Here is a 144,179-nt window from a genome sequence, read left to right as displayed (position 1 = left end):
TCTCTGACTTGGGTCACATGGCCAATCTATACGCCCGTGTGCTAGGCCGTGTGAGCATTCTATTTTGTGCAAATACTGATAAAAGGGGACACACGGTCGTGTCACCTTGCCGTGTGTCACACACGGCTAAGCCACACGCCCGTGTTTCTGCCCATGTGAACAAAAAAAGGTAATTTTCATAGTCATATTTCTCACCCAATTTGTCATCAACCTAAATCAACATTTTAGACATCAACAAGCCATAACAAGGCATTCAAATCAAGCAAAAAACAAGTTTTATACATAACATATCACCACATATATCCAAGTATTCAAACTTACCAAATTGACCTAATACACATATATGCATATTTTTACCAAATATATACTATCTCATACTAATCATCAATATGCTTATAAATTATCTTTCATTCAACCTAATCAAGCACACATCAAACATGATAAGGCCACAAGTATATATACATCAAAATATACCAAATACAAGCCATACAAATGGCTAATCTCTATAAAATATTTGTATGCTATCATTGGCCAAATTAACCTATACATGCCATTATAACCAAAATTAGTTTACTATATGTACCGAAAAGGCCGATGGATAGTATGAAGTAGCTCCGACCAACTTCCAACCAAATCGAGCTTCCGAATTACTATAAAACATGGAAAATAAAATAGAGTAAGCATTTAAGCTTAGTAAGTTCGTATAACATGGAATTTAACTTACCATTTATTCACATTTAAGGTAAGCATTCATAACATATCCAAACCAATTTGGCTAAAAGCCTATACACATATCCTCAACATGTTAGCCATGTGATTCTCATTTAATATTCCATAAACATGGGTGAACATAATCACCAAGCAAGTTCCATATACATGTATCATCCCATTTCATGTTTCAATATATCATGTAAGATCATTTCCATGTATTTTACATAAAATTTTAGTAACAGTTCACGTCATTCTCATATAATCTCGTAACAGAACTATGCCCGTTGAACCATTTAAAATATCATTGGATACATGGGAAATACACACAAAGTGTACAGAATTGTATCCGTCAATTCATTTTCAGGAATGCTCATACAAACATGTAAATGGGAAGCTCTTTCGAGCCATATAACGGGAAGCTCATGTGAGCTGTATAACGGGAAGCTCTTGCGAGCCATTTATTGGGAAGCTCAAGAAAGTAAAATATCGAGAAGCTCATAAGAACTAAATAACGGGAAACTCGTGAGAGCTGTGGTGTATCCGCAACACATGCAGGGCAACAACCAATCGGGAACCCTTAATGACATGTCATTTGTATCCATCGAATTTCTAAGGTTCAAATGGGACTCCATACGTTTCGGATATGTGATCATTATTTTACATGGAAATTACACATTTCACACACATAACAATATTCAATTTAAAACATACAAATATACAATTTAGTTATATGAACTTACCTCGACAAATATACGTAGATTTGTAACCTACTAATCCGATACTTTTTTTTCCTCGATCCAATTCCGTACTAGGTCTATTTGGATCTATACAAAAGAATTTAACTCAATTTAATAAAATTCATATTCAATTCAATCCAATACACATCTTTGTCAAAATTACCATTTTGCCCCTATACTTTTAATTAATTATGATTTAGTCTCTAGGCTCGAAAATGAAATTCATACAATTTAATCCTTATTTCAAACCTAACCGATTTTCATACATATCAATAGCAGCCATATTTTATACAAAATTCAAAATTTTTCTATAAAATTTTCATCTTTTCAATTTAGTCCCTAAATCATAATTTCATCAAAATTCTCTTTACAAAAGTTGTTTATCTAACAACAACCTTTAATTTTTTACCATAAAACTTCAAAATTCAACTATATTCATCCATGGAAAACCCTAATACTTTAACGATTTTGCAAATGAATCCCCAAGATAGCTAGATTAAACTATTACGATCTCGGAAACATAAAAATCATTAAAAACGGGACAAGAATACTCACCAAATTAAGCAAAATAAGCTTTTCCATATTCAAGCTTCCATGGCTAGGAATTCCATGTTTTATTTTAGGAAAGATGATGAAAATGATGAAAATTTGTTTTATTTTATTTATTTATCATCATTTTATTAGTTACTTTCCAAAATTAACTTTAATAATTTACTAAATTCCAATGATGAATAATCATACTTATCTACTAACTCCTCTAAATGATTTATTTTCCATATAAGGGCCTCCAATTTTAAATTCCATATCTATTTGATACCTTTAGCTACTAGAATTCAACTTTTGCACTTTATGCAATTTGGTCCTTTTTATCAAGCTAGGCATGTAAACGGTAAAATTTCTTAACGAAATTTTCATACAATATTTATATCATATTGTAGACCATAAAATAATATTAAAATAAATTTTTTTGACCTCAGATTTGTGGTCCTAGAACCACTATTCTGATTTCACTAAAAACGGGCTGTTACAATCTGAACTTATGTAATATAATATTAATGTACATTATTTATGCTTATTTAGAGAAAAGGTAAGATTAAATCTTCTTGCACTTACTAAGCTTTCACAAACTTAACACGTTTCTTTCAACATGTGTAGGTAAATAATCAAAATAAAATTTTATTGAGGATTGGGCTCTTCACATCTCATCGCATCTCAAGGACTTGGAGATAAGTATGGAATCTTCAAAATTTTGGTTTAGGTTAATGACATGTACATAGGTGAGCAATAGTGTAAGAAAGGGATGTTTAATTATACTTACACTTGTGTTATATATAGTATTTAGAACGGGTAAATGCAAAGGTATTACACGGTTTAGGAGTTTTGGTTAATGTTTGTGATTATGAGAAAATTAGGTATGGTTTAGAAGTGTTTGAAAGCAAAAATTTTAGGTCCCCTATCATAGGTCTCGAGACATGTGAAATGTGTCTCGAGACATCAAACTTCAAACCTAAAAAGTCTACAGTAACAATGCCATGTTTGGGGACATATTAGACTTTGTCTCGAGATAAAAGCCCCACTGTCTCAAGTCCTACACCCTATTGTCTTAAGATAGGGAAACTTTGAAGCTAAATTTCTACAGTGTCATGGCAATGTCTCGAGAAATGAAGGCCATGGTCATAAGATATACAGACTTATAGGGCAAAATTTTTAATTAGGTGATATGAGACTCGAAACAAATTTAACATGCAATTAATATTTATTATTAATCAAATTATGTTCCTAAAAGCATAATAAGGACCTGAAATCATTCGTAAAAGTTCAATTTAAAAGTATTTGAATTCGTAAGTGAATGTTCAATGTTAAATGTTACACTTGTTGCTCAAGCTTACCTAGGTAAAGAGTGTTACAAGTAAGAAAAATTAAAATTAAATCTTCATATGTATTAAGTTAGCCTAAAAATTAAATGATAATATGGTTACTAATAAAAATAGCAAGACAAAATAAACATCATAGACAATTTTATTTGATTGTTTTAGTGCATATTTGTTGGCTTATTCCATCTTTACTATTTAAATATGCTTCTTATCATCATTTGTTAGTCATTGATGAGTTCATCATCATTTGAATTTGAACATGCATCATTAAGATTATCAATATCTCCTTATTCTATGTACTCGAAGTATATAGATCATCTCAATTGCACTTCTGATTGAAGTTATAAAAATGCAACATGCTAACAGAATCCACATTTTTTTTTTTATGTTAAACTAAAGTGATGTTGTCAATATGAGAAATATATTTTTTTAAAACAACAAATTTCTTTTCAACCACATTTCAAAGCATTGGATGTGTCAAATTAAAGAGTTCGCGGGTTGTTTATGATGCTTGTATCCAGCACCATTCTCTCAAATGGTACCATACCCCACAATATGGTGTAAGAAAATATTTTGTATTTGCATAATTAACATTGATCTTATAACATTTAGGTCCATAGTTCAAATAATATAAAATTTATAATATTCAACCTTTATAAAACAAGTTTTATAAATTGTCCAAAACTTTCATAATACTTTTTATAAATAATATATTTTTGTCATTACTTTTAAAAGTTATTTTTATAAATAAGTGATGATAAAAAAATTATAAAACCTTTTATTAATAAGTATATTATTTTTATAATATACAGAATGGACACATAAATAAGTTATGTTCATATTTGGCCATAAATTTTTATTAATAAATATATTATAAAACTTAAATAACATGAAAACTATTTTCATAATAAATTTTTGGGATAAATCTAAAATTATACATGAACTTTAATTTGGTGCAATTATACACATGAAAGTCTAATTGTGGTTCAAGTATATACTTGAAACCTTAATTTTGATTTAATCATACACATTTAAAGAAATAAATACATTGATTTATTTTTATATTGGATAAATATAATTATTTATGTATGCAATATAGAAACATAAAATGATGTTATATCAATAATTGTGTTAATAATTTAAAAGAATTGTATGAAATCAAAATTTCATGTATAAAATTGCACAAAATCAAAGTTCATGTATACAATTGCACATTAAATCATAGTTCGTGTATAGTTTTGAATTTATCCTAAATTTTTGACCATAACTTTAGAAAACTTTTTATGATTTAAAATAATTTTTTGGTTATAACTTTATAAAATACACAAATTAATTTTTATAATATAATTATTTAAAATTTATAATATATGAAAATTTTGGTCATAACCTTTCCAAACACTTGTTAGTTCAAAATTTTAATAAATTTCGAAGTTAAAAGCTTCTATTTTTAGGATTTCTATCTTCTAAATATAAAAATAAAACTCAAAAGTCTAATTAATATATATATATATATATATATATATATAATCAATGGGTGCACAAAATTTTTACTAAATAATTATAATATATCATAATTATTACACACAATCAATTCCTACATTCTAAGTTTTTTTTTGGGGGCATTAAATTATCTAAAACATGTTCATACTTTATTTGCTTCATAAATTCTTTAAATATTAATTCCTCTTCCAAATTTATTGAAATTAATTTATTTAAATTTTAATGGTTACATTTAGTTCCAAAATAACCGCTTATTAGTAATTATGAATTTGAAGATAATTTTAAATATTTATTAAATTGAATATTCCTCAAATATTTATTTTAATCATTTAATTTGACAAAATTAAATATTTTAAAATTAATAAAAATAATGAATACATACAACAAATCCATGCATTGCAGGAGATGATAAAATAATTTATAAATATGGTTTGATTTTCTATTCCTCAAATCCTTTGTCGAGATTATGGTTTTCTAGAATGGAATATTACTTTTGTTAAATTGTATTTTTCAAAGTTGAAAACAAATAGAGGGAAACAAAACTATTAAATTTGATTAAAAGGTGAAATAAATATATACGTTGATTTACAAGGTGTAAAATATAATAAACATGTTTGCAATTTTTTTTTTTGACAAAGAATATAAAAGGACAGACTACATCACATAACTTAAACTCTAGGGAAACTTTAAAAACTTGCAATTATTGTCTATTTAAATAAGCCAACTTGATCGGCCTATCAATTTTCTGGTTCTCTTTTTTAGGGGTATGGTAAATATTCCAATGATGAATCCGAGAAAATAGCTGAAGAATTCTCCTAATCAAAACCGAATTAGATCCTCCTGTGGGTCTCTTCTATATGGCATTAGCTACTTCAAGACTGCCAGTCTGAATCAACACAGTATCGTATCCCTGATCAATCAAGATGCCTAAGCCACTCAAGATGCCAACAATTCTGCCTCGAACACTAAGCATGTAATAGGCCAATTTAGTCCGGGCTCATAAAAAAATAATAAACCTAAAATAATAAAACAAAGTCCAAAATTATATCATTTGGCCCGATCGGGATGGCCCATTACTTGAAAAGGTTGAAGGTCTATCTACAAGCTTGATGCATATGGAAACATAATCTTCAAGGATATGCAATCTTAGATATGATATGATATGCAATCTTAGAAGATATGATTTTGTAATCTTAGAGATTTAATTTGTAGATACCTTTTAATCTTAGCCGTTGATGTAATTAATCTGTACCGTTGGATTTAGGGAGGCTCAACTATAAATAAATGTCTCTCCATTCATTGTAAAGGACAGGAGTTGGGGAGTAATAATAATTCTTAAGAGTATTTACTAAAATTTCTCTCTCTTGCGTTCTTATTTTGTTGATTTGTGTATAATTTTTTTATTGATTTGTATATTATTTCTAATGAATATTTTTATTTTTATATATATATATATATATATATATATATGCACATGTCTATGTTTTTTATTTGCTTAAATACAAACTTATACTTTTAACACATATGTTATAATATATATATATATATATATGTATATATATATTTTGTTATAAATTCTATAGTCCAAAATTTTATATGTAAACCCATGTGTATATCTTTTATTCTTTATAATTTCAATATATATATATATATATATATATTATGTACCTTTATTCTTTATATTTTTGTTTATTTCATTCATTTGTTTATTGATTTATGCTTTCATTTACATTTTAAAAGAATGTCTTTTTTTTATTTTGCTCATTTATTTGATACTTTACATGTCATTGTTTTTGTTCCTTATTTATGTTTATATTATTTCTATATCATTGTTGTATTTATTATTGTTATTTGTTAAAGCGGCATTTATACATACATCCAATGAAACATTATATTGTTTTTTACTCGAATTTATAAAATAGAAAACTTCGAAAATAAAGGCAATACTCGAATTTAGACTCTTCGAAAAGATTGAGCCCTAACGTATTGGGTTCCAATTTTCTTCATTGAATTTAATTATCGAGAATGTTTTTAAAACAAACAAAATAAAAAGCTTGTCGTCGGGAATTCAATATGTTGTGTCCTAATGCATTGGGTGTGACGTGTTGATTTCTCGAGATAAAGATTTTTTTTCCTAAAAATTAATAAAGGAAATATTCAATGTTTAGGATTTTGAGAAATTGTGCCCTAATGTATTGGGCCGCGATTTCTTCTTATATCTTAAACAATTGAGTATTCTTTTAAATTTTATTACATGAGTTTCTTAGACAAACTCATTTTTGAAGAAATAAAATATCGTGCCCTAACGCATTGGGTGTGACATTTTCTTCTCCAAAATGAGAGAGTCTGAATGAACAACTTAATTTAACTAAGGATTGTATTTTTCAACTCTCGACATCAAGACACTAATTAATCAATTTGGTAACAATTTTTGGCCGTTTCGAGGGTGCTAATCCTTCCTCGTACGTAACTGACTCCCAAACCCGTTTTTCTAAAACTCGTAGACGAATGTCACTTTTAGGTGATCTCATCACAAATTAATAAAAGATTGGTGGCGACTCAAATTTTCATCGACAACTAATTTTTGTTTTTTCAAAATAAAAGTTGGTTTCGACAGCATGGCGACTCCATTGGGGAATTTTTAAAAAATAAGAGAGTCGAGCCACAAAGTTGATTAATTTTTGTCTTATGGTCGAGAAAATATTTTTTTTTTAAAATTCATGAGATCCTTTTGCATTCATTATTTTCTTGCTTAATTGATCTTTGCATTATACATTACATGAGTTGAATGATTTTACCCTTTTAAGTGGGAGTGAGAAACTATTCCTTCGTGAGGTTTTCACCTCCGTATAGGATAGTAGATCGCTTTCGGAATACATCGATACCTATGCCTTCGTGAGATTATCATCTTCGTATTGTCATAGGCAAAATGTGCTCCCCTGAACCGAACTTGATCTATATGAGCCTATAATGGGTGAAGATCGAGGAATCTGCTGGTTCGGGTACCTTTGCCCTAAAAACCGAACGTCATATAATGAACCTTAGGAACTCGCCCTAGGTAGAGCTATGTCAAACCTCTAGTGGTCACCCGAATAGGTTTTCTATTTATTCTTGCTTTAGCTTTGTACTAACATGTTTTCTTTTTGGTTGCGATTGCATTGCATTTTCATCATAAAAAAGAGGCACTGATTCACGTTCAATTGCTAAATAGAGATCTTGTCATAAGAAAATGAGTTTCTTGATAAAGAGGATGATAATATGGTTGTCCGAATATGGTCCAAGAAAAAGTGATAAGAGAAGGATGATAGTTTAATGGAGGACTACACGACTATGACTCTGTTGCCCAAGGGTTCAAGATAACAAAGATTATTCGAGAGCCACTGAACTTTCTTAAAGAGAAGCCAACGAGCATCACGAGGATGTGTGAGCAATGAGTTGCAGCCCGAATCAAGCAAAGATGAGATGGAAGAGACGTCCCTTTTGAAGAGTTCGTGAGATTTATCTTAACGCTCGAATGAAGAAGAGGATCGAATATCTTCGCCTATGAGGGCAAGGCCATATAAATATCCATTTTATGTAAAGAGATTTATTTTCTAGAAAATTTTTCTAAATGTAATTGAATCAGAATCGATGTCTCTTTAGGCATTCATTTCATGCATCTGCATTACATGACATCATATGCATTGAAAGAGTCTAATTGAGTAAATTTATTTCAGTTAATCTGGAAACCAACCAACCCACCAAACACCGCTACGGTACTCAATCAAAAACTAAGGACATGGACCAAAGGAGGATGGAAAGGCTAGAACAGTTCCAAAAGGAGATGCAGGATCAGCTTTAACAACAAATGAATGAACAGCTTGAGAAAATTCAGCAAAAAATGATGGACAAAATGATGGAATCTCAAGAGAGTATGATGGCTCGATTAACTCGGTTGTTGACCGAAGGAACTAATAAAGGAAAGGGCTCTGTGCTCAATGTTGAAGAAGGAGACAGTGAGGGACCTGTTTATCCCCTAGGCTTTACCCTCAAAGATGTTGAGGTATATCCGCAAAATCTTACGGCACCATCAAGCCTCAAGTGATTTGAATAGGTCTTTGTAACACCAATGAATTTTTAAGCTGGATCAGGCTCTAACCCCGGAGACAACCTTGCTATCCCTGACTTCGACGAAACAGTTGAAAAAGAGAAAATGAAGGATGAATTGCCAAAACAGCTAGAAGAAAAGTATAAATGGCTCGAAGAAAAGTTTAAGGCGATGGAGATCACTAAAAACTATCGTGGGATAGATGCTAAAGAATTCAGTTTAGTTCTGAATTTAGTACTCCCTTACAAATTCAAAATGCCCGAGTTTGAGAAGTATAATGGAACTTGTAGCCCCGAAGCTCATATTACCATGTTTTGTAGGCAGATGACTGGTATGTTAATAACGACCAACTACTGATACATTGTTTCCAAGATAGCCTCATAGGGGCAACATCCAAGTGGTACAATCAATTGAGCCGTACCGAGATTAATTCATGGAGAAATTTAGCACAAGCATTTGTAAAGCAGTACAATCATGTAATTGACATGGTACCTGATAGAATCACTCTACAAAACAAGGAAAAAAAGCCCGGTGAAGGTTTTAGGCAATACGCACAGAGGTGGAGGGAGGTTGCCGTCCAAGTTCAGCCATCTCTTCTAGAAAGAGAGATGACCATGCTTTTCGTTAACACATTAAAGGTCCCATTTATCACACATATGTTAGGAAGTGCCACAAAAAGCTTTTCTGACAAGTTATGAATGGTGAAATGATAGAAAATGCTATCAGAAGTGGAAAGATTGATGCTGGAGGAAATAAAAGAAGGCAAGCCTCAAAAGAAAACGAGGTGAACAGCATATCGATTGCGGTGAATCAACCAAGAAAAGTGGTTGCTAATCAGCAGGGTTCATCAAGACAAGAATGAGATGTAAAGCAAGGTATTGAGAAGCTCCAGTTCACGCCAATTCCAATGTCATATAAGGAGCTGTATCAAAGCTTATTCAAGACGCATGTTGTTTCCCTTTTTCATGTAAAGCCTCCACAGCCTTCGTACCCCAAATGGTATGACACAAGTGCACAATGCGATTATCATACGGGAATTATGGGGCACTCAATTGAGAATTGCACTACATTTAAAAAGCTAGTTGAAAGACTAATCAACATGGGTGTTGTCAAGTTTGGTGACTCATCTAGTGCAGAAAATCCACTACCCAATCATGATTGACAATGGATTAAATGCAATGTATGAAGAAGTGGTGAGAAACGATCACATCAATGCCATATATGAAGACACACTTGAAAAGGAACCTTGTTAGACATCCACCCTTATAAACTTGAGAATGTTCTAAATAATTGGATTGTAGAAGAAATCTTTTTAGCATCTAGAGCTTACTTAGAGTAATGTTCAGAACACACTTGTTGCCTTTAGCCTAGAGGCAATAAGAATTCCTTTATGAAATAGACTCATGTTTGAACGTCGTTATTCTAATAAAATACATCTTTGCATTCATTTTTGAGCCAATATTCTTTCATTCTTCTCGAATAATTATTCTTTCATTCTTTCGAATTTTCTTCCACGTTATTCCTTTATTCATTCATAATCATAATTAAACAAATAGTTATTCATAAATTTATACATTCTTTTGTATATTCTTTGATATTTATTATGGGTCCCCAGATATCAATAACATGAGTGACACTGCTACAAGCTCAACATTTCCTTTTGAGCGAGACATGTGTTTAGAGGGATTTCATGACTTTAAAAATGACATAGATTGTAGCTTATCTCCTGACTTGTTGAGGATGGAAGAGCAAGAAGAGAAACAAATTTACCTCTTGAGGAGACAATGGAGATTGTGACCTTGAGGGAACATGCATGACCGAAGAAACAAAACAAGACATTGCTGAGTTACTTCAAGAATTCAAAGATATCTTCGCATGGTCATACCAGAATATGCTGGATTAAGCATCATCATTGCAATCGAACAACGACGATATCGAAATTTACAAGATATGTTCAAGATTAACATCATGAATGATGCATTTAGAATTCTTTGCTGGGCCAATGCCTTTTTCTTTGGCTCATCATGGTTTTACCCGTCGAAGTCAAGTTGCCATTTATCTGTTGTTGGATTTCATCCTAATTGAAGAGGAAGATCCAAAGTTTTTCCGTCATAGTTAAATTTCGCCCTAAAAGGCTCTATGAAAGAAATTTTATCACAAAGAAGATCTTACGCATACAAGATGAAGGTGGAAGATTTTACCTAGAAAAGTATTGATTCTGATCAAAAGGGAGAACAAGGACTTGCCTAATCCTATGAGTTCAGATTCAAAAAAAATGATGAAAAAATGATGATGGAAAAAGGAAAAGAAAAAGAAAAAGAAAAAGAAAAAGAAAAAGAAAAAGAAAAAGAAAAAGAAAGAAAAATAAGAAAAGGAGAGGCCAAGGTGAAAACCTACAAAGGGCACCTTGAGACCAAAGGGGATTTGAGTTGAAAACCCGAAAAGGGCGGCTCAAATTTTGGATCAAAATGGGGCATGAGATGATCAGAGTTACTCAAAAGTAGATCAAAATGGGGGTATGCGGTGATCTTGCTATGCCTGAGGTGGCAGGAAAGGGTACGCGACATCTTGGGGCATCGATAGAGTAATGTAGATCTCCTAAGCACATGTCAAACTTAGAATGGTCTTTAGGAAGTTTGTACAGAGAAGTTCAAGCTGCGATATCTGGGGCACCTAGTTTTTATAATATTTATATTTGCTTATTCTTGGAATACTTCATTCTTTTTCAAGATAAAAGTCAATTCCTCTTTTATTCTCAATATTCTTGATAATTTATTCATTGCAAGCTATGCTTTCAAATCAATTCTATCCATCGCTTTGTTCTTTTTGCAAGCATGTTGCATTAGAATAACGATTAATGGACTAATAAAACTTTCAAAAGGGAAGTTTTGCATATTACTCTAGAAGTTTCTAAATAATACGGGAACCTAAAACAGGACTATTGTTTAGAGCGCACCAAGTTCAAAGGTTGGAAATCTGAAAAGGAAGAGTCTAAATTAAGATTTTCTCTTTAGATTTTGTTGTTAAAAACATTGATTGAACAAAATGACAAGATGGGGTGTTGGAGACAAAGCTTCATTGAACAAATAAGCGATGATCACCTTGTGATAGGAAGAAGTTCCTTTTAAAAAAACAATTCTTCATTTGTGCATGAGCCTTTGGTACGGTACACTGGGAATGGTGTAAGGGATTAGAGAGATTTAGATCTTGTATCCTTGAATTGTGATAGGAGAGGATTGAAGAAAAGTCATATATTTCTACCCTTGGGTTACAGTGGGAGAATGATGATACAAATTTTGCGTCCCAATGGATTGAACTTTGAGGTTTACAATGGGGGTAATTTGACTAAGTGTTTCTTTGAAAATGCCAGCTGAGCAGGAGGGCATTGTAGTACGTCAGTGATAAAGCCTTAATAAAATTCGAGCAATGATAACCTAAGTGATAACGAAGGATCATTCTCACAAAAAATAGCATTCTACACTCATGCAAACACCATTCATACATGTCTAGTTAGGAGCATTTGATGCATTTTGATCATGCCATCCTCATCTTGGGCATAATTAGGTTCATTATACAGGTCATGTTCCTCGGAGAACAGATCAGTGAAATCACAAAGCTTTATCTCCCAGGTCAGCAGTGGAATATGTTGAAAATTATAAGTTCTATCTCCCTGGTCAGCAGTGGAATAGGTTGAAGATTGTAAGTCCTATCTCCTTGGTTAGCAGTGGAATAGGTTGAAGATTGTAAGTCCTATCTCCCTGGTCAGCAGTGGAATAGGTTGAAGATTGTGAATCTTATCTCATTGAGCAACAGTGGAGTAGGTTGAAAATAGCAGATCTTGCCATCCTGTACTGGCAGTGAAGCAGATCGAAGACATCAGTCTTATCGCCTTGACGTTGCAATGGAAAAGATTAAAGTCACAACGGCGAATCTTATTTCCCTGGCGTTGTAGTGGAGCAGATTGAATCCACGACGGTGAATCTTATCTCCCTGGCATTAAGGCTTGGATTAACTGAAGTGGAGCGGATTGAAGCTGTGGGCAGTGAATCCTATCTCTTTGGCATTACAGTGGAGCAGATTGAAACCATGTCGGTGAATCTTACTCCCCTGGCGGTGTAGTGGAACAGATTGAAGCTACGACGGTGAATCTTATTTCCCCAACATTGCAATTTAAAAGACTGAATAAGGCGAATCTTATCTCCTTGAAGTTGCAGTGGAGAAGATTGAAGCCAATAATCCTATCTCTCTGAAGTCGCAGTGGAGCGGATTAAAATCACAGATTTTATCTCTTTGAAGTTCCAGAGGGCAGATCGTATCTAGTCTTATCTCCCTGAAGTTACAGTGGAGCAGACTAAGTAAGCAAGCCTTATCCTCCTGAAGTTGTAGTAAGGCAGACTGAAGATGGAGAATCTTATCTCCCTGAAGTTTTAGTGGAGCAGATTAAAGCCAATAATCCTATCTCCCTGAAGTTGCAGTGGAATGGATTAAAATCACAAATCTTATCTCTCTGAAGTTGCAGAGAGCAAATCGCATCGGGTCTTATCTCCCTGAAGTTGCAGTGGAGCAGACCCAAGAAAGCGAGTCTTATCTTCCTGAAGTTGTAGTGGAGCAGACTCAAGAAATCAAGTCTTATCCCCTAAAAATTGCAGTGGGGCAGACTAAATAAACAAATCCTATCTCCCTAAAGTTGTAGTGGAGTGGATTAGAATCTCTCTGAAATTACAGTAGAGCAGATCGCATCAAATTCATCTTTAAAGTTGCAGCAGATCAAGTTAAAGCTATAAGTCTTATCTCCCTGGAGTTGCAGTGGAACAAATTAAAGATAGCAAATTTTGAAAAACTACAACGTGCAAATCCTATCTCCCTGGCATTGCAGTGGAGTAGGTTGAAGCACTAGTTCCTATACCTTTGAAGATGCAGTAGGAAGGAATGACGCTATTTGAAGAAGAAGAAGAGCGCTAAAGTCTAGCACGGCCAGGCAAAATTGGTCATTTCTAAAGTCTTTGCTCCGTTCTCCTTACACGATAATGAGCAAAGAGGGGCAGCTGTAATAAGCCAATTTAGCCCGGGCTCATAAAAAAGTAATAAACCCAAAATAATAAAACAAAGTCCAAAATTATATCATTTAGCCCGATCGGGATGGCCCATTACTTGAAAAGGTTGAAGGTCTATCTACAAGCTTGATGCATATGGAAACATAATCTTCAAGGATATGCAATCTTAGATATGATATGTATTCTTAAATATGATATGCAATCTTAGAAGATATGATTTTATAATCTTAGAGATTTAATTTGTAGATACCTTTTAATCTTAGCCGTTGATGTAATTAATCTGTACTGTTGGATTTGGGGAGGCTCAACTATAAATAGATGCCTCTCCATTCATTGTAAAGGACAGGAGTTGGGGAGTAATAATAATTCTTAAGAGTATGTACTCAAATTTCTCTCTCTCTTGCGTTCTTATTTTCCGTGGCTTGTTCTTATTTTGTTGATTTGTGTATAATTTTTTTATTGATTTGCATATTGTTTCTAATGAATATTTTATATATATATATATATACGCACATGTCTATGTTTTTTATTTGCTTAAATACAAACTTAAACTTTTAACACATATGCTATAATATATATATATATACGTATATTTATATATTTTCCTTTATTTTCATAAATGCATTATATATATTTTGTTATAAATTCTATAGTCCAAAATTTTATATGTAAACCCATGTGTATGTCTTTTATTCTTTATAATTTCAATATATATATTATGTACCTTTTATTCTTTACATTTTTTGTTTATTTCCTTCATTTGTTTATTGATTTATGCTTTCATTTACATTTTAAAAGAATGTCTTTTTTTTTGCTCATTTATTTGATACTTTACATGTCATTGTTTTTTTCCCTTATTTATATTTATATTATTTCTATATCATTGTTGTATTTATTATTGTTATTTGTTAAAGCGACATTTATACATACATCCAATGAAACATTATATTGTTTTTTACTCGAATTTATAAAATAGAAAACTTCGAAAATAAAGGCAATACTCGAATTTAGACTCTTCGAAAAGATTGAGCCCTAACGTATTGGGTTCCAATTTTCTTCGTTGAATTTAATTATCGAGAATGTTTTTAAAACAAACAAAACAGAAAGCTTGTCGTCGGGAATTCAATATGTTGTGTCCTAATGCATTGGATGTGACGTGTTGATTTCTCGAGATAATGATTTTTTTCCTAAAAATTAATAAAGGAAATATTCAATGTTTAGGATTTTGAGAAATTGTGCCCTAATGTATTGGGCCACGATTTCTTCTTAAATCTTAAACAATTGAATATTCTTTTAAATTTTATTACATGAGTTTCTTGGACAAACTCATTTTTGAAGAAATAAAATATCGTGCCCTAATGCATTGGGTGTGACATTTTCTTCTCCAAAATGAGAGAGTCTTAATGAACAATTTAATTTAACTAAGGATAGCATATTTTAACTCTCGATATCAGGACACTAATTAATCAATTTGGTACCAATTTTTGGGCGTTACGAGGGTGCTAAGCCTTCCTCGTACGTAACTGACTCCCGAACCCATTTTTCTAAAACTCGTAGACCAAGGTCACTTTTAGGTAATCCAATCACACCTTAATAAAAGATTGGTGGCGACTCCAATTTTTATCGACAACTAATTTTTGTTTTTTCAAAATAAAAGTTGGTTTCGACAAAACAGTTGCCCAAGAGTCTGTTAAAACTAATGATCCACTTTCCACTTCGGTCTCACGCAATTCCTCCTACTGTAGCAGAACCATCCTCAAGCCTGACGGAAGCCAAACATGTTTGAATTTTAAATAATAAAAAATAGTAATAATTGGTGTAAAAGATAATTATATAATAAATTTTTAAAATATATATAGTAATGTGTTAAATTTTAGTAGGTTGAAAGAATTAAATAATATTTTTTTTAAATAAATTTAATATTTTGAAGGTTTAATTTATTTTTTACCCATTCATTGATGCTTAAAATATTGCCAACTTCAATTTATTTATTTGATTGAATTCAATTTAAATTTTCTAAGAGATTTCCACGTGTATATATGTTTAAGATAAGTTTATTATTAATTTTAAAATTTATGAAATAAATATATACATGAATTTCTTAAAAGAGAAATAGATATTAAAATTCCAAATGGCATAAAAATACAAAGTGAACACAATTTTTTAAAAGCTTGTAATATAATATATATGATATGATTTAAAAATAAATTTAAAAATAAATATATACATGAAAATTTTCAAAAGGAAATAAATATTAAAATGAAAATGACAAAAATAAGATGTGAACACAAAATTTTCTAGAGCTTGTAATAATATATATGATTTGTTCAAAAAATTATAAGTATATAAATGTATTTACTATATTAAGGGCATTAGATCCCAACATGTTCAACAAGGGGGTGAATTGGTGTTCAAAAAATTTAAAACTAAGAGCTCAAGAATAATGACGCAAAAGATTTAGAATGGTTTGACCTCAATTGTCTACGTCCACTACCTTAGCTTACCACCACTAAGGATTTCTCAAATTCACTAATTTGGAACCTTTTAAGGACAATGTCAAACATGTACAACACTATGACCTTAATTAATCTTTCACAAATTTTAACGCCCCTAATCTCTCTCCGTTGTCGGATTAGGGTCACAAGCATTACTGACGAATCAAACAATTAATTCAATCATAATCAACATATAAACTAACTAATAACATTATAATATGCAGGGGTAAGTCACGACAATCTAATACTTTCATGCTAGATTCATATACATTCAAATAATAAATTATGCTATGCATTCTAAACTTGGTCTTCCACTGTCTACACTCTTATCACTATTTATCCCTTTTAGAATGTCAGAATTATGGATACATATAAGGCTATTCCAATTATCAGCATCAGAGTATTAGTCCATACTCTGTCTACAATTATCTTTTTAATTATCTTCGATGATGTTAGTAGAATGCACTTAATTTAGGTTTGCTAATCCACCCCAATTCAGAGTAAAAGTTACTCTTACAGCCCCTATTACGAGTCTACGAGACCCTAAAAATAGTTCAAAAAAATAAGCAGAGACTAATTTGAAACAATTTTGGAAGTTTAGGAAATAATTACAAAAATTTTAACTACAAGGGTCACACGGCCATGTCACACGCCCTTGTGTCTGGCCGTGTGGGCATTTGAAGTAGGGACACACGGTCGTGTCTCAACCTGTTTCCGTCCCCGTGTAACTCACTGACTTGGGTCACATGGCCATGCCACACGCCTGTGTGCCAAACCGTGTACCCTTCCGAAATGGCCTCGCACATCCATGTGCTAGCCGTGTGTCTCAAACGGCCAAGTCACACACCCGTGTGTTTGGCTGTGTGGACCTAAAATGTGCCTTAAATCACAATTTACCATTTCCTATTTAATTGGACACTAAGCAACTCAATTTCTAATTGTTTAACCTATTCAAAAAACATTTTAACATGCCCAAAATACACCAAATTCATCACCTAATATGCCTAACCAATGTACCCTCATTGGTACCACATTTTATATGTTCAAATACATCAACAACACATCAAACATTCAAGTTTTTCATTCATGTCACACTTGCCATATTTGAACTAACTTCCAAATTTTTAAAGTTACCAAATATGAAGCTAAGCACATACCAAGCATTATGCTAAGCTACCAACTTTAAACTATCATATACCAAAATATAAACTAGGCTAGCATACCAACATAGCCTCAACCTCAACCATATACACATTTAACCATCATTTCTCTAGCAACTAAGTTAACAACATCTTATAAATGATATCAACAAAAGACTCCCTAGGTACACGCCATTACAAAATGAAATATCACCACACTTGAGCTTCGGATTTGTGATTTGATGCTGAGTGATAATAATTCGAATAACACCTAGCCTGTGCATAAAAAACAAAATCGCACGCTGAGTAAAACTCAGTGGTAATTCTATAATCCGAATAACATAAACTTGATATAAATATTTAAAATGTAAAATGTACCAAGTAAGCTATGTTCATGTGTTTCAATTCAATAGTATAATTTTTGCTCATTCCTTATTCACATCTACTAAAATTTTCACATGTTCAAATATATAAGTATATATATATTAATGGCATTTCATTTAACATTTGAATACATCGTCTTATACAATGGCATAATTCATATCTTTGATCAATACTTGAATTCATTCAAGTTTCACATCTCAATTCATCATTTCATATTTCATTTCTCATCTCATAATCATTTCTTATATTTTCCATTTCAATATTTTCTCATCTCATAAACTATTATTTTACTTTCCCCTATTAACACTACACGGACTCGAACAGATACACGGATCCAACCAACACACCAGTTTGGCACCCAGTGCCTCATCGGATATATCTGAAGTAATAACTGCGCCCAGCGCTATATAAATTGACACCAAGTGTCTCATCGGTTAAACCGAAGCAAATTGGCACCTAGTGCCTCATCGACTTGAGGTCGAAGTAATCCCTGAACTCTTTCTATCCTATGGCATGCCATCTATATCCAACTCAGTCCAATACAATTGATAGGGATTCATTTCATTTTTCAATACAACCAATGTCTTAGTTTCATGAATATATATCATCACATCTAAGCATATATTCAATTTGATAATCATAACATTTTTCTCAATACACATATATTCATAATCAATATATTTCATAATATACAAAATCAATCCATTTCACTTCAATTATGAATTTAATTCAATTCCCAAGTATCAAAGTACTCACCTTAATTTCTTACTATATGTAAACAATTATATCTGTAATAATCTACTATTTAATTCGGATTATAGAAACACAAACTGTGATTTCCGAGCTATTCGACGTCGATTTTATCCTTCCCCTTTTTACTCAAGGATTTCGGTATGACGTTTGCTATAGAATAAAAAAATTAAATCACATTAATATTACACATTTCAATTTCACATTAAAATTTTAATTTTCACACTATATTTTGCTTATTCTTTAATTTAGTCCCTAAATTGAGACTAATTTTAATCATCACATTTAACTTCATATTTTTGTACTAATTTCACTTTAGATCACATTTAGCTTCCCCTTTTCCAATTCGAACCCATAATTTCAAATTTTTCACAATTTAGTCCATATTGTTCAAAATCAACAATTAATTCCACAATTTAGTCCTTTTCCATTTCTAACTTAAAAATCTATCTATTTAATCCCTAATACTTAAACTATTCAACAATGTCAATATCTAAAATCTTGAACAATACTAAAATTGCAATATGGGTCGAGTAGCCCTAAGTACCGTGATTCTAAAAATATAAAAATTACAAGCATAGGGACTAAATTGCACTAATCATTTTAAATTTGAACTTCCAAACCCCTAGCTGTGAGCTTCTTCTCCTTTTTCTTTCTTTTCTAATTTGCATGCATTTCATCTCTTTCTTTACACTTTCTTTCTATTTCATTTAATTTGTTTTCATTTAAATTATTATTATTATTATCATTATTAACTTATATTATAATATATATAAAATAAACATACATGCATTTACACTTAACCATATTCAGCCACCTACACACAACCATTTATTAAATGGTTTAATTGCTACTTTAACCTTTTTAGTTTATTTCAATCTATAATTCAACTTTTAACCCTTACGCGATTTAGTCCCTGTACATTAATAACTCCTAATTTCACAAAATTCACTATTCCAACAATTAATTAGCTACTAAGCTAGCCTCGTAAATATTTTTATTACGGAGTCTCAGAAATATGTTTTTCGATACCCTTGACTATCGGGTCATTACAATTCTCCCCCTCTAATAAAATTTCGTCTTGAAATTTACCTGAAAAGAGATGGGGTATTGAGATCTCATCGTCTCTTCTGGTTCCCAAGTCGCTTCCTTGACACTATGGCTACGCATAGAGCTTTTACTAACAGAACACGTTTATTACGTAATTCTTTCACCTCATAAGCTAAAATATCAACTGGTTCTTCTTCATACGACAAATCAGGTTAAATATCAATTTCTTCTGTGGAAATAATGTGAGATAGATCTGATCAATATCTTCTAAGCATTGAAACATGAAAAACGTCATGCATTTTCTGTAATTTTGCAGGCAAAGCTAAACGATATGCAACTGGTCCTACTCTTTCTGGGTTATGAAATAATTGTTGGCAACATTATCGGCAAGGACCACGAACTTGGAACCCTGTAAATAATGCCTCCATGTGCGCAAGCAATGCACCACAGCGGTCATTTCCTTTTCTTGGACCGTGTATCTCCGCTCTGTCTCATTAAGTTTTCGACTCTCAAAAGTAATTGGATGCCCATCTTGCATCAGTACTCTCCCAATGGCATAATCCCATGCATTCGTGTGTACCTCATAAGGCTTTGAATAATCCGACAATGCAAGTATAGACCCTCTCATCATTACTTGCTTCAATTAATTAAAGGCCCTCTCACATTGTGGATTCCAATCCCGTACCTTACCCTTTTTCAACATGTCCGTTAAGGTTGTGGTAATTTTAGAGTAGCCTTTGATCAAACGTCGATAGTAATTCGCCAACCCAAGGAAAGATCTCAACTCCATCACCTTGGTTAGAGGCTCCCACTCAACAATGGCTCGAGTCTTGCTCTCATCCATCTAGATCTTGCCACCTCCCATAATTTTGCCTAGAAATGACACCTTTCGTTGAGCAAATGAGTATTTCTCCTCTTTGACAAACAACTCATTTTCCCTCAAAGTTTGGAACACTTCCCTCAAATGTTCCACATGCTCCTCGAGTGACTTACTGTACACCACAATATCGTCAAGGTAAACAACCACGAAACAATTAGGGAAAGGTTGAAGTACCTTATTGATTAGGGTGCAGAATGTAGCTAGGGCATTTGTGAGTCTGAAGGGCATCACTAGGAACTCATACAAACTATACCGCGTCATAGAAACTGTCTTTAGCTCGTCCCCTTCGGCTATCCAAACTTGATGGTAACCCAATCTCAAGTCCAACTTGGTAAACCATCTCGTACTACCAAGCTGATCAAACAAGTCCACAATAAGGGGAATGGGGTACCTATTTTTCACAGTAATCTTGTTTAGAGCCTGATAATCGATGTACATCCTCAACAGCCCATCATGTTTCTTTTGAAACAACACTGGTGCACCATACGAAGATTTAGATGGCCTAATGAATCTCGTATCTAAAAGCTCCTTCAACCATTTCCGTAGTTCTTCTAATTCCGACGGAGACATACGGTTAGGACCCTAGTTGGCTGCACCATGTTGGATACTAATTTGATTATGTGGTCCACCTCCCTCTTGGGTGGCAAATTCTTGGGCAACTTGGCGGGCATCACATCTCAAAAAAATTGTAATATTGGCCCACTTCCTTTGGGATCTTACCAACGGACTTAACGATTTCCTCAATCTTCAAGGTGGCTAAGTAGGAGACTTTATCTCTATAAACTCATTTAGCAAATTAAATTGCCAATAATGTTTTTCCCTCCATGCTCCTCTTTTTTCCATTCTCACCATGCATTGATGGTTCAAATCTGAAATCACCATGTAATTACCAGAAGGAACAATAGATGCATTAACCCGATCAAGAAAACTTAATCCAACCACAAAAATCATAGTCATCAAATGGCATTACCTTAATTGATGCCTTATCGGTCTAATCGCCAAGTTAGAGATCCACTCCCTTTGCAACCCCCTTGATTGGAACACTTTTTGAGTTCACCATTTTGATTCGACCCAACTCATTTTTGATCTTGAGGCCAAGTTTATGAGCAACCTTTTTGGACATGAACAAATCAGATGCATCTGTGTCGATAAGCGCATTCAATTTTCTACCAGCCACCATGATGTCTACAAACATCAGCCCATAACCCGTCTTATCTTCAATACCCCCTAGTATCGAACCAAAATTGTTATCCTTCACATCTGACTCTACTTTTGCTTCCATAGTAGAGAGTGCAGCCTTCTTTGGACAATTCTAGAATATATGTGGGCCATCACAATGGAAGAAATTTATAGGCACACTCTTCCTTTTGTCCCAAGGCTTCCTACCATTACCATTCCGAGTGGGCCTTTCTTTGTCTCCCCCACTATTGCTCTTTGGATTGAATTTGGGCTTAGAAGACTCAGGCTTATCTTTATTCCTACCAAATTCGGCAAACGATTCTGCCACATACATGGCCTTGGTAAGCTCTTGGACTTCTTGGCGTTGCAACTCTTACTTCGCCTATGGTTTCAATCCTTCCATGAAGGAAAAAAATGCCTCTTTCTTACCCATATCTGAGATTTGAAGCTTGAGTTCGCTAAACTCCTGCACATACTCCCTTACAGTGCCTTGTTGTGTAAGCCAATGCAACTCTGCCCGAGCCTCATCCTCAGCATACTCTAGATAAAACTGTATTTTAAACTCATATTGGAACTCCTCCCAAGTCCCAATTTTGGCCCCACCACGGCTCACATCAGTGGACCTACGACGCCACCACAACAAAGCAACGTCAGTAAGATACATAGCAGTAGTAATTACCTTAGTGGCATCGTCCGTGATGCCTTTAGCACGAAATCATTGCTCGATTCCCCAAAGAAAATTATCTACATCTCTTGCAGACCTTATTCCCTTGAACTCTTTGGGCTTAGGAACATCCACACTGGGCTTGGGTGCGACAACAACTAACCCTCCATTGCCTAAAATAGCCTTGTAAATTGTGAGTTCACCCTTGAGCTCCACAATCTCCTCTTTCAAGGTCGTCATCATAGCCTTAATGGCATCATCCCTACCAGTTAGCTTTTCAACATAGTCCAACACATACTCTTTGAGCTGCTCCTTCATGGACTGTAACCCATCAATGAGCTTATTATCGACACCATCAATCATCTCTTTGGTATCTCCCACGTATTCCTCGAGAATGACGACCCGATCCTTCAAATTTGACAATATGCCCCTCGAATGGCTAGCTTTCCTATCCCTCCCACGGGTCTCAATTCCCTCAACATTCTCAGTAACTTCTTTTGACATCTTTCAACAGTGCCTTCAAACTCTAGCTTGGATACCAACTATCATGGACTTAAATTTTTCCCACGCGATCCGTACGGCTTTAGGTAGTTCCTTCGCTAAAAAATGCCTAAGTCAGCCTAACTCACAAAAATTGAGGATTCAATAGAATTCCTCTAAGGTAGCCATGAAGAACAACGAAAGAACGAAATAAGAACAAACTCGAAAGATGAACAAAAGCCACAGAAAAGCAAGAGCACTTGAGAGAAAAGTTTGAGTGAATACTCTCAAAATTCTATTAATAACTTATTGAATTACAATGAGGGGGAGATGTGTCTATTTATAGTTGAACCTTCCCAAAATCAACGTTATAGATCAAAGTTCATCAATGGCTAAGATTAAAAGCTATCTAGATATCAAATCTCTAATATTACAGAATCATATCTTCTAAAGATTACATTTAATGTCTAGGATCACATATATTTGAAGATCACATTCCATATTTGTCAAGCTTCGGAGATGGCCTTTCAATCTCTTCAAGCAACGGGCTAGTCCGTTCGGGGCCAAATAACCTCCTTTGAACTCGATGGATCAGACAAGTTCGTCATGATTGTGGGCTCCCATGCGCAACCCATGACACTTTCACATGGTTAATTATAAAGTTCATAAATCCAACAAGTTCAATTAATCAATATGAGTTATCAAAATTAATTAATTAATTAATTTATCATGAGTTACTAAATTCAATTAATCAATTTATAAGTTTATAATATTCCAAAATCATAGTAGAATATTTAATTAATGAACTTTATAGTTTATTCAATTGGTATCTTTAATTCTACTGATTGAAGATTATTTTCATTTAATAAAATATGATTAATAGATTTTTTTTCATGTGAAGTTTAATCATTTTATTGAAACAATATTTTAATTAAGATAAATTTTGTAACAACCCATTTTCAGTGAAATCGGAACAGTGGTTTCGGGACCACAAATTCGAGTTAGAAAGAAAATTTATTTTAATAACATTGCATAATCTGCATTATGATAAGAAAGGCATATGAAAATTTTGATAAGAGTATTTTATCGATTTTAAATTTAATTAGGAGGAAATGACTAAATTGCATAAAATACAAAAGTTGAATTCTAGTAGCTATAGGTAGCAAATAACTATAGAATTCAAAATTTGAGGTCCTTATATGACAATTAGACCATTAAGAGAAGTTAGTAGATATTTTTTATGATTCATCCATGGAAAATTAGAAAACTAAAAGGAGTAAATTGGAAATTGAAATAAATAAAAGATGATGAATAAAATAAATATCTAATATCATCATTTTATATCATCTTTCCCAATTAAAAAGCCATAGAAACCCTAGTTTGAGAGCTTGAAGAAAGAGAAAACTTGTTGGGCCAAATTAAGTGACTATTCAAGTCCCGTTTTTAGTGATTTTTATATTTTCGAGATTGAAATAATCTAATCTATCTATTTTGGGGATTAATTTGCAAAGTTACCAAAGTATCAAAGTTTTTCCATGGATGAATATGCTGAAATTTTAAAATTTATGGTAGAAAATGAAAGGTTGTTGATAGATAAACAACTTTTGTAAAGTGAATTTTGATGAAATTGTGATTTAGGGACTAAATTGTAAAGATGTAAAATTCATGGAAAATTTCTGATTTTTATGAAATACATGATCTATAAATGTTATATGAAAAATTCAGCTAGGCTTGGATTAAGAATTGAATTGCATGAATTTCGTTTTCCAAGCCTAGAGACGAAATTAGAATTAATCAAAAGTATAAGTGCAAAATGGTACTTTTGCCTAAAAAGTGAATTGGGTTGATTTGAATATGAAATGTAATAAATTGATGATTAAATTGATTTATATAGCTCCGAAAAGACCAAATGCAGAATTGGATCGAGGAAAATAAAAAGTATCGGATTAGTAGATTCTCAAATACGAACAAGTATTGAGGTAAGTTCGTGTAACTAAATTGTGTATATTTTCATGTTTGAATTGAATGTTGTATATGTGAATTATGAATTTGTTATGTATATGAAAATAATTATATATCTGACATGCTCAAGAAACATTAAGTCCCATTTGAATAAATGAAATTTGATGGATACCAGTTTCCCTATTGGTTGTGATCTAGCATATGTTGCAGACACACTATAGTTCAAAAGAGCGTCCCGTTATTAGCCCTCTCGAGCTTCCCGTTATATTGTTCTTGCGAGCTTCCCGTTAGGTTGTGATCTTACATGTGTTGTGGACACACCTTAGCTCTTATGAGCATCTTGATATATGTAGTTCTTTGAAACTTCCCGTTTATTGGCTCTTTGTGAGCTTCCCGATATGGCTTGCTTGAACTTCCCGATATATGGCTATCCGGAGCTTCCCGATTGATGGCTCTTCAGAGCTACCCATTATAAACTTGCATGAGCTTTCTGTTATACGGCCCAGATAAGCTTCCTGATACATGGCTCATATGAGCTTCCCATTATATGGCTCTAGAGTGTGCTTCCTGATTATTTACTCTATTAAGCACTCCCGAATATGAATTGACGGATTACAGTTTCGTACACTTCAAGTGTACTACCGGTGTATCCATTGAAATTTCAAATAAATTCAACGGGAAAAGTTTCAATATGAGATAATTTAATTTGAGATGAATTATTTTAAATGTAAAAGTTATATGAATATATGATCAGGAAAGCATATGTATATAAAATTGTTATATGATGAGCTCATCTTTGTTACATGAAAAGTACTTGGAATTCATGACTAACATGCTTGATGAAGATTTGTATGTGTTTAGGCTATTGATTTTATTGGTTTGGATGTACTATGAGTGCTTATTTTAAATGAATATGATTGATAAGTAAATTTCCTGTTATATGAACTTACTAAGCATTATATGCTTACTCTATTTATTTTCCTCTGTTTTATAGTGCTCGGAAGCTCATAAAGGTTGGAAATTGGTCGGAGCATTATCACACTATCATTCAGCTTGTTTTGGTACAAATAGCAAACTTATTTTGGTATAATGGCATGTATGCCATGTATAGGCTAAGTTAGGCAAAATTTATGACATGTTTTGGTTGTAACTAGCCATTGGAATGGCTAGTGATAGTATGGTTAATGTATATGTATGAGGTTATACTATGTTTGATATCTAAGTGTGCATGATTGGTATTATAGGTTTAAATATGCTTAAGTAAGAATATGTTTAATTGAGTAAGCTGGATATTTAAATCAATGTCATGATATATCATGCATAAGAATTTGGTTTTTGCTTGGTTTAAATGTCTTAGATTGGTTAGTGAATGTGCTTAAATGCGATTGTAGGTGGAAGACCAATTGGATGAGAAAAGTGGCATTGAAAATGACCTATTTTCATCCACACTGGTAGATAGACAGGCCTGTGTCTCAACCGTGTGTGACACACAGCCATGCTCACAAGCGTGTGGTTTGGCCGTATGTCCCCTGCACCTAATTTTTGAAAATTAAATTATCCACACGGCCTAGCACACAAGCGTGTGATTGGCCGTGTGACATAAGTCAGAGAGTTACATGGGTAAGGACACAGGCTGGGACAAAGCCGTGTGCTTCATATCGAATGCCCACACGGCCTGGCCACACGGGCGTGTGTCCCCTGCATCTAAGAAAAATTTTTAAAATTTCGCGAAAAATTCTCTGAGTTCCCGATTTAGTCTCGACTTGTTTCTAACTCATGAATTGGGTCTTGAGGGTCCATTTAAGGGACAATATCATTGAATATGTCTGTTTTCGGATATGAATAGTAAATGTCATGAATTACCTGTATTTGTTCTGTAAATCCACTAATGCTTTATAACCCTGTTTCGGCGATGGAAATGGGTTAGGGGTGTTACAATTTTTATCTAATAAATGATAATTAATAACCTTACTTATACGAAATAGCTATAATTTTACTTAGAAATTTAGACAATATGATGTTATAGAGAATTAATTTAACAAAGAATGTACCTTTATAACTATGGATGTTGCTATTATAAGTGAAAAGTTGTTATAGAGGGTTAAAAGAAAATATACAAAATTGGTTCTACAAGCAACTTAACTGTTATAGCAGGTGAATGTTATAGAGAGGGTTGATTGTGTATATTTGTATAAGAAAATTACGATGATTTGATCTATATGCCAAAACTAGTTGAATCCATTTCAAGTTTTTTTGATACTCGTAAGTGTTTAACTATTCCAAAAAAAAAACCGTATTAAAAAAATAAATTTCATCCAATTTTTAGGTGTTTTATTTTTGTCATAAAAAATTTCTTACAATTTTATCACTCAAATAGTAGGGCACTTTTTTTTAGTCACCCAAGTGTTCAATCCTTAACGGCGACTGACTGTACATGCCAAATCATATCTAAATCATGTTTACACTTTCATTTTGATTACCCAACTTCTACGTTGCTTTCGTTTCAATCATTGAAAATCTTTTTTAAGTCTTAATCTGGGTAACAAAAAATTAGAGATTAAAGTGAAAAAGAGGTAGAAACTAAAATAATGCATTAAATTTTTTTCAATATTGAAATTTTAAGTTTCAAAACATCAAAACCAGTTAAATAAATTGTTGAACTTTTGTCCTTTGATAATGTAACCAATTTGTTACTTGTCTTGTTGAAATTAATTAAATTTTAGAAATTAATTAATTTGGAAGCATAAAATTTAATTAATTTCAACAGTGTAGTAACAAATTGATTGACACTATCAAGGAATGATAAAAAAAGATCTAAAAGTTGAGTGACCAAAATGAAAATGTAAACATGATGTGGCATGTACAGTCAACCACCATTGTAACAGAAATTTAATGCTTGAATGACTAAAATGAAATGATCCTAAAAGTTGAGTGATGAAATTGCAAGGATTTGTTTTTAAGTGACCAAAATGAAAGCTAACTAAAAGTTGGATGATGAAGTGAGGTAGTTTACCCATTAAAAAAACATATTAGGAAAATATAATTTTATTTCCTGAAATTGAGTCAAAAGTCCATGATGGGAGAGCGATTAGAAGGTAAGAGTCAAAAACTGTAAGAAAATAAGATTATGATTAAATAATAAATTATTTCCTCCTGAAATATACGAGTAGAGTCGTTTTGAAGAGTCTATATTTACATCAAGGGGCATGTCCATTTGTCTGTTGTGGTTTGATCTGGTATGAGACGTGAATGAGATTTGTTTGGTGTTATAAATGAGGGAGCCAAACGGCGCGTGTATTGATGATTGAAACTTGGGAACCAAACCAAAACCAAAAAAGTTCCCATTTTCAATCTCACCCAACACCAACATACGCACAGATTATGAAAGGGCAGAGGACTGCCGGGATTGGGATTGGGACCTAGAACTTAGAAATTGAATAAGAATTTGGGGGGGAAATGACGGGAGGAGGAGAATACAGCGATCAGAGGCATCTCCTGAGATCCAACAGCCACAAAGACGAACAACATGATAAAGAAGAGAACCCCGGTGACTTGGAATCTCAGGTCACTTACCACAACAGCAATAACGCTGGCTTCAACGATCTGGTCAAGTATTTGGGCAGGGGGTTCTCCGCCAGGCGCCTTAGCTTCAAACGCCTCGATAGAGATGGGGATAGAGGTAGAGAACGGTCATCGCCCTCTTCCCTAGATCATCACCACCACCCCCATCAGCATCATCATCAACAACAACATCAAGGTCACTACCATTCTTATGTGGGGGATGCCGCTGATCCGCTGGGAGATAGCGCTCCTCCCGAATGGGCTTTGTTGCTTATTGGTTGTTTACTCGGGGTCGCCTCCGGTCTCTTCGTGGCCGCCTTCAACGGAGGAGTAAGTTCTTTCACAGATCTGTCCTCTTTAATTTTTTGTCCAAATGCCTTAATTCCAGTTTCTGTTTTCCCCTTCACCATATCTATGTTATCATTCTACCAATAGCATTCCTTCTATTGCTACCGAATGCAGCTTCTCTAGGATTCTCCTATCTCACTTTTGCAAGCGGCTAAGAATATGTGAAGTTTTTTTTCGCCCATATTGTTGAGATCGGAAAATATTTTAAGTTTCCAACAATGCATGTCTTGAATCAAAACTTTGTTCAACCTTTTCCTCAACCGTTGTGAACTCCTTTGTTACTTCTATCCTTGCTCAGTTACTGTAAACTGCTGCGTTACCGCGTTTTATTGTAGCTTAAATAACACATGGTATTGTATTTGTCAAAATAGCATGGCTAAATAGGTGATAAAGATCTCTCTTGTTCAATATTGCTTTAGTTTTTGTGATCAAATTGCTATCTGTTGGTGTTTGCTATTACTCATCCAGGTTCACGTTATACATGAATGGGCATGGGCTGGGACTCCAAATGAGGGTGCTGCTTGGCTTCGTATGCAGAGTCTGGCTGACACTTGGCATCGGATTCTTTTGGTACCAGTCACTGGAGGTGTCATTGTTGGAATGATGCATGGTTTACTCGAGATATTGAACCAAATACGGCAATCCAGTTCTTCCCAACAACAAGGTTTCAGTTTGGTTGCTGGGGTCTTCCCTACAGTAAAAGCTATCCAGGCTGCCATAACTCTAGGTACCGGTTGTTCTTTGGGACCAGAAGGCCCCAGTGTAGACATTGGAAAGTCATGTGCCAATGGATTCTCATTAATGATGGAAAACAACAGAGAAAGAAAAATTGCTCTTGTGGCCGCTGGAGCAGCATCTGGGATTGCTTCAGGTACTGTTTGTGTTATTGAAAGTTTTCAATTTCTATTTAAGATTTGTTTTGCCCAAAATCTTGCTTGTTGATGAGAATGCCTTATCACTTTGATTGTTAACAGTAGTCCATTTAAAATTTTTATTATTTATTTTAAATGTTATTAAACAGTGAACAATTTTCAAGTTTAACAGAACAGCTCAGAGTTATGCTATGAACAGTCAAATTCGTTTTATTGTTCAATGGTCATTTAGAGACCTTATCTATGAGATGTGCAGACAAGAAATCTCCAGAGAAACGGGAATCTGTACATGTACTGATATTTATGTGATTTTGATATTGTTAATGCAGGCACTGTATTTCTCTAGTCTGTTGGTCTGGAAGAGTTTGGTCCTGGGTACTTAATTATGCATGACAATACTTGGGGAGCCAATTAAACAGGAACTAGTTTCTTAATAGTCCAGGGTATCATGTCAGTCGAAGGGTGACCTAACTGACTGATAATATGCTAGGGGTGTGGTATAACTCTTAAATTTTCTTACGCATTTTTCTGCCAGTACTAGAAGGAACTTTTCTTTTCTAATAATACTCTTTATGCTATACAAAGAAAAGCTGGAGTTGGTGACTAGCGTATTGGCCAAGTTCTTTTATTTTAGCAAAAGTATCTCTAGTTTGTCATCTTCCACTCATTCCCGCCCCCAAAAAATGAATACAAGGCCCTCTAGAGCATGCTAATCCAAACTTTTTAGGACTTACTTCCCACTTTTATTTCTGGCTTTGATTGGCATAAGCTTTTAAGTTTCTTCCGTGATCTATTAATTTCTTTTAGGGCTATATATCATTGGTAGATTGATTTATAAAATGGTTAACTGTTCTCCCTTCTTTTCAGGTTTTAATGCTGCTGTTGCTGGTTGCTTCTTCGCTATTGAAACTGTATTAAGGCCTCTCCGTGCTGAAAACTCACCTCCGTTCACAACTGCAATGATTATTTTGGCCTCTGTTATCTCGTCTACTGTATCAAATGCTGTACTTGGGACAGAATCAGCTTTCACTGTGCCATCATATGATTTAAAATCTGCTGCTGGTATTTCACCTTCCTGCAATGAATTTCCTTTTATTTTCTGGATTGCCATTTTTTTTATTTGCTTGTTTGTATTAGTGTAAATTTACTGATGAAGTTAGAGCTTCTGGTAAAAGTAATTTGTTGTTTAACATACAAGATTGATGCATGTGCTGCTTCATTAATCTTGAATTAAAGCATGCTTCTTGTATCTGAATTTGCAATTGCAGCTACTTTATATATTGATTTCATTTCCTCCTCATTACAATTTAAAAATTAAAATAAAAAAAATTCAAAGAGTGTATTTGCCTTCAAATATTTGACAGTGATGGCTAGAATAATGTGTACTTTCACTGTGTATCATTGTTGCCAAAGTTATAGACTCGTTGCTGTTTGGCCTTTCTACCTGAATAGATGGAACAAGCTTCATGTGGCATACTAGGAAATATACGATTAGGAATGACTGCTTATAAGGGAAAATGACAACACTTATTGATTTTCTCTTGCAGAGCTACCTTTGTATCTGATCTTGGGGATGCTATGTGGTGTTGTAAGTGTAGTCTTCGCTCGCTTAGTTTCTTGGTTCACAGCAGCATTTGAGTATATCAAGGAGAAATTAGGACTACCTACTGTAATCTGTCCCGCTTTAGGTGGTTTAGGAGCTGGAATAATAGCTCTTAGGTATCCTGGAATTCTATACTGGGGCTTTACAAATGTCAATGAAATCCTACATACTGGGAAGTCCGCATCTGCTCCCGGAATCTGGTTGCTAACCCAACTGGCAGCAGCCAAAGTTGTTGCCACTGCTTTGTGTAAGGGGTCTGGGCTTGTAGGTGGCCTTTATGCACCTAGTTTGATGATTGGTGCTGCCGTCGGTGCTGTATTTGGAGGCTCAGCTGCTGAACTTATTAATTCAGCTATTCCAGGCAATGCTGCTGTTGCACAGCCACAAGCATATGCACTGGTAAAGTTTTAATGTGGAGTTACTGCACAAATATCTCTTTAACTTGGCCAAATACAGTTCAATTTTATGTAAGCTGATTTTAATCCATTGAAGCTTTTACTCTAGGTTGGAATGGCTGCCACATTAGCTTCAGTTTGTTCAGTTCCTCTAACTTCAGTTCTGCTTCTATTTGAGCTAACTAAAGATTACAGGATATTGCTTCCTCTCATGGTAATGTTCTATGTCACCTTGCTTGCTTTTTATATTTTTGGAATAAGCAATATAGAGAATAAGGGAATCCATGAATATACTTTTTACTGTTTTTCTTCATTTCCATTGTTCCTTCTAGAGAAAAAAAAAAGGCCCAGTTACTGTGATTAAGTAATTGTTTGGTTTTGTGACTAACCAAGAATTGAAACATGTTATGTACTGCATCTAGTGGTTTAACTGAAATCTAAATTACGGTTTTCTTTGTTATTATGTTGTAATACAAGATTTCTATAGTATTTCCCGTTTTTGTTGGGATTAACTTTTAGGCTTTGCTTTATTCTTGAGGAATTGTTCAGCTTTAGCGAAAAGAAAAAAGTAAAAAGGCCAAGTTTGACCGCTGTCCAGCTTTATTGGAGTTAAGTAATTGTTCAGTTTTGTGACTAACCAAGAATGGAAACATGTTATTTCTGCAGTGTAGTTTAACTAAAGTCTAAATTATGGCCTTCTTTGTTATTATGTTGTGTTGTAATTTAAGATTTCTATAGTATTTGCTGTTTTTTTGGGATTAACTATTAAGGCCGTTGAGCTTTCCTTTATTCTTGAGCAATTTCATTGGATGCCATGTCATAGGACGTTGTCTAAATATTTTCTACTTTGTCAATTTGGCATATAGGGGGCTGTTGGATTAGCAATATGGGTTCCTTCTGTGGCTAACCAGAACAAGGAGACTGACTCTGAAATGAGGACTTCAGCAAGAGGATATTCTTCTGTTTCTGCTGCTGAGGAACTCTCTGTCATAGAAAAGGCTGCTGACCAAGAAGCACTAGATGATGATATGCTTCTTGAAGATCTTAGGGTACAATTCTCTCGTTTTCTTTTAGATATGATATTCAAAATGGTCAAGCTTCTTGTTTCAATTGATTGTTTGAGCTCCTCATGGGGTTTAGGGAGTACTTTTCTTGTTTGAAGTTTCTTTCCTGACTTGACAAATTCGTTATCTTTGCTTGTTTTCAGGTGTCAAAGGCCATGTCTAAGAAGTACTTAAAGGTGTCAATGGCTGCTACTGTAAGAGAGGCAATGAAATGCATGCATGACAACCATCAGAAATTTGCGCTTGTGGTCGATGAAGATGAATTTCTGGAGGGGATTATCACACTTGGTGATATTAGACGGTGTCTGTCTAAGAAGCAGCCTAGTGATATCTCCATGGGTGATTCAACAGCTGACGTATGTAATGCCAACCCCTCCTCCCCCCCTTCTAGTTCTCTCTTATGTGTCAAATAAGACAGTTAAGCCATGTACGCAGGTGAATCCATGTCTTGTTTCGTCTGTTTGCACGAAAGGAATAAGCTTCCGTGGGCAGGAGCGCGGACTTCTAACCTGCTTTGCAGATACTGACTTGGCAATTGCTAGGGAGTTGATGGAGGCTAGTGGAGTAAAACAATTGCCAGTGGTGAATCGTGGGGGAGAACCCCACAAAGGAAGGAAACGGAGAGTCATTGCTGTTCTTCATTACGAATCAATCTGGAACTGTCTCAGGTTCTTATCTATTTTCCAATCTGTTATATGATGTGTAGTAGAGGTAGAGAAAAGCAATGATTTGATATGAATGTTTGTTGTGTATACCATTGTGATGCAGAGAAGAGATAAATCACAGGAAGTCCGTGTATCAGCATAGCAATAGGAAGGATAATAATGAAGAGGAGATTATAAATTCCAATGGCTATTAATTAATGTGTCTCTTTCTCTCTCACACACACTCTCGGCTTGCTGCCTGCAACTACTTATATAGAATTAGAACGACTTAGAAGCAAATTGTTTATGCTGTCTTTAGAATCATAATTAGAATTGGGTCTCCAAATCTGGCACTGGGTGGGGATATTACAGAAGCTTTTGCTGTGGATCCTTTTGATGTAATTTACCGAACAAAAAATATACATACATACATATATATACGTATGTCTTTGTAATTGTACTCACAACAATGTTCTTTATTTTGCCTCCGCATCACTGGATAGAAACACAAAGCAAAGAAATTCCATTGTCTTCTATTATCTACGCTACTCTAAAACCTTCTTTTTTAATTAATCAATACCATCTACCACCTCCAAAAATGTCAACATAGTTCATTTAAATGCTTTTAACGTGTGGTTATATAAAGCTAAAATATTGAAATATATGATAACGTACAGAAATTTGAGAAGAAAAACAGATGGAGAAGGAAGAGAGAAAGAGAGCACGATGGAGAGAGAAGAAACTGCTCAGAAATTCATTGTCAATAAGCATAACCACCCTGCAGTACTGTTGGTTGGCTAAACAGGGAAAAACTAACGTTTCTTTTACAGTTGTATTAACAGACGATACGCTCCATTTTAGTAATGACTCTACCTTGGTCTACAAATCGTTTTGGTACCAAGTTCTACCTCCCTCCCCAATGCAATAAAACACTCCGTTTTATTAACAAAATTGAAACTGCCAAAAACACTTTAACGAAATTAAACAGAAAATTGAAAGTTGGTCTAAACCCTGATGTTGACTAATAGCTCGTTCCATAACAATTGCTCCCTTCTTGCAGCAGATCCTTGTCCTTAAGGATCAAAAGATGGAAATTTTCTTTGGAGATCCTATAGGTTCTCCCACGTTGCATCTTCTGGAAAGGTGTTCGCCCATTCTATTAATACTTTAGTGGCTGCACTATTTCCTTTCTTAACCATTTGTCGATCCAAGACTCTCACTGGTTCTTTGCTCAGTGCACCGTCGGAACCAATTAAGGGTAGGTTAGATGTAACTAGGGCTCTACCAATATGTTTCTTAAGCTGCAACACATGGAATGTATGGTGAATACGTGACCTTGCTGGTAGAAGTAGTTTGTTGGCAACAACACCAATCTTAGCTTATATTGGATGCTAACATATTTTGGAGATAACTTTTGGTTTTGAATCTTTCTCATAGTATGCTGTCTGTAAGGCTGTAACTTGAGGTAAACTAAATCCCCGACTGTGAACTCCCTTTCAGACCTCCTTCGATCGGCCATTTGCTTCATTCTCTCTTGAGATCTTTTGAGGTGAAACTGCAACAATTCCCTGATGACCTCGCTGTTTTGAAGGCTTCTGTCCACAACGGCCACTGGTGAGGTTTCTGCTAGGTAAGGAAGATGAAGTGGAGGCTTCTGACCATAGAGTGCTTCATAAGGAGTGGTTTGAATGGATGAATGGTGAGTGGTGTTGTACCACCATTCGGCAAAAGGTAGCCACATGAACCATTCACTAGGAGTTTCTCCTGATATGCAACGTAAATATCCCTCGAGGCACCAGTTCAGCACTTCAGTTTGGCTGTCGGTTTGGGGATGGTAGGCCATAGACATATGTAACTTGGTTCTCAACTGTTTAAATAACTCTTGCCAAAAAATACTCACAAAACCTTATCTCTGTCAGAGATGATCGATTTGGGAATCCCATGTAGTTTATAGATTTGTGTCATATACATTTGAACTACATCCAAGGCTGAAAAGGGATGAGAGAGACCCAAAAAGTGACCATATTTTGTTAACCTGTCCACCACAACAATAATCACATTCTTCCCTTTCGAAGTTGGGATTCCTTCCACGAAATCCATACTAATGGATTCCCAAGCTTGTGTAGGTATAGGTAGGGGCTGTAGGAGTCTTGGTGAAGTAGATAAATCCGCCTTGCATTTTTGATAAGTAGCGCATTCCCTAACCCACCACTTCACATAGCGAGATAATCCCTTCCAATATAATAATCCAGATAACCTTCATTTAGTCGCATGTATCCCTGAGTGTCCCCCTAGTGAACCACTGTAAAAGTATTCAAAGAGTCCTCTTCGCAAACTAACATCATTACCAACTACTGTCTTCCCTTTTTCACATGAGTACCTTACCATCCCAATGGTATTTGGAATGAGTTTGAGGATTTTGTTGGAGTTCCTACATATGCGTTGGAGCTTAGGGTCAGTTGCGCATGACTCTATGACTCGTTCCCATATCCTGAACACTGTATACTGCTCGTACATTGTAGCAATTGGCCTTCCTGTTCATGTTCTCTTCTATATGTTATGTAATAATCATAATCTATATGTTATGTAATAATCATAACTAAGAATTTTCACTACCCATTTCTGCTAGAAGGGAGTGGTTACCTATTTATCAGCTAAGAACTTCAAACTTTGGTGGTCAGTGCGGATTTGGAACCTTCTACCCACCAGGTAAGAGTTTCATTTCTTGACCGCTAGCAAAACCGCTAACATCTCCTTATCGTAGATTGAAAGAGCTTGATATCTTACTCCCAACCTTTTGTTGCAACAAAACTGCCCTTACGCCTTGGCCACTAGCATTTGTATCTACGCAGAATTCTTCCTTAAAATTTGGTAAGGACAACATAGGGTTTTGGCAAATAGCTTTCTTAAGCATCTCAAAAGTTGAGTTGGCAGATTCAGTCCAAACCCAAGGGGAACCCTTCTTTAACAAGTTTGTTAAAGGCCTAGCTAAAATACCATAATGCTTTATAAAACATCTATCGTACCCTGATAGTCTCAGGAAGCCTCTTAGTTCCCTTACCGATTTTGGAGTTGGCCAGCTCAAAACTCCTTCCACTTTCGAAGAATCCATAGTGACAGTTCCAGCCGAGATAATATGCCCTAGGTACTCAATTTGGTGAGTGCCAAAAATACATTTACTCTACTTAGTGAACAGCTAGTTGTCTCGAAGTGGTTGAAGTACTTCTCGAAGATGATCCACATGAGCAGACCAAAAATTAGAGTAAATGAGGATATGATCAATAACCCTTTAAAAATGGAATTCATCAGTGCTTGGAAACTTGAAGGGGCGTTGGTTAAGCCGAATGGCATAACCAAAAATTCATAACGCCTTTCATCACTAGCATTGGTTTCCTCAATAACCCTTTAAAAATGGAATTCATCAGTGCTTGGAAACTTGAAGTGTAACAGCCCGATTCTGGGTCTAGTCGGAACAATGGTTTCGAGACCACAAATCTGGCGAGGGAAAATATTATTATCATTATATTTTTAAGGTCTATAATTTCACAAAAAAATTTCGTAAAAATTTCGTTCGAAAATTTTGACGTTTGGGCATTTAATTTAGTCAAAAGGACTAAATTGTAAAAAGTGCAAAAGTTGAGTTCTACATCTTAGAGGTGTCTAATTGTTATGAAATTTTAAATTGGAGGTCCTTATGTGGTAATTAGACCATTAGTAAATTGATGGACAAAGATATACATAAGAAATGGGTGAAATAGATTTTTTTTAAATGGAGCATTTTAGTCATTTGGTAATAAAAAGAATAAAAAGGGAAAAAGATGGCAAAAATCATCATCTTCTCCATAAGTTGCTGCCAAAACTTGGAATACACCATAGCTAGGGTTTCTTTGATATTTCAAGCTCATAGTAAGTGCATCTTAGCCCCGTTTTTAATGTTCTTCGCATTTTTGAAATCCTCATAGCTTGGTTTAGCTTATTCTATCAATAATTCATGTTAGGGTTTATATTTAGAAAAATAACCATAGGTGAAATGTGTTTATTTTTCTGTTTTATGGTGGAATATGAAGCTAGAAATTATGTTAAACAACTTTTGCTAAGTGATTTTAAGCAAAAACGAGTAAATCGACATAATCGGTAAAAATATTTATTGTTCATAAGTGTATGTTAGAGTGAGAATTTGATGTTTCCATAGAAGGGAAAAGTGTTCAGAATATTGTAAAACATAAGAATAAGGTGTGAACTTTAATTTTCGAGCTTGGGGAAAAAGATGTAATTATGCAAAAGTTTAGGGACAAAATTGTAATTTTATAAAAGTTGAGTCGAAGCTTGTTTTAATAAATGTGAATATTAAACAAGCTCAAATTGCTATTATAGATCAAGAAAGATGAGAAATCAACCTTAATCAGGGAAAAGAGAAGATTGAGGATTAAATTGCAAAATCTTTACATTTTGTATCGAGGTAAGTTGTATGTGATTATTACATTGTTATAATTATTTTTGTTATGTTTCGTAACAATATACGTGAAAGGGTTAATATTATAATGTGTTTTGGACAAATTATAAATTTATTTGAGTAAAGATTTGAATAAGGTGTCGATGAACACGTGTGTAGTACTGTGTGAAGGCTACTACGTGTATCGATAAATAATGGTTTCATGTGTAGTACTAAGTGAAGGGTACTATGTGTACCGAAAAGCTTTGAGCACGTGTGTAGTACTGTGTGAAGGCTACTACGTGTATCGATAAATAATGGTCACATGTGTAGTACTAAGTGAAGGCTACTATGTGTACCGAAAAGCTTTGAGCACGTGTGTAGTACTGTGTGAATGCTACTACGTGTATCGATAAACTATGGTTACATGTGTAGTACTAAGTGAAGGCTACAATGGGTACCGAAAAGCTTTGGTCACGTATGTAGTACTATGTGAAGGCTACTACGTGAGCCGTAAAACTTGATCACGTGTGTAGTACTATGTGAAGGCTACTACGTGAGCCGTAAAACTTGATCACGTGTGTAGTACTATGTGAAGGCTACTACGTGAACAGTAAAACTGATCACGTGTGTAGTACTATGTGAAGGCTACTACGTGTATCAAATGATAAAAATAATATGAGTAGTACTGTGTGAAAAGCTCCGAATATTTTTTTTAAATCGTCATGATGATGAAATATGAGTATGTGATCGGAATGTAATAAGTTGTGAAAAGTGATTGAAGTGATGAAGTTTGTGTTGTGTTATAAAATAAATGGTTATAGTGCTATGTGAATAAGGAATATTGGAATAGAACAAATTTGGACAGTGACGGTGATGTTAGTTTGAAAAATCACCAAAAACTATAGAAATTGAGTTAGAGGCTAAATAATATATGAAATTGAATCTGAATGAGTCTATTTTCATATGGAAGAAACAAAGTAAGCAAAGGAGTTGTATATTTGGGGATATTTAAACTTTATTGAGACATGGTTGGATTGATTTCGAAATCCCCTGTTCCAACTTTGGAAAATCACCAAAAATTGTAAAAAAATAATTATAGCTTGAAATTTACATTCTTGAATTCCTTAATGAGTCTATTTTTATGAGAAATAAATGAGAAAATTGTTTGAATTTTTTACAAAGAGTTAAATAAATTTTAGTGAAGAGAGGACAGAAGTGTGAAACAATGAAAAATTTTATGGTAAGAAGGTATATGAGTCTAGTTTCAGGGAAAATTTACGGATCTTAATTTTTAGTTCCGTAGCTCCAGATAAAAATAATTTAGTGACTGTAACACAGAAAAAACAGTTTGCTGGAAGTTGACTAAATGATAGATTTATGTGTGGTATAAATTATATAATATATGATATTATTCTTGAAATTTATTTATCAATTACATACATACTTACTAAGCTATAAGCTTATTCCTCTTATTTTTTTCCTTTGTTTTATAGTGATATTAATCATCTCGGGAATTGGACGGAGTCAGAACATCATCCTCACTATCATCATCAACTCTTGGGTATTTTGCAACCAATCCTTTTGAAAAATGGCATGTATAGATGACTTAATGCAATGTAGTATAAACTTATATATAAATGTATAAAATGTGGTTTGGTTTAAAATGTTAGTATCTATAATTGATGAATTATTTCCCTAAATCTATTGTCCATATAGTTTAGGATGTTATGAATGGATTAATCGTGTCTGAATATATGATTGTATTTGGTTGAAATATTGATGTTGCTTGAGATTGTGTTTCAAAAATTTGCAGGAGGAATTGAATATTTATGAAAAGAAACTATGTCAAAATTTTTGTAAAAAAAAAATTTGATCGTTTGATAACACTTCTTACCTTGTTTCAACGATGAATACGGGTACGAGGTGTTACATGAAGGGGCTTTGGTTAAGCCGAATGGCATAACCAGAAATTCATAATACCCTTCATGTGTTTGAAAGGTCATCTTGAAAATGTCAGCATCCCACATTCTGATTTGGTGATACCCGAACCTCAGGTCCAATTTGGAAAAAAACACACGCTTGTCCAAGTTCATCCAATAGTTCTTCGATCACAGGAATGGGAAACCGATCCTTAATTGTGAGTTGGTTTAGCTGCCTATAGTCTACACATAGTCTCTAACTCCCATCTTTTTTTCTTGACCATGACAATGGGAGATGCAAAGGGGCTATTACTGTCTCTAATGACTCCGGCTTGTAGCAATTCTTGGATAAGTCTCTCAATTTCAATTTTTTAGAATTAAGGGTACCTGTAAGGCCGGACAATCACCACTTTGGTCTCATCATGCAGGGGAATTCTGTGGTCATGCAATCTTTTAGGAGGTAACCCTTCTGGTACCCGAAACACATCTTGGAAATTTAGCAAAAACTGTTAGAGATCCCCATTCATCGGCACTAGTAGAAATCTAAGTTTGTTGATCAAAAGTGCATATCATTGGGCAAAGACCTGAGTTCACCATGGTTAAACATTTTGCTAATTGTTGGCTTGTTATGAGCTGCAGACCCCCTGGGGAGATACCTCGCAAAATGCAAGTTTGTTGTTGGTGTTCAAACTGCATTGTTAATGAGCCAAAATTCCATATAATAGACCCTAATGACAACAACCATTGTACCCCTAAGACTACATCACAACCCTTAACAGATAGTACTAAAAAGTCCGTCACAAATTCGTGTCCTTTAGCTTCCCAACTTACTACCCTGCATAGGCCTTTGGTTGTTAAACTGCCTCCATCAGCTATTATAATTTTTAGTTGACAAGATTGTTCCACAGGTAAATTTATCCACTTGACTAGCTTTGAATCCACGAAATTATGAGTACTACCAAAGTCTACAAGAATGATTACCTCAATGGAACCCATTCTAGTTGCCAATCTCATTGTATTATGACCTTGGAAACTTTGAAGTGCGTGTAGAGAGAACACAGGTGTGGCAGTGTCCAACTCTTGTTCCACCACTTCCAACTGTTCTATACAGTCCAAAAACTCCTCTATTACTTGAAAATTTTGCTCTACCAAACAATCGGATTGAGGTTCCACTACCAGCTGATAGAGTTTTGATTTAGTACATTTGTGTCCTGGGGTATACTTAGAGGCAGACCAAAAACACCATCCTTTCTTTCTCTTATCCTTAATTTTTGACTGAGTTAATAATTTGGTTGGGGGTTTTGGCTACTAGGAACTGAAATAGGACCAGTGCTAGTGGGATGTGCAGGGTACGTTGATATGGGAGAGATCATTCTGGGGTTGGGTAGTAGGGGTTTTGAGTACCCGACATGATTTCCCATTGTTGTGATTTTCCTCAACTTCTCTAGTAGTAAAAAATGCCTCTATTAAGGTTTGGGGTTTAAATAACCTTAGATATTGCCTTACTTCTATCTTTAAGTTGTTGATGAAGATACTTAAAGTATAACTATCTGGAAGGTGTAGTTGATTTAATATGCTCACAAAATGGTCACGGTAAGCGTCAACAGTACCAGTTTGTTTAAGGGCTACTAACTGAGTCATAGGATCCAAATAGGTGGTAGAACCAAACCTTTCTTTAATCCCTCTGGCATAAGTGTCCCATGAAAGCTGATGTAACCCTCCATTTCTTTGGCAGAAAAATGATGCCAATCTAGGCCTTTCCTTCAAGGTGGAGCATCACTGTCTTAACCTTGGCATGCTCTGGAAGATCTTCAGCCTCAAAGAACTGTTCCAACTTGAACCACCATCCCCTGAAATCTTCTCCATCAAACCGAGGGCAGCCAAACTTAAGTACCCTTCCAGATGATTCCACTGCACATGATCTAAAAAATAGTCTTGCCTGTCCACTATCCTGTATAGGTGATAGAATCAGAGTTTTACTAGGTGGAAGCTCACCTAATGATGATTGACCCACGTACTGCTCAAATAGAGTTTTCAAGTCAGCCCGAAGTTTCGTTTTTATCTTTTCATGGAAACCTTCAAGACGAGACTCAATTCAACCCTCTATTTGATTCAACTTAGCTTGAAGTTGGGAGAATCCCTTCTACATTGTTTTGTTGGAACAAGGGCAGCAAGCATCAACATATTTCCAAAGCAAAACCAATGAAAAATCGAAGCAAAAAAAAAAGAAAAGAAAACAACAAGCAGAATTTGAATACACAGCAAAAAATGTAACTGAACAACCATATTTTCATTCAAAATTCAAAATGTATTTAAGTTACAAATTGATAAAATGACAGTTACCTAATTGTTTAACTTCCCCAACTAATAAATATCTATTTATAGCTAAAATGATACACAAAAATAGCTGACCAATCAGCTATTACATCAAAGATCATTCAAACACTAATCCTACTAACTTTCTTACACAAATTTGTAACTAAACAAGATTACATTAAAACAAAATCAATCAAGCAACTGTTGCATTCAGTCAAGCTTCAATGCTACACTTCCAGTTGCTTTGCTGCTGCTGAACTTGATAGTAGCTGGCTGCTGGTTCCATATTGCATTGCAGTCCAGCTTTCAACACTCCTCCTTGGACTGTATGCAACACATACCAATTGTACTTCTCAAGGCTTCAAATCGAGTAGCTCATAAGGGCTTAGTCAACATATCAGCCAATTGAGCCCGTGAGCTGCAGTGAACAAGGCTAACTTCCTTCGTTTGCTCAGCTTCTCGAACAAAACATCTTCTCTAACAAAATGAAGTTTAATCTTAAAGTGCTTAGTTTTACCATGGAACACAGGATTTTTAGCTATAGAAACTGCTGATTGATTGTCCACCCAAATCTCAGTTGCTTCAACTTGGTTTTCATTAAGGTCTTGAAGGAGTTTTCTGAGCCATATGGCCTGAGTGACAGCTGTTGCAACTGCAATGTACTCTGCTTCAGCTGTGGACTGAGCAACAGTCTGTTGCTTTTTCGAACTCCAGCAAAACACACTCGACCCAAGTGTGAAAAAGTAGCCAGAGGTACTCTTCATGTCATCAAGATATCCTGCCCAGTTACTATCTGAGTAACCTTCAAGTCTCAACTCTTTTCCACTTTCAAATATTACACCAAAGTTTGTTGTCCCTTTAATGTATCTAAGGACCCTCTTTGCAGCTTTCAAGTGAGCTTCATTACAGCAGTGAATGAACCTCGATAGCAAACTGGCACGAAACATAATATCTGGCCTAGTTGTTGTTAGATACAACAGGCAACCTACTAGGCTTCGATAGTGCCTTTCATCAACCCTTTCTTGGTCACCACTGCTAGTCAGTTTTTCACCTCGAGCCACTGGTGTGCTGACTGTTTTACAGTTCTGCATGCAAAATTTATCAAGAATCTTCAAGGCAAATGTATGTTGGCTAATGAACATGCCTCGATTAGACGATGCACTTCCATACCAAGGAAGTAAGTCATGATCCCCAAGTCAGTCATCTCGAACACTTGCTGCATTTGGACTTTGAACTCATCAATGAGCTCATTTTTGCTCCCTGTCACTAGCAGATCATCTACATACAAAGAAACAATTAGCAAAGTCTCATATTCAAATAAACAATTAGCAAAGTCTTATATTCTAACTTCTTTACATAAAGTGTAGGTTCACTAGCACTTTTCTCAAATTTGAGCTTGGACAGGTAGGTGTCAACCTTGTCATACCAGGCCCTTGGTGCCTGCTTCAGGCCATAAAGTTCCTTTCTCAGCCTATACACTTTATCTTCATGTCCAGCAACCTTAAATCCATCTGGTTGCTCGATAAAAATCTCCTGTTTGAGAAAGCCAATCAAAAATGATGATTTCACATCCAATTGGTGAACCTTCCACTGTTTTTGAGCAGCTAAGGCAAATAGAAGCTTGATTGTGTCCAATCTTGCTACTAGAGCAAATGTCTCCAAGAAGCCAATTCCATACTGCTGACTGTAGCCCTTCACCACAAGCCTAGCCTTGTGCTTGTTCAATGAGTCGTTAGCATTGTATTTGGCTCAATACACCCACTTAACACCTATAACCTTCTTGTGATCTGGTCTGTTCACCAATTCCCATGTCTGATTCTTGTTAATCATCTCCAACTCAGCTTCCATAGCTTTCATCCAGTTCCGATCTTTGGCAGCCTCCTCATAGTTAGTAGGCTCGATTACAACAACATTGCACCTTTGGTAAACATCAGCTAAGGTTCTGGTGCCTCTCACTGGTGTATCATCAATAGCATTAGCATTTGGTCCTTCTTCTGTAGGTTCAGTAACCAAGTCCAACTGATTTTCTTCAAACAAACCTGCTTCAGCACCATTCCAGCTCCACACCCTTTCTTCATCAAACTTCACATCTCTGCTGACTAAAACCTTATTTGTTGATGGATCATACACCCTATAGCCTTTCTTGTTACTACTATAGCCAACAAAAATTCCTGGAATAGCTCTGCTCTCGAGTTTGGTTTTCTTTTCCATTGGAACATGAGCATAGCACACACAACCAAATACTTTCAGGTGTGCTACAACTGGTTTGGCTCCATGCCTAGCCTCAAAAGGAGTTTTATCCTTGACTGCTCAAGTTGGTAACATGTTGAGCAAGTATACTAAGGTGTTGACTGCCTTAGCCCAATATTGACTTGGAAGCTTGCTTTGAAACAACAGACATCTGGCCATATCAAGCACAGTTCTGTTTTTCCTCTCACATACTCTATTTTGCTGAGGAGTATAGACAGTTGTGAGCTGATGATGAATCCCAGCACTTTCACACAGCTTCTAAAATCTATCAGACACATATTCAGAGCCATTATCAGTCCTCAAGGCTCTAATTTTACAACCAGATTAATTTTCAGCAAATGCTTTGAACTTGCAGAAGGCTTCAAACACTTCTGACTTCTGCCTCAAAAAATAAACCCAACAAAGCCTTGTCAAATCATCTATAAACAGGACAAAATACTTGTTGTCACTGATTGAAGTTGTTTTCATAGGACCACAGACATCAGAATGCACCAATTCGAGCCTTTTTTAGCTCTCCAAGCATTGTCAGCACGAAAAGGCAATCTAGCTTGCTCACCAAGCTGACAAACCTCACACACAGTCCTACCAGCTTCAATTTTAGACATGTCTTCAACCAAATTTAGCCTATGCAACAAATCAAGGGATCTGAAATTAGCATGGCCTAATCTCCTATGCCACAAATCAGTGCTATCAGCAAGGCTGGTGTATGCCTTTCTTTCCACTTGACTTACATCCAACATGAAGCATCTATCAGTCATGGCAACTGTAACTAGCTCCTGACCATGCAAGTTTTGAACAATGCAGCAACCATTTTTAAAGACCAGGGCATAGCCTTTTTCCACTAATTGGCCTATACTAAGTAGATTTTGGTCTAAGTCAGGTACAAAGAGCACATCAGTGATTAGTTTGTTACCTGAAATAGTGCTGACCAACATATTGCCTTTGCCTTTAGCCTCAATTAGCTTTCCATCTCCAATTCTGATCTTCGAGTAGAAACTTCTGTCTAGGTCCTTAAACAACCTTTCATCAGCTGCCATATGGTGTGAGCAGCCATTGTCTAATAGCCAATCACTGCTAGCTTTTGTTGTGTCAACAAAACAGGATGCTGTAAACACATGCTCCTCTTGAGCTTGCAGATCCTCAGCAGGTCGAGCTTGTTGCTGAGTAGCCTCCTTTGCCTTGCCTTTGCACACCTTCTCCACATGACCAAACTATTTACATTTTCTGTATTAGATGTCTGGCCTATACCAGCAATACTTCTCTGAATGTGTTGTCTTCTTGCAGTGAGCACATGGTGAAAACACCCTTTTTCCTTCATCTTTTCTTGATTTGTCTCTTCTGTTGTACCAAGGCTTCTTGCCTTTCAAATTCAAACTTGAGCCTTCAATGGCTTTTGCCTGGAAAGCAGCTTCAGGATTTTCTTCCTATCTATTTGCTCTCCTTTGCTCAAGTGCATACAGTGAGTTTATCAGCTCAGACAATGAGATGGCTGATAAGTCCCTCGAGTCCTCAAGTGAAGAGATCTTTGACTCGAATTTCTCAGGGAGGGTTGTAATGAATTTTTCAACAACTCTGCTCTCAGTGAAGTCCACTCCCAGGAGCCTTATGCTATTGAAAATGGCCACTATTCTATCTGGGCACTGCTTGATGGTCTCAGACTCTTTCATCCTCAAATTCTCAAAGTCTTTCCTGAGATTGATCACTTGCTGCTGCCTCGTTTTGTCAGTCCCCATGAACTCCTCCTTCAGCTTCTCCCATGCCTGCTTAGGTGAGTCACAGGCCATGATGCGAGTGAAGATCACATCAGACACTCCATTCTGTAAACAGGTCATAGCCTTGTGCTTCTTGGCTCGCTCCTCAGTATGCTGCCTTATTTTAAAAATGGTGGGATTGGCTCTCAATGGAGGTGGTTCAGCTTCATTTTCGATCACACTCCACAGATCATATGCCTGGAGGTATGTCTTCAGTTTAACTATCCAAATGTGATAGTTTTCTCCAGTGAACACAGGTGGTGGAGGTGGAGTGAAACTCATTCTGCTAGACTAAGTTCAAAGGCTTCGATCTTTCCTCTTTTAAGCTTTGCTTTTAATTTGAAAACAACAAAATAACAAAGGCCTCTCAAAGACTCGGGCTCATGATACCATTTGTTGGAACAAGGGCAGCAGGCATCAATAGATTTGCAAAGCAAAACCAATGAAAAATCGAAGCAAAAGAAAAGAAAAAAAGCAGCAAGCAGAACTTGAATACACAGCAAAAAAATGTAACTGAACAACCATATTTTCATTCAAAATTCAAAATGTATTTAAGTTACAAATTGATAAAATGACAGTTACCTAATTGTTTAGCTGCCCCAACTAATGCATATCTAGTTATAGCTAAAATGATACACAAAAATAGCTGACCAATCAGCTATTACATCAAAGATCATTCAAACACTAATCCTACTTTCTTACACAAATTTGTAACTAAACAAGATTACATTACTGTTGCATTCGGTCAAGCTTCAATGCTGCACTTCCAGTTGCTTTGCTGCTGCTGAACTTGACAGTAGTTGGCTGCTGGTTCCATGTTGCATTGCAGTCTAGCTTTCAACACGTTTCCATATCCTTCTACAGTCTGGTTGTCACTTCGTCACCGGTTAAGAATATCGATGTGGCTCTGATATTTTTGATAACATATAAAAATTTGAGAAGAAAAACAATTGAAGAAGGAAGGGAGAAAGAAAGCATGATAGAGAGAGAAGAAACAGTTCAGAAATTCATTGCCAATAAACATAACCACCCTGCATTACTGCCGGTTGGCTAAATAGGAAAAAACTAACGTTTCTTTTATAGCTGTATTAACAGACAATACGCTCCATTTTAGTAATGGCTCTACCCTGGTCTACGTATCGTTACCTCCTTCCCCAATGCAATAAAACACTCCGTTTTATTAAAAAAATTGAAACTGCCAAAAACACTTTAACGAAATTAAACAGAAAATTGAAAGTTGGTCTAAACCTTGATGTTGACCAATAGCTTCATAACAATATATTCATATTGTAGTCTAAAAAAGAACTCATATAGCATTTTTGCGCATAATTTAAATTTTTGTCAATTCTCATTGATGGTTTATTATTATTATTTACATTTATGATGTGTATAGTTTAGGTACATTGAATCAATACAAACTCTTTAAATAAATTCTTTATATAAAGCCAAATTTGTTCTTTTAAATTATTCTTGATATTTTTTATATGTTTGTTAATTTTTATTGAATAAATATCTAAATTTATTGTTAAAATCAAATACAATAAAATTTCAAAGAATGTTATGAAACAATATTTAATTTATCTGGGTCACATAAAACCTTAAAAAATATTATTTATTTGAAGAGAATAAAAACATGATAAAGACAATAATTACGATTAAATTGACAATATTATTATGATATGACAATTAGATAATAAATTATGTTAATATTATGAGATTAGATAGGATAGGATAACTAAATGTTTGATATAATTTCACATCTCACCAAAAGATTGACCTAAAAAAATCCAAGACAACCAAAATATATAATTTTAAAATCTACGCTAGCATGCCGTATCAACCATTTAACAACTAGTGTCATAGGTTAAAACTTTAGAATCGCAATCCATGCGATTTTAGGTAATTTTTGGGTTCAAATCCGCTTAAGTCAGCCTAACTCTCGCAAAATGAGAATTCACAATAGAACTTCTCCAAGACACCGAAAATAAAGCGGAAGCAACTCAAACACAAAAAAAGCAATGAGAGAACAAAAAAACCACAAGAAACCAACGTCTACAAGGCGTTTGAGTAAATGCTCTCAAAGTATATTCACTAACTTCGAATAGAATACAATGGGATGTAATGGGATGATTACAAATGAGGGGGGATGCATCTATTTATAGTTAAACTCATTCAGATCTAACGGTACAACTTACTCACTCAGATATACAATTGAGATCCTTTAGGGATTTACTCAATCATCTAAGATTAAAAAATTCAAATCTTATAAGATTACAAATCTTCTAAGTTTAGTTTCCATATTTACCATGGTAGTCCTAATTTTCCTTAAGTGCTTTACTTGGCCACCAAAGCTTCAAGTATATAGGTTTATTCACATGTTCCAAGAATTGGGTCAGTTCAAGTGGATCAAATAAGTCTCATTTCATCAATTGACCTTCATAAGATGTTCTATGCATATTCGTTATAGACTTTGATCCACGGTTTGTGACATTCTCCTTCACCCATTCTCACAACGCCCTCATCGTGTCCTTGGAATGCCACAATTTTGACATGTCTTCAAACTGTCTTGATACCTTGACTGATTCCCAACTAGTCTCTCTGTCGAGTAGTTCTGCCCCTCGAAACCTTTGCCTCAGTTTTCTTCGTTGCCTAACTCGAGCTATTTCTCTCCTAGGTACATCTCATTCATATAAGTCCATCGCTGTTACTTGCCCACATTGTGACTTGCCTCAATCAAGATCCCATTGATCCTCACAAATAGGCTTCAGTGTGCTCACATTAAACATTGGGTTAAACTTGAGTTTTCTCGCCAAATTCGATTTGTAATCCCCTCAGCTTACCCGCTTATCAACTCTAAAAGAACCCTGTGTCTTTGCTAAGCCAATGGTAAGTCATAATGTAAAACACTAGATAAATGTTTGAATGTACATCACGTGCAACATTTCCTTAATCTGACTACCCCATTTGTATCACTACTTTTCCCCCTAAGTCTGATGCACAACCCACCTCTCTCATAGGTGATAGCCCCACTGATAACTCAATAGGTTCTATACCAGTTTGTCGCACCTCTAGCATTTCCAAGGGGGTCTTTTTAGCACTCCAATCTATCAAGTCAATGTTCTTTCCACAATAAACATCCTCGATTAGCTGGATTGTCGTCAATACCTTGGTTCCACCTTTCTCATCATGACTCACTGGCACAATGCATTTTCGTTGACGAGTATCCAAGATACATATGCAATCGGTAAAAGGAACCAAAAAAACATTAATCCGGTTAAGGAAATTCAATCCAAGAATAAAGTCCTAATAATCTAAATAAATTACCTCAAAGTATTTTTTGCCTTTCCACTTCCCAATTTATAGCTTCACTTCTTATGTTATTCCAACTTGGGACCTCTTTGGAATTAACCGTCTTGATCCTCTTAGTCGATTTGCTAATTGAGAGACCAAGTTTACCCACAACTTTCTCTGATAAGAACAAGTCTGATGCCTTTGTATCAACAAGAGCATTCTTTTTTTGACTTACGATGTTCATATCCACAAACATCAACCCTTTCTGGTTGTGGTCCTTCTTTGCTTTAGTAGAATTGAGTATCATTGATCCAAGCTTCAATAGTCTATTCTCATTAGGCTTCAAGTCATCTTCTTTAGCGATTGCGTACATCATGGATCTCTGTAGGTAGTCCGCACCCTATGCGACCATTACATAAGAAGCACTGTATTAGTTTCTTTTCATTCTCCTCGTACCTCAAATAGTTGTTGGGTTTCCACTTCCCGTTAGGTGGTTTCCCATTGCCATCATTACCATTTTTAACCAGTCATTCTTCACCTCCCTCATCATTACCCTTCTCCTTAGGCTTGGAAGACTCGAACTAGTTTTTCCTCAGAACAAGCTCAATTAAGGACTTCGCTATGATCATGGCTTTGGTAAGTTCTTTAACTCCTCGATATTGGAACTCCTGCACATACTCACTAATCCTGCCTTATTGTATAAGCCAACACTACTTAGTCCAAGCGTCATTCTTTGTATATTTTGGGTAAAACTACCCCTTGAATTCTTTTTAGTACTCCTCCCAAGTTCCACTTACAGTTCCACCACGTTTCTCAACTGTGGACTTACAACGCCACCATTAAAGAGCAACTTTAGTGAAATACATGGTTGTACTATTTACCTTAGTAGCATCATCCACGATGCCTTTGACACAGAAGTACTGCTCCATTCCTTATAAGAAATTGTCCATATCTCTCACAGATCTTGTCCCCGTATACTCTTCTGGCTTAGGGATATCCATCTTATGCTTGAATGCTACAGCCAATATCCCGTTACCCAAAGCAACTTTACAGATAACGAGCTCCCTATTGATCTCATCAATTTATTCCTTCAAAGCCATAATCATAGCCTCAAGAATATCATCCCTCACTATCAGCTTATCCACGGTGGAATTGAACATCCTTTGTATCGCTTCCACTTTTGAATTGAGAGACTTCAGCACAAATTCCTTAAGTTACTCTTCCATCGAGTCTAACTCTGCAATGTGTTCCTCGACTACCTCAATTATCTCCCTCAAATTTCCTATGAATTCCTTGAGATTGACCAGTCGACCTTCCAAAGCTGATAGCATGTCCCTCGATCAGCTAACTTTCTTGGCCCTCCCATGGGTCTCCATTGGTGCAATCTGATCTTCTAATCCTTTTGTCATCTCAACCAGTGCCTTCGAACCTTAGCGTGGATACCAACTGTCACGGCGCTAGAACTTTAGTCTCGCAATCTGTGTAACATTAGCCTATTTCTCAGTTTGAAATTCGCCTAAGTCAGCCTGACTCTCGCAAAGTGAGAGTTCACAAAAGAAATTCTCCAATGCATCAAAAATAAAATAGAAGCAACTTAAAGACAAAGAAGCAACGAAAGAACATAAAAGCCACAAGAAAGCAATGCCTACAAAATGTTTGAGTAATTGCTCTCAAAGTATATTCACTAACTTTGAATGGAATACAATGGGATGAAACGAGATGTAATGGGATTATTACAAATGAGAGAGAATGACTCTATTTATAGTTGAGTTTCCCCAGATCCAATAGTACAGTTTACTTTAGATTGATGGTTGAGATTAAAACCTATCTAAAATTGAGATTCTTTAGGGATTTACTCAATCCTCTAAGATTACAAAATCAAATCTTATAAGATTACAAACATTCTAAGATTAGTTTATATTTTTACCATGGTAGCCATAATTTTCTTTAAGTGCTTCACTTGACCACCAAAGCTTCAAGTAGATGAGATTCTTTGCATATTCCACGAATCGGGTTAGTTCAAGTGGGTCGAATGAGCCACATTTTATCAATTAACCTCTATAAGACGTTTTGTGTGCATTCATCATGGGCTTTGATCCGTGACCCGTGACATTAACATTAGTTTAATTATCTATTTTACTATTTTGCTTTAAGTTTAAAAGTAAAAGAATTAAATTATTCCTACAACTTTTAAGTATCTAGAGGAATTAATTTACATGGCTTTATTACTTGATACATATTAAAAAATTATTTTATTTTTCGCTCTCGATGCTAACGAAAAAATTGGTGGCAAAAAATTATGTCATTTTTAACAAAAAAATGCTTTACACTTAGGAAAAATGTAATATACATATTTAAAATTTGGTTAAACTTTACTATTAGTCCCATTCTTCGCTTTATTTTGAACAATTTTAGCTCTGTATTTTCCAAATTGGTCAATTTTAATCCTTATACTTTTCAAATTTTAAAATTTTATTCCTAACCCAAATAGTAGCATTTCAATTCATTTTGTTAAATTTAATTTCTAATCATGTTCTATGTGTATAATTGTAGATTTAGTCTCTCCAATTGGACCATTCTATGTCCCTATATTATCCGCATTTTGAAATTTCAATCTTGACACAAATGACTTTTGTTATCCTTTTAACTGAATTTTTAGTGAGTAATATGTGAAAATAACAAAGTGACATGGCATTACACATATGATAACATGTTTTTGTATCAAATTTTGGAAATAGTAGAACTTAATGAATTTAATAGTTATCGTTTGGTGAGAATGGAAATTTTAGAATTCAAAAATATAAGGACTAAAAGAACTAAATTAAAATAGATGGACTAAATCTATAAATTTTGTAAAATATAAAGACAAATAGCGAACTTAACCTAAAATTTTAAATGGGTGGTAGTTTTTTTATGGGAATAGTAGTATTTATACGAGGTGTGTTGTTTTAGAAAACAGTGAGGCTTTTTAGAATGTAATTTTGTTAAATAAATGTTTTCCAAAAGTTATATAAAAATCTTAGTAGATATCTAAATCTGCTAAATTAGGCCTAAAGGTTGTTTTTTTAATTAATTAGGCCTTTAGGTCTGTTTTAAAATTAATTAGGGAAATAAGCCGATTTTAAGAAAGAGAAATGGAAAGCGCGTCCAGTTGGGCGAGTTTTCTACACAAGTGTCACACGATTTCCCTTAACAGTAAAAAAACAACTTTTGAACATTGTTGTACCAACGGTAAAAAAAAATAAAATTCCAACAATAATTTTTTTACCCTATAAATGCCCCTTAAATTTCATATTTTCATTTAAAAATATTGTTTTTATTAATTATCTCGTATTGTATTTGTTCCAAATTGATTTTTCACAAATGACCACCTCTCTAATCTGCTTGAACAACAAACATATTTTCACCGCCCAAGAAGTAATGGTAAGAAGAAAATTTAAAATTCATTAATTTCAATAATGTTAAATTTAATTTTTTTATTTGAAATTTTTTTATTGTGTAAATAGGCAGACGGTCGTGTTCTAAATGGCTTTATTCATAATATGGGAAAGTCTGCGATCCCTGAAATTTGTGGCCACTAGCAAGCGACTGGATTCTTACATGCGTCTCGCTTGTCTGGGGGCTACAAACTCGATTTGGCACTAATCGACACATTGGTGGAAAGATGGAGACCCGGAACACACACTTTTCACCTTCCATGTGGCAAGTGTATAATCACACTCGAGGACGTAGCGTTACAACTCGGTCCGCCAATGGATGGGCCAGTCATCATGGGATCAATGATCATTACAAGTAAAGTGAACCTCTACACAGTACTGTTGGAGAAGGTCCCAAACAAGTTCAAAGGTGGTCAGATATTGATTAACTGGTTGAAGAATAACTTCGACGAGCTCCCTAAAGACCAAATGGAGGAGGTCATAGAGTAATACGCCCAAGCATACATTACGAGGTTAAATAGGGGCATTTTAATGCCCAACAAATCTCGAAATTTGGTGTACATAAGTTGGATACTACATCTAGTAGACTTCGATAAGTGCGAAAAATTAAGTTGAGAATCTACCGTATTGTCGATGTTATACCAGGAGATGTGTCGGGTCACGTTACCGATTGCAGCGTCGATTGGTGGTTACCTGCTCCTGCTGTAGCAGTAGGCCTCATGGAAACTATCGTTTCTACGTCCCAAGGTGACTGACTTATACATGTTCCCGTTGGTGATGAGGTAGACTTTATTTATTAACAAATACGTAGTTTGTATAGTAAATTCTTTTTATTATACGTTTCGACTAACATATCGCTTGTACAGGTGGAACCATGGGTTGAGCTACGTGGGACTGCTCGAGGAGCTAGAACATTTGAGGCCATTGTCAGATCAATGCTTGGAACTCGAGGCTAGTTACTTATTCTTTCGAACCTATATTAATTACGTAATGATTCATAAAAGAAAATTCATACATAACAATAATTACAATTTTATTTTTCAATTTGAATGAATTTTGTATGCCGATACCGATGTCATATATTGCATCCCGTTGGAAGTGTTGGACAATCGACAAATGTGGGACGCCAAGGTGCCGTTGGTAGTGTACGCGACGGTGGAAATGCATGAATTGAACCGGGTGTTGCGGTAGTCCGGGTGGAGGCAATGTATTCTGCCGCCATTGCGAGACCTGAAGGAGCTGCACAAGGTGGACATGCACCACAAATTTCATTTAAGAATGCACACATTCGTTGTATATTGTATGGTACAAATAATTTTTATCACGCATTCAGAGGTCATATAATTTCATCGAGATTTTGCGTTGCATAATGTGCTCAACGGGCATTTGAAAAAGGTACTTTCACCCTAAAATTTGTTAGAGAAAGCCCCCTACTGGGCAAGCTTTCTCTAACAAATTTCCTATTCCTTGGGGACAAAAACCTGACTCTTCTAATAATTTAGACACTTTAAACACATTTAGAATATGTTTTAACGCTCTTTCAAGGTTCTTCTTTGTAAACAGACCCTTCCCTGTGACTATAAAATGACTTACACACACCAAGCTTCATTATCCCTCAGTCATATAATTTCTCTCAAATCCCCTCTATTTCTCCAGTATAAACCATTTCCCGGTCTTAAAAATTTCGATCGTTAAAAATATTTGATTTACGTTCGAGGTATTCTTGAGTCGTCGGTGATGCGATATCGCTCCGAGCTGCACACATTTCATATATCATGCCAAGATGAGATCATTGACTCTAATGCCTATCCTAGGGAAGTTCACTTTCTCTCTCCTAAAAACGACCTAAAGGCCTAATTTAAAAAATGGCCTATTCGCCTTATTTAGCCTCTAGGTCCTTATAATAATATTTTCAATTATTTTTAAATTTTGCTTTTCAATGTTTTTCCAAACTTAGTTGTGCCACCAAATTTAATGAGAGATTTTATAATTGTATTTGATTTTGTCTATTTTCTTTTGAAATTTATCAAATAGTGAATATAGGTGGAGTGATAATAATTTTATATTTAATACTATTGAACACATGTTCTATTATTAAATTTGTAATTATTTTATTTAAAGATGATATAAAAGTATGAAAAGAAAAAAGTCATAATAATATTAATTATAATTTAAAATTAGTGGTATTTTTATAATTTCATAATTGAGTTGATGACCTAATTAAGGGTGACACAAACACAATCGTGTGATTAAATACAAGTATTATATGAATAAATGCAATATCTATACTATTTATAATGGAATTGGCTGAGTTTTGGTGTCACTCGCAAACATTATGAAAATTGAGCTTGACAGTTTCTTTTAAAAGGCATTTTTTTAACGAGCATTTTTTGCCAAAACACTATTTGGTAGTGTTGATTTTTATCTATACTGTTACTTAAGCTCCCGATTGAGTTGAGCTCGTTAGAGAAATTATTTTGATGTCTTTGCATTTAAAATTCGAGGGTGCTTTAGTGTTTTGATTTGTAAAGAAAAAGCAATAAATATTTACATATGATGAGATTTGAATAGTTCTTTTTCAAAAATAACCTAAAAAAATTATTATTTATAAAAATGACCCAGGTTCAAAATCTATAACGAAAATGACCTGAATTTATAGTGTCGGGCGGTGTCGGCATCCCGATGGCCCGCACCAAAGTGAATCATCGTGTAATCATTGCTTGCTAATTGGTTCGGGGATAAAAAAATGTTTTTTTTTGTGATAACACTACAATGGCCAACAACGTTATGTTTTTTTTTTTTGTAAAATACAGGTATTTCTCTATTTAAAAAATTATTTTTATTAGGTGTCAGCATAAAAAATTTCAATATTTTGGTATCGGCACCCGTGGTAGGTAAAAAAAAATTTAGTCCCATGTTTCTTGATGCTAGGACCCATGTAAGAAAAAAAAATTTTGGTGTCAGCCTTCCCTCTACTAGCACTTGGGGTTCTGTCAAAATAATTATTTCTTTTCGTGTCGGGCAACCCTATACTGACACTAGTGTTAAAAAAAATTTTTGGTCTCAACTTTCTCGTTGCTGACACCAATAGGCTATATATACCAACCGTGGTTGAACGTTGGTTTTCAAAAAATGGGAACAAAGAAAATTTTTTTTTTTTAGATTGTCTTGATGAAGAGATAAGGGAGAGGGAGAGAACAAAGGGAAAAAAATCTAAGTCTTGAGAAATGGGGAGAGAGGTTGAAAGAATGTTTTATTTGTTTGGGGAGTGTGCTATCATCTGGAGATTTCATTTATTTATTGATAGTTATGCAGTAACGGAGTTGAAGTATATACTATCATGAGTACCACAAAGGTTATGTTGTCAATGGGTAGAGGTGCCAATTATGGTTTACACGAGTTGATGGCAGTCTTCACCGACCAAACCTTGTATCACGAAAACCCCAAACTTGGTGCACGAGATTCTCGATGGAGCCAATTGAAGCTCATATCAGTATTGTGTGGTCGGAAGCTCGGATAAGAGAACTTATTGTGATTTCTGCATAATTAATAATAAAATTAAGCAACACTGGTGTATTTGATTGAGGACATCTGGACCTAGTCTTACTAAATGCACTGTTGGGTCATTGGATTCATGATGGACCGAAATTAAGCAAATTTGAATTTTATGAGATTTTCAATGGACCTGATTCAAGCAGAAGATGACTGAATTGAAGAAAATACTTTCTAAAATACATTAGCAACTGTGTAGTATGATTAATCCAAGTTTAGTTAGTATTATTGTACCTAGACAATTTTCGTAAATTATGAAATTAGTTGGGTCAGTTTTGTAAAGCTAACAATAGTAGAGGTAAATATGTTTTCATGCAATTTTTAATGTAAATATTAGTATGATAAAAAGAAAGGAAAGTTTTTAAATTAGAAAAAAATTATTGTTCTTAAGTTCGAAAATTTTATCTGCAGTTGAACTGATATAAAATCGAGAATAATAATAAAAAGCTAGGATGCAATGTTTTAAAATTGAAAAAAATGGTTAGAAAATTAATCATAAACAAATGTTTTATTCTTTATAAGTATGAACCATAATCATAAACACATATTCAAGTAATTAAAAAATAAATTAATAAAAAAGTGCTAATAATTTAGGAATGAAAAACTTAACTAAAAATAATCAAACTAAAATCCAGTATTATAATAGAAGAATTTGATATTAAACCATGCTAAATCAATCTATTAAGTGAATTTTAAAAAATTGAAGTATTATGGAAAAAAAGTTGTATGACTTTAAAAAAAAAGGAACTGTAGCTACGTGACCGTTCGATCACATCAGGCATCAAGTGGTAGGCCGATGTCGGCAGGCTACCGCCCAATGTGACTAGACGGTCACACTGCTACTGTTCCTTTTTCTTCTTCTTCCTTCCCTTTATATAGTTCCAATGGTCCCCCCTCCACCACTACATCGGTCGACCGTCTCCCCCCTCATCGGATTTTTTTATTGAATTTTTTTTGTGTTTTAAGTTTGAAGTGTTAAGGTAAGTTAATTTGTTTAATATAACAATTCATTTAATTACATGTTGTTAATTTCAATGGTGATTGATAATGTTATTATTAATTACGCAGAAATCATAATGAGTTCTCTTATCTGAGCTTTCGACCACACAGTGCTGATGATTAACGAGTCGGTAAAATGAAAAAATCACTATATTGTCAAAATTATAATTATAAATTGACAGATTATTACAATATTTACTTAGCTAATGAAATTTTTTTTTCTTTTTCGTTTTAATCTACTCTCTATCATGTTTTCCTTAGCTTTTATGTTTACAGTTTAGTGTCTGTCAGTTTGTAGGTCAAACAATTTAGCCCTTATTTATTTATTTTTCTTTTTATTCTTTAATTAGTTCTATTATATTACTTTATTATCCTTAGATTAAAGTGGATTGAACTGGAAATTTGATATATTTCAATTTGGATTCATACAAGCACTTGAATATTCAATTAAAACCATTTATTTTATTTTTTTAAAAATGTTGTTTGAGTCGGTTTTTAAATAATAAAAATTATTATTCATTACTTGTGAATATTCAAATGGTCAAAATTTAAAAATATCGATTTTATTATGTGTACAGGATGAGTACCGAGTCTTGAGGCCTCGACTCTATGATCCAGGATATATTCCCAACAATCGAATTATACCATACGTGGATGCCGTCAGATTTGGCACAACAACATTCATTCGGATGTTCTACTTGAGGTTAGACTTAATACATGCCCTTGTTCAGCGATAACGCCCAAAGACCCACACTTTCCATCTGACGTACAGAGAATGTACGATTGCACTGGAAGACGTATCAATTCAACTCAGGCTCCGAGTTGATGGAGCTTCGGCCATAGGGCCAAGTGGCCGATCCTTGGAGCCTTTGCTACCAACTACTTGGATGCACCCTCGATGATGAGGAAGAAAGATTAATCAGTTTGAGACTTTCATGGTTCAAAGAAAATTTTGAAATGTTATCGAGTAGTCCCGCTGAGTATGAGCTCATGTACGCTGCTCGAGCATATATTTTGCAATTAATAGGTGAGGTACTAACGTCGAACTCAAATCAAAATGGAGTCCACATTCTATATTTGTCCTTATTGACAGATCTTAACAATACTCGGACCTATAGTTGGGGCTCAGCAGTATAAGTGATGTTGTACCGTGAGGTTTATCGAGCAACAAAGCATGACACGTAAGATACAAGCAGTTGCCTTGTTCTGCTGTAGTCTTGGGCTCTGTACAGGATGTCATTTCTGGCATTAGTGAGTCACCAACCACCTGTGTGGCCACTTGTAAATAGGTAAAAAAAAATATGAAAAGTTGGTCGCAATATAAATTTATTTTATGTGTGGCCACCTGTTAAAAATTGCAATTTATTTTCAGATGGGTGACGACTCCAGGAATCGAGAGGTTCGAGACAGTGGTTGTATACCGACAAATAATTGAGGCATATTTTAGGGATTAAGTAAAATATTTTTTTGAATTACAATATTTCAAATAGATTTATTTAATTTGACAATGTTATTTAACTTATTTAACTATATAAATTATCCATATTGTGCAGTTTGTGTGGATGTCGTATTCAGGGGAAGACGTTGTGACTGTCATTCTAGCGTGGACCTACCAGTAACAACTTGTGTGGACTACCAACACACCGTTGATTGATTTTTCAATGATGGAGTGCCACAATGTTGATTGGGTGCTGCGACAATTTAGGTGCATGCAACATGTCCCAGATGATCCATAAAGGTTCAACAATGTCCACGGCGTGAAAAATAGGGAAAACACGACAAGAATTGGGTAGTCGAACATCAACAATATATTACATTGTGGAACACCCAGGTTGAGAGGCAACCTTGGATGTAGTGTTGTCTGTTTAATTGTAGGCCTTTGGTCAAGTACCAACGTTGGTACATGGAGAATGAGTTGTCATATATATTTGGTGGTCAATTTATGGTAGTCCCACCACACATACGCCGACAAAGAGTGTCATATCCTAAAAAATGGGGTTAGTAGAATCAGGATTTGTGAAACTGTGAGTGGTCACACTCCGATTTATAAGGTTATTATTGTGCGTTTATTAAATAAGAAAGTTATTGGCCTAATGGTTAAGTGTTAGTGAATTTGTCCTTGAAACCCAGGTTCAAATCTCTTCTCTTGCATCAATTTTATTTTGTGCAATTTTTCTCCAAACCCTAGCAAGTGTCACCCCTCGTTTTAAGAATAAATGTTCTAAGAGTTTAAACAAAATTGAGTATCTAGCCTAGCGGTTAAGTAATGTAGCTATCCCTAGAGATCTTAGGTTCAAGCTCTCTTCCTCCTATTTTATTATTTTCGGCAAACATTCTGTTAAGAAATAAGATTAAGTGAGAAATGAGTTACATGCTCAACAACTAAATGTTCGTACCTTTTCCTTAAAGTCTAAGGTTCGAATCCTTCCCCTCTCATTATTTTTAATTTTTTGACAAACCTTTAATCCTAACCTTAATTACCGCCCTTTTGTTCCTAATTTGGGTAAATTTCATGTACTGCCCCTATGTGTTACACCCCAAAAACGACAGATCCAAAAAGACAAGTGAGGCATGCATGTTAACTGTTTTGGCACACTAGGTAGCATAATTTGCCACCCTGCTGGGTTGCTGATGAATTAGAGTATTGAGGCATACTAGTGTTAAAGTATCCACCTGTTGGTGGTATCTAAGGACTTAATTACAGGGTATCTTCAAGTGAAGAAAGAATACGTACAAGAAAGAGTACGCTTGAGGAAGAGTACGCCCCAGAATTTTGGTTGAGCACAAAGAGCCTACTAAGTGTATGAGAAAGCTGTAGTAGACTTAATTGTGTTTAAAACCATGTCATGTGCAATTCACCACCAAGGTATAGTACACTCGATTTTCATGTGCACTGTTCAAGTTGGTTCTTGTAATGGGATTAGTTTGGAGTCAACTGGATAGATTTGACCTTCCTAATGACTGGTTAAATAGTAACGTAGATCTTCATTTGATTTTCTTCTACCTACCTCAGATTTGGTAAGGAAAATCAAGGGACAATTTCAATAAGCATCATCACTTGTCAAAATCCACAAAAGGGAAATCAGTAGTATATATAGAGTGAAGAGGGGCATTCCAAATGGTTTTTCTTTCTGCTCGACATTCTGGTCCTTCTTTCTAACCTAAATGTTTTCTTCTTCTTCGTTAAATTAGAGCTAAGATTTTATTTAATCAATAGATGATTCAACCTTCTCATAAGTCTTATAGCTCTATATGTTACGATTGTTGAAGAGTAACGATGTTAAAAGATGTAAGAATAGTAGGTTGTGAGAGGAAGGCCATGCATGAGGGTTGCATGTAGTTGAAACGTTGGTAAACTATCTGTAAATGGGGATTTTAATGGAAATTTCATGATCTTGTAAGCAGTTGCTATTGCTGGATTGAGAAGCACGATCAAAATAGAAGCTTTGGGTCGAGGTAAAGGTGTTTCTCTAAACCTGTCTCCTGCACGTTATCTTATGATGATTCAGTGTATGGTTTATGTCTATGTAGTTGTGTACGTCTTCTTAAGGAGTTGTTGCATGTTTGTGTGTGTGTTTTCTGTGAAGCATCTGTATGTATGTGCTAAAATGTACGATGTGCTGCATGAATATCACGATGTGTGGTAAGAATGCATGGGAACTTATATGTTGGGAAGTATGATTCTGTTATGGTTATGAGTGAAATCTATGTAAATGTGTCCATTATGTTAATTGAGTGATGTATAACAAAGTATGGTTGGTGATAAGAGTGTTTGGGCGAAGTGTCAGGAAAATATGTGATATGATAATTGGACAGTAAACACGAAGGCTAATATAGCAAAAATGTAGTCCTCTGGATCCGTAAACACGAGGTCTACCTAGACAGTAAACATGAGAAAAGGTCAATGTGGCGGATATATGGAATGACCATGGTCATGGCATATTCTAGAAATGGCAGATGAATTGCATATGTCTACTTGGGATTATGCGTGTCTCAGGGGTGATGATGAGCAAACCTTAGACAATATTGAGTTTAGGCAAATCCATATCATCAAACACGATAGTTTGAATGGTGTCTTATTGTTGGAAAAATCTCGATTTGAAAACGGTTTTCTTGCACAGAAAAAAATTAAAATTTTGAAAATTGACCCAGTTTATGATATTTATAGCAATAAACCTTAACCGAATTCGTACATGTTTTTTTTACTTAGCGGACGTTCGTTGTTCCCAACTTTCAACCAAATGATCTTCTCTACTATTCTCGTACCACGAACTGCTTTGAATGTGGGCTCGAGCCAATTAAATTGAAACACAGAACTAGAAAAAGTTTTCTCCTTTTAGGTGAAGAAGAAATTATCTCTTTTTAATAGAAACAATAGAATTGTTATTCCAAAAATATATATGTAATTGTTGAGAATAAATTCTCTCTACTTTTTAGAAGAATAACAATCTCTCAAAGATGTGTTAATAGCATTACAGATGCCATCTATTTATAGGAAGAGAATGTAGAACCCTTGTTGAGTTGTAGTGGTTTATTTCAAATAGAAAAATAACATCCTACTTAGAGTAGGACTAGGGTGAATGACACACCCTAGTATTCCAACTAGTTTTGCCACCCCTTCATGTCCATGAGTGATTTTTGAGCCTCTATCACATCGAGTCCAATTACAAGTACTTCATGGGCCTTTTTGACTCAATACTCTACAATGAGATCCAACCCGATTCAATTTTTCTATTTCCCAAAATGAACTTTAATATTCATATATAAAACCATTTTTCATCCCTACTTTACCCCAATAAAATTTTAATATTTCACAACTCAACATGTTCACTATGATCAAATAGTTTATTTTCATTTACGGGTTTCAAAACAATCCAAAAACATAAACTCATTCTTCCGATCATTTTTTAAGTAATCTATATAGGATTGCAAATTGATCATTTCAATTTCTATTTCCATTTTTGGAAACCTATACTCATTTCCAAATGATTCCATTTCGGAGAAAACCATAATCATTCTTGAATGTTTCTCATTTCCTATTCATTCTGTTCATTTCTATTCAAGCACACAATTCATTTATGGTTGCAACAAGCTAGCGGAGGGACCAATTGGACATATGTAGTTGAGGCTCAAATGATTTAAAAGTAAGTTTTAGCTTTTCGCTTATCAATTATAAACACATTTAGTCATAAAGTCATTCCACTATAGTACTGTAACTGAGCTCTTCCCAACGACATACCATTACAAAAGCAACTACCCAGTGCTCATCCAATGACCTTGTCATAAGTGTGTTACCCTCATAGGATATCCTTGATCTCTTTGGGATAATATATGTTCTCCCAATATGATCATATTTTGTCTCATGGTAACCAATACATCTTCCTTAATGAAAAGTCAATCACTATCAAATATTGATCAAGTCATCCATCATAAAGACGAACGACCTAGGGTCACGTTTACTTTTCATTAACCATGTAATGACAATTAGAGAATATCATTTACCCATGTTTTGGGTATGAATTTCACTACTGTAAATGACGCTACATACTACAAAAGTTGTACACCCAACACACCAGCTTTTAGTTCCTTATCTATTTGAACTCAAGCTTTTACTTACATCAAAGTGTACGAGTTACGCATACATAGTCCACTATCCACTCAGGTTTTAGGTATGTCACACTATGAATTCCACAAGTGAATAAATCAATAAACTTATTCAAGATCTATTCTTCTTAGGTCATGCATGATGTACTGTCAATCTAGCTAATCACATCTAGGTCTCTCTCTTCTCGGAGTCATTCGCTCCGATGCCCAAGACAAGGCATCTCCCCAATTGGACTTGATAGATGACATATTAGTCTTTTAATTGGTTTGCTCGTTTTTTATTAGACTAATTAAATGTTTAGACTCGTATACTAATACAAGTTGTCTTTCTGAACTACGATCCAACCATGTAATACCACTTAGTATTAATTAAACATTTAGACAACCAATGAACAATATTTGCTTCCATTTTGCTTTACGTGCAAAAATCATTTAAGGACAATCATACAAAGTATATTAATGTAATTAATGAATTTGTTTTATTAACCAATCTTGGTGGCGAACCAAATCGAGTCGTTATGGCGAGTTACCTGTAAAGCCTTTGAGACGAGTTATTTGTGAAGCCTTTGTGGCAAATTATCTGAAAAACCTATATGACATATTATTTGGGAAGCCTTAGTGGTGAGATTATCTTGGAAACCTTTGTGGTGAGTCATCTAGAAAGCTTGTAAGGTGAATTCTGTAACGCCTAAGTGGTGATTTGTTAGTTCGTCTTTAGGGCAACATCTGGGTATGCCTTTGAGGCATTTTCTGAAAGAGTTCTCGGTAGTATATCTGACTGATAAAACAACCATTATAATTCACCAGGATAGAACGCTTGGTGTATTCGGAATCATGGGTGGTGTAAGTGTCTACCAAACCTAGGAATTCTCACATTACGTATTGAAGTCATTTGGGATTATTTTGGATGATCTAAAGTATTGCATTTATCAGAATAAGTTCGTTGTCTGGATCGATTTGAAAATACGGTGTGACTGGCATTCTGACAGCCACCAGAACCAGTATAAGAATTTGCCAAGAGTAGTGTCTGTCTGTATATCATTCTAAGGAATGTACCCAACTTTTGTCTTCAAAGAGATTGTGAAAAAGGATCTGCAATATGGTGTGAAGTCTGTGATCCGCCAATCGAGCTGAATGTGCATAAGGGGTCAAGTGCGGAGGTTGGTGTATAGTTCTTCGCCAGGAATCAGAAATGTATCCGCCAAGGTCTGAAAGGAAGTCTAGAATCCTTAAGCCGAGGAATTCAACAACATCGTTTAAAGTTAATATTGGTTGAGACTCACTAAGTTCCATTGAACTTACAGACATCTATTTGTAATGCAGGTTCTTGGAATTGAACCAGTGCACAAAGACGGAACAAACCAGGAATGCGCCAATGTGGCAATATGAAGAGCGATATTATGCATACAGAAGGACACTTTTGGAAATATGGGAAATATTACTCTATGTCATGGTTAAGTCTGGTTTAACAAAGCTTTAAGTTGTAATGTTTTATACTGCTTCCAAGAATCTATTGTAATTAATAAACGTTTCCTTCAAATATTTTGACTTAGAAAAAAAAAAGAAGTATGGTTTAAGTTGTAATGTCTCATACAGTTTTTCAGTATGGTTTTCGCCAGTTGTAAATTTTTTGTTAAATATTTAAGTATTGTGGCATCTTATATTCGGGTCCCGTAAATCGAATCGGGTATAGGTGTTACACTAGGAATTTAATCAATCCTTTCTTAAATAGAATTCATATTTTTTCCCTTCCTCAAAGTTCCAATAGAATTAGAATTCCACCATCTTTTTCTATTTTTTTCCTAATTAGATTTTCATATTATCCCTTTTCAAATCCTAATAGAATTTGCTCTCCATCTTTCTATTTTTTCTATTTTTCTTTTCTTTCCCCTTTTTTTACACCATATTTTCATCTTAATTGTTGTTGACTATCTTGCTTTCCCAAACCAAATCATCCCCCATCCAATCGTTTTTTATCGGTTTTGTAATTTGTATAAATAGCTTCCATATCATTACCAAGAAACAGTAAGTACACCTCGTTTTGATGATTAGATCTCATATTTACATAATATTACTATTTGACTCTAATCTTTCATTTGATTAATCAATACTTTTTGGATATTGTCAAATCTTTTGCAAATATTGCCAATCTGGACACAAATTGTTAACTCGTGTGTAATGTCGATTGAAGGACCTGATTTAGGTGCATCGGACTAGAATCAAGTGTAAGGAATGTCAACTGGACCCCTGATGAAAGAGGTGTGTCTTTTCCAAGTGAATCGGTGGTGACCATGTGTAGGATTAGGGCACACGACCATGTGCCCCTACAAACCCTAGGCTAGTTCATGAACCAAGTGACTATAGCTCTTCCACATGGCCTGCCACACGGCCATGTCCTTCTTCTAAAGTTATTTTAGCATTTGACACTTGGCCACAATCTATTACATGGCCTAGTCACACCACCATGTAACCCTCTCACATGGCCACAAGACCTTTTCACGGCCGTGTAACCCCTGTTTTACAGTTTTACCCAAAAATTTATGATATGTGCAGTTTAGTCCTTGTATGTTCCTTAAATTGTTTATAGAGTTTTTATTCACTCAATTAAGTCTCTAATATTGTGTTTATTTTGAAATATATGATATAATGACTAAAGTGCTATTGTATATTGTATGAAAAGTGAATATTACGCGCCTATTGTCAATGTGATACCGATAAACTGTTAGTGTCAATATTGTTACCGCCCTACTGAGTACATGTTATGCATGACATTACCAATGTTGAATTGAATACATGTTAAGCATGTCCACTGCTAGTGTTGAACTGAATACATGTTAGGCATATCTACTGTTTTTGCATTGTTTTGTTACAAAGCATGTTATATTGCATTTCATGGGGTGGGACGATATGTATGGAGGAAGAATGGCAGTTTATCTGAAAATGTTTTTATCTAAAAATACTAGTGGTTTACCCACAATTTTTACAACAAAGTGGCAGTTTATCTGAAAATCAGTAGTGGTTTATCCACAACCTAGTGTGTGCGGATTGATGAGTACAGGGGAACTCCCAGTGTAGCAGAGTTGGGTAATATTTTTCTTTTGATATACTGAAACTGCATTGTCATTTACAAGCATGTGCATACAAAACTGTGAATGTTGAAATACTATAGTGACGTGTTGATTTATAAAACTGTTATTGTGACTTTCTATACAAATGTGATTGTTTTAAAGAGTTATTATTTTGTACGATTTATCTACTATTTTACATCGATTTTCTTGTAATTGGACTCACAATGAGCTTCTTAAGTTTACTCCCTCTTTAATTTCCATCTTACAAATAACCCACCAAGTTAGGACACGGACAAGGCATCCAGGAGGTCTTGACTTAGAAAATTAATTTTTAAAAAGTTCTTTAGATTTGTTATCTGCAATTTTCGTTATGCAGAAAACTGTATTGTTTTATTTAAACTGTGGCATGGGACATAAGTTCGGGTTTATTTGACACGCATGACATTTATTTTGATTTAGGTTATTGAAATATGGATTACTAATTAATCATGCATAAAATTTGGTTTCCATTAAACTTATGTTAAATATCACTTTTTTCGTTGCATAATTACGTAAATGAGATTTGAAAAACATATAAAAAGTGAAAATTGACTTTTACTAAGTGAACCTTAAATTCTATTTTTTGGGGGAAAATTATATATTTTAGTAAAATAGAAAATAACACTCTAAGTTTTTCTTAAAAAATAAGCTAATGCTTTAAACAATAGTTTTATAAACCCCGATCGTTACTACGCCATTTCGGTGGCCAATATAATCTTTCAAATTTAGTCTTCTCGTCTAGGTCGGGTTGAGGGGGTTACAATAAGGCTCGAGTCAAGCATGTTGTAGCCAAAGTCAATCGTCTCGTGTGACCCAACCTATCGCGACGGCAGATCCCGAGCCTCAACATTTGGCCTCACAAGGAAACTCATATCATCTAGAGATGGGCTATTGCAGTTCTAATCATCAATAGCAACAACCACCTTTGATCAAAGGATATCTTTGACTTGGCACCTCTGTATTTGCAATACCCCACCACCTCACCGATCCGACATATGATTTTACTAGTTTCTTGAATACACCTTAAGGAACACCAGATGTTGAGTGTGTCGGTCTGAGTGCGTATGATTTGGACAAAAAAGATGTACCCTAATGCTGACGAAGGCCACCACAAAATTACACATATGGGACAACGCTCGGGTCTCGTATAATTTGATGTATATGTAAAATTGTGTCGATAAATTTTTTTTGTAACTTTTTTTTTGTACTTGTAAAATTGAGTGGAATGGAAAAAAATATTTCTTCTGATGCTAAAAAAATATTATAAAAATATTAAATAATATTTTGAAAAATGGTAAACAAATGTTAATCCTCTTCTGAGCATCACGACATCGACATCCTCAGGGGAACAAACTTGGACAAAAAGGGTAGTCTTTGTCCACATGGTCCACCAATCACCCAGGGTTCGTGTAGGGGCATTTTTGGCAATGAAAACTCATCAGAAGTCAGCCTAAAACAACCAATTTTGGCTGAGGAGGAGAGACACACATATTAGCTTAGTTTTAGGTTTAGTTTTTTCTTAGTTTTTCTATATTTTTCTAAGGTTTTTATTTTCTCTTCTTCTTTTTTAGTTTAAAGTTTATTTTTCGACATTTACTTCTTACTCTTGATGTTCTTAGTGTTAGTTAAGTTAGTTATCACTGTAGCTTACAATTATTTACACTTTCAGTCCTCGTGCGTTGGTTGTAAGACATTTTTAGCTTTAGTTTAATGTATTTCAATTTCTTTTACTTTAAATTTGTTAAAGTTAGTTCCTTTTATGTTATTTGCTTTAGATTTTCTTGTTGAATGCTTTAGTTTAATGTTCTTTAAGTTTTCTTGCATAAAATTCCAACTTTTATATTTTATTAAGCTTTAGTTTAATAGTTGCTTTGTTTTTCATTTCCATGTTCATCCTTTTTTATTTTTAGCATAAGTAGCTAAACCTAAAAGGGGGTTGGTTGATGGAGATATGGGTAAGCTAATTTTTGGACTAATGCCTAAATCATAATAAATTGGACTAAATCGAATAGACTTAAAAAATTAGGAACTGACGCCCCTAAGGGAATATCTAGGCAAGTGAGATCGAAAGGTAATCTTGTTGTGCACTTGTTCATTAGTCCTGGATTAACCGGTAAGATCGATAGATAAATCAAAACTAATTCGTTTAAGTTTGTAAAATTGAGATCGAAAGATAAAATGGAGTTGCTTAGTAATTTAAGTCCCTTGTTCAAGAAACGATGAACCACATCGAAATCAACCAACCACCGCTAGTCATTTATTGGTTAATTTCTTAGTTTCGTACTATTTACAATTTAGTCCCTAGATTAGCATAATTAATTTTCTTGCACAAATTGTTTGTTATGATTTGTCGTATTATAAAATCGTATCAGTAGCCGCTTAGACTCTCTCATGTACGCTATATATCACTCAATCTCCATCTTCTTTGGGTTCGATCCTTGGAATACTCTAATGTTTCATTGTAACACTACAAATATTACAACTGACCTATACGCTTGGACTAAAACCGTGCTTTACAATTTGTTTTATAAAATTGTTGTTTTATGTTGCGCAAAGCCGGTCAAAATACAAATATGTTAGGAAAACAAAAAAATTAATAATAAATCAAAAATAATAAATTAATCACAACTAATTAAAAAATTACAGAACTTGGTACTCATTGTAACATTGGGTACATCATTCTAGCTCCTCCCCAACCGAGAAGATTGACCAGCATGGCAAGTACGATGTGGGAAGGTGTTCTGACTGTGGCCAATTGTTTTACATTATCTGCAACGCTTAGTTTCAATCATTTTTGTGATGCTCATGTCATCACGAATCCTCACCACATGCGATCGACCTTTGGGTACCCTACGCAGTCCCGAGTCTAGTAGCAACTCGAATGCAGGTGGAGGCACTTTCTAATTTGAGACATTTGGCAATACGGGAAATTTATTCCCCAAATACGCAATGTAGATTCCAGCATGTAGACTTCGTCGATGTATTGTTCAACATTCAGATTGGCGGATGCACACGCTGCGTAGACATGCACAAACGAATGTCGAAGGATCTGGAACTTCCCACACTCATAGCATATGTTTCAGAGATCAAATCTATAAGACCTAGGCAGTACCCTGGCGTAAAGGTCGATGTACTTTTGCACCTGAAAAGTTTCTATGTCCTGGGAATACAGTTCTGCATTCATCGACCGCGCCCTCTGTGTGTTGATTTCCATGGCCTTCCTAATCTCATCCACGTACACGTTCCTGACCTCTATCTATTTCACTTGTCTCAGCCTCATTCTTGGCATCAATGTTGCCAACCTATTGAACATTGCTGAGAAAACAGATGAAATTGGCAAATGAGGTATACGCTTCAAGATGGAGTTAACCGCCCCTACAAGGTTGGTCATTATATGACCATACTAATACCCGTCATCGTAACATTGAGCCTATTGCTACGACTCCATACAACCCAACCACTATCGGAAAGAAGTCGTTCCCCTATCATTCAGCCTCAAGTTTGGCTATCCTTTACCTGAATCGGTGTGGTTCTAGCTCGTATTTTGCGTATGAATTTTGATATGACAGTGTTTCAAAATATTAAAAATATTAGAAACAGGATTAAAAATAAAATATTTAAAAATATCTACAAATAAATTTAGAAATGAGATTTTTTACCCATGTTCATAATTTTTGCACCAGTCTTTATTTCTGCACTCCATGTGGATGTTTACAACGATGTGCCGGATGCAGTAGATGGACCTCCACGAAACCTCAAAATGCCTAATCGTAGCAAGTAGTCCATTTGATCTATCAGAGATAATGTAAATGTTATCTTGCCTGAAAACATGCCTCCGTAAGTTCCTCAAGAAAAATTCCCATGATTCGAAGTTCTTGGACTTCATGATGGCGAAAGCAATCGACAATATTTTTTGGTTATTGTCTTGTGCAACCGCAATCATGAGTATTTGCGTATATTTACTATAAAGCCAGATACCATCAACTTGCACCAATGGCTTGTAGTGGGAGAAGGCCCTAACACATGGATCGAACATCCAAAACAATTGGTGGAAAACTTGTCTACTTAGTTGTATTTCGTCGTTTAGGCCTTTTGGAAGGTCGTGTTTGCAAATCAACCACGAATGTTGGCACATACTCCTGCATCGCAACTATCCACCCTTGAAGTTCATTGTATGACGCATCCCAGTCACCATGCAATTACTTCATCTCCATTTGTTTCACCCACTATGCTTTTCACCCTATAGTTGAATCGAGCTTGCATGTCGGCAATAAGGACTGATGTAGGAATGGTGGAAATGTCTTTTACTAGCAACATGATGTAGATTATTTTTGCATCTATTTTGCGGTGGTCTTGCATCATACGTGCAACCATGCATGTATGGGGCCCTTATAAGTTTTTGATTGTCCATATTTGATTCATCTACATTAATGCAGCTCGAACCCACCAGTTGCACCCATTTTCAGCCCTCCAACATTTCTCAACATATAAAGACGGTGCCAACTTTGATACTTTGTAGTCCACCGACTCAAATACACAATCCGTCTTATTATCAAACTGTTGGCCTACGAACAACTTTTCAAACACCAAATTTGCCCCAATCAGGTAAGTATGTACTATATTGGGCCTTCGAGGAACTTGCGTGTAAGCATCGCATCGAGGTCTACACTTAACATATGGGCCCCAAGAACATTCTGTATAACTATACCACGACTCGTGTTCCCGACCAAAGGGGTGTACATCTTGACCCCCTATCGCGTCTTCATCGTTGATATCTTCTGGAACCTCGTCCAAATTGGGGTCACTAAATTCCTAAACATCATGGTGGGACTGATCTTTATTATCGAACCCTTCATCACCATCTGCTATAGTGCCCAACACCTTTAGATGTATCTTTAGACAAGGACCTGAGATTGGGTTATTATACGAACATCCCTCGTAGTTTGGATTTTAGGGCGTTTGCGATGTCCCTCCACAGCTCGACTGATTTTTCCAACAAATATTTAGATCAAAGTCAAATCCATGATGTTGACTTACTAGAAGGATAATTTGAATAGGTTCGGGATTGGTTAACTCTATGAAAAACTCAATCGGTCGGGGGTTATTAATCTCAGGCGGGCAATAAATTGTGATCATTATGGCTACATCATCATCAAGTTCCATATATGATAACTTCAATGGATCTGTTGAAACTGAAAATTTGTAGAATAATCTTGACATTTGCTTCCCACAACAGGTAGTTATCTTTGATGTAACACCCCTAACCCGTCTCTGTCACTGGATTAGAGTTACGAAGTATTACAGTGCAATTCAGAACATTCAGAACATTTGATTTCAAACAAAACATTTATTCAATTGTAATTATAACAATCATTTACACATTGCATTTAGAACATACAATACACTTGCGGGCCTTAAATCAACTCTACGGGGCCCTAAAAATAGTTTGGGAGCATTCTGGGATCAATTTGAAACAAAACAAAAAATTTTGGAAAAACTTGAAATTTTTGGAAATAAGGGTCACACGATCGTATGACATAGCCCAAACCGTGTGGACATTCGAAGTAGGGACACCCGGCCGTGTTCCAGCCCGTGTGTCCGTGTGTCCACCCGTGAGCCACAAGGCCGTGTCATAGGTTGTGTGCCAGATCATGTGCAAACTGATTTGAGACACACGGCCATGTTGTAGACTGTGTAAAACTTGCACCTAAAATATAAATGACACATGGCCATGTGGCATGGCTGTGTGAGGTGCACGGCCGTGTGATAACCTGTGTCCTAGGCCATGTGCTCCGTTTTTAACCCCAAAAACAAGTCATCACATACCCAATTCTTGCACACCAAGACACACTATTCCCACATGCATTCATATGACCAAAACAACATTAAACACACTTCATAACATACCAAATCAACCATTTTATAATACATAACCATCATGCTAACAAAGGGCACCACAAGTACAATTCAAATTTAATGCTATTCAACATTATTACAAGTTTCTAAATTATACCTATATCAATCATGCCAAACAACCATTCAAGAACATGTCATTCTAACATAAGATATACACTATTAATAGAGCATGCATAAGGGTCCAAATTCACATATTTACATTCTTATATACATACCACAACTAAATACATTAATTACCACAATCTTGGCACAATTCAAAACAAGCCAAAATGCTAAAATAATCTTTTAACCCTATTACATGCCAAAGCTCACAGATATCATTTAATCTAAATGTTTATCCAATGTACCCTCATTGGTACCACAAGTTAACATCCAAATAAACCAAAATATTAATTAAGCTTTACATCAATAAACGCATCTCATACTTCAATTTACACAAAACATAGTCATAATGTTTATGGCATATATATACCAAAATCCTATTTACATCCCACTAATAACCAGACCAAAGTGAACAGATAATTACTGATCAAGTTGTGGGATAGTGTGATCTCCAAAGCCAATCCAATCGATAGCTTGTATCCGACAATCTAAAAGGAAGAAAAACCAAAACGAGGTAAGCTTGCATAAAGCTTAGTAAGTTCAAAATAAACTTTAACTTTAATTTACCATAAATGATTTAATTTAAACATTTTACAAGATAATTCAATATCATGGTCATGAGTTCCTTAATTACCTATACACAAGTCTTATAAAGTTATTGAGTTCATATATGAAACATATAACTTTATCATATTATCAAACATATGCATGAAAAACACATTTGGTACATAAACCAACCATCACATATCCATTTAACATTTAATATCTTTATTTCAAGTACTCATTTCAAATGTCCATTTTCTCATATTTATATTCTTATAAATATTTTGTATAAACACTCCATAAAACCATTTCATATATATATATTTCCATATAAGCATTTTGTATAACCATTTCATCTTACCATTTCATTTACACATTTAACATATAATCATTACAGATATCATATTTCGTTTCAATAGTTTATATAAACATATCATCCCCAAATCACTTACCTCAATTAAACAATGTGAAAACTAAATAAATTAGATTAATCATACCCATCAATCATTTATGAGACCAGTATAGAATTAATATTGAAGATGGTTCATCATACGCTTCCTGTTCTATAATAATTCAATCCAAACTAATTCATATTTGTGCATAAGTATCTACCTTTAATCATATAATCATCAATATGAAACATATTACAAAATCAGTCTTGATACAAAATTCAAATAGTATACATCAATATTTCAACATTAAACACATATTTTCATAGCTTGGTGAACTATAGCAACATGACTAGGATACTCGGGTAACTACGCCACACCAAAGGCATCAAAGATATGTAACAGAGGCACAGAAGTGCAGATAGAGGCACAAATGTGCAATCAGAAGCAGCAAAGTGCAAACAGAGGCACCGAAGTGCAATCTCATACAAGCGCGCGTACTAATCCTATTGGCATGCCAATTGTATCCTGATTGTTTACTACGTTCAATCGGGCATTATAATTTAATTCAAACATTCACAGCTAGAGGCACTTCGCAATTTCCATATACATATAATAAATTCATCAAACTCCTTTCAATAACATATAATCGCAATATTCACCAATTATCAAATACTTGTTTCTCACTTGGACTAGTTTGAAACATTTAAAATTTATTACTTATTAACAAAATTCCATATTAACTACAATTAAATCATCACATATTAAAACAATACATAAATAAGAACATATGTATATTCTATACTATGAACTTACCTAGATTACGCTTTCGGTTGACTCAAAGGGACTAATCCATAATTTTTCCCTTTATTATGTTATTATCTTTTGACTCGGTTCTTGATCTAATAAAAATTTCATTCAATTAATAATCCAATTAATTTAATATCATTAATTCTAGCTTATAACCCATTTTAATTATGAAATTAAAAATTTACCCCTAACTTTTTAACTTTTGTGCAATTTAGTCCCTAATCTCGTAAATTGAAATTTTACCATTTTAAAAGAGAATCCATGTTAGATGTTTTTCTTAGGGTTCAAAAACAGCCCGCACCTTTCACCAATTCACACTATTTCCCTAGAATTTTACTATTTAAACAATTTAATCCCTAACATTCAAAATCACTAAAAATCACTTAACAAAATACTTATATCTAGCTACTAACTTTAATAATTCATCAACTAAATTCACGAGCACATCAAACTCATTCATGGAAAGTCCCTAAAATTTTAATGGTTTTATGAATTGACCTTTGGGCTAGCTAGATTAAGCTAATACGAACTCAAAATATATAAAAATTACTAAAAACGGGTGACGATTACATACCATGCATGTAAGAATAAGCTTGGCCGAAAGCTTTTCCAAGTTATCTATAGAGGTTTCGATTTGTTTTTGAGAAAATAAGAAGATGATAGCATTTTTGGCATTTTGTTTCTTTTAATTTTCTTTTAATTATAAATTTACAATTTTGCCCTTTCAAAATTAATCAAATTTCATGCAGTTAATTACCCAAAACCATCCACTAATAGTTAAATTGGTATAATTGCAATATAAAACCTCCCTCATTTAATAATTAAACCATCTAATCATTGTAATTCAATAATGACTAGATTTTACATCCTTTACAAATTAGTCCTTTTAATTAATTAACTATCTAAACATTAAAATTTCTTAACCAAATTTTAATATGCCCTAATAACATCGTAAATATTTAATAAAATATTTACGGGCTCGGTTGATAGAAACGAGGTCCCGATACCTCCTTTTCTAAAACTACTTGATTTTAAGCTATACTACTTGAATTTAACTATTCATTCAAATAACATAAATTACCAAATCAAAATTTATTATAATACTATATTTGACTCGTAAATATTAAATAATAATATTTACGGACTCATTTGTTAGATTGGTGGCTCCGAAATCATTGTTTCCGGCACTACTAAAAATAGGCTGTTACATTTGCACTGATCTTCCGTTTCAATTCTGCCAGCATTACACGCTTCTTGAATCTCATCCCCATTTTTTGGCGACTTTGAAATACGCAACCTTCTTCAGGTGTATTTACCATTGCTCCATCGAAATGAACATACACTAACAATATCTAGTTATTCATCTTCAACAAAATTTCTTTCATCCTAAACAGAACACTGATATTTCTTTGTTTTTTTTTCTCTTAAACTGTTAAACCAAAAAAAAAAAGAAAAAAAAACTTAAGCAAAACACAAAAAATTCAATATATAACTTGTTGGTGTTGGCAACGAGATAACCGACACCAAAAAAAAATTTTCTTCGAACACGGGTGCCGGCAAATGGAAGGCCGACACCAAAAAAAATATTTACTGACAAAATACCAGTGCTAACAACTTGAAGGCTAAAACCGAATTTTCTTTTTAAATTTCCTTGCAAAAGATATCGGTGCTAGCATATAGGGAAGGTCGTCACCAAAAAAAATATTTTCTGACACAAGTCTCGACCTCGAAAAACACAGGACCAAAATTGTTTTTTACCTGCCATGGGTAGTGGTGAGCAAAATTTGATTAAATCCGAAAAAATCGAAAAAAGTTTGAATTTTGAATAATTTGAATCGAATTAATCGAGTTAATCATATCAACTCGATTTTTTTTTTGAATTTTGAGTTCGAATCGAGTTGAATTTTTTAATTCGAATAAATCAAATATCAAACCATTTTACTTCCCTTCCCCCCTAAACCCCTGTCAAACCCTTTTACTTCCCCCCTCCCAAAAAAATACTTCCGCAACCCCCCAAAATTTTTTTCCTTTTACTTCCCCCAAACCCCCCAAAAATTTTCTGTTCGTATCAATTTCAAATTTTATCTTTAAAATAACTTTTATTAAAAATCACATTTTTTAAATTTAATATATTTTTAATTTCAAAATACATGGTGACAAGAATCAAAAGATAATTGAAGCAACTAAGCAAGTAAAGAAGCTAACCCATATATAAAAGATTAATAAAGAAATTATGAAGGGATGAAAGTTAACAAATTTGATTACAGTGGGTGGTAGTGGCTACAAGGACCCAAAGTTATTTTTTTTAATTTAACTCGAACATATATATTCGATTCGATTTGAATTTCATCTCACTCGACTCGATTCGAGAAAATTTCAAATCGAGTTAGGATGACAAAATAGGTTTCGTCAACTCGTTTAACTCGAAATTTTTTTATTTGATTTGATTCAATCGAACTCTCACCCCTAGCCATGGGTGTTGCCATGGGTGCCGACACCAAAAAATACCAAAAAAAGTTAATTTTTTTTGTGCGGACCATCTAGGCACTAACACCTAATAAAAAATATTTTTTTGAATCGGGAGATACTCATATTTTTCAAAAAGTATACCAAAAAAATACATACATGTGTCAGCCGGAACCAAAATCTTTTTTTTTATTCCCGACCCAATTAGCAAGCAATGATTACAAGATGATTCACTTTGGGGCCGGCCATCAGGGTGCTGGCACCACCCAACACTATAGATTTCAGGTCATTTTCGTTATAGATTTTGAACTTGGGTCATTTTTGTAAATAATAAGATTTTTTGAGTTACTTTTGGAAAAAAGCCGATTTGAACCTATTGCAATTACATTAGTGAAACCTTAAATTTACCACAATACAAAAGGTTTTTTTTTTATGCATTGTAATTTTAATATTCGTATATTATTACTCCTTTTAATTGTGTGTATATATATATTAATAATATTGTTAATTCAAACCAAACGTTTTGTTATCTATTGTGTACTATTTTTAAAAATACCTTTATATTCTAAATCGTAGTTTTTATACGCATACGGATGTGATAAAATTTCTAGTTTAGTACATAATTTTTAAATTTTTTAAATAAAATTTTAAAAACTTTTAATTTTTAATAATAATTATTATATAATTAAAAAACACTTCCTTATAATTTTAATTCAATTTTAAATATTATATTTCACCCACAAAGTGGGGGTTTGGACACATTTTAGGAGTGGTAAAGCCCATCTATTGGGCTGGTCTCGGTTCCCACTTATAGAGAGAGACCATTGTATTAATTAAGTCCAATTCCAACTATATAATATAATGTAAATTAAATTAAATTAAAACGCAGAGTAACCAAAGCAAAGAGAAAGCAAGCAAGGCAAAAGGGAAGGAAAATCAAGCAAAAGCATCGAGTAGGAGCGGTAAACAAAAAAAAATTGGAAATCAAAAGAATGGCGTCATCGTCGAGCAGCGGTCTAACCTTCAAGCTTCATCCGCTGGTAATCGTGAACATATCGGATCACTACACTCGTGTCAAGTCCCAGTTGAACCCTCCTCCGCTCACCTCCACCTCCGCCACCGTCAATGGCGTCGAAAACCAGCAGCAAGCTCCTCGAGTCTATGGATGTGTCATAGGCGTCCAGAGGGGCCGCACCGTCGAGATCTTCAACAGCTTCGAGCTTCTCTACGATCCCTCCACCCACTCCCTTGACCGCCCCTTCCTCAAGAAGAAACAGGAGCTTTGTATGTCTTTTCTCTTTTTCATTTTGTTCTTTTTTCCCCTTATTTTATCGGTAGTAGTACTGGCAATTTAAAAAAAATTTCCTTTGAATTGATTTTCCCAGATAAGAAGGTTTTCCCCCATTTTTATATACTTGGATGGTACTCCACTGGGAGCGATGCCCAGGAATCCGATATGCACATTCATAGAGCCGTATGTTTTCTTAACCATCCTCTCACAGTTATATATAGATAATTACTTTGTAATTTATGTTTCGATGCATATTTGATTGTGTTGCTTGTTATTAAATATTTGATTGATATGGTGATGATCATGAAGAAATGGATTAGGTCTGCTTTTCCGCTTCTATTTATGACTTATTTCTACAATGGAACTATAATGTTGTAATACTTGGTTGCGTCTCCTTTTGATAATTGTTTCTCCTTGTTCATTGTTACAGTTGATGGATATTAATGAAAGTCCTCTCTATGTGCTTCTCAATCCTGCAATCAATCCCACGCAAAAAGATCTTCCAGTCACCATTTATGAAAGTGGTGTGTAGCCTTTCTCTTTATTTCATCCTTTTATGTTAATCAATACCTACCGTCACTTATTCTGTGTCTGAATTTTTGCAATAAGGTGTCCTGTGTGACATTATACTATATTTTTAAAGTTTAAAGTGTAGTTGAGTTCAGTTTGATCAGGTTACCATCTAATTTATTCCGTCATATTGCCAGAACATGTTTTGTTTGCTAACATGAGATTTTACATTCTATGTTTGCTGAGTTGGTCTATTTGTGTTAACTTTTCTTTAATCCTGGAATGATCAACTCATGTTCTTGCTTAAAAGTAATTTCTGACCATTTATGGTGGTGATTAGAAAGGGATGACAATATCACTAACACTAGTCTCCTATTGAATTAATTCAATGTGCTTATATCATCCTGATAGGAACACACTCACTGAAAATCTTGTGCAGTTTTAGGTAGCTTTAATAACCTTTACAGTTCCTCATTATTCTTTGGTGATAACATTTTCTATTCCTCCTCTTGTTGGTCTTGTCAACATAAAAGAGCTGCACGTTATAGATGGGATTCCGCAGCTTATTTTTGTCCGTTCGAGCTACACAATTGAGGTACTTTCCAAGTTTCCATTCTTATAAACCCAGTTTTCTTATAATTTTCACCAACTGGGATTACTGAGGTTGTTTCTTCCGTTTTCTCTTTTTCTTTTTTTTCTTTTGTTTTTTTTTTTTGGGGGGTGCTTAAAGACTGTTGAAGCTGAGAGGATCTCTGTGGATCATGTTGCCCATCTAAAGCCATCTGATGGAGGTTCAGCAGCAACTCAATGTAAGCTTGCATTCTACTTTTTCTTCTTAGGATTTCTGTGGAAAGTAACAATCCTATTTGATGGAAGCCTATTATTTTCTGTCATTGATGGTTACAAGTATTCTTTTCTGTGCTTGTGATGCAGTGGCTGCTCATCTTACTGGTATACATAGTGCCATCAAGATGTTGAATAGCAGAATTAGGGTACTTCATCACTATCTTGTTGGGATGCAAAAAGGTATAAGCCTCTGGTCCTTCCGAATGTAGTGCAATTTAAATTTATTGTAATGCATGTGAATGTTTCAAACGTTCTTGAAAGAAACCTATATTTTTAGTGTAGGGTGTAGATAAAAGTTTCAAACACGGAAAATACTTGAATATAAACTATTATTAATTTTCCATTTTGACAAGAAATTTGAAGACTAGATTTGACAAATTTTTCTGGATTTAAAAAGGAAATGCTACCATCCTTTATTGTCTTTATGACTTTTAATCAGTCATTTCCGAATTTTTATCGGATGTTATATATTATTTATAGAGGATAGGTTGACAAAGTTTGACTATTGTTTGGGCTATTGTGGATTACAAGGCCATGAACTAGTTCTGGTTGTTTTCCATTTCAGGTGATATTCCTTGCGAAAATTCACTATTAAGGCAAGTATCAAGTCTCCTCAGAAGGTTACCTGCCATTGAATCAGAAAAATTTCAGGATGACTTTCTGATGGTGAGTTTTTTTTCTCTGGGTCTGTTTAAGCAAGTGAAGGACTATTTGTCACTTTGTGTAGCCTAAAAGTTGATAGATGTGTAATCATACAATATACCACTTAAGATAGCTAACCAGAAGAAGGTAGAGATGTTTTCTGTTCTTGTGGGCATGATTTGGTTTTTCTAGCATAACTGCGACTGACACCTTCGAAAGTGTGGTATTTTAAAATGGGCAACCATCCTCTCAACTTGTTAGTGCCAGAGTACCATTTCTTGTGGCTACCTAAATTCCATATGTAAAGATTTGAAAGTCCAACCTACCTCCAGAAAGTTGGTAGAATATTCGGTTATGTTATGGTAATAGGGTCTTCTAAAACTTTTAGTTCATAGCAGCTTGTTAGCAGATTTGTAGAAGATGTTTGTTGTATGTTAATTGTTCTGTTGCGACAGTGAAAATGGAAAGATACGTTATGCTAGTTAGCAAGGGTATCTTGGAAATAAAACTGGTGTGGATCTTGACGGTTCAAAATTCACATAATCTACTTAAGTGTATTGGTATGGGCATGATTGTTGCCTACTTCAATCATTTGTGTTCTTTGGATTTAGTGACCTTCCTTTTGAGGAATTGCCTATCAATTTTTTAATCTGGTGAAGCAAATGATTAAGCTGCATTATCACCCTTTTGATCACTTACATGCTTTTCTTTCTCTCTTTTCATAACCTATTCTCAGGAATACAACGACACATTATTGATTACTTATCTTGCAATGTTCACTAACTGCTCAAGGTAAGGATTATGTTTACTTTTGTTTACATGATATGCCTACTTTGGCTAAAATGATTCAGTATTATGTATTATTATGGTGATGGCGACAATGACGTTGACGTGTACTCTTGCAGCACAATGAATGAGCTAGTCGACAAATTCAACACTGCTTATGATAGGCATAGTCGAAGGGGTGGACGGACTGCTTTCATTTGAATGTGGGTATTGTTTATTAGTAAGTTAGATTTTTGTTGGGGAGAATGGTGATGCTGTTTGTGTTTGCAGTGTTTCAAAGCTTCTTAAATAAGGTAATATGATTTGAAGTACTAATATGGTATTAATAGGGATATTTAAACTTCCTAGAGATGACTGTAAGTGGTGCCTGGCCTTACCTTGCCTGCATATTTCGTCATTTATAGACAAAAAACTACAGTCGCCTCAAATTTTGCCTTGCCTGCCTATTAGAATCAATTGAATTTAGGCGTTTAAGGTCATTTCAATATCAAATGTTCGAGTAATTGAAATCAGTAACTGTTTCAATGTGAAGAGGAAAGCAGCAGTATAACAAAGAATCTCATTAAAGTGTAAACAGACACAAACGAACAAACAAACAAAAAACATTTGATGAGTACAAGGGGAAGAGAGAAAGCAAAGGAGTGAATAGAAGAAAAATGTGAGGAATTACAAAGAATTATTAACAACAAAATGGGAGTGGAAGTGTTGAAACACCAAGTACTAGCTACTGTTGCAAGAAGATGGAGCAAAAACCAACCTTTTCCCTTTCAAATCAAATTCCCACAAATAATTTTGTTGCATAATGTTTCCAATAACAGAAAGTGCAGGGAAACGTGCAGGCAAAAACCCGAGGCACCTAACTCCAGCAGCAGCAGCAATGACATAGCTATTCCAGTGTGGTTCAAACCGAGCTCCATCATTGAAGTGAATGATCAATTTTGGCACCAAACTCCCGTTGAAACCCTCAGAGTTGAAGCAATACTCCATTGGTACCCCATCCAATTTCACCCTCTGGTATTTTGAAACCGACACCTTAAGGGCTTCCATCACTGCCTGGTAAGCCGGATCAGCTAGAAATGTTAGGCTAGTGCCAGAGTCGATGATTGTTCCACCGCCTACACTTGCATCCCACACTTGCATTGGTATTTCCAACATTTTGTTCCCAACAGAGATTCCTATCACATTTACAGCATAAAATGAAGGGATAGCATCGAGTTCGAGCTGGGTGTGGCGAGTATTGCCAGACACTTTGACTTGGTTTCGGTTAGTGCCGAAGATGATGTAGTTGGTGGCATTTAAATGGCTCAAGTGATCAACGAGGCAATAAGAGAATTTGCCACCGAATGTGGCGGCAGCATTGGTTGCGAAAGAATACTTGGTATTGGCTAATCCCATGATACCATCTACGTTTTGCAAAGTTGGGCCCTGGAAAGAGTCAGTGCACCCTATTAGCACATTATGGAGTCTGGTTTTTCTACCATTGGTAAGGCCAGCACTGACGGTCTCGTTAGCAAACACTCCCATTGCAGCTGACCCATCTGAATACCTGTTTCATAATAATAATCGAATTGAACATCAAACCAATCCAAATTGAAGTATTAATTTTCATTTTTATAAAAATAAATTTTTATATTTTTTGTCAATAACCCTACCACTAGGAAAATCAGACACATTTCACCATCACCACTAGGAATTGCTGGCTTTCCCAAAATAAGGCCCCACTCTTACAGGACTTGAATGTCCGGTTTTGGTACCAAAAAAATATTGGGTCATGTGAACCTTACCTACTAATAATAACTACCACTAATATCTTTGTGTTGGATGTAGTTAAGATAGCAATATGGGTTATTGTATCTGCACTACCCAGCCTCATCTGGTAACTATGGCTGACACCATTTATTCTCCGATTTACAAATCTTTATTTTTGTGTAATAAATATATAATTCAACTAAAAACGTGCTCCAAATCATAATTTCTGAATCAATATTTACTATATGGACAGGTAGTGAATTTAAAAGCCAACTCTGAGGCTTCAATTGTCTGGAGGTTGGTTTAGTGCATTTAAAGCCAAACTACAAAAGAAGCAATTGACATAAATATCAGTGAGCCTTAGCAGCTCTCCCAACAGCATTTACCTCCCAAGCAGCTCTAACTTTAATACCCAATTTTAGGGTTAGGTTATTTAACTCAACTCCACCTATCGTGGAGATACGTGTATTGGACATTGGACGGAAATAAACAAAATCATAAGCAGAGGAGAGGTGAGGTCAATTATTTACCAACAATGTGTCGTAACTCCATTTAGAAGTTGTTTCCAAATCTAAATACTAAATCTAATATGCGTACCTGTAATCATAGGCGCAAGGGGTAATTGGAGTAGGGCATGTTGTGAGAGAGAAGAGATTCATGAGCTCAACTTTACACATCTCTGAAAAGCAAGGAACTGGGCTAAAGGATGAAGATAATGGAGCATGGAACACCCTCTTTCGGTTTATCCTGCCTTTTCTGGTACAACTACGATCCCCTCTCGAACATCGGTATCGACACCGGATCCACGTCAAATCACTTCCCGTGTCGACTATCAACCAGAACTTCTGCGACGGTGTCCCCACTTTGAACGACGTAATGTATTGGCCTATCCCGAAATCTCTACCCGAGGCAAGCGGCATTTTAATGGATGCAGTGAGTGGATCCTCTTCTTTGGCTCGTCTTCGGTGGGACATGATACCGTGGCGGATAATGTCATGGTAGAGAAGGTCGACCAGGCGTTGGTGCTGAGTTATAGGGTGGTTGTTGGTGAACTGAGGAGCATGCCTATGTATTAACTCTAATGTGATGGAGTTGGAATCGTGTTGATGCTGCATTTGATCAACATGTTGTTGAGCTACAACCATGGAAACCAACACCATGAATGGGACTAAAATAATGAGCTTCACCTTCATAACTAGTATACTCTCACTCTAAACAAATTAAACAAAAGAGAAGATCCAGACCAGACAGGAAGAAAGAAAGAAAAAGAGAAATGAAAGTAGGAAAAAAATGCTTATTTTGGTTGCAATCTATATATACCCCTTTGCTTTAAATCTGCCATCAATTAGGATTTTTGATTAGGTTGTGCTTGCTTCTTGTAATAAATAACATACACACATATCTATATATATATATATATATATATATATATATATATAGATTGTTGCTTCAAGTCTTCAACCACACAGACATCCCTTCCCACTTCTCTCATCTTTCTTTTGTTTTTCCTTTTAATTAATTATTATATAAATGATTGCTTTAATTATGAATTTTATAAAACCAGATAAATTAATTCAATTGATAATATTTATTAATTTTTGTAGATTATTGAAGTGTTTGTATTGGACTGCTAATTTACATGTCAGCTATAGGTTTAATACTGTTATTCAATTTTATTAATTTATTAATTTTCCTGAAATATGAAGAAGGATTTTTCGAGTTAAAGTTAAAATTATTTATAAAAATAGTAATTAATTTCCTCTGCCTGTGTTGAGTAGGGTTATGTGTTCCTTCTCTCTCAATGGTTGGATTCCAAATGGCTGCCCCAAAATTCAACTCTTATATTTCGTGTTTGACCTCAAAGAGCAAAAACTATCTAGGGATGGAATCTAAAATTAAAACCCAATTATTGTGTATTGTTGTGTTGGCATTTTATTAATCAAAACAAATTAATAAAAAGAGTAAAAAGTCAGTAACGCGGTGGCTGCCCTGCTCTTCTATTAATTCGTGTCAAATTATTAGGGTACCTAAAATAATAGGACTACTTTTTTAATCAACTCAAGCAACTCAAGCTGTTGCATTGTGGCAACCAAGTTGCTCTCATCTCAATTTTCAGAAATAAATAAAATCCACAATCATGTTAATAAAATATCATCTAAATGTTGCATTTTTATTTATTACACTTTAATTTACCATCTCATTTGTGACCTCGATAATTATCTTTAGGGATGAATGTTGGAGTCAAAACTTCTGCGTCATTCAGTTTCATTTTATCATTCTAATTTGATTTAAATTTTTTCGAATCGAGTCGAGTTGATCCGAGTAAAATTGTTCGAATTAAACTAAAAATAAACATTCCAAATTAAAATCTTGTAACAATATAAATATTTCTTGTTAGAGCCCACAAATTTAAATATAATTTGAGAACTCTTTGAAACCAAAATAAAGGGAAAAAATATGATAAACTTGAATTGATAATTTACTTGTTTAGGCCTCAAAATTATTATTTTGATTTTTCTTTAACTTTAGAATTTTTAATTATATATATTTAAAAAAAATTTATGAAAATTTCAATTTTTAAAATATTTGAACTTTCAAGATTATTTTGAATTTTTCAGTAATTTTGTTAGAGAAATCGGTTTGCTCATTTTCGAAATTAACAGGGACTAAAAGGGTATTTACGCCAATATATTATTTGAATTGTTCGAATTATTCGAGTTTTAATTCGGCTTGAACTCAAAAAACTGAATTACTTTGACTTAAAAAAAAAAAAAGTAAGTCAAAATTGAAAAAGAATTTTAATTTATTCAAATCGATTTTAATAGATTTATAACAAATCGGTGGATAAAAGTAAGAGACTCCTTTACCTAGAAGCATTGTCATCAACTTTAGCCATTTATACTAATATTAAGATTTGTTGCTTAATTTTATAATAAAATAATTAAGTTACAGTTTTAAAGATAATAATTAGAAGAGTCTAAAGACCTGTAAACAACCAGTCATTCTTTTAGTTAGGGATAATTGAAGAGAGATAATAGGAGACAGAAACAAGGAAATTCTTCCTTTATTTATTTATTTATTTATTATCTTATCTACAGATTTGACAATGACGTTGTTGTTGTTGTTATTACTACAATTAAATTAAAATCTTGAGATCCTGTTTAATAACGTTTATAGGGTTAACGTATTCAACATTAGGCAACACTTAAAAGCAACTATTTTCATGTATATGGCAGAGTGCAAAACTTACAAGCAACCATTTCCAAGGAACAAAAAAGAAGCTATTATGAGAGATTGCTGTAGGAGAAATAAATTAATAAGGTCTATACTCGGTTACTTGATCTTTTCATTATTACAACAGTATCTTAATAATATTGAAATGCTAAATGAAAGAAAAGTTATTCCATAATCATAAATCTCAAACCCATAGTTGCTAAGGAACTTGCATCGCATTCAAAGGTTTCACTCACATCACATGAGAAATGAGATGGGAGTTGGCTCAGCATATGCCTCTCAACTAAAAACATGGAAAAGCAAAAAACGTTTCTCTTTCTCCTTTTAAATTACAAAAGAACCCAAAGACTTAAAAGATATTTAAAAGAACAAGAAAAGTTGGCAATGTTAAAAATATTGGAATTCTAAATTTATTCAATATCACACACGACTGGAAATGTGATAGTGGTGAATTAACGTAAATCCAATGCCAAATGCTAAGGATTTAGACAGTTGATTTAGTCAAGTAATGCAAAGTCAATGAATGATCCAGCTGTTCATTCATCTTAATTTTCTCAATCTGCAAACTGCACCCACCCTAAAGTAAGACATTACCATTTCTTTTCAACATAAGTTGTTGTCTGTCATGAAGTTTTTTTTTTAATTTATAAGAAAGTTGGACTTGTTTTAAGTCAACATTTAAATGAGTTGGCCTTCAATACACGATAATCCAGTTTCTGCGCCAGAGATTGTGACTTGGCCACCACATTGCAATATCTTTTGTAGCCAAAACAATCTGCCTCTGGCATTTGACCGGGACCAGAGTTTAGGGATATTATATAAAAAATAGTCTGATCCGGTCCAACGAAATGAAAAACTACTTACGTTGAAGTTTTATGGCAGCTTCTTGAGCACAGCTTTAAGATGTGGCTGAAGAGTGGTAAGATTGGTAGCCATTTGAACAACATAATGTAGATCTCCATTAACCATCTCGTAAACTCGACTTATCTCCCTCACCTGCTCAACAAAAAAACCAATGCACTGCCGTTAATAAGGCTCCACTTTATTCTTCATATGCCATCCACACTATGTTCTTCACTCAAACTAGGCTAGAAAAAAAAGTCTCAAACTGCCTAATGTACAACTTTAGATTATTAGTTAGGGTATTTTCTCTGATTTGGATTGCAGTTGATCGATCCCACTTGCAAATATGCATGCCTTTAATGATTGAAAAGAATGAGGTAGGCCGAATGAGATAATGCTTGAAAATTGGGGAAAAACCAGTCACTTCAATTCCATCATAGAAAACAAGCACAACAAATAATCAAAAGGTGATGACAAATAGGTAGGAACAAAAGACATAATGCAACATGGTCTGTCTAAACCTGAGAATGTGGGGAATATGCAAGTTGAATCTCTACACTTTGAGACTAAATGCTTTACTGAAGTGCTATCTTGTTTAGCTTCCATTGATTTAATCTTCCTAACCTAAGAAGCAAGATCATATCTATCACGGCAAATGAGGAATTTGGTGCAAAGTTTTCTATTAACTTAATTATTCTACGTGTTTTCAAGAAGTTTATGGCACATGAGAAATTTACTATTATTGATGCAATAGTTAAACTTTTTGTACTTGTTTAGGGTTTTCCATGCCATCCTCCACTTGTTTGATGTTTTCTCCATTAACATTCTGCAAGTATAGCTTTCTCTATGTATTGCAAGTTCTCTTATCATCCGTCTAAATGTTCAAAAGTTTCAACGACTTCCACGTATTCGGGGTTATTTGTCATTGAAATTTTTTCTCCAAGTCTTTGAGATTGCTTTATGGTGTTCTCTATGCCGTGGAGGTCTTCCCATTATCCTTCCAAGCGTTTGGTGTTTTTGTGACCAAGTTCCACTTATTTTAGTATCCTATCATTGTTTCTCCAAGTCTTCAAGATTGTTTTGATAACATTCTCTATGTATGTAAGGTCTTCACGTCATCTCTCCAAATGCTCAAAGTGTTTTAGTAATGACCTCCACTTGTTTTAGGGTTCTTATTGTTGATCCTCTCGGTCCTTGAGATTATTTTGACAAATTCTTTCTGTATTGGAGGTCTTTACATCATCTCCAAGAGTTTGAAATGTTTCAATAACATTCTCCACTCGAAGGTTTCTGTCAAGTGTTCAGGTGTTCTAATAACATCCTCCACTTGAAAAAACTTCACATCATCCCTCAGGTGTTAAAAGTTATTTTAATAACATCTTCCACTTGAACTTCCTTATGGTCCTTCGAAGAGTCTTCAAGATTTCTTTGGGCCTTCCTTTTGTGTTATCCCTCCCTTCAAAAATGGTTGACACGATGGTTGATGTCTGTGTTTTCTTCCTCTTGGGGTGTACATGGCTTGCACTCTTTCTTTGTGTGGCATTTGTGGCATCAATTTTGCAAGCCTTGTGACATTGGGGACCTTATTCCCTCTGTTAGAGTTGTGTGACCCGAATCCCGTCACTTGTAAAAGAAATAAAATAGAGAGGCAAAATAGGGGAATTTGTGGGGGCAAAGTACTGATGTCCCTAATACCTTTATGTATTTGGCTTGCCCATTGGTCCACTTCTGTGGAGTTCATGTGCCCCTTCATGTTTGTTGTGGAGGAATTACTTCATTTTATGCCTTTGCTCTTTATTTGGTATAGCCATGTAAGAGAGTACTAGATTTGTAGACTTTTTCTTCGTGGTTGACTTTTCTAACCATGTTCTCTCTTCCTCATATGGTAACTGTGGTGGTCCAATGAGAAAAAAGAAGCTTTAGCTTTCACCTTTTCTTTCTCTTCCTTATGAGGTATGATTTAAGTCTATCAAAACTAGCAACTTGAGCTTAAGCTTTCAAGGGTAATATGGTTTAGGCTTGAAAAATTCTAGGCTTAGAGATGCTTAGGCCCTGAATGTTACTACTTACCATTAGTAACAGAGCATGTGTCAGCCCGATGCAGGCTTCCATACCATGCAGGTCAGATCTTAGTCCCAAGGAGTGGGGCTTCATTGTGATTGTGATCTGTTACATTTATGAGATTGTCTAAGATTTGGGTGGCAATGATTCAAAATTCCGTCCTATTATCTGATAAGGTGAGCCAAATCTGCTTCGATTCAAAAAAATCGATTGAATTATCAAATGGTTCGATCGAGCAGATTTTTTGACAATGACTAAAAGGCTTGTAAATGCTAGTTTTGAATTATTAAATTAGTCATCTAACTAATATAGCTTTTCAATCTAAAGCCTAAACAAAAATCTTAATTTTTTGTGAAAATTCTGAACTTTCATTGTTTTATGATAGCTAAAAAATTGTAATGCTGTGGTTAAATGAAACTTTTTAGGTGGACCCTAGTCCAGTAGTTTTTACGTTCTTATCAAATGATTTTCCACTTAAAAGTTGTGCATCTGTGTTTGTGGGTGATTTGTGGTTTTTAAGCGGACTCTCAAGTCACCTAAAATTTTATACCACTTGCTTTATATGCTTAAATATAATTAAATATTTATTTTAACTTGAACAGATCTATCGAATCTAACTTGAATTTCTTTTCATTAGACACAATTCAGTAATTTTTCAAGTCAAGTTTGGTTCACAAAATAAAACAAATCAACCTTATTAACTCAAATTTTTTTTCACTCAATATGGCTTGATTCGACTGGATACTCACCCCTAAATGTGACATGTTAAATCTATATAATGGTTCAAGTCCGTCTCTAGTACTAAATTGAGCTTAAGGAAAACATGGCCACTTGGTTCATAGCAACAAAGAGAATATGAAATTTTCTTATAGCATAAACAACCAACTTGATAAGATTAACTAATAACAAAATTTTATGTTGATTGATAAAAGATAATAATAATAATAACAATAATAACCTAAGGAGATAAACATCAATATAGTTCACAAAATGAGAATCACAGAAGCTAAATACTAAAGATAAATCTAATTTCTAAAGATAACTACTTATAAGATAAGGACCCCAAGGGACTAACTTCATCACTCTTGGCATCTTTATGCACCCATCATATTCCCTACTCTCATGCCTTGGCACATCCTGTTGTTGGTAACTTCAATTTTCAGTTTCTAGTAACTTTATAGACTATTAAGAACCTTAAAATGTTGATCTGACATTTCATCTTTCCTTGCACTTTATAGTTTCCCTTTCCCTGTAACTATGATATTTCAATTCCATTTGTCTAAGTTTTGACTTTTACTCAACCTGTTGTTCCGACTTTTTCACTATGTTTTCATTTAATAGCTCAATGATTTTTTTGAACATAAACACTAATTGGTTCTCAAAATAAAAGTTGTTCCACATAAATCACTATCCATTGCTAAATTGCCTTTATCATATATTTTACAACTCTTTTAATTCCCATCTACATACTAGACCTTTTTGTGTAAAATCCTATTTAGTTTTCTCACCAATGCCACTATTTATTTTCTTCGAACCAATGCAAACCATGTCAATAAAAAATAAATCCTATTTGGTTTTGGTATCTATATAAAATTTGGTTAGATTTTCAAGCCATCCTTCTCATCCTCAGAATCGGCTTTAACGATCATCTCCTAAGTGATACCACCAGCATGAACCATATCTATGACTTCCACGATGATATCCCATTTTATTCTTAAAATATGCAATTACAAATTGAGATCATTAGTGAGGTCAACTGTATAACACACAATCCAAGGCTAAAGTAATAAAAAGAGGCTATGTTAACGATATCAGGACTATAAAAACAAGGAGCACCATATCTCAACAGTATATAACTCAAAATGAAGTGAAACAAGCACATAATTTAGCAGGACAACTATTCTGGATAGTTGGGAATTCCCGAGTCTGATGTGGCAGTTTCAGAAATGCTAAGTGTGTGGAATGTGCAGCAACATTGTCAAGGAACTCAAAAGAGAACAAAGTAAATTTTATTTGAATAAGTTCATTAAGATTAGTTTCAAGTGGATATAAATCATGGGCCGTGAGCAAAAACGAAAAAGTAGAACTAATAAATCCAAAGAGAAAGGGCACAGTTGCTTCTTGTATCAAGGACGAGTGTGTGGAAATGTGGATAACAAAAGATGTAAAGCATAGTGGAGAATCATACTTTATCCAGAAGCATAAATTTGAATTATAAAAGGGCAGATTCTCCTTCAGTTCCATTATATTCTATCGTAGAAGAAGATGTTATATCAGAACAAGAACCAACAAAGAAATTTTAGCTACTGCTTCTGTTAAGTAATTACATTGTAGCATATTAACTAATTGTCTGTGCTCATGCTTTAAAAATAATTTGCTATTGGCAAGGGCATAGATGGTTCAAGTTAGACCCAACTTCAACGAAAAAGGAACTCCAACCCCATAACTTTAACAGTTGATTACTTGGAATTTTTATGCAGAAACGTTAAAAGATGGGTATCCTAAGCTACACATTCAAACATTTCAAATGACTATTTGTACTTTTTACTATTTCAAAGTGTATCTAGTGGGACATGATAAGAACATTAGTAAAAGAATTTAAACTTACTAAGGATTAGTAAGCAGAGAAGAATATCCCTTTGTGTCAACAGTTCCTATATCTAAGTCACCACTCACTAGTAAAGATAATCAAAAACTGAGCAAATGGATTAGGAAGACAGAGTCCATCATAGCTAGAAATGACTTTGACCAAAATTTACTTGATTTTATCACCCTGAACTATCCCCCAACCAAAAAGCTAGGGCCAGCGAGCTAAAATGTATCAAGGGCCATGCTTGAGATGCCAAAAACAGAGGTTTTTATTCAAGATTTAGAGGTTCAGGTACTACAAACGACAGGCAGTATCACAACATACTGAACATGGAACTCCAACCCAATTTTACTAAAGAAATATATTATTTGAAATTGAGCAAAACAAATTCAAAGAGCACGAAGAATAGAGATAGAAATGGAAAAAGAAATCATAATGATAGCAAAATATATAGCTGAGAAATGAGAAAAGAGGAAAAGAAAAGAATACCTTGGAAGCATTGGCTACGACTTGGCTATGAAGCTTGATGACATTGTCCTCTGCACTGTAGGTCCCCTTCTGATATAATAAAACATACATCAAGCAAAAGAAGAAAAACGGAGGTTAAAGACAAGGGAAAAGAGAAAGGGAGAAGAGAATACGAGAACTTCCGCAAGGCCAGTGCTCTGAGCAATGACAACTTCAAGAGAGCCATGAGGTTTAGGACGCCAATAACCGGACTCGGAGTGCATAGGCTGACCAGAATCGAGTTTCCAGGTCTTGTGAGAGTAGGCTATGACGGGCTTCCCAGACGCAGGGTGAGAGAAGTGAAGCTCTTCGCCATAGCGGAAGGAGTTGATGGTGGGGTATCCTCCTTCGCCTTCGCCTTTCCATGTGCCCAACAAGTAGGACAGTGGCGCAACCGCGGGGTGAATTGCGCTACTTTCTTCCTTCTTCTCCTTATCCATGGCTTTTCAAACTATTTCGCTGTAATTTTTGGCATCAATAGATAATGAAGTTGGGCTATCGATCTGCTCTGTTTTGCCCGCCCTCTTGTTTTGTCTCACACGCACCGACGCCACGTGTCTTCATTTTCCTCTAGACTTTTTGAACTTTTGCAAAATTTAACTTAATGCATTAGGGGTAAAAACTACTCTCCCGTCCTCCCAATTTCTATACTAATTGAATTTGTACCTCTCAACAAAATTGGAGCAATTTAATTTGATCATAATATTAGTATTTTACGTCAAATGTATGTTTTTTATTAGTATAATAATAAATTTAGCTATTGGTTTTATATATTTTGTATAAATGTTGACAAAATATGTAAATATTATGAGCTAAATTTGTTAAATCAAGACCAAATTGATAGAGTACATAAATATCGTAGGATAAATTTATTAAATCAATACTAAATTGATAGAACGTGTAAACTTTGAAGGCTACATTTGTTATTTTACCAATTGGCAAAAAAATATTAATTATCCTTAACTGCTCACTTTCAAATTTGAGAGAAATTGAATTACTCCAATTTTTTAAAAAGAACCAATGTGCTTAATATCAAATTTGAGAGAGACCAGACAAATCATTTTACCTACATGAGAAATCAATCATAGGCCGATAATGTTATATTATTTGAACCAAACCTTTTCAAGAGTGTTTGGTTCAAGCCATTTTATATTCTCGGCATAATCTTATATTCCAAGATAATACTTTTTAGAATATAGAATTATGGTTAAAATTCTCGTTTCACTTGGGTTTAATAGAAGATAGTATGTTAACTAAATTTTTAATAAAATATAATATTTAGTAATAAAACAAAATCAATCGAGATTGTTGTATTCAAATAACGGGATAAGATTTGTACTTGAATGGAAATAAAGATATGATTGTAATAATACTATGTTAAATGTAAGATTTAGGTTTCTGTAACGAAATTAAGAATACAAACTTCTAGAATCCAATGGAATTGCTCCATGATGTTGGATGGAATTAATTTAAAAAATCATTGCAAATTTTCACCTCTTTAGAAAAATAGTACAAAAGGATCTATCTTCAGGACTTAAGTTACAGACATTTTAGAAAGCCTGCCTTGCAGTCTCTAACGTGAAAAACTACAAAGGGAAATCAATGGAAATATCCAAAAGTCCAACATCTCCCAACGCACACAATGGAAATTTCACCATGTTCATTGTTCATACAGATTAATGAACTCAACGTCTTTGATTTCACTGAAATTAGGTACTTTATAAAAGACGATAACACTCTAAACATAAAACTATCTCATCGAGACTTATTTGTTTCAATCAAATAAAGTGTCCCAAAATAATGTTTATGTAGAATTCAATACATTATTTGTTTATAAATCTATATAACTGGCATGCAGTGCAGGACATGTATCAGACCTTATTTATTGGCAAGTATAAATAAAGCTAAAAGTGAGACGAGAGGGCACACAATACACGCATGCTTTACAACTTTGGTTTCACATACATTCTGTTACTCAACTCTTTGGCTACTGCTTCGATAAACTCTTCGGTATTTAGATACTGAGACCTACTAACCCTGCAAAACACATGAATTTAATTTCACATACACTTGCCTAAGGTGCAGCAAAACTTTTAGAAAGCTAGTAGAGAGAACTTACTTAGGACCGTGAATCAAAAGCGCAAGATCTTTTGTCATCTTCCCAGATTCAACTGTTCCAACACAGGCTGCTTCCAGTTTTTGAGTAAAATCTAGAAGTCGATCATTACCATCCAACCTTGCCCTGCATATACATTATATTGCCTAAGTGCAATTGTCATGTCTCAACTCTCAAGCAGTATTAAAATTTAGCATTCTTACGGTAGTGTTTTGTTTCGTACGGAAATTCCTTGGCAAAATCTTGGAATTCATACAAGCGTTTCAAACAAACTGCATTTGAAGTTTAAACTGTAGCGATATAATTTCCATGCAATTGGATCTTCTCTCGATTTTGCAAATCTGAAGTTCCAATAAGGAATATTCCTTGGCTTCTGTGCCTCAGATAGATGATGCTATGTTCTCAACTGAAATCTAGGTGAACTACTGTGTCGTTTGGCTGGTAAGCCTTTCTCTAAATGGGATATGATACTATCTATTGAAGAATTTGCCATTTAACATTTAATGGGTTGCACCATCCCATTAAATTTATTTTCCTCAATACATCCAGCCTTCAGGAAATTCTTGATTAAATTTAACAAAATATTGTTGTTAGCAACAAAAGCTACAAGAGATTTTATTTCAAGAGGGTTATTAATGACCAGAGATATTTCCTGAAGAAACTGCTCCCCCAAACAAAACTTCACTCAATTCAAAAGCTTACATTTTTTGGTGTTGCCATAAGATTTAGAAATTATCCACATCTTTAATGCAAAAGACCTTGCTTCTTACCAAGGATCTATGGAGGGCATAACAACTTCAAGAAAGCAGCATCTTTGCCACATTTAAAATGTAAGGTAAAGTTTATCAAAGATGTTCTAGACAATGAAATAGTATTTACCAAATATGAAGGGTTTCAGAAGTTCATAATCCAATGGAAGGAGCCATCAGAATCAGATTAATACATGAACTACCGCAGCAGTATTTCAGAATGTAGTTTCAACCTATAATAAACATATATTGCTTTCCATCCAAGTAAAAAGAGCTATATCCAGATAGGAAGAAAAGAAAGGACTCAGTTTATAAGAGAACAAAAAATCTTCACATTAGGAAAAGAAAAGCAAGTTTTCACTTGGAAAGGGAATAGAAAGGTCTTCGGTATATGAAACACAGAGCCACAGACATGCTGAAGCTCCTTGGTAAAGTAAAAAGAATATATATATATATATATATATATATATGAAATAGGTTTTATCAGAATTCAGAACCAAAACAGGAATGAAAAGCATAGATAATATCATATCAGAGGAAGCAATGGTAGTTGTGACACTGCTCTGACTAGAGAGGCATTAGGATATCAGAGATCAAAAAGAGAAATAGAAGAAAATACAGGAATGTGAGGCTAACATGGGCATCACAATCTTTGTTTTGCTTGTAAAACTGTCAATCAAACCTTAAATCAGAGGTGAAAAGAGGATGGAAATAATAAAGGCACTGGCTGCATGTGAAACAGATTAAGCTGAACAGGTGGAAGGGTGCTATCCTGAAGCCTGAATTGGTGGATCAAGAAGAGCATCAAGGAAGACACTGAACATACAAAGACAAGTTTAGCATACTACTGGAAAAGCAATTTTAAGTAAAAAGTAAAGAACAAGGTTGTTGATGCCATGAGTAGAGTGATCTACTTAAGTAAAGGGATTATTCAAAAAGCAAAGATTTTCGGCTTCCTAAAAATTGATTAAGAGATGCAGCACAATCAAAATCGGGTGGGGCAATGGGATCTATGCATGGTTGGTCATAATCTAAAAACTCAAAATATATCTCTAAGTAATAGAAAACCTAATAAAACCTCAAGGTGATGCTCCATCAATGTAACTGGAGTTAAAACTAGTTTAGATAATCTGACTAATTTACCACACCTTATTGTATCTAGAAGTTCAAGTTTAAATTATGCAATCTATCATCTGTGTTTGAAAGTGAATGCTTAAGGGAGATGTTAGACGTTAATTATTGTCTTGCCATTAAAGATGTTAATTATTTTTGTTAGAGAGATCTTAGCTTATTTTTATTAGGATACCTTCTTTAATTAAAAGTATCTTTATGGTATTAGGAGTCTTTCTTTATTTAGAGTCCTTGTTTAAATTTCCTTAGCTTATAAGTGTAGAAAAAGGGATCATTATTTATTTATTTATTTATTTAGAAGATTAGATTTAGTTTTTGTTTATTAGGAATTAGCTATTGCAATTTATTCACTTTCCTGTTTTGTTGGGATTCCTAATTAATAGGAATTCTGTTTTTTATTTTAGTGGACTGTGATTCCAGCCACTCTTTAGCCTATATTAGGTTGTAATAGGATTCTACTAAGAATAAGAAAAATTCAGATTTATCTTCAATAAGTTTTTTATTCAAACAAGTAAACCTCTGTAATTTCTATTTAAGAAGCTGATTACAACAATAAAATTAAGTCAGATTAATTCATCTTAAGAGGTTTAAGACTCTCTAACAAGTCTACAGTAAGGGACTCCCTTTGAAGAGTTCCACACATTCACCATGAAGGCATTTGCGCAGAAGAAATAGAAACAAGGGAAAAAGCCTCACTAAGTTAAACAATTTTCATATAAATCGTCTGCGACTTGATCCAGAACTCGGGACTGTAACAATTTGGTCTCAAAGCCAGACACCACAGACGATTCCAACCTTACAGAGAATTTGACGCAAAACTAGAAGAAGGGAATTCTACAATGGCTGCAAGCATTGAAAAGTTGGAAAATAAGCTATCGCAACAGTTGTCTGCAGATACAAGAATTGATAGCTTCCAACCAGAATCCTGAAAGGGAAAGAGGGTTTGACAGAGGAAACAACAGTGTCAACGAAGCTGGTAGTTGACCAAATAGACAAGAGAACAGGGCAGAGTCAACAAGTGGCTCAAGAATGGTGTCGCAATATAAAGTTAAGACTTTCCAACCTTTGACGGAACGAAAGATCTCTTAATTTGGCTACACAGGTGTGAGAAAATTTTCTCAAATAAAAAAAACAACTAAGGTAGATGAAGTGCGATTGAGAGAGCTTCACATTATGGGAGACACACACTTGTGGTTTTACCAGATGGAAAAGGAGGAATTCTATCTCTCTCATGGGTTGCCTTCAAGGAGTACTGTATGATCAGATTTGGGCCACCGATGCGTGATAACCCCCTGGGAGAACTGATAGAATTGAGACAGACAAGAACGGTAGAGGAATACTAGTGCCGATTTGAGGAGCTGTTAGCCCATACTGAATCTGTGCGAGTAGATCAACAAGTTGACATATTTACCACAGGGTTGTCAAGTTCCATTCGGTTAGATGTGGAGATACAAAAACCTCCAATTCAGGCAATGAACTAGACAAGAACTTTTGAGAAAAAAACAACAGTTAACCAGACCTATTTACTTAGCGTCAAAAGTCAATTCGGATGGGAGTCGGGCATCAAGAAGAGACTCTAGTGCCAGCAAGACAAACCCTCCCTTTTCTAAAAGGTTGACTTGTTCAGAGATGCCAGAACGAAGAGACATGGATCTTTGCTATGATTGTGACAGACCGTACTCGTTCAGGCACCAACATAAAAACTTATTTTGGTGGGAGAGAAAAGATCCTAACGATATTGCACAGAATCAAGACTCAAGAGGAGGGTAGGGAACCTAAATCTTCTCGCATGCAATAACAGGCCAAAAAATGCACGAACCATTCAATCTCAAGCTTGCGGACAAGCTCTTTTTCTTAAAGGGGAGTAATGTTAGACATCAATTATTATCTTGCCATTGAAGACATTAATTATTATTTTCAGAGAGATTAGCTTATTTTTATTAGGAGGATGAGATCTTCTTTAATTCAAAGTATATTTATGATATTATGTGTCTTTCTTTATTTAGAATCCTTGTTTTAATTTCCTTAGCTTATAAGTATTTAATTCAAACAAGTAAACCTATGTAACCTCTATCTAAGTGGCCGATTGGCAGAAATAAATTTCAGATTAAATCAATTTTAAGAGGTTTAAGACTTCCTCTAAGGAGTCTAAGGTAAGGGACCCCCTTTGAAGAGTACTACACATTCACCATAAGGCATTTGCACAGAAGAAACAAAAACAAGGGGAAAAGCCCCGCTAAGGTAAACGATTTTCCCACAAATCGTCCAGTGATTCGGTCCATAACTAGAGACCATAACAGGAGATTAACATGGACAAAATTGTGATTGGACAAACAGGTCATCTATGTCAAAGGTGCTTGAATGCAATTTAAATTACAGTTTAACAATAAGGATTATTTTGGACTCCTTTTCCATTTATACCATAATATATTTTGTTTTGTGGAGAGCATCAAACTTAGTTAAGATACTATTGACTATTTAAAATGATCAACTTTGTGTCTATTACACGGTATAATTTGAATTACTAAGAAAATTTTATTCAGGTAAATATATCTGCAAACAAGGGCAATATAGGAAATTTATTGACATGCACTAACCATCCTATTTTCTAAAATGTTGGTCCAAAAGCCTAGGAAAATTGTTTTCCATGAAAAATTGCAAATGATTCCAAATGCAAGGATTTACATTATTGTGTATTTTCCTTCACATTATTGTTCATCAAGAGTTCCTAGTTTCCAAGAGAAGTTAACCCAGACTTAAAACACCACCATCATAAGGATTCCAAGCTTTTCAGAAAATAAACTACATACATTCAATAACTAGATTAAGAATAACAAGTCAATACCTGTGTGCAAGGCCACGTGACCAAGCAAAAATTGATGCTATGCTGTTAGTGCTAGTTTCACCTCCTGTTTTATGAACACGGTAGTGGCGGGTAACTGTGCCATGGGCTGCTTCAGCTTCAATAGTCTTTCCATCTGGGCACATCTGAAAAGGAATCAAATTCCTCATATAACCAAAAAGAAAATACAAGATAATGGTTTAAAATCAAAGTTCTGGGATTTGTCATAGTAGTCAGCGTTGCGAACATAATGAATTTTTTCAAAGTTGTACAATGGACCCACCTTATAAACCAAACATTTTCCCTTAGTATACGTAAACGTGATGACTTTATACTAATTTTGTTTGTGTTAAAATAATTATATAACTAATTTACAAATTACAATAATGCAATGCTAGTAAAACCTCAATGTAAACTTAATGAATTATTGATCAATGTTAACGTAAGAATTGTTTCCTTGCAACTATGATTTTATGCTAATTGTCCAAGTATGCTTGCAATTAAAACTTCTATCTTCTAAGAGATGATGGATTGCTTCATCAGTATTATATTTATACCACCCCCCCCCCCAAAAAAAAAAAAAAAAAAAAGAAAGAAAAAAGGAAAGACCCACCAACAGCTCACAAAAACACAAAAATTCCCTAATTGTTGTTACATTGTGGGTGCTTGTGCATGGATATTTTTGTCTTTTTTTTCCTCTTTTTCATGTGTGAGGCCATTATGTTGCTCTGCATATGGGTTATGTTTTCTGTCTGTCTAAGCATGAGTGTGGTTGAGAGGGAGAGAGAGACTATACCAGCACTGATGTCATCAACCCAAGTGATCCAAACCCTGTCCCATGCCAAAAAAAAAGTGCTTAGGAACTCAACAAAAGAAATCAAGCATAACAATAAAACCTTTGTTAAAGATATCTCAATGAAATGCTTCTTACTTTCACTTTCAAGAAGCAATTGATCATGATTACATATGAAGCAGATGTAATAATTTTAAATTATGATAGACCTTGGGCTAAGAAGTCACTCTGGACATCTCCATCATAGTTTTTGCATGCCCATACATAACCTCCTTCGCTTTTTAGAGCATAAGCAACCATATCATCAATAAGCCGGTGCTCATACCTACAACACAGCAATATAAGCATTGTCAGTGTAGTTACTCCAACTAAGAACAAGTGCAAACTGCAATGGGTACTGTATCTCACCAAATACCTTCTGCCTCAAACTTTGATTTCCATTGGGTTTCATAAACTTCGTGGAATATGTCTTTGAATCTTCATAAAAAGAAAAACATTAGAAGATATCACCAGAACATAGGAATACATGGTAACAAAGATCAAATAATAACTCAAAATGAGAAAAAGACCATATAATGCAAATGCAAACCTTCCATCGTAACTCTTTAGAATTGTATTTTTTGTGCTTAGATAAAGTGGCCATTTTTTCTGGTAAGCAGTAGTCATTGAAGCCTCAGCAAAAGCACGAATAGACTGTTTCCAATTCAAAGCCATAATAATAGTTAATTGCTTCTAGAAACCTGTTGGATCATACAATCAGCAAAACATGTTGAACATGTACCTCATCAGTGTTGTACATTGACAAAGCTACACCACCAGCACCTTTGAAGTTGAAAACCTCAAGCTCCTTCTTCTCATTACTCGTATCAGGAACTGCAAAAATTGAGATTAATGAGATAAAATAAGATAAATGAAGATTGATTCGGGTTTTCTTTTACAGAAAATCTACAATCTTATTCAAAATACAAAACATGAATTAACAGAATCTCTCTATTAAAAATACAAGATTACCGAAGACAAGCAAAAGTTTTCCAGATTCCTGTACAACTAAATCAGTTGCTCGGTATTGATCGCCAAAAGCATGTCTTCCGATGCAGATTGGCTTGGTCCAACCTGTAATGTTTTTGATGAATAAATACAAATAACAGTAGTAGTAAGAATAATAAAAAAGATATATTAAGATGAAGTCTCAAACTAGGGACAAGCCGAGGGACATTTTTGCAGATAATTGGTTCCCTGAAAACAGTTCCTGGAATCACCAAAAAAAATAAGAAATAATTTTAGCTGTTTCAAAACCCCCAAAATAAAAGCAAATAATAATAACCAAAAACTGGGAACAACATGATACCAAGTGAGAATCACCAACCGTTTAAAATGTTTCGAATAGTCCCATTTGGACTTTTCCACATTTTCTTTAAGTTGAACTCCTTAACACGACCTTCATCTGTCAAAAATCATACAGTAAATCACTTTGATAAACCCTCTTTAGTCAATCTGGACAGTTGCAGTCCTCTTCCATGTAGACATTGTTAATAATGTGTAAAATTACTAATCCCATTAGGAAAACACCATTACCGTGATGATATGAGATATTTTACAATGAAACAACATGAGACATGGAAACATTTTCACCTATTCTGCTCCTTACAAAAACTAAAAAAGAAAAAAAGCATTGTCCAAATTTCTTTTCTTTTTTTTTTTTTTCTACTTTTCCACTTTATTATCTCTCATTTCTTCCTCTTCCCTCTCTTCATAGTAGGTTGAGGCCTTGGAATTTTGAGATCTCAATTGTGAATCCAACACTTGCCCAATTTTGAATCCCACACTTTTTTTTAACGACTGATTCTGATGGTAACTTTCATATTTCAGGTTCGAGTCTCACCCTTCAAATTTACTTTGATAGTTAGCTAGTTAATTAGATAGAACTAAGTTATTTGTTGAGTTAGATGTTTAGTTCAGTACAAGTAATGATTGATTTTATTGGAACTCTTGAAACTTCGAAAAGAAAAACGAAAAGAAAATAGGAAACTCATACCTGGAGTTATGGTTGCACATTTAATTGCTACATTATACCTAAAAACACAAATACAAAAGTAATTAATGGCAAAGCAAAGCAAGCAAAGACATCAAATGTTGCATACAATTACAAACATATGAACACTGATTTCAAAGCCATACTTAAGAGTAGCTTCGGCACTAGCGATGGTAACTTCATCATTCGTGGCATCACGATTATGAAGACCAAGGTCAAAATATTTTATATCCAACTCCAAGAAGGGAAAAATTAGCTGAAAACATTCAACCAAAAACAGATGTAAGAAAAAAAAACCCTCAAAAACAAACTGAAAAAAAATACCTTTTCCTTTATAGATTTCCAAATAATACGCGTCATTTCATCTCCTGCATTAGAAAGGAAGGAAGAATCAGCGGTTAAGGTAGAGAAACAAAAAGCGGAAAGAGAGAATTCGGGGGATTGGAATCTCACCGTCCATCTCAACTATTGGATTCATCACTTTTATCTTAGTAGGGAATGCCATGTCGATTCGAATTTACTTGAAACGCCCACTCACCAACTCCTTCTCAGAGGTTTCAAATAAAGATCATGGGATATTGATTCTGCAGAACCTCAGCTTCTCGTACGCCTTCCTTATGTGGCCACCGTCCAGACAAATGATTCAATTCCAAAAAATAGGTCAACTCAGTCGCAGAATGTTTCTTCGACTACTCAGTAAGCAGTCCCCATCGGAATCACCATACGGTTGTTATTATTTTTTAAGGGTGGGGGGTGGTAAACTGCAACTAATCACTTTTTGTCCTTTTATTCAATTTCATTAGTAGTGTTGGTTTTACAATTGCTATAATAATAAATCTAGGCGTAGCATATTATATCAATTTATTATAATTTTAAAATTAATCTTGAATATTTACACATTATTCCAATTTAATCCTTATTTTTTTACAGAATTTAATCCTTATTTTTAGAAAATTAAAAAAGGATTTTTTTTTTATATCTTCATATTCAAATCATGACCTTATATATAACAAATTTAGCTCCATCATCTGCATCTTCAAATCAAGATTCCTATCAATCAGATTGCCTTACCATTTTCTAGGCTTTGAATTTGCACTTGAAATTCATCATTTTTTATCTTAATCTTTGAATAAGAACTAACAGAGATGAAATTGTAGTTTTTAAGCTGGTTACCTTGTTCACTAATACATCAATCTTCGGCGCCATGTCTGTCACAGAGTGATCATCACCAACCTTGGACTCAGTTTCATCCTTTCTTTGTTCAATGATGTTAGCCACTTTTGGTTCCATTTTTTTTCTTCTGCAATTCTCGATTCATCTCCAACAGGTTTATTGGAGAGAACATTTCTTGAAAGAATCCAACTTTTACAGCTAGTTTAATTCACTAGAATGAAATAAATCTGTAATAGAATAGGGCTGTAATATAATAGTCACTCTGAGAAAAAGAAATTGGAATGAAATTGAATAGGTATAACAATTGTTTGGCTAGATAGAATTATTATTGTTATTATTGTAAGAGTATTCATACGTTTAATTGTAAATGATAAATATCTAAAAAAAATTACTCAAATGACAAATATATTAAATCATATTTTATATTTTTGAAATTTAGAAATAATATTTTATATTAAATTATATTAAAAGATTTTTTGAAATTCATTTTCATCTTCCTCTACAACATTTTATAGTACAAAAAGCATCAATTGCATCATTATATCTGCATTCATTTGGTTGTTTCTGCTCAACAACTCTGATTATTTCTCCATTTGACCCTAGCCAAATCATACTGTCCCACCATTTTCTCCTCCTTATCACAAACCAAAAGATTTAACTCGTCAAGCTTTCTTTATCCTCAAAATGCAACCCCCCCAAGCAACATATAATTCCTAAAAATCCAAGACTAACATATAATTCCTAAAAATCATGGGTCATTTTCCCTTTTTTGCTTATGAAATATAAATAAGGATGGTGAAGGACCCATGATTTATATAAGGATGGTGAAAGAATAATGCTACCCATCCTTATTTATATTTCATAAGAGAAAAAGGGAAAAAGACCTATGATTTATCACAAAACATGTCAAAATCATTATAATTTCATTTCATAATGCAACTAGTCATTTACAACTTATTAAGTGGCAAAACACAACTATATCACTTTTGGAGAAACCAGAATGACCAGCTTCTCAATGGTTGCTTCTAGGGGTGAGCAAAATTCGATTCGACTCGAAAAAATCGAAAAAAATTCGAATTTCGAGTTAAACGAATCGAGTTATTCGAGTTAATCGAGTTATTCGAATCAACTCGAATTTTTTTCAATTCGAGTTCGAATCGAGTTGAGTTTTCAATTGAATAACTCGAATAATTCAATAATTCAATATCAAACTATAATATTTTACAGTTTTACCTAAACTCTCAAACTTTTTACTTTTCCTCAAAACTTTTACTCCTTCCCACTTTTCCCCAAAACTTTTACTCCTCCTCCCAACCCCAATCTACTCAAAATACATTTCCCACCAAAATTTTACTCTTCCATTCATTTTTTTTCAAAATTTTACTCTCAAAACCCTCAAAACTTTTATTTTTCCCCAAAATTTTACTCCTCCCACTTTTCCCTAAAACTTTTATTCTCTTCCCATCCCACCTCCCATCTACCCCAAACCCTCCCCCTCCAATTTTTTTTAATATTTTCCTCCAAAATTTTACTCCCCTATTTACTTTCCTCAAACTTTTATTCCCCAAAACTTTTATTTTCCCCTAAACTTTTACTTCTCACCCTTTACTCTCAAATAAAAATCAAAATTATCCAAAAAATCACTAAACATAAATAGTAATAATTTTATTTATATATACTATTTATATTATTAAATTAAATTTCACATTTTATATTATTTATATTATTGAATTGTTTAGTCATATTGAATATTTATATTAAAATTGAATTCTTAATTATGCCATAAAATATTCGTGTTAAAATTTTATATTGGTATCAATTTCAAATTTTATTTTAAAATAAATTTTATTAAAAATCATATTTTTATATTTAATATATTTTTAATTCCAAAATACATAGTGACAAGGATCCGAAGATAATTGAAACAACTAAGCAAACAAATAAGCTAACCAAGATATAAAAATTAATAAATAAATTATGAGGTGATGAAAGTTAATAAAAATTTGATTAAGGTGGACAAATTTTATTATGATGGGTGACAATGGTTACAAGGACCTAAAATTATTTTTTAAAATTTAACTCGAACAAATATATTCGATTCGATTCGATTCGAATTCCATCTCACTCGACTCGATTCGAGAAAACTTCAAATAAAGTTAGGATGATAAAATGAGATTCGAAAACTCGATTAACTCGAAAATTTTCGATTCGATTCGATTCGATTCGATCGAATGCTCACCCCTAGTTGCTTCATCTAAAAACACAAGCAAATTCAAAACGGTTTGAAAAAAAAATTTACACCAACTTTTCTACAGATAATTTGAGACTAGACATCATAGACCAACAGTTGCTCTTCAATAGAAACACAACAGATTGGACACCTTTTGCACTTCTCACAACAAGTGTTGAGAAAGAAACAACATTATTAATAATTAAAGAAAACAAGTTCCACATCATTTGATAAGAAATGAAAATATTACCACGCCATATGTCAAAAATATGGTATGCCACTAAAAGTCATGTAAATACCATAATAATATATTTTTGAGTATATATGATGCCTAAGCCAAAACTTTCACAGGTATCTTTGCATTAACCAATAGCTCAATATTAAGAAAACAACTAGAATGGGAAATAACATTGTCAGTATTACAAGGGTAGATGCAAATACCTGCAAAGAACATGATGTCTACAAGGAAGCAGAACTACACTAAACCTTTATCTTTTTTGTCAGTATTACAACCAAAATGGAAAATAACATTGCCAGTATTAAAATGGCACAGTTTCACTAGGAGACCTTTCTTTTATCTTTCTTGATCTAAAAGAAAGACTCCATTAGCCTTAACCTTTGGTTGTGATCGTTGCTTTGTAACCAAAACCAATAAAACTAGCTACTTTCCTTGAGATTGCTTTGTTCATATATTCTTGTAAATAAACTATCTACACATGCTTGAACCTATAAACTATCTATATTACTTAGACTGGTGTGTGAGTGTTTAAGACAAATAAATATCCAATACGAAAATGAGTGTCAAACATATGTATTTAAAAAGAAAAGGGTAAACTACACCAATAAGCACTCAACTTTTAACTCAGTCACTAAATTTTAGGAAAATAACAAACCAGTCACCCACTAACGTTTTTTATTACAGGCCTAACGGAACAGGTGACGTGGTCCATTAACTAGTTGACGTGGCCAGTTAACTCGCCACGTTGGAATTAAGCAGTTGAAAGGACATAATTTTGGGGGGGAAGGGGCGAGCAAAAAAAAAGAAAAGAGAATATTGAAATTTGGGATGGGCTGGGCAGAAGCAGAAGAAGAAGCAACAAAATAAGAAGAAAGATCTTAAAATGAATTTAGTTCGGTCAAAATCAACTAAATCATATAGAAGTTCAACTCAATTCAATAGACCAGGCTCCCCAGAGTTGGCTTACAATTTATGATTGCATCCTAATAGAGCCTATTTTGTGTCCGCTTAAACCATGTGGGATCCGCAACTTCCCTAGCTAACTTGTTTTGTCGTACATTACGTATACCCCCTTACCTAAGGAGTCTCTTTTTCTTTTCACTCTAACTAGGTTGAAACATAACATTGGCATCACTCATTACTGTCCTTGGCAAATTTTCTCATTATCCCTGTGGTCTATTTTCCTTAGACACACCAAGCTTATTCATTCTTGTGACTTTTTGCCCTAATCACACCCAAACTCCACTTAAATCCCTTGGCCTCCCTCTTGAACTGCGAACTTTCCAAATGTGATCCTATGTTTTACGTCTTAGCAACCTTTCTCATGTTTACTATCCCGTGTTTACTGTCCCAGCGGACTGTACTGGTTTCCATTAGCCGAGCTATGGTCTTACATCTTAGACCTCTTTTGAGGTGTCGCCCCGTAGGACCTTATCGTTGTCGCAATGTCACCCCATAAAGTTTGATAACCACGATTGCGGTGTTGCTCAATGGAACCTAATAACCATCATCATGATGTCATCCCGAAGGGCTTGTTTCATATTTCACCTTGATGCTCGAACACCTAAGTGTCCCTCCGCAATCCCTGAAACGCACATCACGACTACACTTTTCAACACCGTATGGCGGTTTTTAATGGAATTCTATTTTCCTTATTCCTCCACTCATTCCTCCATTTCACCATTCCTAACCTTGATGCTCAAACACCACAATGTCCCCTCTGTAAGGCCCGAAACTTTACATATCACAGCTTGCACTCAGTAACACCATATGGCGGTATCTAACAAAAATTTCCATTCATCTTAACTTCATTTATCCCGTCAACATTTTCCACCACACTATGCTTACATTACTTAAGCATATAATACGATTTATCATTAAACAAACATCACGCTAGATTATCTACCATAAAACAATCAACAGTCAACTGGCGAAAGCTCACACAATCTACTCTTTCTTCAAGCATATACATACCATACCTTAGGCAACCTCAATACATCATCAATGTGATGCATGCAAGTTACACAACATCATCTATCATCCAAATGCAAGGTACAAAAACTCACCTCCCTTCCTTATCTTTGTCAACTTAGCTTGTCCGAACACTAGATCCTCTTCTGTTCTAGCAACTAAACATGACAACCATTTATCAATTAAACTAAAGGTGTTCAACCCTTAAAACCCAGAATCCATCATTATACAGAAGTTTTTAAGAGTTCTTACTTTACTTCTTTATTCAGCCCATAAGTATAGAGAGGTAAAGAAGCTTACCAGTTCCTCAATTGCTCTATTACTAAACTTCAATACACAGGACTACTGGAACATGTAGAGCTTCCTTCAGGTACATCCTCTTCTTCTCCAGAGTGACTGAAGAAGATGATGTTGTGGAGAGAAAAATGTGTGAACAAAATTGAGAAATTTCGTCTCTACACACACACATACACACATATATACTCTTATGTCATGATCTTCATAGATCGGTACAACCATTCATCCTTAATCATTTTATCTCCCACTATAGAACCAATTGATTCCCATCTAACTAAATTAAAATTGAGATCCAACTAACCACAATTCAACCATCAAAATTTTAAAATTCCCAGTGAAGCCCGACATTTCACTAATCCTTTCAATTTAATCCTAGCTTTCTTAAATTTTGGGTCAATTAAAAATCAACTAGGTGTTACAAAAATAGCAAAGATGGATGGTCCTATTCTGCCTCACACAACTTTCGTCACTTGAATGTATGAGAAATTCATTCTTATTTTTAATAAATTTATTATTATTGGTAACTTCATTTATTATTACGAAATATTGGATAGGTTTTAGAGTTCGTCAAGTTACGGTGGCAACTCCATTCAAACAGTTTGTTGATTTACGATCGCAGCTTTAGTTCATTGATTTACGATCATGAACACCTCATTTAGAGTTCTCCAATTTACATTCACAACTTATTCAAACAGTTTGTTGATTTATGGTCACAACTGACATTCTTAAACCTCATTGATTTACGATCACAACTTTAGTTCATTGATTTACAATCATAAACAACTCATTTAGAGTGTGTTGATTTACGATCTCAAATCCATTTAAACAATTTTTTGATTTATGATCACAGCTTTAGTTCATTAATTTACGATCATGAAAAACTCATTTAGAGTTCATCAATTTACGATCGCAATTCCATTCAAACAGTTTGCTTAAGAGTTAAACCAATTGATATTTTTTAGAGTATGCAGATTTAAGATCTCAGCTACATTGAGTAGTTTAATGATTTACAATCGCGATTGGCTTTATTGTTGGTTAGTAATTTAATATTATAATTAATTTAACAACTTAGCAAAGGAAAGTCATAATCAGTTATCAAATGTTTAAGACATAACTAAAAGCCAGTGTTTTCATTTCAAAATAGAATGACAAAGTACAATAAATGCATAAAAAATGAAATTAAGTGTTTGCACTTGCATCATTAGGGTTAACATTATCTTCTTCCACTTTTACCTTTTTATTCCCATCCCTTTCACATCCGGTGATGGGGGCAACACTGGTTTCAACAAGGTTATCAACAAGAAAAAATCTATTCAAATTCTTCCATTCCTCAGTGAACTCTTTCCAAGCAGGTCTAGCAGGAAAGTGGATGTCAAAGCCAAGTTGAGCATCTGTAAGGTGAGTAGTCCACCATTGATATGCCTCATCTTTTAATAACAAGACGACATACCTCAAATATTCACTTGGTGAGCAGATCATCTCGTCAAAAATTCGTTATATGTTTTTGATCTGCCACAAATTGATGTGTCAAGTTAGTCTCCTCATTACATTCAACATACTTATTTTCGAGCAATTTATATGTTTTTTATCATGTTTTACTTAGTTTTCATTTTCAGCTTTAATAAATGAAATGTTATATTTTTAACACTTTTGAGACCCAAAATGGCCAATTGTGCTATAATGCACCAAATTTTGAACATCTGTTTAATAAATTATATCAATAATTAAGTCTCTGTATCTATGGTTAAGTGTTATGTTTATGTGTTTGAGATCGAGGGTTTGAATCTCCCTTCTTGAATTTTTACTATTTATTTTGGTTCAACTTCTATCTTTGAACTCTTGACTTAAGCTTATTTTTGTGTTAATTTGTGTCAAGAATGAGCCTCCTGGTTCAATGGTTAAGCTTCTGTATACTATTTAGTCTTATGTTTGAGTCTCTGCTAAGTAAAGAAGAAACGTATATGTTTTTACTACTCTGCAGAGTTAGTTATTCTTATTATTTTTTATTTTATTTTCTTAATTTTAACTAAATTGTTTCTTTCCTTTCTTTTGTTTTCATGTTCGCTTCCCTTTCTTCTTTTTCTTTTTCTTTCTTTTATTTTTCTTTTTCTTCCATAAACTCTAAAGTTCTGTTATTGATTTTTTTCTATTGTGTTATCAGGGAAATTGCATATTATGTTGTTTGTCAACTGAAAGGTTAATTGCGTGAATTTTTTATTTAAAAATTCTGTTAGACGGTTGTTCTTGTTTAGTTTTTGTCGAAATTGGTTTTCTACTTAGTTTGCTCGAATTTTCTGTTTAAGTGTTCGATTGGCTTCCTTTTCAAGTGAATATCTTACGAGAATCGTTCTTCCAACGCACTAGTTCTATTTTTCACAATTTTGTGCAAGGTAAACGTTAAATTTTGAGATGGGGTTTTGTGTCAAAGCTTTGCGACATCAGTTTTGGTTTTGTATGTTAATTCTAGTATTTCATTGAGATTAATTATGTAATTGGCCTTTGGATTGTCGTTGTTAGGCTTTGGATTCACCTTGGTTGATTCTACGTCAAAACCGTGTTAGGTGTGTAATGAAAACACCGAAAAACATGGTTGTCAACGCCACACAACCGTGTGCCGGGTCGTGTGGTAGGTCGTGTAAGCCACACGATTATGTGTCAAGTCGTGTAACTCACTGTTTAAGAATTTCAAGCACACAAGCTAAGGACACGGGTATGTGTTCGAGCCGTGTAACTCACTATTTTGGAATTAGAGACACACGAACCAGAGACACGGGCATGTGTCTAGGCCGTGTGAGATATATTGTGGGTCAGGGGTCACACAGGCATGTGCTAGGCCGTGTGCTAGGTCGTGTAACTCACTGTTTTGAACCAAACAGCCATATGGTAGGCCGTATGTGGAAATGAAATGGGTCACACAGACATGTGCTAAGCCGTGTAGACCACACAAACCAGCCTACCATGCCGTGTGAATCCACACGAGCGTATGGACCTAAATTCATGATTTTTTGTTAAGGCCGTAAACATCATTCTAGATGAACGTAGGCTTACTGTAGGTTCCATATGATTTGATTTGGGTTATAAAACCCATTACCTGATAATCTATTTATACACAAACTGTTATTTATATGTATAATCGATACGTAGACTGGTGAGTAAGTGTATTCTGTATTAAATGAGTCTAATTTGAATCTGTAACACTGTATGCTTATATCTGATATCTAAAAAATTTGCATCAACATTGAGATTGGGAATGATTAAAGGAAGAAGTGTGGGCAGTCTAATAATCTACCAAGGCTGGTGGCTAAGCGACGTATATGTATCTGATTCTGGCGATTTATTGCACTGTGCTCTAGTAGCTAGTCTGCAACACTTTGAAGGTGACATATAATAATTATACGGTGTGTAGGGATGGATGGGTACTCGATACCCTTTTGATGTGTAGGGTTGGACGACGATGGTGTGTATCGGATGGTTGTAAGAAACCTATATATGTATTTGTTATAATGTCTGCAACTAATATATATTTTGTTCTACTTTCGTATCTGATTCTGTGAACTGTTTGAGTAATGAGAAACTGAAATAATTTATGCTTAATAAAAATTATAAGTTACACACTTTTTCGGTAAACTAATTTTGTCTGTTTGACTGAATTTCAAGTAACCCACCGACTTAGATGGCTCGGTGTGGCGGAAGCTCGGTCATTTTTGTTGGATTATTTTTATTTTTTATTGAACTTATGCTATTCTGTATATTTTACCTTGTTTGTCTACTTTGAAGGTGACATACAGTAATTATAGTTTTTATTATTTAAGTTAATTTTCTTCAAATTAAGTTGTATAAGACTCCATATTCATCTAGGTCAGGTTTGGGGTGTTACATGTGCCATGGGGAACTTAACAAGTTGATTGAGTGTTGTAGGGAGTCAACAGTGGCCTAAACATGAAGAAAACATCACCTAGAATAGAGGTATCACGATATTGAGGCATGAAAGTCGTGATACCCTTTATAGCACTAAAATGAAGAAAATAAAGGTCACCTACAATGGTATCACGATACCAAGGATAAGTATCACAATACCGAGACCCACAAAGCCCTAAAATTCAATACTAAATTGGGTATCGTGGTACCCAGCCCTGGATATCGCAATACACAAGCTTGATGCAAAAAAATGACTACAGGGGTAGTTTTTGTCCAACGGCCACACCAATCAAAATTAGAGGCCTGGGGAATTTTGGTCCAAAAGTTAGGTTGAAATCATTTATTTAGAGCCATCTTTGGCTGGACGAAAAAGATGAGTTTTTCACTTTTGTTTCTATCATCTTTTTCCTTAGTTTTGGGTTAGGGGTTAGGGTTTCTTTTCTTTTTCATTTCATTTGTAGTTTAAGTTAGAAAGTTCTTTAGTTTTAGGGTTTCTTTCATCTTTTAGCTTAGGAGTAGGGTAGTTTTCTTCTTTATAGTTTTATGGTTTTAGTTTATGTTACTTTTTGGTTTTACTTAGTTTCCTAGTTGTTAGTCAAGTTATTTTTTGTTGAAGTTTAGTTTTATTTACATGTTAAAGACTTTAAACTTTCTTGTAATCACTCTTTTATCTTTTCTTAATATTATTTCAGTTTTCTTTAGTTTTAGTTGTTAAAGATTTTACCTTCAATGTTTCTTGTTTCTTACCTTGCTACTAGTTGTTCATCTTTACTTTGCTTTTAGTTTTCTTCATTAAAAATCCAATCTTTTATCTTTACTTTCTTGCATTTGATGCTTATGGACATATTAGTTGTTTCTTTCATGTGTATTAGCTTTAATATGGTAATAGGTAACTAAACCCTAACGGATTAGTTGATAGAGATGTAGGTAAGGTGATTTTTAGATAAGGGACTGAATCATAACAAATTGGACTAAATCGAATAGAGCTAAGAACTTAGGTAATGACACCCCTAAGGGAACATCTAGACAAAGTGAGACCAAAAGGTAATCTTGTCGTGCACCCATTCATTAGTCCTAGATTAACCGGTAAGATCAGATGATAAATCAGACCTAATTCATCTAAGTCAATAAAATTGAATTGAAAGTTAAAATGGAGCCACTTGGTATTTTATGCAATTTATGTCCCTTGTCTGAAGTTCAGTGAACCACATTGAAGTAAACCAACCACCATTACTGATTTACAGGATAATTTCTTAGTTTTTTTACTTTTTACAATTTAGTCCTTAGGATAGTTAGTTTAGAAATTCGTGTTAAAAATCTCTATTTATGCTTTGTCATCCTATAGAAATTAGTGAATAGTTAGCTAGATTCCTTTCTTACATGTATTTTTTAATAGAAATCATTAAATCGCTAACTCCTTCAGGTTCAGTCCTTGGAATACTCTAATGGTTCCGTTGTATACTTAAAAATATTACAACTGACACTGTACATTTGCAGTAAAACTGGACTTTCAAAATTGTTATATAAATTTATTGTTTTAACGTGCACACGTGCAGTTGACCAATTCTAACCAATACTCTGCTTTAGCAAGGTCGTCATCTCATTTCCTTAATATTCCTCAGTTCAATATTTTTAGATTTTATCGATTCGATGTTTGTGAACATTTATCGAGTTTAAATCATGAGGGTGCGGGGGTGCTAAGGAAGGGACAATAAGGGTTGGAGGTTGTGGAGCTACAGGGTGAGCAAGTTTAACTCGCATGACATAAAATTTAGTGCGCCCAACATTCATTACATACAAACAATTGAAATAAAAAAGTTTGAATCCATTTTTATATGATTTAATACAAGAGACTAAAACCATAAGCCGCCCCGAAATAATATACATGTTACAATAGAACAATGAACGGCTCACAAAAGAGTTTGCTAGTTGGCTGAGTCCCTTCAAAAGTCCTCTTTCTCAACAGATCTTGAAATGGAAGGGAATAAAGACTATGTAAGTTCATAACGAACTTAATGAGTTCCAAAGATAAATAATAAACATTTTGTTAAGGTTTTCAAGAAGTGAAATTTAGATGGGTTTCTACCACACTCAGCAAAACCAACAACTTACACATGGATACACCAACATAGTTGCATAAGATCTGTTAGTGGATTCATAACATCAAACAATTTGAGGTTCGTTAGCAAATACTATCCACCACTAAATACAATTACCAGTAAATTAACTTTCGTGCGAATACTAGTTAAATCTAACCACAACCACAGACAATTTCACACCACAACCCAAGTTAGCTCACATGCGGATATTTTTCACTGTTAAGCGTAATTCACGCGGATACCCACTCATTTAAGTATTATTCACGTACATTAAATTTATCTAACATTTGTATGCTTTGCATAGACTATTCATGGACCTTTGCTTGTGTTAGCTTCTGATCCATATATCACTCAGAAGAGCCATGATTTCATATTCATAATAATGCTCCATTGAGCCAGTATTTCATATCCAAAAAACCTCTGCAAATCTTCCTTGTTAATTCGAACACTTATGTGTTCTCTTGCAAGGTCGGGGAATTCACCATTCACAATTTGCATTTACATACCATACTGGATGCAAATCTCATTTCATATCATAATCTCCATACATATCTCCCATCACATCTCAACAGTTTCTACCATTTCCCCCTTCTACCATTCTGAATAGGGAGTTTGTGCGCCAAGGAAGACTATCCATTCACAACCATTCATGCGCATATTGTATTTATCATTTTAGTTTGTTAACATAGAAATTCACAATTGATTGTAAATAACATACTTACCAGGAAGACAACACTATAAAGGAATTAGATGAGATTTAATAGGAGCGCGAGTAAAAGGAACTCACCAAAGATTACTAGAAAAGATTTACCTAATCTACAAGGTCTTTTCCCTTTGCACTCGAGTCCTCTCCCGTTTCTTAAGCTAAATAAGATTAAACACTCCTTTAAGTACATAAATAGCTAAACTTTTAATGTAGAAACAAGAAACGGAAACATGCAAACATTAACCCGAAAAAAGTTTCCTTCCCTCTAGCCTCCAATAGAAACCTTTATAAATGGTTCCTACGATCATATTATCCCTTGATAATAATCTAAAGGACCTAAGAATTTACCAACAGTTGGCTTAAGAAAGGTCAATCAAGCTGAAAGACGGTACCTTCTTCCCACAGCAAGAATACATTAGGTTTTTTTTTGAAAGAACAAGGATGAACAGAGAAACAAAAAGTAAAGTTCTTCTCCGTTAAGCTTTCATCATATTTATATAGGAATTATCCCATAATCCCACTATAACGGGTTACCTAATCACCTTTCAGGCACACATGATTCCACTAATCACACATGGTTCCACTAATCAAACATCATAAACGAGGTTTTACAAGTGTCATGAAAAATGACACGTTTTTTACTAAGAGTTTAACACATAACTGATATGTGTTTAACACAGAACTGGTATGCGTCCCACCTACTCCGGATTAAAATATTGAACAATTAACCAAGTTATAAAAGAACATGCCACTGGTGTGTTCACACATGGGAGAACTTGCTAATGCAGGAGTTCGCCAATACTAGAGAAATGAAAGTCTGCTAGATGATGGATCACAGCAACATAATTCGCCAGACGGTTCCATCCCAACATCGGTCTAATCTTGCTAATTAGACGGACTAACTTACAAGAGTATGCCATCGTGTCAGCTAGTCAAATACAAATTCTAAGCCTTGAAGTATGACAACTCATATACTTCAATGTAAGTAAAATCCTGAGTTCAAACAAATAAGGAACTGAAAGCTGATGCATTGGGTAGACGACTTCTGCAATATGTAGCATCATCCACAATATTAGATTTCATAGCCTAAGACACGGGTAAATGATATTCTCTCATTAGCATTACATGATAGATGAAAAGTAAACATGGTCATAGGTTAATTGTCTTTGTAATGAATGACTTAATTAATATTTTATAGTACTTAAATTTTTATGAAAGAAGATGTAATGGTTACCATAAGATAAAATAGATTCATATTTGGAGAGCGAATTTATCCCAAAGAGATTAAGGATATCCTATGTGGGTAAAACACTTATAAAAAGGTCATTAGAGGAGTATTGATAGAGTTACTTTCGTAAAGGTATGTCATTAGGGAGAGCTCAGTCACAATACTATAGTAAAATGACTTTGTGACTAAATGAGTTTACAATTAATAGGCGACAAGTTGGAACTTAATTATAAATCATTTGAGCCCTAACCACATATGTCCAATCAGTCCCTCTGCTAGCTCATCAAAATAAGAAATGAATTATATGTTGAATCAAACAACAGAAATGGATAGAAATTGTAAAGTTGGAGAAATGGGAAACATTCAAAAATGAATGTGGTTTTCTCACTAAATGGAAATGACCTAGAAAATTAATTTATGGTTTTTTAAATTATTAATCAATAAACTAATTGAAGTTTAAATTAATTGGTTATAGTGAATTAGTTGAATGTAGAAATATTAAATATATTTTCTCATATATTCTTTTACGGTAAAGTTGTCATGTTTTAACAAAATTAGAATCAAGTGAGAAAATTATTTAATTAGAAAATTAATTTATTTATTTAAATAAATTTGTGATGTTTATTTTGGAAAATAGGAAAACATGTATTGGGTCAGATTGAATTATAAAGTATTAGATTAAAAGTTCAGAAAGTACTTATAATTAGACCCAATACAGGAGAGGCCCAAAAGCCCCTCATGCTATTACATGGGGCGACAAACCCTAGTATATTTAACTATGGTTATTGTCCATCTCTCTTTTAGTTGGACTAGGATTTTGTTTTTCTATTCAAATAGACTTCTACTAATTCAACAAGGGTTTCACTTCTTCTCCCTATAAATAGATGGTACTAGCAGGCTAAACATACAACTTTAAAATATTATTGTTCTGCCCGAAAATTGAGAGGATTTATTTTCTAGGTATAAATTCTATTAATAATTTTTATTCTGCCAAAAATAGGGGTAAACATACATCCTTCTATTCCTGATCATCTAAATCTTTTCAACTTTTTCAATCAATAATTCTCACTTGCCTTATCATAATCTCTCTAGTTCTTGTTTGACTTTAAACTTGATTAATCGTAATATTCTTCTTTTAACTCTTCTTTTACATAGCAATGTTTAATCAAATCTAAATTTACTTTTTAGTTATGAACTCTCTTTCTCTTATTCACACTTTTCCTTGACTTCACATTATCATCATTTCACTTTCAATTTCTTTATATATACTTCCATCTTCACTTGTAACTAAATTACTTATGTTCTTCCTAATCTTTTCTTCTCTAAAAGCAAACATTGATTGACCAAATATATATAATATAATAGCTTAGTAGATCTTTGAATCGCTACAATTCTCCTCTAGAATCTATTGGCCCAATTGTTGCCAATAGACTCTCTAAGGTAATTATATTTATCATAGTTTGCCTCTTTCACCTAATGGTTTTCAGCTTCCAACTTTTACTTCAATTGCTTCCTTTATCACTTAAAGATACACTAATCTTCAAACATTGTCAATCTCCTAGACTTATTCTATTCTCGATTTCTTCATTCAAGAAATTTTCTTTTCTTTTATTTTCTTATTGATGTTGAGTATTAATTTGACTAATATTTTTTTTACTTACTCTCTTTTCTTCAAAATTTATTCGCCAATTTTATAATCAAATCATCACATTATTCTATTTTGTTTCTTATACTTCTACCATCTTTTTTATTTTCAAAAGACTAACATTAAAATATATCAAACTTTTCATTTATGGGTTCAAAATTTTCTAAATTTCATTTCATATATGTACAACTCTATTTACTCATTCTCATATGCACCCTCTAGTCTCTAACTTTGTACCGCTCTAAAATTTTAGAATTTAATTCTGAGAATCTGTAGTAATTAAGTCTTTGTATCTGTGGTTGTGTGCTCTGCTTTTGTGATTAGAGTCTGGAGTTCAAGTCGCGTCATTAAGAGTTTTATCATTTTAGAATAACCCCTATTCATGCATTATATAGTTAAGTGTAATTCTGTGTGAACCTATGTCAAGAATGAGCTTGTTGGTTCACTAGTTAAGCGTTTGTCTGTATTCTGTTTGGTCTCTAGTTCGAATCTCATTGTATGCGTTAAGAAAATTTTGCTAACTGTCAGATTTTTGGTTTGAAGTTAAATCAATTAAAATTTACGTTTCTTCTTCATTTTCTCATTTTTTCCTTTTCTTTCTTTATTTCTCTTTGTCTTTTTTTGCTTATTTTCGTTCGTCATATTATCGATCATATTCCTTGTTACTTCGTAGCTTCTACTTAGACTCGTGTTTTGTCTATTTTTTTGTCGGTAAGTTGTTTCGAAAAACTTTATGAATTGGTTGTTGTTCTTTTGCCATGAAATTGGTTTCGCGATTAGTGATGGAATTTTTCTGTTTACACGTCAATTGTTGGCCTTAGGAGGAAGCCTCGAGAACGACAGTTTCTCTAACGTTCGTAATTCGTGAATTTCATTTGTATGCGAAAGTAATGGTTAAATGAAATTGGAATTTTTTCGAAGTGTGTCGATGTCGCATCAAAACTTAGTATTGATGATGATCTATTGTTAATTGACTGTTAACTATTCGTTTTAGGTGTTAGAGAATCCCTACGTTGTTGCTACTTCGAAAGTTACATCAGGTGCGTGCCGAAAACCTTAATTTTACAAGTTTCGATCGCAGGAAATGGTGGTTGTCGAGCCACATGGCCAGGCACACGGGTGTGTGTCCAGGTCGTATGGGCCACATGATAGTATCCAGGCCGTGTGGGCCACACGACCGTGTCCAAGCCGTGTGGGTGGCCATGTAACTCACTGTTCATCAATTTGGAGCCACACGGGTTTGTGTCCAGGCCATGTAACTCTCTATTTATGTTTCAAAACCACACGGGCCAAGGACATGGGCATGTGTCCAGGTCGTGTGGCATATAAAAAGGGCCCGAAACCCGTTTTTGAGGCCGTAAAGGTTACCTAAGACTGATATTAATTTCCCCATTGTATGGATGATCTGAATTTGAATGAACGAGTATTCTATGACACTTGGTGACGGGCGTATGAATACCATAACTGTATGTGTACTATGATACCCAATCTGATATTGAACTGTGTTATCTACTTGTGAAATAATTCAAAATAACTGAATACATATTGTGGATTTCTATATTCTGCATGGGTTGGGATATTGTGAAGAAGGAAGTATTCTGCTCTAAATTAGTGGCTAAGTGACCATGTTTATAATTCCGATTCAAGTGCTTTGTCCCATTACGATCTAGGAGCTAAACTACGTTTCTGTAAACATGTTAGACAAACACTCTATGATGTGTAGGGTTTGTTGGGCATTGAATGCCTTTAACGGTGTGTTAGGATTGTCGAAGATAGTGTGTAGCGGATGGGGGTTAGGAATATCTGCATCTGAATCTGGTCTGTTCTGTATATGAAACTAAATTTCTTTTAATATGTAATTAATCTATCTCGAATCTGGACTAGAAATGCATCTGTTACCAAATCAAACTTTTGAATTTAGAAACTATTTAATAAATGTGTTTTAGTTTAACAAACTTCTTTATGCATTGAGTTCACAACTCACTCTATTATTGATTGGATTTCAGGTGGTTTTCAATCTTGAATGGGTCGACGCCGTGGGAGCTCGATCAAACTTCTATCTTTCTTCTAAATACTACTATTAGGGATTTCGATATTTTAAGATATATGACATTTGGAAAAGATTGTATACTCACTTAATTTTTGTATGGGGTATTATGTATTAAATGGTTTGTACTGATTGTGGTATAAATGTGGTGTTTTAGCATTATTGATGTAACTCACTGGACTTGGTCTAGACGTCTAGGCTAAGTTTAGGGTGTTGCAAACTTTACATTATCTTTATTTTTACTTACTTGAGCCCGTTTTTTAGTTTTCCTCTATTTCAAATTATGTATCTTCCTCAGGAAAATTCTCTATATTCAATTTTGAATTCTCTTCAAATTTAACTTCTACAATCCAATTTGAAAACTCTTTAAGGTCTTTTACCTCTTCCATTTTTATAATAGATATAGGATATATAAATTCCCTCGATAGTTTCCTAATAAGTAATTTATCCATCTATGGCATTTCAAAAGTATTTTGTTTCCTAATAAGTTTTTGCAAACCTACACTTAGTCCTGCCATTTTCTTTGCTCCATAAAAGATTATATAATTCACATAACATATAACTAGATTCCAATATGTTCACAGTGTCAATGTCTCCCAAAGTTGGTCAAATATTATTTGTTTTTCATATTCTACCAGTGTCTCTCTAAAGGTCAAGTATTGTACTTTATTCTTTCTAATCAATTCGTGGCTTTTCCATATCACTTTTCGTATCTTTCGATTTACAGTAATAAGGTGTTGAGCAATGTCTTCTTCAGGTTTCATTATATAATATTGCACTTTTCTCATCATCCTATCAACTTATTCTCTCTATTTTGGGGTTGTTATCACGTTAGGCAATATCAAATTTACTGCCATTTCTTCCACTATCTATAACAAAGAATAAATTTTCATCAGATGTTCACTATCAAGTTTCAATATTTTTCTACATATATATCAGTTATCTATGCTTCAATTATGTCACCACAAATTAATTTAAAATCATTATATCTTCAGTAATGATTCCAATTTTCACACTTATGAATACTTCTAACATTGGTGTCAAATCTCATTACATCAATATATTCTATATGGCATGTACTTTTAGACCCATTCTTGATCCTAGAATAAAAATTTCTAGGCTCTGATACTAAAACAAATGTAACACACTTTACTCAAGTAAACTCGAGCAACGAATGTTACATTGAACATTGAACATTCATTTATGAATTCAAATACTTTTAAATTAGACTTTTACAAATGATTTCAAGTCTTTATTATGCTTTTAGGAACATAATTTGACTAATAAGAAAGATTAATTGCATGTAAAATTTGTTTTAAGTCCCATGTCACCTAATTAAAAATTTTGCCCTGCAAGTTTGTATGTCTCAAGTACATGGCCTTCATGTCTCAAGACATTTCCAGGGCACAGTAAAAATTTAGTTGCCTTGTCTCGAGAAAATAGGGTGTAGGTCTCGAGACAATAGAGCTTTTTTCTTGAGACAAAGTCTAATATGTCTTGAGACGTGGCATTGTTACTATAAATTTTTAGGTTCAAATTTTTGATGTCTTAAGACATATTTCGCATGTCTTGAGACCTAAGATAGGGGACGTGAAAGTTTTGCTCCAAACACTTCTAAACCATACCAAATTTACTCATAATCAATCCAAGCATTAACCAAGACCCCCTAAATCATGTAATACCTTGCATTTACCCATTTTAAATATTAAAACACAAGCGTAAGTATAACTAAACATCCCCTTTCTTACACTACTGCTCACCTATGTGCATGGCATTAACCTAAACAAAGGTTTTGAAGATTTCATACTTATATCCAAGTCCTTGAGATGTGAAGAGCCTAATCCTCAATAAAACTTTACTTTGAGTATTTACCTACATGTTAAACAAGTATAAATAATGTACATTAATATTATATAACATAAGTTTAGAATTTACTAAAATAATATTTAATTGTACATCTTCTTTAAACAAGCATAAATAATGTACATTAATATTATATAACATAAGTTTAGAATTTACTAAAATTAAAACTTATAATTATATATTATTCAATATAGTTTAATTTACCATCATCTCCTTTCACTTTCACGTAAACTTGTCATATTGATCATTACTTTATTTTGTCATTAATTATTTAACAGATACCCAATGTAGACTTAACAGAACATGGAGGATATACAGAGATATTACAAAGTTGCACTTAGGTGCAATAATAGAACAGAGTGGCACCGAAGTGCAGTATTAGAATAGAACAACACCGAGCTGCTTTATCATAACAGAGTGGCACCAAAGTGCATTATTAGAACAGAAAGCGCTGAATGTTTTCTAATGGCATGTCATCTATATCCCACTAATTTGCATCTTGTCTAGTTGGGAAAATATATCGAAATTAGCTTCACTTTTACATTTTAGAATAAAACTTATATAATTTTGAATTCTTTTCCATTCAATCCTTATTATAAAAATTCAATAAGCACTATAATTATGCTTCATTTACACATAAGATATATAACGCACTATCTCATAATACTTCATTTCCCACATCGAACATAAATTTATCTTAATTCTAACTTTTTTGCATATTGTGCAATTTAATCCTTTTCATTAATCATTATATTTTCACTTTGAAATTCACTTCACTTCTATAAATCACTACACTTAAATATGTTATTTCAAAGTTTTAGTACACTTAATTACTTTTGAATATTGTACAATTTAGTCTTTAATGTCATTTAATTCAATAATCACTATGGTATCTTTTTAATATCACTTTATATCAATCTTACTAGCACTTAACTCTTCATTTAAGTACTTTATCATATTATCTCATTTCACACAAACTTTTGTACACTTTACAATTAATCCTTTTTACTTTAATTTTCACTTCACCTAGTCTATTTACTTTGTTGTTAGAACAAAGCTCATATATCCACATCTTTCTAATTAATTTCATAATAAATATTAATATTTCTACATATATATATATATATATATATATATATATATATAGTTCAATCTTAAGAATTTTAGTATAACAATTTAAATGAAAATCACACATACTTTAATTGAGTAAGGTAAGATTTTGGATGTACTTACCTCTCTTTTGTAGAATTTCATTATTTTTGCTTTAATTCCTTTTGTCCTCACTTTTGTAACCATGTACTCACTTTGTTTCTAACACTTTCATCATTTCTTTTCTTTTTCTACTTCATGAATATATCAAATACGTAATCGAACTTATACTAACACTAATAATTTTTCATTTTGCTCTCAATGCACGAGTCTTTTCAATTTCTTTTGGTATCCAATTACTTTCTCTACTAATGCTAATAATTCTTATTTTTTTCCTTCGAAAATTCTAACACATGTCATCTTGTATTAGCAACATTTCTAACTTAAGGGGTTTTAGGGATGTTACACTCACCTTTTTAGGGGCCCGCCCAAGAGTCCTGTCGCAGACTCCATTCCTTGAAGATACATATTTTTATATTGTTTGAATGATAGTTACATAATTAAATATTAAAAATATTATATTTTTACTCAATTAAAATATCATTTACTTGTTATCTTATGATGTTTTAACAAAATCATTTCTTAGTTTATTATACTGCAATAAAATTAATTAAAAGAATATGTTTATTGTGGTCAAAACCCAAAAGTATAATAGATTTGTATGATTTACGTTTGCAAAAGTAAAAATAAAAAAATAATAAATGGGCAAATGTGTGTTGTAAAGCAAAATTTCTATGGGATAAAAAACCATTGGTGTGAAACTAAAGGTGCAGCAGTACATTTTAAAAAAACCAACTGAGCAATTGATATATTATCCAAACAACAATTGTGATGAAATTGTAATGGGTAAAATTGCTTCGTTTCGGGTTTAGTCTGAGACTCATACAATGATAATCTGCCATTAAATATACACCTGGTTGTTAAATTATATTTAATTTCAAATCTAACAAAAGAAAATAAAATAGAAAGGCGAAATTTCTAATATTTCAAGATAATTTTTAAAAGAAATATAAAGAGATACATGTTAAAAATGTGAGAAATTTTACACATTTCTAGTAGTAATAATGACAGGAGAGCTTGAAACAAAAACTCCAATCCTACTAAGCATACAACAATCTGTATACGTATAAGACTATATAGTAATAATTATCATACTTATAATTATAGTTAATTATAATTATATATTGAAATTCATCTCATATGAATCAATTTGCAGCAGTGAATTAATGGGAGAAATGTGGTGCTAAAAGTACTCGAATTGTACATAGTCAGAGGAATTGGCTTTTTGAGGAGCTCCAGGATCTCCAAGTTCATGTTGAAGATGATGATTCCTCTTCTCTTCCTTTGCAGACAACAGCGAAAAGTCCACCGGTTCCGGCACGTGCGGCGGCATTGCGCTCCTCACCAGTGCCCAGTTCACCCCTTCGAAGAATGGGTGCTGCTTTATCTCCGTTGCTCCCCTTTTGCATGCGATTCGTTTACTGGGTTCTTTAACCAGTAGGCCTCGTATAAGGTCGCGAGCCACGAAGCTTACTTGTGGAGTTTCCGGAAATCTCAACGGCTGCCCTACTACGTTGAACAGAGTGGCTCGGTTCCCTTGGCCCTTGAATGGGGTCGTCCCGTGCAGGAGTTCGTACAAGAAGATCCCGAAGGTCCACCAGTCGACTGCGCTGCCGTGACCCTCGCCTCGGATGATTTCCGGTGCTAAATATTCGTGTGTTCCGACGAAGGACATGGATCGGACGTTGGTGGGTTCCGCCATTAACTCCGGCATGGAGCCTCCCACGAAGAGACCGAAATCTGATTTGGATTTGCGGTTCTTTTTGCCAGGCAAGATGCGGGGGAAGAATGTGGATGGCTGCATGCAGCCATGCGCGGGGACGTGCTCGTTGTCCAAGATGCCTCCAGTGGAGCCGCCGCCGTTGCTCGCTTGATGACTGGATGAGGATTTCACCAGTGTCGGACTGACGGAGCAACGGAGCGATAAGTCGAAATCTGAGAGCATTATATGGCCTTCATCTCTTACCAACACGTTTTCTGGCTTCAAATCCCTGTATACTATACCTAGCATATGCAAATACTCCAGTGCCAGCAACACCTCTGATGCAAAGAACCTGCAAAACCCAAATCAAGCATTAATTAAGCTGAATCTCCAATCAATGGCCTACAACTCCAACTAAATAGGTATGAACCTTGCAGCTTCCTCGGTGAAATGCTTGTTGGGTTGCTTTTGGCGGAGGGAATGAAGATTGCCCCCACTGCAGAATTCCATCACCAGACAATAGAATTTTTCAGTCTCAAAGTAGGAATAGAGAGTTGGCAAGAAAGGGTGGTCAAGAAGGCCAAGAATCTCTCGTTCCGTTTGGGCCCTCAGCAACTTGTTCCTGCTTGCCAGGGATGCCTTGTCCATCACTTTCATTGCGAAATACGCATTGGTTCCTCTAAGTTCAACCAGGTACACGCTCCCTATGTCTCCATATCCAATGCGCTTCAGAAGCCTAAAGTTGCTCAGACCAATAGGACCTTTGGCACTCACAGAATTAATTGCATCCCACCGTACATCACCCCCGGTATGCGGCCTAAGCGGCGCGGTGGTGCTCTCCATGCTGTCACTGCGATTGCTGTTCCTACTCCCTTGATGATTGGCATTTCTTGCATCGTTGGTTTTGGCCCAGGAGCTGTGAAAGTCAGCATCTGATGAGGTATTGGGCATCTTAACAGGATCCATCATTTTTGGGGCATATTGGTGGTTAGATGACACGTTTTCATTCACTTTGGACCCATGTCCATGATGTGATGCACCACTGGAACTGTTTTTACCCATCCCTTCCACTTTCCTTTGGTCTTGAGGTGGTGGATTACAAGCTAAGCTGTTCTTTTTCTTGGAATGTTGTGAATCTGTTGCTGCTCCCGATGACATAAGGCTCGACTTCATCACATATCAACACCACCATTAAAATTAAGAAAAAAAAGAAAAAGATTGTACCAGAAAGTTACGCATACGCTACCTCGTTATTGTCAGAGTTGAGGGTTTTGTTAATTTTTGACGACATGTACCAATTAGAAACTCGAACGACTCCTGATCAACACATTAAAAAAACACACACACAAATCATGTTTTGCAATTGCATGCATGTTTTGATCGGTTAAACACGTTTTCTAAGATTATGGTAGGCACGTAAAACATGATCCATGCATGTAATGTAAAGACAAGATCTTCAAAGAACATGACAAATAATTAGTATATTTTTTTTATATAAAAAAATGCAGAAAAACAAAAGGAAGGGTGACATGGAGGACTAACCAGAAGGAAGGGAATTTAGTTAGTATAAATTAAATTAAAGAAGCAGTCTAGGACACAGCAGGCTAACAAGATTTTGGTCGGAAATGAAAGTGAAGGAGCAGCGGCACCACCACCCATCATAGATGTACAGATCTATCTAATGGGGAAAAAAGAAGGGAGTTTAATTAATTATGATTGTTTTGGTAATGGGGAGAGAGATTTGAGGGATTAAAAGAATAAATGAATTGTGAGAGATAATAAACAACAAACAAACCCATTAGCTAATTGAAGTATTTCTGGATTTTTTGAATGGTTCACCGTTTAATCCTCGGCTTTTATGAAATAGGAAATTTCTGGTTAAATAATATTTATGGCAGAGTAGTTGTCTATACATTTCCTACCCTCAGTTTTTTGGCAAAAGATATTTATTTTCCCTATATCACAGTTACCTTTCCTTCCTTTTGGTTACCACTTAATGTTTGTTTTGTTATTTATAAACAACCATTATGTTGCACCTATGAATAATCTCTTTGTGATTCTCCACTAACTAATCACTGGTTGGCAACACGAATTTGCTATGAATGACTTCATAATATGATATTCTATTTATGTATTTGTATTTCTAACCTCTTCACCCCGTGAGATTGACTAATTTGATTCTAGTTATAAATCATCACGTGAGACCTAAATTTACAGATTGAACACGTTAAACGAGATAGCCTAACAAAACAAAATTGGACTCAAATATAAAATCCAAATAATTCGTAATCAAATATTGAAACTCAAAGCAAGCACGAGTTTTGTTATTAAAGATTTGGATCCGATATCATGATCAATTTTAACTCCATAACAATGATGATAATATTTGTCCTTATAACAGTGAATAAAATCCAGAAGTAGGCTTGATATGAAACTGCAATACATATCATAAAACCCAAAACTCAAATCAACCTATAGAATAATATAAGAGAGATTCCAATTTCTCTAATCTAAAATGCAACATCATCAGCATCTTCATCATCATGCAGTTTCTTCTACTGCAAACATAAAGGCTTGTGTATAGTTGCAGAGGAATGCTAGGTCTTCAATTGTTGATAGAGCATTCTCTTCTTACAATCTAAATGAATTAAAGCCAAATCCTAGCAAACAGAGGATATTAAGTTCAACTTTGGACACCTCTTGTCCATATTCTCTAACCTCCTGTTGCATATAATGATATATATATCCGTTTCATCCAACACCAAAAACCCAACAACTCCCTGGAAAAAAGTATGTTTCTCAATTGCTAAACCCTACTTGTACTCGACCACTGTACAGACACGCCCAAGTTCTATTGAAAAACTCTTGGGGAAACTTAACCCATAATATAAAACGTTGTCCATGTAAAGCTCTTGGAGACGCACACTTAAACCCATAACCAGAAGAGTTCTATCCAGCTTCCTTAATGGTGGACACCATTACCATTGCTGTATACACCATTTAATGATCCGTTGGATGACTTGAAACAGTTTCCGTTTGCCCGGGGCTTGGAAGTTGCTTTCCCATTTATCCCATTTGCCATTCCATTGCTCAAATGATCAGATTTGTTTAAAAGCAAGTCCATTTGCCCACATGATGCAGCGATAAGCCCTGGAGATTTACAAAAATTATATGGTGACCTTTTGACTGCCAAAGTTCAACAGATGATTTTTAGGTGTTCCTTCGTGAAAGAGAAATATCCTACTGCCAAGCATTAGTATAAGCAATATTCGTACATGCTAGAGACATGACATAATCACAACCCAACAACAAATTCTCCAATCGTGTTATGCACTTCAATGCAGATCACAGACGTCAACTGCATTGAAGTCAATCACCTAACTAACATATTATTCAGAATTAATCCAGGCAAACAGTCAGCAATCTAGGCAACTGACTCTCCAGGTTACAGATTCCAATGCAGCAGCAAGATGCACTTTTGCTGCTTTGGCATTCTAAATGAGCTCATTTATGGCACAACTAACAAATATGCAATGCCTCAAATTATGGAGGAAATATTTTTGTATTGAATGAGAATCAGGAGCAACAAGAACGAAAACAGCACATCACCTTCAATTGTTGCACACTACAAAAATGACCCAAATGTCCTACATGCAGTGGCACCCCTAAATTTAGCTAACCGTTCTAGTGGACCGTGGAGAAAATGCAGCATTAAGCAAGTGGAGGCACAACACATAAAGATGAAATAAGCGTAAATACCAAATGCAATTATGCTGCAATCACCGTAAACCCTTAATTCCAGATATTACAAAATTGTGGACAAGTACCTGAGAAAAGTGCAGATGGTTTTCCTGGCCTGGACTTGAATTCAGGATGGAACTGAACACCAATAAAATATGGATGACTTGGTAGTTCTACAATCTGCGCAGCCAACAAACAATGCTCATAATCATAAGGCACTAAATTCAGAAGTAACAATCAGTGAAAATGTAGAGCCAGGGAAGTATGGGCTTTCCTATAGATAAACTATGCTACTCTTGTATGTAACTTACCTCCATCCGCCTACCACTTTCATCTCTGCCAACAAATGATAGACCAGCTGCTTCAAGTTGTGATATCATATCAGGATTGACCTACAAAGGATGAACATCATTCTTAAGAACTTAAAAATAAACAGTCTTCCACTCACATATAAATTGCAATTCCCATGCGTAGACTACCTCATATCTATGCCGATGCCGTTCATCAACAAAGGTTGCATCACCGTACCTAGAATAAACAGCTATTAAGAAAAAGATATGATGCATAGAATATAAACCTAAAAATTTCATTAAGTTTGTAACTTCACATATAAGCATTAAGCTTAAGAGAGCCACGTTCTTACAACTTGGCAGATTTGCAGTCAGGAACCTTGAAGTAAGTCCTCCTTGATCCCAGACGCATTGTTCCTCCCATATGAGTTTTAGAACCCTGTGAAATAAAACAAACAATACATACTATTCACTTAATGGTACTAGACAAGGTTTTTTTTTTTTTCAAAAATAATATGTTTATAAACCTCCGGCATAAATATGACACAAGGATTTGAGGTTTGAGGATCAAACTCTTCAGTATTTGCATCATACAGGCCAAGAACCGAACGTGCATACTCTACTACAGCTATTTGCATCCCAAGGCAGATGCCAAGGAAAGGAACTTTGCTTTCACGAGCATACTTCGCAGCAAGAATTTTCCCTTGCACTCCCCTATCACCAAAACCTCCGGGAACCAAGATACCATCAGCACCCTACAGTAAAAGACCTTTCAGAGGTTCTTTCCAAGGAAATAGCTCAAGAGAAACTGAAGGATATAAACACAAATTTAAAATAAATCATTCCAAGTTAACAATTGTGGTGAGAAGAACCTTCAAACGATTCCATGCTGCTTTGTAAGTGTCAGGATCCTGTAAGGTGGTAATTTATAGACATTGTGAGTATATAAGTACTACAATTTAAAAGTGGTAGGGAAGTATTACAATCAAAACTGACCACTTTAGCAGTAATATCTTCAAGATGACTTGCTTCAACCCACTCGACAACTAGCTTCTTGCGGCAGCCAACAGATGCATGCAAAAGTGCCTATCACAGTGAACCGAAAAAATTAGAAACCAATTTCACTGCATGCCTATTTGCTCTTCCCAACTAGGATTCTGTAGGGAAGCATTGTAAGAGTACAGTAAGCAGCACTAGCTGAAATGACTTGGTAGAAGGGGCAGAAATAAATAAATGAACAACAACTACAAAGGATGGAGCTTTTCATATTTTTCAGAACAAAGAAAGCTTTCACCTTTAAAACAGAAAGGTAAGAATCTTTAAGCCCAACATATTTTCCAACCATGGCAATTTTAACCTGCAATGTAAAAGAATGCAAACGCATTATGATTTTCACCATATGCAAATAGATGCAGATAACAATTTACTGATGCTTTCCACCCACAGGATCATGAAGCATGTCATAAACTTTGGTCCTAGCAGTCCACTCTGTTAAGTCAGGTTTCCTTGCAATCCTGCAATTCATACAATTGTAAATAGACGTACCAGAAAACTAGATCCAGAAGTGGCAAAATGAATAAGTATCCTCATCATAGCCAAAACATAAAGAGAACATAGACGAATTTGAGATGGATCATGCAATCAAAAGGAAAAGATATTAATGCAGGGTGGATTAGAGAGTTCATTGGACAAACCCTAGGAGGTTCAGTTCTTTCAAGAGTGCTTCATGTGCCTTTTGATCCTATTCATGACCAGAAAAATAAACAAATGAATTAGTAAATAGATATTGTCAGTTCTAGTTTCGTCCTAAGATGTTAGACTACAAATACTCAAAAAGTGAACTACTTACCCTTAGTAGTAAAGGAATGTGCCAAATATTTGGAACGTCATAGAGTGTGACAATATTTTCTGCCTGAAAATAGGTCATATTGCTTAATAACAGTAATTACTGATTTCAAAGATGGACAAGAAGCAGACAAATAGCTTTATGTTGCATTACCGGCACATGGCAAAACCGAGAGAGCTTTTCCTTGACATTTTCATCAAGCGCCTATTGCAAAAAAATATAGGTGAGTGAATAAGAAATGCCAAATCAGCACTGGAAAATACATTCGAAAAAGAGAAATGAGAGTAGAACCATTGTACTGCGACAAGCAAGAATATTTGGTGTCAAGCCAAGTCCTCTAAGTCCACGAACACTATGCTGGGTAGGCTTTGTTTTCTGTTATTTGATTTGGTAATAATGATAATTAGAAATAATGACACGTCAAAAAAGAGAAGTTCATTTCATGTAAAAGATAAAGCATCAAGAAATACCTGTTCACCAACAACATTGAGAACGGGCACAAGGCTGACATGAACCAAACAGAAATTGCCAGTGCCTAAGACGAGAAACACAAAGTAAATCCCACCAGCATATCATTCAAAAGAATTAGTATAAACCGGTTAGATAAGGAAGCATAACAGAATAGTCTTACCTACGCGGTAGGAGAATTGCCCAAGTGCCTCAATAAATGGCATAGATTCAATGTCCCCTGGACCAAGAAAAGTTGCAAGTAAGAAACAGAACAAAAAGAAAAAATAAAAAAGAAATGCAACAAAGACACACTCTTGAAGTGAATGTACCTATAGTTCCACCTAATTCAATGACACAAATATCGGCAGGACCTTCCTTCCCATCCACTGGTATCAATGCTGCACGTTCTATCCACTCTTGTATCGCATCAGTAATGTGAGGAACAACCTAAAGCAAAGAAGGAAAACAAAATTAGGAAATTTAAAGTATAAAACATGTTGGGAAGCTTTGTTGAAAAAATACCATAACCTCTAAAACAGACCTGAACAGTCTTTCCAAGATAATCTCCCTTTCTCTCCTTGTTAATAACATACTGTCAAAATCAAAGGCATGGGATTGATAAGAGACTTTCAGAAGGTAGAAATCTTGAATTGAAAGAGAAAAAAAAAGAAGAAGATGAGAATGGACCTGATAAATCTTTCCTGTTGTTATATTATTGTCACGCGTTAACGTAATGTCAAGAAACCGCTCATAGTTTCCAAGGTCTAAGTCCACCTTCAAATGCAGAACAGGGTTTAATTTACATCATCAACAGCATTTGATGATAAAGTAAAAGAAAAAAAAAAGATTACCTCGCCTCCATCATCGAGGACAAAAACCTCGCCATGCTCAAAAGGGGACATTGTACCGGCATCAGTATTGAGATAAGGATCTGCAGATGGCATTAAAACAGAAGGGTTTATTCTATAGGCGAAAGCATTGGGATTTCAACGTAGAAGAAGAAATAAGTACCAATCTTAATGGAAGTGACGCGAAAGCCGCATGATTTAAGGAGAAGACCGATACTGCTAGCGGTTACCCCTTTCCCCAGACCGCTAACAACGCCTCCAGTAACCAGCACGTACTTCATATTTTTTTTTCTTTTCCTTGAGAAATGCCTTCTTTGAAACAAAATTAGAAAGTGGAGGAGCCAAGACAGTGGTTATTTATAGCAGTAAAAAAAAAAAAAAAAAAGAAGAAGCAAAGCAAGCTTTGGTCTTGCTGTGATAAAACCAAAGTCCAAAGCCAAATCCAAGGCCTAAGCCAAGGGGCAGCCTCTAAATCGAAATCGAAAACGAAAGCGAAATGAAAATCAAAAGAAACAACGACAGGTGACGGTGTTTACGATAAATTTCGCAGTATGGGAATGAGAAATGGAAAGGAGGGAATGTGGATAAGAGAATCAAAATCAGGAAAAGCTGCCTCCCTCTGTTAATGCTCAATGCGCTTCAACAATGCAAATATATATTTAACTTAAACTTCAAGGCGGCGGGTGAGGGAAAGGGATGGGATGGGAAGAAAAGGGTTTTCATTTTTTATAGCTATGTGTGCACACGAGCGACCAAGTCACAGTTTTAGATATTAAGAATAATCACAATATTAAGGTTACATGTGGATGAATAAATCACTTTGATTCGGTGCTGTGAGATTCGCATGAGCCCTAAGCAACTCCTACTTTTAATCCATACTTTTGGAGTTGTGGTCATTAATTTATCTGTCCACATATCAATAATATTACTTCAATTCAAAATTTTATTAAATTATAATTTTTATATTTAAAATAAATTATATTCATAAAAAGAGTGTAAAATTCATATTAAATTTATATTATTAACATTTAATATTTTTTTATTAATTTCAATGTTATTTCACTTGTATCGTTTGAAATCACATCATAAACATTTAATATTTTAATATGATGCATTTACTTATTCAATTTTCCTTTTACTCACAATGTAATCTTTTTTATTTTAATTTCATATATATTGTATACGTGCTATTATTAGTTTCAAACCTTACGCTTAATTATTTATTGTTTGATCATTTTAAATGTGTTTTCCACACACATACTTATGTGGTAGAATTTCTAGTACTTATTATTGAGTTGGAGTCACGAAACAATCGGGCACTAATTCAATTGAGAAATTACTAAAATTCCTTTTAAAACGAAAGTAGTAAATAGCAATACAAGGATATTTTTGTGTTTACATATTTTTAAAATAAAATGATACTATGATAAACTTTTAACTTTGTCATTATAACTAAAGCTCATTTATTATAAAATAAAATTCACCCACATCATAGGTGTGTCATAAATTTGATTTAAGTTTAAACGTTTTACTGAAATTACATCAATCACTAATTACCAAAAACACTTACTTTTAGAAAGTAACAAATATTATTTTAAAAGTAATATTGTTTTTTTGTATTTCTATACGAAAAGTAAACATGCATGATAGGATTTAAACTTAAAACCTCGTTACATTTATATATCTTAACAGCACGTTTGGTTCGTTGTAATGGAATAGAGGCGTAATAGGTAATTCTTTTGTTTGGTTGACTGTAATGGAATAGAGGCGTAATGGTATTCTTGTGTTTGGTTGAATGGAATAGAGGTGTAATAGCATAAGGAAAAAAGCTAAAATGACTAGAATACCCTTAGCAGAATTTTTTTAAAGTAGATGATTATTGTTATTGTTATTAAATTTTAATAAGATTATTAATATAAATAATAAATAATTTAATCATATTTTAACATAACTGTTATAAAATATAATTTAATAAAATATATAATTTAATAAAATTGTTAATAAATATTTTTATATGGATTTACTAATAAAATCATAATATATAAGACTATAAAATATAATTTAAAATAATTATTATTAAATATAGTTTAATAATAATATATAATTTAATAAAATTCTTATTCTTATATGAATTTACTAAAATCATAATATATAATATTATAAAATATAATTTAAATAATTATTTTAAATATAATTTATAATCTACTTTATTATTATTAAAGCGCAATACATATTTAATGTGCCAAAATATCATTTGTGGAACAAATAATTTAATTATTCTACAATAAAAAATATTAGCGATAATAAATAACTTTAGAATTATATTTTGCATAAACATAATAACAATGAATATTAACAAAATGTTAAATGAGATTCATGAAATTCTATGTCACAATCCATATGTTATACAGTTTTGCCACATCAAAAAGTTAGAACATTGTATATGACATACCATCCCAAATGTTACAAACAGAAAAAGTTACGAAAATGTCATCAACATAACCATAAAATTTAATGGTCAGCAAGAAATCTTCTGACCCATCCCAACCGTACATCAGAAGGTAAACTAAAGAAAACTACCATTTGAGTTGGATGATCTGGAATTTTACTCAATGCTTGAAACCGTTCATCCACAGTTAAACCTTCTATTTCACATAAGGTTGGATATAAATTTGACGCTTTTTCTTGGATGCCCTGGTGAACTACCACATTGAAGGCAATACTCCTACTGATTTGTTCGCCAGTGGCCCGCATGTTTTCAGCCAATAAAGTGGCAGCATCATTAACTGAAGAAGAAAAATGACCACTTGCATCAGAATTCTTTTTTTTTCCTCTTTGAAGATGAGGAACCCCCTTAGTTTCTGGCTGGTTGCGGCTCCGTAGCAAAAACATCCATGTCATCGAAAGAGACATTAGCATCGCAGTCATAGTATTCGTTTCTTTCTTCATTAATATCTGCAGCAGGTACATCCTCAGCATTTATTTCTTCAAGAACGTCAACGGCTGTTTGAGCGTCTTTCCCAGTCGCTCGATCTTTTGCATATATGGCAGTAAGTTGGTTGTAGTAAGGGAAACTACGATGTCTGAACTGACCGGCTTCTCTATGACTCTACAAAAATGAGGAAATGATATTAGTTATAAGTTTGGTAAAAATAAGATAATCAAGACTTGAACTCATTCTTACCTTTAAATAAGAGTCCCAAACCGCATCTTCAGCAACAACGACCTGCCTATGGTCGTCCCAACCAAAACCGCTGTTGTTTTGGCCATTAAGCATGTCATAGACGATTGACCAATCCCTTTTTAGTAACCTAACCCTTGACTCGATATTAGGTCTAGCCTTTAACATTGCATTGGGTAAAGCCTTTTCTAACATTTTTTCCAACTCGTTTAAGTAACTGGCTTTGAACCCCGTATCAGCATTAAATGTTCCAACATTGTGCAAGTCCACCATGCAGGAAACCAATGCTGCATCTTCTTCTGGAACCCATTTTCTTTTGGTTCCTCGAGATGATTGGGAAGGAACATTTGATTTCGAAACACCTGACATAATTATCTTAAGAAAAAAAACAAATTAAAATTAAGTTTAATATCATGAATCAAAAGGTGAACACTTTATAAAATTAAAATTGAGTTCAATATCATGAATAAAAAACTCAACACTGTATAAAATTATAACACATGATGAATGAAAATAAATCAAATTATATTTCAACAAGTTTAGTACAATACAAAAAACTCAAAAACACCACCAAAGTTTCACAAACTAGATACATAAAATAACATAAACAAATGAACTCAAACTAATTTTCTCCCTAAACCTAACTAGTTTCTAGATGCTTGCCATTCATCGAACATTTGGTTGGCTAGTTCCATCCTCCAAGTAGCCCAAGCATCCGATGGATGAATATTGACGATATTCGGTTCATCGTCATCTACCACATTACTTGGTAATCCTTCTCCGACCCCTGCTTCAATAGGATCAATACTCATATGGGTTCGAATAAGATTATGGAGCAAACAATATGCAATAATTATCCTATTGTGCACCCTTACAGGATAGAATGATGGACTCCTAAGTTTCCCCATCTCATTTTTAATAACCCAAAGCATCTTTCAATAACATTACGTGCTGAGGCATTTTCATATTAAAAAATTCTTGCGGAGTACTTGGCTGATAAACCTGACGCCAGTCATTCAAATGATAACGTTGTCCTCTAAAAGGTGCAAGAAATCCACCACAATTTGTGTATCCAGCATCAACTAGATAATAACAACCTATAAATTTTTTTAATTATTAATTCCCAAAAAAAATTGATTTTAATGAATAATTCAAAGTCCTCTAACTATCCACTTTACCATGAGGAACTTTTAGTCCATGCCTCCTACTAATGGCATCTCAAAGAACTCGTCCATCAGCAACTGAACCTTCCAACCAGGAAGAACATAAACAAATTGCATTTCAGGTGTACAAACACCTAGCATATTTGTTGCTATGTCACCTTTTCGCGTTCGATATCTAGGTATATCAACTGCTGGAACCCTAATCTTGATGTGGGTTCCATCAAGAGCACCTAAGCAATTCTATATCACATGTTATAAAACCTTAAGTTAGGACACTAAATTTAAATCTAAATCAACTAAATTATGTACAAGCTAAATATAAAACTTATTCCAATACCTTAAACCATTTCCACCTTGTGTCTGAAGAATCTGCTGTAATAGGCTCTGGCTTTTTAAATAACACATATTGTAAGCGCATGACAGCATTTAAAACACTATGAAATGATCTGCTAACAGTTTCCCCGGACCTATTGAAGTGATGCTTGATAACTCGATTTTTAAGGTGATGGGAAATGATATGTAAAAACATTGCAACTTGCTCATCAACAAGCATGTGCCTTGACGACTTCAATCCCCCTAACGTTTGTAACATCTCATATAGTTTGAAAAAGGCAAATCTATTCATCCTAACTTGTTCAATACAGGTCTCGTCACTAGCATGTACAAGCCTTTTCACATAATCTCGTTGTGCATAAAAATCTAAAATATAGGACCTAATCCTTGGTCTATAAGTATGAAGGCTATCGATGGCACCCAATGTAAGTATAAATCAACTGACAATGTTACAAATTTCCAACCATATTGTCACTGCAATTCCAATTCTTTTACACCTCACAGTTTGTGCAATTAAAGGCAGACGAGCCATTATTGCAAGATATTAATGTGTTCCATATTGTCAAATTTATTTAAAAGGGCCACATTTCTCCAATCATAATTTCAATAACAGTACTGTAAACTTAAATAATTTAATTGCCAAAGAACTTACAGTGATTGCGTGAAAAGAAGACGCTCAACTGTGAGTGGAGGAAGCAGTCAAACAATCCAAAAAAGAAGAGGAAGCAATAACACACTATCAAAAAAAATGAACAATACAAATTTAGAATCGTTACAAAGAACAAAATAGAAATTAAAACTATCTTTGCAACAAGAAATTCATTTCTTTATCAATCATCTAAAATTAATACTATTTGATAATCGATACCACATATAATTATGCTTGTAATAAATAAGAAGGTAGAAACATTGTGATATGGATCATAACAAAAAACATATTAATTATGAATAAATTTACCAATATTTACTAAGAATAAAGTTTATTATTCATAAATTATCAACTTCACTGGCAATTACATTTTACTGTACTTAAACTAACATATTAATATAATCTACCGATAGATTTCAGGATTTTAGAGATATGATTTGATGAATTGGTGAAATATTGTATTCCCAGTACAAGTCTATGAAGCCTACATAACATTTAACTTCCAACAAAGAGTTTTCTTGGCAATACCATACTGCCACTCATTTCAGTTTTAAATCCAGGATACCTTCAATAACAATATTTTTAGATTATTTTGATGTATTTCAATCATTATCTATTTATATAAATTTTAATATTTTAATTTCATTTTGATGTATTTCAATCATTATCGATTATTTTGATGTATTTCAATCATTATCGATTTATATAGTCCAATTTAAACTAGTTACTAATGATTTAAAACAGAAATTTAAAAAATGCAGAGACGAAACAAAATTCATGCTTCCAACCGAAAACTGGATTTTGAAGGAATAATTCATGCTTTTATTCACACCAGTACCTTAAACTGGATTTTCTGTACTATTAACATGTTTTACTGTTTCCACACACACACACACACACACACACACACACACACACACACACACACACACACACACATCCGTATTAATAAAAAAATTGGCATATATCCGTATTCAAAATTTTCAATACCAATAAAAATCAACTTATTACATCACCACTTGCAAAATATAACTATAAAAACATTACTATGGAGTAAGCCATAAAAAAACAGTCCAATTTACTTGAATTGCAACTATAAAATACCTTTTGAATTGCAACTAAAGCTTCAGCTTGCCAACGATTTATGTCTGGAGCAAATCGGTAGCTAACAGTCCAATACCTACAAAAGTTCACATTGAACATCAATTAACTGGAACATCAATACTCCCAAGAATCCCATAAGCAAAAAATTTCAGTCTTTGCAGGGATTGTTTTTTAAACCAGAAAAAAAAATTAGAATCACATCAGGTAAGTGCTTTGTAAGTCATTTAACCAAAATCCTAGTGATACACTCACAAAAAAGCAGAGCAGTATGATAGGATGAACACAGATGCAGCATTTAACCAAACTCCACATGCTTATAGGATGAACACAGATGATTACATAGACAACATCATTCTTGTAGTAGACACAGAACCATCTTAATTACAACATGTCATATAAAACAACGCAGTTACCAAAAGGCAACCTAGGCACTTGAGGCAGACATACTTCAGGAAGCATTTCCATGTTAATGGTATGCAGCTAATGTTTGTTTACCAATCTAGCAATCCATTTTACACACTAAAACCATGTCGGATATATGCTTATATCAAAGCACTCACATAATTTAACATAGAAGAAGGTTACTTGACATAAATAGAATGTCCTAAAAACCCTCTGATTGACGCAAACTTACCTCTTTTCAACTTTCAGGGTATTCCAAGCCAAGACAAGCTAAAATAAGTTATCATACAATTTCGATTCATATCAATGTTATAAATAAATACCCTATCCTTAAGAATGAGAAAGCATCTTAAATCAAAAAATAATGATTCTAAAACTACTATTGACAATTTATATATAAAAGAGCCAAAATCACCTACAAGTTGAATCACTAGTAGATATAAGGAAGAAAATGAAAGTACATAGAAAAGAAAGCACTAACATAAATCCCAGAAAGAAACAGAAATTGAAACGAAAAGAAAAGGTCAACAATTCGGAAACAAACCAGCAATGAACTGAAACAAAACTTAACCAATTAAAGGGTATGATTTTACAATTGAAAACATCTTACACAGCATTGGGAAGAAGAAGACGAAGAGCTCTCTTTGTCTCTTTTCTATACGCTTTTAACTGTATTTTCCCCGACTCTCGGATTTTCTGATTTGTCTGCTGAAATTGAAAAAAAGGATCAAGAATCAAGCTATTACAACTTCTAATTCTTTATCAAATGAATTAAAGTTTTATTTCACAAAAATTGGGATTCATGAATCAATTCAATTAGTTTAAGCCCTAGTTTTCAGAAACCTTAGATACCAATTTTTAACGATTGTAAACAGAGATTCAACTAATTTGATGAATCAAGTCTTACTAAAACCTCATTTTAAAGGTGAATGCATGATTCAATTTCAAGAAATGTTGAATCTCTCATCATAGACGTAAAAGGGAAAACACGTGACAAAAAAATGTTAGGGCAGACAATGTTTACCTTGCTTGAATTGGAAAGGTTTTCTTGAGGGTTTCTTTGGAGATACTTGTTGGGATTTGAAAAACAGAAGTCTGTTTTTGGACTTCCCTACTCACTGCATTTGAAGAACAGAAGGGTGCGTTTGGTTCGACAAAACAATCAAATGAAAATGAAACGGGAGCGGTGGGGGTCACTTACCTGGCAGATTCTGTTTGATGTTGGGAGGGAGAGTTCTGGAGGTGAATTTCGGCTTGGGAAGATGAGGGTAAAAAAGGGCATAGGAATTGGGAGAATGCTAAACGGGAGCTAAACTGAACAAAGGGCTGGGAATAGAAATCGGTGAATAAGGAGGAATACGTACGTAACCGATTCGGCGTGTAATGGGCATTACAGCGAACCAAACGCTGGAATATGTGGGGCCTACCGATTCGGCGCGTAATGGTAAACCCATTACATCGAACCAAACAAGCTGTAAATAATTTCGTATAATATCATTTTTCATAAATAATTATTAATATTATCTAAATCAAGCTTATGGCTATTGACAAGCAGTGATTTGGACCATTAGTAATGACATCTATGTATAAAATTTAATATAAAATAACCATATTACAAATAATTGCACATTAACTTTATTTGCCATATATAATTATTTAAATAACTTTTTTTTAAAAATAATTGCAAATTTGATCGAAACCAATAAACTACTTTTTAAAGTAATGATTTAAAATTTTAACAAATACAAAATAGATGGATGCAAACATGATTTAATAAATTTATATGTAAAACATTTGCAACTAAAATTAAACTATTGATTTAGATCCTTAGGAATAACACCATACCTTTATACAATAGAAAAATATTGGGAATTTTATCCTCATAACGTATCTATGCCATAATATCACAAATATACTTCAATCAAGATCAAAATGAAATAACTTGTGTCACAATTTATGAGCATCCTAAACATTAAAATACAAATAAATATATACATAAATATGCACCTTCTCAAAGAGATTTTGTAATATTGGACACTACATGGAAAGAGTAAATATAACCAAATATTCTCAACATACCAAAATATATTAGCACGAAATGAAAATGCATGATATATTCACATAAATACATTTATCATTTGGTCATTGTATGAATACTCAATGATATTTTATGCAATTCAAAATTATGAAAAAACAGTAGATTCATATTTATTAATTTTAAGGTATATAAATGTGCATATTTCAATCAAAATTAATAAGAAAATCAATAAAATGAATTTTACGAAACAAAATCATAAAATAACAAGTCAAACTTAATTACCACGAAAGCTTGATAAGATATGGATAATGCTTCCAACATCTTATGCAATTAGCTAGTCACAATAGTAATAGGTGGGCATAAAAACGTACAGAACTAGAGCTCATCTAGTGTTTGTAACTTGGCCATGTGATTTGTCACCTCATTTAACTCTTTGCGAATGTGAGCTACGTGAACCTCTCAATCTTGTTCTAGTAAAATGCGAATGGCGCAAATCAATGTCGAACCACTAACATTCAAGGTAACACCATTAAGGGCCTTAGTAACTTCCTCATTATCACACTCTAGGTAAACCTTCTTATACCCTAGGTCCCAACCAAGGTTCAAATCATCCAATACTCCCCATAGCTCCACATGCCTAACCAACCAGACCCCCAAATCCCTCGTACATCTCATGAGCCAATTCCTATCATGGTATCAAAAAACGCCTCTCTCTGCAGCTCGGCTAGAATATCATCAGACGGCACCATCTGAGTTAATCTTCACCTAGCTCGTGGGAGGCACTGTCCATCTTTCAACCCCCGATTCTCGTTGTTGTCTAATGTCTATTGCAGACTAGGCTTGGTTTAGATGCCTTGCCTATGCCCAACATTGCATCATGATCTCGTCCACACAATGTCTAACACCCTTTAAAAGAGTATTACAATGATTCTTCCAAATCTTCTAACAAATTATACTAAACATAATTTCTCAATTAATCACATCAGAAATCAAACAAAACTTATTTAGAACATTGAACAAAATCTATTACTCAGTTGGTATTGAAAAGAACACATCCTATAGTTCCAAAGGTATCACCCGATTCCAAATAGCTTTAGCAGTCAAACCATTCTTTCAAACATGCATCAATGACTCATCATGTAGCCAACAAATACCACAACTAGCATCGATAGGTAGCCCCCTTTTTGTTCTTTCCTGATTTGTCCATAACCGGTCCTTGAGAACTAATTAGAGAAAAAAATTAACGATAAGAAACATTCAACCTCCATGTATTTTTCAATTTAATCTCTTTCAACACCCAACTAGACTTTGAAAACGTAGCATAGATTTCCACAACTAAAAATATACCATGCCAGGACCATATCCAAGCAAGTATGTCTCACTTGGCACTTGAATTTGGAACAGGTACAATTACCATTCTCAATAAATTATTGTTGCTTAAGTACCTCAAGAATTTATGCCATTACTAGTTGCCATTTAGTGTCACCATCGCACTAACAGTTGCTTTAATGTTCAGAATTGGTGCTAAACTAAAATTTACAAGCGAGTCCAACTCACGAACCCATGAATCAACCCAAAACTTCACGCTTTTACCGTCTTCCACATCCCAACAAATATTATCTTTTAAAGAGTTCTGGATCTTTGCCAATGATTTCCAAACATACGAACACCTAACACGATGAAGCTGGTTAAGAAGAGCATCATAAACTTTATACCTCTTTTGTAGAACTCGAATCAAAAAAGAGCTTGACTCGATAATCAAATCAACATCAAGTTTAAGAAGAAAAGACTTATTTTGATTATGAAATGACGTATGTTAGATCTGGTGCCCTAAGTGTAGTATATTTATTTGTATACTTGTAATTTTTTCAAACAGATTGGTTTACTAAAATTATTCATGAATTACATTAATACTCTTTGTACATTGCCCTCAATGGTTTTTGCATGTAAAGCGAAATGAAAACAAATATTAGCTCACTAGTTGTCTAATGGTTAACTAATACTAAGTGGTATTACATGGTTAGATCGTAATACGGATAGACAACTTGTATTAATAAATGAACCTAAACATGTCCTTAGTCTAATCGAAAATGAGCAAATCGATTGAAACACTAATATTTGTCTATTAGGTCAAATTGGAGAGATGCTTTGTCTTGAACATTGAATAAGTAAGGAATTGAAAGCTGGTGCATTGAGTATACGACTTCGGTAGTATATAACATCATTCACAATAGAGGAGTTCATAGCCCAAGACATGGGTAAATGATATCCTTTCATTGGTATTACATGATAGATGAAAAGTAAACATGGTCACAAGTCATTCGTCTTTGTGATGAATAACTTAATTACTATTTAATAGTAATTGACTTTTCATGAAGGAAAATGTAATGATTGCCATGAGATAAAATATGATTATATTGGGAGAGCAGATTTATCCTAAAGAAATTAAGGATATCCTATGAGGGTAACACACTTATGAAAAGATTATTGGACGAGCATTGATTGAGTAGCTTTGGCAATGATATATTATTAGGAAGAGCTCAATCACGATACTATAGTGGAATGACTTCATGACTAAATGATTTTATATAATTAATAGGCGAAAAGCTGAAGCTTAATTATAAATCATTTGAGTTTAAATATATAAGTCTGATCGGTCCCTCTACTAGCTTGTTGAAACTAGAAATGAATTGTTTGTTAAATCAATTGAACAAAAATGGTTGGAAATGATATAGTTAGAGAAATGGGTTACATTTGAAAAAGAATATGGTTTCTTACTAAGTATGGAAATGACTTGAGAGTTAATTTGTAACATCCCGCCCAGTGAAACCCTATTGTTCAAATAATGTCTAACGAAGTAAGGCGTAAAGAGTAAGTTTTCAGCAAGTATAAAGTATAAGAATTTGATTAAGTATAAGAATTCTTTGAACGAGTCAATAAAACCTGAGATCGTAAATTGGTCCCGAGAGCCCAAAATTGAGACTAAAACTTAAAAACTAGTAGAACCGAGCCCGTTATGTGAAATCGGGCCAATGGTCTAACCGATGGCTAGACCGGACCGGTCGGGTCGTCACTAACCCAGATCGAACCAACTCTGGGTGTCATAAAGGTGTCGCATCTACATCATCAGACACGATGGTTCAGGCAATTGTGACAGTGGCATCCCGCTGGCCAGCGGTGGTTGGTCATCAGTGGTTGAGTAGTGGAAGAGTTACACTCCTACTACAACTCTACCTCTCTTGGAAGGAACAATAATAAAAACACCCATCTGAAATGCTTTCACCCTTTCATCTACCTTTCCCTCGTCTCCCCATCTTCTCTGATTCCCATCTTTCAGATCCAATCTTCTCTAGTCCTGGAAGCTAAGAACCTTTGACAATCCTTCGCCACCTTCATTGCTACATTGCTACTTCTTCAAGTATTGTATATCCTATATCCACTGTTCTCTTCTCTTAATTCCTTCTGTAGCCAATAGATGTGCTACTTAGTTCACAGCCCTATACTCATGCTTGAAATGACAGATCCGAAACCTCTTTGTAAATAAAGACAATCTTTGATGATAACATGAATTTATGATTTATCTTCTATTTTTCTCTGCAATTTTCTAATAATTGTTAATGTATCTCATTTTATCTCGACGGTCTGTAGCCCCTTATCTAGACCCAACTGCATCCCTTATGCGAACGCCAGTGCTTCAACTGCAAACAAAAAAGGTACATTTTCATTTCGCACTGTTCCTTGAACCCACTACACTTCCCCGAAAATCCCTTATCACTATGCCTGAAAAAGACTTGTTTTTTAGTTTTCTATATGTAACATCCATATTGATTCTGACCAATGGATCTACTGGCGGTTTCTAGCTATTTTGCCTCAAAGTTGGCCTAGGTAAGGCATTCTCTAGCCCATCCAACTCTGTAATGTAATCCTTCACAAATCTAGCAAGTTCAACCACTGATCTTCTTTTTCGTTCATGAACCCATTTATTTTTATCAATCCATAGCCCCCAAATCGCACATACAATAAGATGACATTGTCTAGTAGGATTATTAGCAAAGAGCCAGGTAATCTACTCCATGAATCTCGTTCTTTCTAGATCAATTGACCATGCACAGTTTATCTACTGCCATATGTCTTTTTTCGCATCGCAGTCTTTGAATATATGCTCTCTGGACTCAACCATCTGTCTACGTTTTGGGCATGTAGCACTACTCGCCAATCTTTTGTAGTGAAGATTACTAAAACTAGGGATAATTTTTTTTAGCACCTCCATTTTGTAAATTTTAATTTGGAAGGCAAATTTAAATCCCATAGCTTTTGTAAAATTGATTGTAATTTGCATGGGCTTGTAATTGTTTCGAACTAGCAGATTTCTGTAAAATCTATTTGTAGGTACTACGAATAGAAAAAACACCAGCAAGTTCACCTCGCAAGACTAAAAAATCAGCATGTGGGGTCTTCACCAGAGGGATAGACATGATCCTATTGGCATCTACCTCGTCAAATGTATTTTCTCTCATGTCCATTTTTTACTGCCTTGAATCTTCATAGATTAGATCTGCCACTATCAATGTATCTGAAAGACTATCATTTCTTGCAACTCTGAAATCAATTGAACTAGGTAACCAAGAAGAGTCTCTAACTGGAATGTTTGTACCAGTGCTAACTCTTCGGCACATCCCTTCTTGAAGTATACCCTTGGTGGACCAAACACTCTTCCTGGTATATGAAGGTATATTCCCTAACTCTGACTATAGAAAATCTGAATT

The 144,179-nt window shown here is 34.3% G+C and overlaps 9 protein-coding genes across 11 annotated transcripts; 2 read left to right on the top strand and 7 right to left on the bottom strand.

The window, feature by feature from the left end:
* The first annotated feature begins 28,135 nt into the window (after window positions 1–28,135).
* On the top strand, window positions 28,136–33,972 carry LOC105782981 (chloride channel protein CLC-f). The gene is made up of 9 exons (XM_012608121.2): window positions 28,136–28,837; window positions 29,324–29,726; window positions 30,595–30,789; window positions 31,275–31,729; window positions 31,835–31,939; window positions 32,592–32,774; window positions 32,933–33,145; window positions 33,225–33,457; window positions 33,558–33,972. The coding sequence occupies exons 1-9, from the start codon at window positions 28,403–28,405 to the stop codon at window positions 33,646–33,648; spliced, it is 2,313 nt and encodes a 770-aa protein (XP_012463575.1). The 5' UTR covers window positions 28,136–28,402; the 3' UTR covers window positions 33,649–33,972.
* An 11,805-nt stretch (window positions 33,973–45,777) lies between these two features.
* LOC128036194 (uncharacterized) lies at window positions 45,778–46,386 on the bottom strand. Its single transcript, XM_052627105.1, has one exon. The coding sequence runs from the start codon at window positions 46,384–46,386 to the stop codon at window positions 45,778–45,780; it is 609 nt and encodes a 202-aa protein (XP_052483065.1).
* A 30,812-nt stretch (window positions 46,387–77,198) lies between these two features.
* LOC105783037 (COP9 signalosome complex subunit 6a) lies at window positions 77,199–80,823 on the top strand. Its single transcript, XM_012608204.2, has 9 exons — window positions 77,199–77,604; window positions 77,706–77,794; window positions 78,042–78,135; window positions 78,655–78,716; window positions 78,852–78,930; window positions 79,055–79,147; window positions 79,533–79,633; window positions 80,346–80,401; window positions 80,515–80,823. The coding sequence occupies exons 1-9, from the start codon at window positions 77,313–77,315 to the stop codon at window positions 80,594–80,596; spliced, it is 948 nt and encodes a 315-aa protein (XP_012463658.1). The 5' UTR covers window positions 77,199–77,312; the 3' UTR covers window positions 80,597–80,823.
* A 119-nt stretch (window positions 80,824–80,942) lies between these two features.
* On the bottom strand, window positions 80,943–83,538 carry LOC105783036 (aspartic proteinase NANA, chloroplast). The gene is made up of 2 exons (XM_012608203.2): window positions 82,742–83,538; window positions 80,943–81,941 (listed from the first exon to the last, which is right to left on the bottom strand). The coding sequence occupies exons 1-2, from the start codon at window positions 83,335–83,337 to the stop codon at window positions 81,116–81,118; spliced, it is 1,422 nt and encodes a 473-aa protein (XP_012463657.1). The 5' UTR covers window positions 83,338–83,538; the 3' UTR covers window positions 80,943–81,115.
* A 2,234-nt stretch (window positions 83,539–85,772) lies between these two features.
* Window positions 85,773–91,885, bottom strand: LOC105783938 (peroxynitrite isomerase Rv2717c). Of its 3 annotated transcripts, none has more exons than XM_012609651.2 (4): window positions 91,514–91,885; window positions 91,362–91,430; window positions 86,243–86,374; window positions 85,773–86,159 (listed from the first exon to the last, which is right to left on the bottom strand). In XM_012609651.2, the coding sequence occupies exons 1-3, from the start codon at window positions 91,817–91,819 to the stop codon at window positions 86,252–86,254; spliced, it is 498 nt and encodes a 165-aa protein (XP_012465105.1). In that variant the 5' UTR covers window positions 91,820–91,885; the 3' UTR covers window positions 85,773–86,159; window positions 86,243–86,251. The 3 variants fall into 3 exon arrangements, with proteins under 3 accessions (XP_012465105.1, XP_052483160.1, XP_012465104.1); XM_052627200.1 differs by having other exon boundaries at window positions 85,773–86,153; XM_012609650.2 differs by having other exon boundaries at window positions 85,773–86,374.
* A 1,233-nt stretch (window positions 91,886–93,118) lies between these two features.
* On the bottom strand, window positions 93,119–101,790 carry LOC105783266 (isocitrate dehydrogenase [NADP]). The gene is made up of 15 exons (XM_012608619.2): window positions 101,496–101,790; window positions 101,367–101,410; window positions 101,189–101,298; window positions 101,046–101,083; window positions 100,377–100,454; window positions 100,206–100,259; window positions 100,022–100,123; window positions 99,792–99,883; window positions 99,600–99,703; window positions 99,419–99,487; window positions 99,220–99,335; window positions 99,014–99,048; window positions 98,221–98,363; window positions 93,499–93,621; window positions 93,119–93,416 (listed from the first exon to the last, which is right to left on the bottom strand). Exons 1-15 carry the CDS (start codon window positions 101,545–101,547, stop codon window positions 93,323–93,325), a joined length of 1,254 nt encoding a protein of 417 aa, XP_012464073.1. The 5' UTR covers window positions 101,548–101,790; the 3' UTR covers window positions 93,119–93,322.
* A 20,873-nt stretch (window positions 101,791–122,663) lies between these two features.
* LOC105783138 (serine/threonine-protein kinase RHS3) lies at window positions 122,664–124,710 on the bottom strand. The gene is made up of 3 exons (XM_012608384.2): window positions 124,615–124,710; window positions 123,799–124,535; window positions 122,664–123,720 (listed from the first exon to the last, which is right to left on the bottom strand). Exons 1-3 carry the CDS (start codon window positions 124,657–124,659, stop codon window positions 122,850–122,852), a joined length of 1,653 nt encoding a protein of 550 aa, XP_012463838.1. The 5' UTR covers window positions 124,660–124,710; the 3' UTR covers window positions 122,664–122,849.
* Window positions 124,711–125,715: 1,005 nt separating this feature from the next.
* LOC105783137 (uncharacterized) lies at window positions 125,716–131,263 on the bottom strand. The gene is made up of 21 exons (XM_012608383.2): window positions 130,707–131,263; window positions 130,547–130,626; window positions 130,383–130,469; window positions 130,237–130,287; window positions 130,025–130,142; window positions 129,877–129,933; window positions 129,716–129,780; window positions 129,537–129,620; window positions 129,399–129,449; window positions 129,249–129,311; window positions 129,094–129,140; window positions 128,844–128,913; window positions 128,694–128,756; window positions 128,396–128,485; window positions 128,272–128,310; window positions 127,927–128,154; window positions 127,753–127,838; window positions 127,589–127,637; window positions 127,421–127,501; window positions 127,196–127,289; window positions 125,716–126,518 (listed from the first exon to the last, which is right to left on the bottom strand). Exons 1-21 carry the CDS (start codon window positions 130,822–130,824, stop codon window positions 126,331–126,333), a joined length of 1,809 nt encoding a protein of 602 aa, XP_012463837.1. The 5' UTR covers window positions 130,825–131,263; the 3' UTR covers window positions 125,716–126,330.
* Window positions 131,264–133,019: 1,756 nt separating this feature from the next.
* LOC105784396 (uncharacterized protein At2g29880-like) lies at window positions 133,020–134,093 on the bottom strand. The gene is made up of 2 exons (XM_012610275.2): window positions 133,728–134,093; window positions 133,020–133,652 (listed from the first exon to the last, which is right to left on the bottom strand). Exons 1-2 carry the CDS (start codon window positions 134,091–134,093, stop codon window positions 133,398–133,400), a joined length of 621 nt encoding a protein of 206 aa, XP_012465729.2. The 3' UTR covers window positions 133,020–133,397.
* Between the last annotated feature and the right edge of the window lie 10,086 nt (window positions 134,094–144,179).

The sequence above is a fragment of the Gossypium raimondii genome, chromosome 13 (assembly GCF_025698545.1).
Source record: "Gossypium raimondii isolate GPD5lz chromosome 13, ASM2569854v1, whole genome shotgun sequence".
NCBI lineage: Eukaryota > Viridiplantae > Streptophyta > Magnoliopsida > Malvales > Malvaceae > Gossypium > Gossypium raimondii.
Note: the sequence above shows the minus strand (reverse complement) of the source record. Positions and strands in the feature narration are given on the sequence as shown.

What these genes read in the sequence shown, in the direction of transcription:
- LOC105782981 (XM_012608121.2), top strand. Translation starts at nt 28,403, where the DNA reads ATGACGGGAGGAGGAGAATACAGCGATCAGAGGCATCTCCTGAGATCC. An exon ending in AGCATCTGGGATTGCTTCAG is followed by an intron (nt 29,727 to 30,594) that starts GTACTGTTTGTG and finishes CCTTCTTTTCAG; the next exon opens with GTTTTAATGCTGCTGTTGCT. An exon ending in TGGGTGATTCAACAGCTGAC is followed by an intron (nt 33,146 to 33,224) that starts GTATGTAATGCC and finishes CCATGTACGCAG; the next exon opens with GTGAATCCATGTCTTGTTTC.
- LOC128036194 (XM_052627105.1), bottom strand. Translation starts at nt 46,386, where the DNA reads ATGAGTTTCACTCCACCTCCACCACCTGTGTTCACTGGAGAAAACTAT.
- LOC105783037 (XM_012608204.2), top strand. Translation starts at nt 77,313, where the DNA reads ATGGCGTCATCGTCGAGCAGCGGTCTAACCTTCAAGCTTCATCCGCTG. An exon ending in GTTCGAGCTACACAATTGAG is followed by an intron (nt 78,717 to 78,851) that starts GTACTTTCCAAG and finishes GGGTGCTTAAAG; the next exon opens with ACTGTTGAAGCTGAGAGGAT. An exon ending in AGGTTCAGCAGCAACTCAAT is followed by an intron (nt 78,931 to 79,054) that starts GTAAGCTTGCAT and finishes CTTGTGATGCAG; the next exon opens with TGGCTGCTCATCTTACTGGT.
- LOC105783036 (XM_012608203.2), bottom strand. Translation starts at nt 83,337, where the DNA reads ATGAAGGTGAAGCTCATTATTTTAGTCCCATTCATGGTGTTGGTTTCC. An exon ending in CCTTGCGCCTATGATTACAG is followed by an intron (nt 81,942 to 82,741) that starts GTACGCATATTA and finishes ATTATGAAACAG; the next exon opens with GTATTCAGATGGGTCAGCTG.
- LOC105783938 (XM_012609650.2), bottom strand. Translation starts at nt 91,819, where the DNA reads ATGGATAAGGAGAAGAAGGAAGAAAGTAGCGCAATTCACCCCGCGGTT. An exon ending in CTGGCCTTGCGGAAGTTCTC is followed by an intron (nt 91,431 to 91,513) that starts GTATTCTCTTCT and finishes TTATTATATCAG; the next exon opens with AAGGGGACCTACAGTGCAGA. An exon ending in TCGTAGCCAATGCTTCCAAG is followed by an intron (nt 86,375 to 91,361) that starts GTATTCTTTTCT and finishes TTTGTTGAGCAG; the next exon opens with GTGAGGGAGATAAGTCGAGT.
- LOC105783266 (XM_012608619.2), bottom strand. Translation starts at nt 101,547, where the DNA reads ATGGCATTCCCTACTAAGATAAAAGTGATGAATCCAATAGTTGAGATG. An exon ending in ATGTGCAACCATAACTCCAG is followed by an intron (nt 100,455 to 101,045) that starts GTATGAGTTTCC and finishes GATTTTTGACAG; the next exon opens with ATGAAGGTCGTGTTAAGGAG. An exon ending in CTAAAGAGTTACGATGGAAG is followed by an intron (nt 99,488 to 99,599) that starts GTTTGCATTTGC and finishes CTTTTTATGAAG; the next exon opens with ATTCAAAGACATATTCCACG.
- LOC105783138 (XM_012608384.2), bottom strand. Translation starts at nt 124,659, where the DNA reads ATGTCGTCAAAAATTAACAAAACCCTCAACTCTGACAATAACGAG. An exon ending in TCAACTCTGACAATAACGAG is followed by an intron (nt 124,536 to 124,614) that starts GTAGCGTATGCG and finishes TATGTGATGAAG; the next exon opens with TCGAGCCTTATGTCATCGGG. An exon ending in TTCACCGAGGAAGCTGCAAG is followed by an intron (nt 123,721 to 123,798) that starts GTTCATACCTAT and finishes TGGGTTTTGCAG; the next exon opens with GTTCTTTGCATCAGAGGTGT.
- LOC105783137 (XM_012608383.2), bottom strand. Translation starts at nt 130,824, where the DNA reads ATGAAGTACGTGCTGGTTACTGGAGGCGTTGTTAGCGGTCTGGGGAAA. An exon ending in CAGCATGGAATCGTTTGAAG is followed by an intron (nt 128,155 to 128,271) that starts GTTCTTCTCACC and finishes CTTTTACTGTAG; the next exon opens with GGTGCTGATGGTATCTTGGT. An exon ending in GACTGCAAATCTGCCAAGTT is followed by an intron (nt 127,638 to 127,752) that starts GTAAGAACGTGG and finishes TGTTTATTCTAG; the next exon opens with GTACGGTGATGCAACCTTTG.
- LOC105784396 (XM_012610275.2), bottom strand. Translation starts at nt 134,093, where the DNA reads ATGTCAGGTGTTTCGAAATCAAATGTTCCTTCCCAATCATCTCGAGGA. An exon ending in TTTGGGACTCTTATTTAAAG is followed by an intron (nt 133,653 to 133,727) that starts GTAAGAATGAGT and finishes TCATTTTTGTAG; the next exon opens with AGTCATAGAGAAGCCGGTCA.